Source organism: Phodopus roborovskii, unplaced genomic scaffold (genome assembly GCF_943737965.1).
Source record: "Phodopus roborovskii unplaced genomic scaffold, PHOROB, whole genome shotgun sequence".
In the NCBI taxonomy this organism is placed as follows: domain Eukaryota; kingdom Metazoa; phylum Chordata; class Mammalia; order Rodentia; family Cricetidae; genus Phodopus; species Phodopus roborovskii.
Genome location: NW_026125444.1, coordinates 11,273,198 through 11,381,663, shown reverse-complemented (window position 1 = coordinate 11,381,663; position 108,466 = coordinate 11,273,198). Strand labels below are relative to the sequence as shown.

The 108,466-nt window shown below is 39.3% G+C and overlaps 2 protein-coding genes across 3 annotated transcripts; both read left to right on the top strand.

Moving 5' to 3' along the window:
* Positions 1–7,725: 7,725 nt before the first annotated feature.
* Positions 7,726–14,044, top strand: Ndufa5 (NADH:ubiquinone oxidoreductase subunit A5). The gene is made up of 5 exons (XM_051175764.1): positions 7,726–7,862; positions 8,128–8,172; positions 10,832–10,948; positions 13,436–13,501; positions 13,882–14,044. Exons 1-5 carry the CDS (start codon positions 7,842–7,844, stop codon positions 13,981–13,983), a joined length of 351 nt encoding a protein of 116 aa, XP_051031721.1. The 5' UTR covers positions 7,726–7,841; the 3' UTR covers positions 13,984–14,044.
* Positions 14,045–18,991: 4,947 nt separating this feature from the next.
* Iqub (IQ motif and ubiquitin domain containing) lies at positions 18,992–81,714 on the top strand. Of its 2 annotated transcripts, XM_051175762.1 has the most exons (13): positions 18,992–19,043; positions 23,518–23,915; positions 25,682–25,816; positions 28,081–28,242; positions 28,327–28,499; positions 29,168–29,323; positions 37,852–38,062; positions 51,551–51,726; positions 60,145–60,315; positions 64,924–65,100; positions 77,333–77,581; positions 78,090–78,275; positions 81,464–81,713. In XM_051175762.1, exons 2-13 carry the CDS (start codon positions 23,522–23,524, stop codon positions 81,644–81,646), a joined length of 2,373 nt encoding a protein of 790 aa, XP_051031719.1. In that variant the 5' UTR covers positions 18,992–19,043; positions 23,518–23,521; the 3' UTR covers positions 81,647–81,713. The 2 variants fall into 2 exon arrangements, with proteins under 2 accessions (XP_051031719.1, XP_051031720.1); XM_051175763.1 differs by lacking the exon at positions 64,924–65,100 and having other exon boundaries at positions 81,464–81,714.
* The last annotated feature ends 26,752 nt before the right edge of the window (positions 81,715–108,466 follow it).

Sequence of the window (108,466 nt, the reverse complement as noted above, 5' to 3'; positions counted from 1 at the left end):
ATCTGCCCACCTGCTGTCATTCATGATGTTTCTTCACATCAATAAACAGGTAACTTAGGTACCCTGAAACTTTTCTTCAGAGCACATCAAGATACTGATCTCACTGAGGTCCACAGGAGAGGGCTGTCCTCATGCTGAAGCTCAGTGCCTCAGGCTGAACCTTTTGCTGCTCCTGACCACCACTCTGTCGCTTGGGTCCCAGGACCCTCTTGTTACTTCAGCATTCCAGTCTCTACAAATATTTTTGTTCCTTTAAGACTGTCTTAGTCACTGTTCTTTTGCTGTGAAGAGAAACCAAGACCAAGGCAACTAATGGAAGAGAAAGTATTTAACTGAGGGCTTGCTTACAGTTTCAGAAGTTTAGTCCATTATCATGATGGTTGGAAGCATGGCAGCCCACATGGTACCAGAGTAGTAACTGAGAGCTACATCCTGATCCATAGGCAGAGAGGCAGGCAGGTCTTTGAAATCTCCAGTGACAGACTTCCTCCAACATGGCCACACCTACTCCAACAAGGCCACACCTCCTAATCCTTCTCAAATAGTGCCCCTCTCCATGACTAAGCATTTAAATATATGAGCCAATGGGTAATTCTCTTACAAACCACCACAAAGACACAGCTTAAGTCTTCTCCCACCTTTCCCATGAATTTCTCCTAATCTTTCCAGAACCCATCTCCTTCTTCCTTCATTTTCATACCGTGTTTCACTTTTCTTCATGAGTAATTATTTTTGTCCCTATATTATTTCAGGTTTTATTGAAGACTGGCTGAGTGACACTGGGTTTTTCACAGTGTGGACATTTGACAAATAGGAATTAACTCAAGGCCAAGGGTTAAACAATGGCAGGAGGAACCTCTAACTTCACCTTGTGCTTTATGTGTTTTACTTCAATCAATATCTAAATGGGACTTTTAAAATATATGAAATGATAAATTGGAGTCTTAAGCCAAATTCATAATGCATTCCATAGCAATGTCAACATGTTTTTAAGTAAAAACCTAGCAAATAATTTGTGTGATTTTTCCATAATTAACTTCATTCCCAGAAGATAAAGGACTTCATATAGACTTGTGAATCCTATAGTACCAGGTAGATTTCAAGTTTGCTTTCAGTTAATTTTTAACTTTCATTCTGACTACATTATCTTCTAAGTCATCAAACAAGAGTCATGCAGAGATTAAGTCAAGGGGAAAATTAGAAAATCTACTCAGGTATTTCTGAAAGCATTCACAGTATATTTTGCCTAAGAGCAAATTGGTAATGGCAAAGAATGTGGAAACAAACACGTGAACATTATAAGTGTGTGCATAGCAGTACAGAGATTTGAAGGGTGCTACTTTAATAGCAATCATAATGCAAGAGATATTTATCTAAAATATTTCCAACTGAACTTTAAAAGAGTTAAGGGAAAACAAACCACAAATCAAGAAAACATTTAAAAAGATAGCATAGTGTATTTTCATGCCTTTATATGTTTATATCATGTCCAAATAAAACAGTTGAAAAAAAGGCTGTCTGAAGGTATAGTTAGAGACTAAGGAAGGAACATTTGAAATTAACAAGCAAGAATTGAGACATACATCAAGGAAATATTCCTGAAGTAAGAGAAGTTTTTTCTTTTCTTTTCTTTCTTTCTTTTTTTTTTTTTTGGTTTTTTGAGACAGGGTTTCTCTGTATGGTTTGGAGCCTGTCCTGGAACTCACAGAAATCCACCTGCCTCTGCTTCCCAAGTGCTGGGATTAAAGGCATGTGCCACCAATACCCGGCGAAGATTTTTAATGTAAACAAAAGACAGTCTACAAACACCAGGAAAAAGTCACAGCAGTTGTCAGCATTGAGATGTGAACTAGCAATACCAGTGGATTTTGAAGAAATAAGAAAATATGAGTTCAAATTAAAAAAAAAAAAAACTAATTGTTTATAAGAGGAAACATAGCTCCATGTAACATGTCTCCAAAGACATGGCTTCCAAATAATCAGACTTGAACATTTGGGTCTGTTTTTCACCCAATAACAGGAAGAGTCCCACCAGATCTCCTTAGAAAATTGTGAGACTGATTTGAACCAAATGGTAAAGACTGAAATAAGTATGAGAAATAGATTAGTGGAGACTGCTGGAAACATTCCACTGTAGGACTCGTGAGGAAATAAATGCAGGGCCTGGGGTTACCAAGTAGAATGCTGATGTCCTATGCCCTGACATTAGAAGTGAATCTATTAATACACTTCAGAGACAAGGGGGAAATGCTATCGGATGTCTCAGCAGGAGTAGTGAAGGTGTAAGGAGATATCCTGAATGATGTAGCAAATACGGGAAGTTCAAGCATATTTACATGAAAGCAGATGCTAAGAAACTCAAGATTTTATTAACATCAATAGAAGAGGAGATGCAGAGGAGACAGGAAAAAGGATATAATATATATTTTTCCTATCAGGATAATAATAGGTCCTATATAATAAAACCAAAAAACCAAGGGAGTTATATATTAGTTACCTACTAAATTAAAATAGTCACTCTTCCTAAATACTTAATGAACTACAAAACTGAATATATAGGAAAGTATTTTAAAATAATCAGAGCACAGCTATCTTTATCATACCAAAATGTAAATGAACCTCATTGGCAAAGAACAAGATTAATGCATACACATTGGATTTTTACCTCTCTCCATATTTTCTCTCCTTTGTGTCTTAGAATCCAAAGGGCCTGGGAATTAACAGGATCAATATAAATCCAATGAAGAATTAAAGACTGGAATAGAAACGTAGAAAAAGAAATAATGCATCAAGGAAAACAAGACAAGAATTTCTATTTTGTGAACTGTTTGCCTGGATCAGGAGTGTATTTATTCCTCAAAAAATATGTTACATGACGTAAAATATTTTATACAGAGTACAGCAGATTGAGGGGAGAAGTGTAGAACTGTAAGACCGTAGGAAAGATTACAGCAGTAACATTGGTAGGTAGGGTGTGAGACACCCTGTGGGAAGTCCTTAAACACAGACAGATAGGCACGATGCTACCAGCAATGGGGAGCTACACCTGAGTATTGGGAGGACAGGGCTAGGAAGTAAAAACAACAGACTGAAACAATGTTTCTGGAGTGTGGTCCCCCCCACCAATTATCATCTGGGAATTCATTAGAAATTCAGATGTAGTTCTTATCCTAGACTTCAAAACTCTGTTAAGCACCATTAACTAGGATTTGGGAGCAATTTTGATTGAGCATTCTCTGTTTTAATAAACCTTCAGATGATGCTGGCACCTTCCAAGACTGGAGAAGCAATGTTTTGGAAGTGATCTGGGTTTGTGAGTTACTCAGAAGCAGTTTTAAAGTATTGAGAGACTAAAGCAGTGTAGGCAGAAGTACTCGGACAGAGATTCACAAAAAGATGGGATTTGGTAGTCAATTCTACATAAAAGAAATCCCCCCACTACCACCAAAAGTGACCCCAAGGGACATTTTGGGGGAAAGGGTATGAGCAAGTGAAGGGAGTGAATGACGAACTAAGGATCACTGGAAATAGATGTGCGTCATTTAACATGGAATTTCAAAATATTCCCTTCATGTTGTTATTATCAAAGAAAAGTGATTATTGAATGAAATTAAGTCAAACTAATACGGTTAAGTTTGCAATCCTCTCCCCCTTTACCCAGCCCGGAAACAGAGCAATGGTAGGTTTTCTGTTTCATTAAATTAGTAAGATGTAACCATGTTAAAAATAGATAATACCAATCTTGAGGGAGAGGTGAGCAAGGGTACCTGCTAGAGTAAATGAGGAGATTTGAAGGCAGGCTCCTATTATAGTCAGCTTCTTAAGAGCTGGCAAGTGTAAGCTTTTAAGTACGATTGGCAAGGATACCATACCCCATCATAACACATTTTCCCTTAACAGAAACAATCAGAGCAATCATTATTTTCTTCATTGTTGTCTAAATCACTCACTGATGTCATTTTCACCAGGCTGTACTTCCCTTCTGCGTCTCCTTGTAACTTCCCAGGCAACCCATTTTGTTTGGTTTGCTTTCCTCCCAAAGTTTCCTTAAGAGTCTCCCCGCCAGCTGGCCCACAGCCATCACAGCTGTGCCCTTAAGATAGAATGTTAATTCCACTTCACCTTCTTCCTCCATCTCATTCTTTGGTGTCCAGCTTCTTGGACATTCCTGCCCCACCTCTTTCTTGCTCAGGTGGTTTTCATTTGTAAACATAAACACCTTTTGTCACCCCAGTCTCTTTCTCCTTTGTTCCCTTATTTCTCCAGCCCCTTAAATCAGTCTCACAGCTCCTCTGTTAAAAATGCATGTGATGTAACACACTTAAATATGAGGCCACATGGATGAGGCTTCGTTAAGTTAGTTACTGTTATTATCTATGCCTGAATGGCAGGTGGATCTGTTTGAGTACTTGCTACTTTGGAATAGATTTTTTTTTTTCCTCTACGATTTACATGATGCTGAGATATTTTATCCCAGATTCTTTTATGGTTTACTGACTATATTTCCAAATGAATCTCCAAAAGAACACACACACACACACAAACACACACACACCAGCAAAAAAAAAAAAAAAAAAAAAAAAAAAAACTTCCATCATCTAACATTAACCTCTACCACCACCTGCTGGTCAAAAAGCTGTATGTCTTATGAGTTAACTGGAAAAGGAATGGACATTTGGGATGTTTCAACTATTTCTGCAATACAGGATTACTTGGTAGCACAGAAAGGGCAGGTTGTTTAAATATAAAGACTCTTGAGACTATTTCTGCACTATGAGTTACAGATTCTGTATTATATAACATTTTATATTACAAACAAGGAAGCTCTTAGCCCCCAAAGTCATGTTGACTGAAATTTTAAAGTGTGTGTGTGTGTGTGTGTGTGTGTGTGTGTGTTGGGGGGGGGGCAGAGGGCATACATATGATTAACATATTCACCCTGGCCTTCAAAATGTGCAGATTAGTATGAAAATTCCATCTTTAGTCAGAATTTGGGAGGTTCTCCAAGTTGTTAATGCAGGTGTTGTCTATCTCCCTATCAGTTCCTAAAGCAGGCACCACATTTTAAATTTATCCCACCACCTTTTTCACCCTCACTGTACTGCTCTTCAGATGTTTTGACCAGACCTACTAGGAAACATAACATTTTGCTGTTGTTTGCTTCTTTCTAGTGGATTTTTTTCCCAAAGAAGTAGGCATTGCTAAAATGAAAGGAGAATCCAGTTAGAGCAGTATGAGAGCTGAAGGGTTTGAAATCATCAGAAGGTGCCTTAGTTAAGTGATGTTGGCATTGAAACTGCCCGGGGCAACAGGACCTTCTGTCCTTTGTACTTCTGGCTCTGACTGTTCCTCTCTGGCTGCAGCATCCTTCAGTTAGCACTGTGTGACAAGAATTCCTTACTCACCTCATGTCTCCACATAAATACCATCTTCTCAGAGAGGTTTCTGTGCCCCCCCCCCCTAACTACAAGCTGCACACTGTTCGTTCCTTTCAGAGATGCTCACAGGGTACCTCATTACTTACTAACTTTTTTGAAGTGTTTTTTTTTCTGTGTCTAGCCACTACAAAGCTTGTAGGGGACTGAGACCCAACTCACTCACTCTGAGCAGAGCTTTATTGTTCCTACACCTCTGGGTGTCACAGGATAAACAATCAGTACAACAGCTTAGTGAATGATTAGTTCAGCCTTGTGCTGTGTATTACATTTAAACTCATTTGTGAAGTCCTTTCTTTACACTAGTTATTCTCTATTCTACTAGTTTTATTTCACTTAATTTGAATGAGATTAGTCTAACAATATTAACACTTAGTACATCTTTTTATTTTTGCCATATTTAAACTTATTTCTTATGCCTAATTTTACCTTTTTATTTATAAATGTAAAAGTATTAGTTTTTAAAAATAACCATGGATTTTATCTATTAGCATATTCTATCATTTACAGACCATGCTCCTTTATGTTCATATCATCAGATTTTTTAAATCTTCATCAAAAGTTTCATTTTCTTTTTTATCTTTCTTTCTTGATGTTTAATGAGATATACAGACGTGGTAAGAGACACCTTCCAGAGCAGAGTGAGGTAGCCACAAACCATTATTACTTGGAGCCCTTGTGGCTTCTCTCCATATTATCTTCAACAGAAATATATTTAATCTCAATATTTAACTTAATCTCAATCCAGGCTGGAGTATTAGATATCACCATCTCTACACTTTCTACCAGTGTCCACAGGAAGACTGAAAACTCTGAGAAAAGTGTAAATAGTTGGAAAGAAGTCTGTCTGTTCCTGGACAAAATGGCATAAGAGATACATACTCTTCAAATGTCTGGTTGTTCTTCTACTTTAATGACTCACCTTCTCCCCCTCCCTCTCTTTCTCCCTCCCCCTCCCCCCACTGGAGGGGGATGCAAGCTCTCTGGTTGGGCATTATTTTCACCTTTGCTCCCTGCTTGTGAATGATAAGAGACAGACGACAAAGGAAGGAGCTGTCCCGTTGGGCAGGTTTTTCAGGAACCTCACCATTGCTGAGAACAAGGACTCTCTCTTTTAACTCTTCAATTGTTCTCCTAGTGGGTCCCTCAGTGGAGCCAGAGACCCGGGTTTCAAGGAGACAGTTTGGGTTTGATCACCTAACTTTGATAAGATCAAGCCACCTCTAACCAAAAAAAAAAAAAAAAAAAAAAAAAAAAAAAGCTTTCATCACTCATCACCGAGTAGAACTGGAAGCTCCAACTCTCTTTGGACAGGATAGAGGGCCCAAAGAGCAAATTCTGTAAACTGCGGGGGGTCAAAAGTTTGGCTCTAGCTCTCCTGGCTCTAATCTCTCTCTAGTATTTACAGAATTTCCTAACATCCATCTTTCCCAGGATTGGAACATACAGTGCCCTTCTACCTCCTGAGAACGCAGAACATTCTATCCTCTTATAATGCTTGTAAATACATTCCTAGATCCCCTTCTGATATCACAGATGGCAGGAGATGTGTCCCTTTATAGCGAATTCCACTGTCACTAGCTTAGAATACCACTAGCGAGCCTTCATTCACAGTGCGCCCCTCTACAAAAGTTTGGTTCAGAAACCTACATATTTTTCTACCACGCGAAGCGATCGGTTTTGTAGTACCTTAGCCAGAATCAACCAGGTCTGTCTACCCTCGGTGTCTTTAGCAAATACCGCACAGCAGATGCCTGAATCCAAAGTTACAAAGAACACATGCATCTTTTATAAAGCCATGGTTCCACATTCTAGAACACTCTCAACTCTGGAGGCAGAGGGAACGGAGACTATGACTTCATAGCCTCCCATTCATCCGTTTCCGTAGGAGGAAACGGATGCATCAGATGGTTAATTCCACTTTACAGTTTCCGTTTACGAGAATAATGTATTCACACACCCGTGCGGAGGAGAGCATTTTTCATGGTGCTCAGGCCGGCTGTCACCCGCATTTCAATAAGCCGGGGAAGCGCGTGTCAAGACACCAGCGGAAGAAGGCTGATCAAAATTAAAGCTCCTGCAGTAACTACGTTTGCGGTTTCTCCGCAGTGTAGCGTTTCTTCTCGACCGTTAGTCCTACCAGCCGGGTCTGAGTGTCTCTGTTGTGCTCAGACCCCACAGAGCCTTGTACATGAGCTGCACAAGCGCAAACCCCTTCCGTGTGGGCGGGAATAAACCGCCGCCCCCACCCCCGCCCCGCCCGACCCCGCCCTCCTGCACGAGCGACGGGAGCCAAGTCGTTTCCTAGGTGACGCAGCTGCAGCGGCAGCATCGACGCTCGATTGAGCGGGCCTGGCAGAGGTTCCCAGAGGGCCGCGCGTGCGCTCGGGGCTCCGGGTAGCTGTCATGGCGGGGTTGTTGAAGAAGGTGAGCGAGTGGAGGTCAGCGTGGTGCTGTGGACCGGGCGGTAGGCGGCCGCGTCTCCCTCACCCGTGGGTGCACACGCGAAGCCGACCGGGTCGGGGAGCGTTGCGCTGCCCCGGGAGGGGTCCGGAGGGTCGGCGCCCCCGCGGGCGGGATGGGGAACGCGGGCCCGGGCAGGGCCGCCCGGCGAGTGGAGTGGCGGGCTCTCCTGCGCGCGGGGCCGCCTGCGCCACGGTAGACAGCACGGTTGTGTTTTGTTTCTCAACAGACCACCGGCCTGGTGGGATTGGCTGTGTGTAACACTCCACACGAGGTGAGTACGGTTGTGCGTGTGTGTGAATGAGTGTGTGCGTGTGTGTGAATGAGTGTGTGCGTGTGTGTGAATGAGTGTGTGCGTGTGAATGAGTGCGTGTGTGAATGAGTGTGTGTGTGAGCGGGACAGGAGCTGGGTGTGTGTGAATGAGTGTGTGTGTGTGAATGAGTGTACGTGTGTGAATGAGTGCGTGTGTGAGAATGAGTGTGTGTGTGTGAACGAGTACGTGTGTGAGTGGGACAGGAGCTGGGTGTGTGTGAATGAGTGTGTGTGTGAATGAGTGTGAGAATGAGTGTGTGTGTGAACGAGTACGTGTGTGAGCGGGACAGGAGCTGGGTGTGTGTGAATGAGTGTGTGTGTGAATGAGTGTGAGAATGAGTGTGTGTGTGAACGAGTACGTGTGTGAGCGGGACGGGAGCTGGGTGTGTGAATGTGTGTGTGTGTGTGTGTGTGTGTGTGTGTGTGTACGCTCGCGCGTGTGCATGTGACCTTGGTCTTGCAAGGTTAACGGGTCAGGAGCTCTCTCTCTCTGTCCTCTCTCTCTCCGTGTGTCCTTGGACTTGCCAAGTTATCGGGGCAGGAGACTACAACCTCCCAGAGCTCTTGCCACAACAGCATCATCAGCTTCGATGACCCCATGTCACCCATTTTGACGTTGGCTTTGCCATGGTATCTCTGTTAAGACACTTTCTTCTTGACGTTTGTCTTAGTATTTTCGTAGCTTCAGTTGTATGGGTTGTTCTCAGCGCTCCCCAAGTTCGAATTTTCATTTTTCATCCTTTCCCTGCCTTAAACATTTCTGCTTTGGATTTCACACACTGGCAACCCTAATAGTTGCCACCTTCAGTATCCATTGGGGGTGGGGTGGGGACAACACAAAACCAAACCAAACAAACCTAAACAAAAATCTTGTAGTTTCCCTCCTTTCAGCAATTACACCGTTTCCCTCTTTCCCTGTATACAAATAAAACTCGAGTTATCAATATTTACTGTTTCTAGCTTCTCATTACCTCTTCAGCATACTTCAGCCAGACCTGGCCAGGACTGTTCTTTTCAGGGTTACCCTTGATACCAGTGATACTAGATCCAGTCAGTTCACATTCCTCTTAATATTACTAAGAATAGCATTGAAAATATTTCCTTTACATTTATTTATTTGTGTATGTGCCTGTGTGTGTGTGTGTGTGTGTGTGTAGGTTAGGTAACAATTCTCTGGAGTTAGTTCTTTCCTTCACCATGCACCGTGTAGATCCTGAGGAGCTAACTCAGGTCATTGGGCTGGTGCAAGCGTCTTTATCTACTGGTCCATCTCCTGGCCCAAGAGCAGCATTTCCAACAGTTTTGATGCTCTACATTAAGTACTCTGTTTACTGGGTGTCAGGGCTTCTCAGTGTCCTATTTTTAGGTTTTTTTTTTGGGGGGGGGGTTATTGTTTACTCTGTTTCCTAATCCTTCGCCTTTTCTAGTTGCTCCTCATTTCTCCACTCTATACTTTTTTGTGGTATTCATGACCCAGGTCTTAGTTTTTAAATTTAGATTGGCTCTACTCTCATTGAGTGGAGACATTTTAATGATTTCACTATCTATAAACAGTTAATTCTTCTATTTCTGTATCAAGTACTGACCTCTCCTCTTATCAAGTCATGTATGTATGTATGTATGTATACATGCACGTGCTCTTGTGAGTATCATCACTTATATGTCAGACAGGTAACCCAAACTTAACAGATCCAGCTAGGATTTCCCATTTGAAATGGTTCTGGATTGCTTTTGTTATTTCACATCTCACTTGCTACTTGAGTAAATTCTCTGGATTTGACCCTTAGAATATATCCAGATTTTGTATACTACTCACCACCTTTATTCCTCAGAGGTGTCTCAGGTGCATTTTTTTCTGAACCCCTCTGCTTTCTGCTGAAGTTATTCTCCCTTTATAGTAATACTAATACTGAGATTGAGACAATATGTGGCTGGTAATGCTGTGGTCCAACCTATACATTCTCTACAACTTATGGATGAGGAATGAGGACATCTCGATAGAAGCAGCTTGTCCAGGCAACAAGGATGTGAATGCAGACAATGAGCTCTTAGTTTTGTTGAGCACTGCCTCCCTGCTCTGTATCTTACCGTGGCCCACCGTAAAAGGATTTGTATTTTCCTCCTCTGTTTTTTACCAGTCTCTTCTATATAGAAAGGGTTTGATCCATATAGCCAAAGAACACATGATACTTTTTACAAGGCAGCACTGAAAAATCCATTCTTACTTGCTGAAAACAGAGAAATGTTCTTTAGAAGTGTTGATTGCTTGTGATTATTGAAATGCTCAGGTAGGGTCTGCGTGTATGCCGTTTGAGAGGACTGCTAGGTTTACATATGTATTAATGAATAACTACAAGTTATTTTTTATTTAGCTTACTATTCCACTTTTGATAGATATACACACAATTTTTATACACATCACAGATAGAATTTCTATGTTTGTATTCCACTTTTCCTTAGGTTATAAAGAGTGACATTGAGCATAGATAAGGATTTCAGTAAAGCTCAGTTTAAAATTGTGAATCCTCTTTTAGTTTTTCCTGTGAGATACATAAATGCATTCTGTCTAATCTTTGGTGGTATTTTAACGTAGTGAAATGTGCATGGTTTGTCTTTTCAGAGGCTAACAATATTATATACAAAGATTCTTGATATCATGAAGCAGTTCCCTAAACATGCAGCCTATAGAAAATACACCGAACAGATCACCAATGAGAGGCTGGATATGGTCAAGGCGGTAAGTAGTTAAGTCAGTTTGGTTCATATGTCCAGTAAGACATTTAAGGGATATTTACAGTTGCTTTTTTTAGCTCTCAGTTTGCCCTGGCCTTTCAGTGCTACTCCTCCGTCTTTTCTCCTTTCATTCAGCAAACGCTTTGACCGATGTCTGTGTGTACAGCACCGTTGGAGGAAAAGAGTAAGATTGGGTCCATGTCCTGGGGTGACATTGCAAGTGTCCCTTGTACCACTCTTCCTTTTCTAGTTGTCAGTGGCCTTTTACCTCTTACCAAAGAAGCATCCATCTCGATTTCTAATCGCTGTAGAGAAGCACCAGAGACTCGTGTCGTGGTGCGATGTTACAGAAAGCCGTCAAAATAATTATTTTAGGGTAATTGCTCACGCAAGCCTGTAATTCCCAGCTTCTAGGGAAGCTGAGGCAGAAAGACCACAAATTCTCTGTCACCTTGGGCTCCAGAGGAAGCTCAGAGCCAGCCTGGGTAACTTTATGAGACTTTGTTTAAAACAAAAAGCTAGAGGTGTGGTTCAGTGGCAGAACTCTTAGCATGTATGAGCCCTGGATGGGGGATTACCTTGAACTTCTAATCCTCCTGCCTCCATTTTCTGATTTCAAGCATGAGCCACTCCCTGTGGTGGTGGGGGCAGAGAAATTCATGACCTTGTGCATAAAAAGGGGCACCTTGCCAACACACCCGGGCCCCGGCCACACTTAACTTTTTAAAAATCTTTTTGTGGTTATACTATGAAGGATTTTGGCCTATAATTTCATTCTATTTGTTGTGCTTTGGTGCTGGGCTCATGCTGGCTTTCTCAACCAAGTATCAATGGTTCCTTCTTCCCTTTCTGTGTAAGAGAATACAAAACAACCATGCATCTCATTAAATATTGGGCAGCATGCATGCAGCCTTTTGTCATGTAGTCACCTGTAGAAAGACCTGTTATGAATCCAATTTCAGTAGACCCTGGGCATGCAGACAGGATATTTCCTGTGTGTTATGCTTTGCTTTATTTTAGTGGGTTAAAGTTGTGACCAAAAACAACGTGGGGTGGAAAAGGTTGATTTAGCCTTCCATTTACCCATTATGTAGGGACGTTCTCAGTATGTTAATCTTACATCTTTTTCCTGTTGAAAAATCATCCTGTGATTTTCTGTGTTCTTTCTTTCTGAGAGACTGAGTTTTAAGCCTCTTCCTGAGCTGAGTATATGAAACCCAACTTTAACTGATGTCTTTGGAGGTAGTTGTGGTTAATTTTGACATGGTCTGTAAGGTCTGCTGAGGCCTAGCTTTTGTTTATCTTCTTCATCCCCCCCCCCTCCCCCCCCCGCCAATTCCTGTTAAGTCTCACAGGTCAGCAGCTGCTGGTAGTTCTGAGGATTCCATGCAGCTTTATTTTTGTGGTCACTTTATTTTCTTTCGAATGCCCCTTACCTTATCTAGCTGGTTTGAATATGCCTGCTCCAAGAACTAGGTGTTCCTGGGCATGTAGCTCAGCAGTTGGGTGAAGGCTTTTTCTTTTCCCGTACCATCAAAAGTACAAAGTTGCTATCATTAATGCTCTTTTCATTTCATTTATGGAACAAAAGCCACCTGCATAATGACACTAAAGAGTTCAGTCTATTAGAGAAGAGTTTCCTTAGATTGTCTAGGTATATTAGTAATTTTCTTAAAGAATAATATACATTAAAAAATACAGAAATCATAAGCATAGGGCTAGATGGATTTCCAGAATTAATCACATTCTAATTAATACCAGACAAAAAAGTGACATTCCATGTTACCAAATCATTTATTACAAATTACTACCCTCATAATGGTAGCTACTATTTTGATTTTTTTAACATAATATATTCATTTTGTCTATTTCTAAACTCTGTAGGAATGGAATAACTTTCATATACCCATTCATATCTGCTTTTTCCTACTTACTAGTATATTTGAGGGAATCATCTGGTTTAGTACATATAATTTGTCCCTTAACGTTGCCATATGGTTAGTATTCTACATATCTCAGTACCATAATTGACAGATCAGTTCTATTGGTGGTGGCCATTTAGGCTATTTCTAGTTTTGGGGTGCAATTTTATGACTTCTGTGACATTTTTGAATATATAATTTATTGTGCATGTTTGGTATTTACCCAGAAGAGGAGTTTTTTTTGGTTATCTGATAGCATTTATTGTTAATTCTTTTATAGGTGGTATAAAAAATGTTTACAAAAACAAAATATTTGAAAACTGTTTTATAAAGACTCTGTATCATGTCTTACCTTTGCTAAGTATATTAATATTTAATAGTTTTTATGGAATAGTAAGAAATGAAATGGATTTGCATCAGATTTTTGGTAAAAACATCAGAGCATGGTGAGAGAAAACCACTTGTCAGAAGGGCTTTTATCTATGTTCTTAACAGGTAGGATATTAAAATATTCAGGTATTATGCTTCTATGTATAATTTTCCTTCTTCCTTTCTGCTTCAAATTGTAGGAACCAGATGTTAAAAAATTAGAAACCTTGCTTCAGGGTGGTGAAGTGGAAGAGGTGATTCTTCAGGTAAAGAAGCCCTGGACGTTTAGTGTCTGGTGCCCCGTGAGCTCCACACTTGCAGCTGATGGCTAAGTGAGGGCTTGGGTAAACCTGGAAGCCACTGTTGTGAAGGAAGGATGGGCTTCACATCTCTGAGAGTTTGTGGACACTAATTTCTGCAACTCTCATTCTCAGAACTCTAAGGTGACCCATCTTAGTGGTGACCGTGCAGCTCTGAAACTTGAATTTTGTAATGGCACAATATTTGATGGCAGGCTACGTCATGACATTAATATCCTGATGGTGAAAGTGTGAGTTCTAGTAGATGACTTCCAGGTATTACTCTGAAAATACCTCTTGAATTACTTACCATATGACCCTATTTTCAACTTGTCTTTTATCAATAGGCTGAAAATGAACTGAGTCTGGCAAGGAAAATGCTGCAGTGGAAGCCATGGGAGCCCCTGGTGGAGGAGCCTCCTGCCAACCAGTGGAAGTGGCCCATATGACCACAGTTCCTGGTGGCTGATGAGAATTAAACGCGCAATTAAATGTTCTGTTATGCTACAATGTGTCCATGTCATTGACATCAAACTAGTATGTGCGTACCCTATTTCCGAGACATATTTAGGAGACAACATTGGTTATGGTAACGGGGTCTTATGAACCCTTTCCCACTGGCTTTCTGGTTTTCATTTCTGAGGTCACAGTAAGCTGGCTGTGCCTTTGCCATTCTTCACTGAAGTCCTCCTGTTATTTTTGAGCCTCTTTGACATTTCACCAGCAGAGTTGCTATAGCTTTGTTTAGTGCAGGGGACTTTATTGGTGTTTGCATAGGAATTTCTGGTAGTTGATACATAAATAAATGTGGTCGTAATGTTCTCTGCACCTTGAATATGAGTGCCAGTCACTCCTCTGAGTACATAACTAAATCACACAACTGTTCAGAGTGGGATGCTGTAGTTTATCTCTGTTGGTCTGTTTAGAAAACTAGAAGCCACCCGAGTGATGTAACACTGTAGAATAAGATGCACTGGAGGAACTGAGACCGTGATGATAGTAACAGGGTAACATAAGCTGTGTATCTCTAGAACTCATATTCCTAACAGGCGTCATGTTGCTCTTTACTGACACGCTTGGATACAATTGTCACTCCAGTCTGTATGATATAGCTTGTTCCAAACATGCCATGATCTTCCTTCCTTGACTTGTCTGTCAAGGTACCTGAGCTGAAGTCACTGGAAGTCATGTGCCAAGGTCTTTATATTGGGCATAGACAATTACAGTAAGAGAAACTGTCTGCAAGACACTGTCTTAATCTACTCTTTTGCACTTGATATCATTCTTATGGCCCACTTGTTTCCAGTCCTTCATTTCTTTCCCATGTATTTTATAAACATCCAGATTAAAGTCCTCATTACCCAGATGACTCTGTTTGCCCTAGATTTTGAATGTTGTAGAATATCTTCTAGACTAATTTGAGTAGTTTTTACAATGGCTTCTTGCTGTTTTCTCAGTAGCCTTCCAATAACTCAAATTCTTAACAGATCAAAAGAATCCATTCAGGTTTGGCTGTGTAGAGAAGAAAATGGTCTTAAGGTTTGTTGTCCCCTGCCCTTTTTTCACTTAATGCCGGATATTTCAGTTACTGGACAGTCTTTGTTTTGGAATAAAAATGGCTTTACCTAGCCTAATCAAAGGTGTATTCATCTTGGAATGATTGTGAATGGGTGAATAATGATTTCATAAGGATGACACCTGTATAGTGGACTATCCTGGACAAACAGTATATGGCACCCTACTAGGGTAAGTCTGGGGGCTACCACTTACTGGAGGCCACAGTCTGTGGTTGAGTGTGATGCCAGCAGACACAGTTTTCATTGTCTCATCCTCCCCCTCACCTTTCACTCAGATGTGCAGCTTGGAAGAAAAAGCTTGTCTTTTGACTTCCTCTTTTCTTGGGGAGCAGTCAGTAGAGTGAGTATGGATGCCTCTTCAAAATGACAAAAATCTGTGGGGCAATTCTCATGTAAGAGTATCAGCTTCTTTTTCTTGGAAGTCTCTGTGGTTACACAAGTTATGTCCCTGTATAAGCATGTGCTGTGCCATAATGATAAATGCCAAACTGCTAGATAACCACATGGTTTTGCTTACGTTCAGTAAGTTCAATTTTCCATAAAAACTTGTTCAATGAGATCCTAAGGTGTACATTCTAGTTGATAAGGAATTTAATTGCTAGGGACTACAGAAACATTTGAAAGTCTTAGAGATAGTCAACTGAAACTAGTTAGTGAAATGAAGTAGTGCAAAGAACTGACTTAGCAGTCTCCCTCTCTCTCTCTCCCTCTGTCTCTCTCTCTCTCTCTCTCTCTCTCTCTCTCTCTCTCTCTGTATGTGCTTGGGAACCATGATAACTTAAAGTGTGTTGTTCCCTGGTACCATTCACTTTATATCTTTAAAAGTTTTTTATTTCACTGATTTTGTTTTTGGACAGAATATCTCATTGACCTGGGTATTCTCCAGCACTGGGATTATAAGCATGTGCCATCAACCCTGGCTTTTGTAGACATGGGTTCTGGAAATCAAATTTAAATTCTTACAAATCAAGAATTCTATAGTACACATGCAAGGAGACTTGACAAAGGTTGCTCCAAAGAGTTCTACCAGGAAGGGACACAGGCTAAGCTGCTGCTTCCAGAACATTCTTCTGTGAAAATGGCTATGGGGAATTGGAACATAGCAAATCACATGAATAAAGACAAAGTATGTGTTCAAAGTGCCATAGAACTCACAAATTGTGTTTGCCACACTGTTAGTTTTCAAAGTTTCTTTGTAGTTTCACAGCATATAATCTTTTGGTGGCATACCTAAATGTAATTAATGACATTAATTTCTGTATATGACTATAAATTGCAAGATATATTAATGGATTTCTTGAGTGTGTGTGTGTGTGTGTGTGTGTGTGTGTGTGTATGTGTATCTGTAGCTTTCTTAGAAATAAATACCACTATCTTGTTATAGAATGTCACATTTTACTCTCTGAGAATAGATTCCTTTTCTTCAGGGCAAAACAGACCCACAAATCTTTTAAGTTTTAGAAATTAGTGGAAGAGAATGTTTTCCCATAGCTTGTTTATAAATAAACCAAACCTAAGTTGATACAAGACTATTTCTGATTCATATCCCATTTTAATATGAATAATCATTTTTGTCACAGAAGTGCCAATGTATTTGATTCAGGATTGAAGATGTGTTAATTAATACACACTATGTACCGACACTACCTTCCAAAATTCAGTAAAATCTTGAGTATCAACATATCTGACATACTTCAAAAATTTTGATAATGTGATAATGGGCCTTCACATTTTCAGAAATGATACAGATTTAATCCAGAGATAATTTCCAATGCAATTTCCAGCTCCTTAGTATTGTAAACAATTATGGTAGTATTTTTCCTACCTAGCCATTTTTAATCAAGATGCATTTCCATAGTTACTTTGAAATGCTTGATTTCATAAGGCCACTAGGTGGCATCTTCATAAAAGTGGGAACACGTTAAAAGAAATAGCTTATAAATAAATGCTGAGATGTGTTAAGAGCAGTTTTCCCGACAGCCTGGTTCCACTGCTGTGCCAGCCCCAAATAACACACAGAGACTCTGTATTAGATATAAAGCTGTTGGCCTGAGACTAGCATTTCTTATTGGCTAGCTCTGTCTTAAATATTAACCCATTTCTATTAATCTGTTTTCACGTGGTCTTATCTTACCGGAGAGAGGCTCCGGACCTCTCCTTTCTCAAGTCTCTACATCTTGAATCTCCTACTACACCTCCCAGAATCCTTGTCTCCTAGTCCCACCTATCTTGCTTTCCTGTTTGCCAACAGTGCTTTATTTGTTAACTAATAAGAGAAACATATTTACAGAATGACATCTCCCATCAGAGATGACTGAAGGTAGAGGAGTCATTTTGACAACAAAACCTAAGAAAGTGTACAGATTTAGGATGAAAAGTAAAATCAAATGCTTTAGTATGGCACTTTTCATTTTGTAATTAATAGTGCTTTCCTATCACTATTTTCATTCAGGGAACATCGACACCTTCATGTGTTTGTGAGAGAGTGAGTACACTCTTGATGTGTTAGTCAGCTATCCAAGCTACATAGACTGCATAAGGAAAGTACTCTCTAAGAAAGGCTGTTGTAAAGTTGAGCATAAAAGGTTACATTTGTAGCATGTTCGTTATCAATACTTTGAGACGGGTAGCAGATATCAGTGGAAAGAACACAAACCTTTCTGCTGCCTGTTGTCTGCCCCATTTTCAACCTCTATTCTTATCCATAGTGTTTTCATACTGCCCCTAAAAGGAGGAGAATTAATAATAAACCTTTGAAGTGAAGGGGTGGGAAAGTGAATGTTAGTGGAGAGGTGAGTGTGGGATTGTAGCAACAAGGTATAAAGAAATGAACGCAAGCAATGACTAGTGTGGATGAGGGAACGGGCTGTATAGCAAGTTTTTAGTTTTATTAATCTCTTTAAATATCAAAGGATGTTAAACAGTAGCACGTATTGTAATGTAGTAAAGTGGCACGTGAGAAAGATGCCATGCAACAGCTTGGGTGGAGGGTTTTTCATTGGGAGAAAGCGAATGGGAAAAGGGCAGGGAGAGGGAAGACAGGCCTCTGGAAACATGAGCAGCAGAAGAGAAGGCAAAGGAGGAGAAGAGACAGATATGGAAAAAGGAGGGGGAAGATGGTAGGTGGGCAGGGCCCTTTTCAAGGGAACATAGTGAATGTGCACAGGTGGTGCTCTTAGTGGGTGCAGCTGAGGGTGTATCTGTCAGAAACCCAAGGACAGGTCAGTCAGTACAGGTGCCTGAATACTAACAATAAAAGGGGGTTTAAAATCTGGGCTGCCTCTCTTATTAAATCTTTGTGTGTTTCATTTTCCTGAATAACACAGTAATGCTAATAACAGTCCCTCAATAGAATCATTGCATTAATTATTCAAAATATAGATATGGTGCTTAATGACAGTACTCACTAAACGTTAGCTGTTATGAGATAACCACATGAAATTGGTGCAGTGCACATAGTAGATCTTTTCTCTAAAATTGTGATTTTAAAACTTTAAAGAAGTTGAGGACAGAAAGAGGAGTATTTAATAGTTCTCCTGATCTCTGGCAGCCAGGAAGCTACAGCAAGGGTTGAAACTGGACTCTTTTGTCAACCCTGTCTCTCGGTGCTTATATTTGCATTTTTAAAGAAAATAACCTGAGTTTAGACTGCTACAGATTACGTTTTCAAAGTGAAAGAGCTACTGGAGGAGAGAGGTCAGCTTCGAATCACGCTAAGGTCTAGGTTCCTGGCGTCTTACAATCTCCACTTTTGTCTTCTCGGCTTTTGCTCTTGCTGCCTAGTTCCTTTGCAACTGCTCGGGGCGGTGCCCTGGAGGAGGAAGCTGCTAGTTGCTAGGATACGGCCAGCAACAGAACATCTAAGCAGCAAGGGGCTGCTTCCCAGGACTGGAGAAACCTCTTGGTCTGTAATAGCTGTGTTTCTTGAGCAGGTAAGGGGACACATTTGGCGTCCCTCTTCTAGATGACTGCTGGTTCTAGATGAGGGTGACTGTGTATGGACTTTACAGGGGTGCCAATCTCTCTTGGGCGCCAGGACCGTCTGGTCTGGAGATAATGCTCCATAACTTTAGACAACACCTTTTTTTTTTTTTTTTTTGCCCCTTCTCTAGCTACTCCCCCACCCCGTGCCCCCAGATTTGATATCTTCTATCAACAGGGTCAAGGTGTACATCACCCTTCCTCCTGGGTGCTGATGATGGTTAACGCTGGAGAAGGAGAGTCAGGTGCCTGCATCTGGCTTCCTATGGTGACCGTTTCCAGTCTGTAAGGATTCAGGGCCTCCAGACTTTCCTCACCAGACACACTGCTTTCCTGTACTCATCATTTCACCTACCAACAAAAACTTAAGTAGGCCCATTTCATAGAAGGCAGCAGCCTTACCAGTATTCTAGATGCAGCAGGCTTTAAATGGGAAGAAATGAAATCATGACTCGAGGTGAAAAGGGCAGAACTTAATAGCTATCGCGTTTTATTTTTAAACCATATGACTAAAACCTTTTTGAATAGGTAATATATAAAAATGAGGAAAATTATTCACCCTTGGGGATGCATGTCTCTTAGCACTGTAGAGATGAGGCAGGAGGATGGCAGGTTGAAGGACAGCCTTGATTACACAGTGATATGATGTGTCAAGAGACCCGCACCTCCACTAAATAGCCTGACAGTCTGTCTGTATTATTCACTGTTCTATTTCTGTGAAGAGATACCATGACCAAGGTAACTCTTATAAAAGGAAAGCATTTAATTGGGGGCTCACTTACAGCTTCAGAGATTAGTTAGTCTATTATCCTCATGGCAGGGAGCATGGTGGTATACAGGCAGGTTCTGGAACAGTAGCGGATAGCTACATCCTGATCCACTCACAGAGAAGTGGGGGGGGGACTAGGTCTAGACTGGGCTTTAAAAACCTCAAAGCCCACCTCTAGGGACACACTTCCTCTAACAAGGCTACACCTCCACATCCTCTTAATCCTATCAGAGTTCCACTCTCTGCTGACTAAGCATTCAAACATATGAGTCTATGGGGGCCGTTCTTATTCAAACCACCACATGCTCTAACAATGAAAAACTGAATGTCAGACATCTTTCACCTACCCATTCCCCTCCTCTCCACCCATTCTAGAGTTGTTCAAAGTATATGTGCCGTGTAAGTGAAGTTGACATGAGTGCATACTGTATTAACACCGTATATCTCAGAGTAATTTCCTATAGGTATTTCCTGCCCTGCCTTATTTTTCATACATTTGTTACATGTTGAGGCAGTTTTTCTCAGGACATCATGTAACTTGGAAACTCATAAACAAAAAGATTCATAAATTTCCCTACCAAAGAATTCAAAAGCAGTCTAGTAAAAGACAATATTACACCAAGTGCACAATTGGTAACACATTTATAATATACAACAAAGGGTTGTTTAAATGAAGGTACTTAATGTCCCAATACAAAGATGAAAGGAAATGTCAAGTGGCAGCAAGCAATATAGTGTTGAATTTTAAGAAAACATTTTGATGGCATTTAATGGAGATCTGAATGTATTTTGACATCTTCATCTAATTATAGAAAATTTTTTATAGTGTGTTTTAGCTTGTCGATAAAGATGATGTACATTTGTTGCAGCCATGCTTTTTACTTGTATATCATTAGGGACACATGAAATGTTCTTCACTAGAATGGAACATAATGTGGCTTCCTTAGCTCTACAAAGAAGTTACTACACAATTGATGAGAAAAATAAAGTACAAATAAATGTTTAAAAATGTTAAGTATAGGTTTGGCAGTGGTGGCACACACCTTTAATCCCAGCAGTTGGGAGGCAGAGGTAGGCAGGTCTCTGTGAGTTTGAGGCTAGCCTGGTCTACAGAGTGAGTTCCAGGACAGCCAGTACACAGAGAAACCCTGTCTTGAAACAAACAAACAAACAAACAAAAAACCCCAACCAACCAAATAGATGTTAAAGATATATTAAGTGAAAAACAACTAAACTTCATCAATGTTTAAAATACACAGAAATGTTTATATAGTTAAAGATATATGGTTCCAATTATGAACATCTATGAACAATTTGTAGAACTGTATTGCTCGACATTGAGAGATAGAACTAGAGTATTAACAATACGAGGTTTCTGTTACTGTTTATTTTATCCCTTTCTGTTCTAGTACCTATATTTTTTCTTTTAAGAATATTATGGCCTCTTAAAAATGAAATTATTTAATAACATTGTATAACATTAATTAAAAAACTTGCTAATAAATAAAAACTTCAGAAACCCAAATTAACCAGACCCAAGATCTATACAACTCAGTGAAGTTTTATACAGTTAGAATAGGCATTTGAAATGAAAGATGTGGAACTTTACATTCAATTTTACACTTTAAATTTTGTTGTGCCTACCGGGTTTCCTCATCCAAGGAAGTGACTCCCGACTGCAAAAGCAACAGGTTTTTATTGCTAAGAACCTAACTGGCTGGGACCTCACTCTATCAGAAGAGTAAGGTGCCTGCTTACAATTGAGAAGTGTTTTTAAAGGGGAAGGGAGGTTTGAGACTGCTAGTCTCAGCCCATAAGGTTTCCAAGGTTACAAAGATTTCATAGAGTACAACATTTTTATAAGGTGGGATTGTTTAGTGCACCTGCAAGGTTAGGGGGTTTTCTTTGTCCAGGACTGGTTGGCTCAGTGGCCTTGTCCTTAAGATAATGGGGGACAGGGAGAATGTCCTCTCCAGTCAGGGAGTTATCTGTATCTATTGGCAGAAGCACTTGTTCTTTCTGGTTTTCCCTTCTTGCCATGAGTCCTGTATCTTTTAGTTTTTAATTTTCCTTCACAAATATCAAATATATTTTATGTACTTATTCACCACTAAACCCAAAATTGTTGGTGACAAAAATTAGGATTAGAAGACAATTATCTTTATATTCTCTTTCATAGCTTGTGTTATAAAATTATAATAAAATTTAGAAAGTTAAAAATCAATTTAAAAACCATTCCAAATTGTAGCTGGGATGCTGTAGGTACCTATTCAGGCTGGGGCTTCACAGCCCTTTCCAGCTCATTCGGTAGTGTGTATTCTTGGTTATTTGCAAGTGAAACGTGCTGCAGTGAGTGTTTATATAAATTTATGTATGCAAGTGGAGTGTGTTACTAGACATATGGAGAGTGTTAGGAATAGATATTAATTAGCAGCTTACCCTAGCTGAGTGAGGATAAAAACCTGCGGTTTGTACCCTCTACTCCATTCGAAACCATTGGCATGTTTTGACTTGCAAATACAAGATAGTCTCTGATGGTGAAATTTCTGTTTAACTTCTGGAGCTGGCAAGTAACACACACTGGGGCATTCCCCAAATCTAATTAGCTTGTTCATATGGATGGAATTGGCAGTCCCAAGCAAGACCTTTTCTTCTACCCTGGTGCCATCTGGCATGGGGTGGTGCAACCAGAGGTTCCCTTGCCAGATTGGCACCATGTTGCTTTCACTCTTCAGGACTGGGAGTTAAATAAACCACATTTCTTTCCAAAACTATGAATCTTGGAATCCTAAGATGACTGCAGCAATGCCTTCTGAAGGGAGACCCTGGTGACCTTCCACTAGGTTCCATCATTTAAACTGAATCATGTAAGGCCAACCTTGCAACACAGGAACTTCTGGAGTTATAAGCCCAAACTCTCAGTTACTGTAACTTTGACTCCAATTACCTTGCAACATGCCCTATGTTTGATGTCTCTTTGGGGGTCAGAGGTCAACAGAGGTCATTGGGGTCTCTGCTTCTGTTTGTGAGAGTAGAGCTAATGTAGTATGTGTGTGTGTGTGTTGTCCAGTGTATATTATCTGGTTGATTGTTTGAAAATTTGAATCCTTTCTATTGCCAGAAGCTATTATATCACATTAGTTTTATATTTAAAAAAAATTCCCTAAACACAAAACAACCAGGTCTTTTCTTAAAGAAGTATGCTTTATTGAATAAAAAAAAAAAAGTTTTTTACTTCCAAATGTTCCCAGAGAATATCATATTCCAAATTCTATTTTAAGGTTCTCTGGTTTCTTTTTTTTTATTTTATTTTCAGTATTTTTAAAAAATTAAACCCCATTTGTGATTTAACCTGTCACTAGTAAGAAAATAAACCTTAAAAAAAAAAAAAAGGATCAGTATTTCAGGTGTCTGAGAGCTTTGTCTGCATATATGTATGTGCGCCACATATGTGGCTGGTATTTATGGATGCCAGAAGACGGCATCAGATCCCCTGGAACTGAAGTCTCAGACTGTTGTGAGCCTTCCCACAGTGCTCGGGAACCAAAGCCGGGTCCTCTGCAATATCAGCAAGTGCTCTTAACCGCATAGCCATTGGTGCCGCTCCAGCAAGTAGCTCTTGGGTGTCGCAACTTTAACTATTTGTCTTAATTTAGGAAAATGTCTGACACGGAGGAGCATGTTGACCTTCAGAAGCAAGCCGAGTCCACAGCAGACAGCGAAGCGACTGCCGATGTCATCAGTATCCCTCGGCCTTTAGAAGAAGTAGAAGAGTCAGATGTTACTGCCGAGCAAGAATCGGAAGTAGAGGAATTCACAGAGAGCGAGGGAACCACAGAGGGGCGCAGTGAACGCAGCATTTCCACTGCAAAATCGTATGATCCCAAACACAGGGACGAGGGCGGGTCCTCTGAAAATGATGTACACTCTCAGGAAGAAAAGCAGAAGTATGCAGAGTATCGGAGACTAGAAGAGGACCACATGTTATTTCTGAATCAAATAAAAGCTATAAAGGAGAATGTGCAGATGTCAATAAAAGAATCTTCAGCAACAGGTAGTAGCCATAGGAGACCAGACATTGTGTTTCTCTATTTCAAAGGGTAACTTTTTTGTCTAATTTAAAATTCAATGAAAAAGTTTAAAAGTTTAGTTTAAAATTCGTGTGTGTGTGTGTGTGTGTGTGTGTGTGTGTGTGTGTGTGTGTTTATGTATTTCAAACAGAATAGGAATTGAATGTTTTTAGGAACCTTGAAAATTGGGAACAGGTTCTGAGTAAATTCATTTTATCATTGTTTTGTTTTGGCTTAGAGATTTGGAGTTACTGTTTTTTGTCTTGTTTTTAATAATATATATATATATAGTGTTCTGATTACATAACAGAAGAGGGTACTAGATCTCATTTTAGATGGTTGTGAGCCACCATGTGGTTGCTGGGAATTGAACTCAGGACCCCTGGACGAACAGCCAATGCTCTTAACCTCTGAACCATCTCTGTAGCTCCTGGAGTTAATTGTTGCACATACCTAGCAAGATATAATATGGAAGCTGATTCCAGATCCTCATTCGCTTTGGGTATTCCATTATATACGGTGCTGCCTTTACATTTTTGTTTGTTTGTTTTTGGATGGTTGGTACAAAACCGTATATACAGCTCAGGAAAATGCATTTTGGCTTTCATTTTAGGCCAATTTTAATGACATATATAGAACAATGTGGATGCCATGTAGGTGTTATCAATACTTGATAACAGTAGCAACACAATGGTTACATTGCTGCTGACTGCTCAGTGCTTGAGAATTTCCACCCATAGCAAAAAGAATTGGGGATCTGATTTAACAGCAGTAATAGCATCAGCAATGAGGGGGCAGAGACAGCTCCTACTGTCACCCTCAGCACTGAAGAGCTCCAGAAATCCTTTAGGGACTCATTCAACCTAAGCCTAACCAGTATCGTAACTCCAACACAGAAGGCAATTTCAGGACAAGCCAAGATGGTGCAGAGTTGGATAATTTGTTACAGACTCTAAGCATGATTTTCTAAGAAAGGAATCTCTCAGGGGGAAAGTAAACCACACCTGAGAGCATGGGCGTGGGCTCTGCAAGAGACCTGATTAACTGCCTTACCATTTGCCATGTATACCGCTTTGGTGGCTTTTCAAGTTTCACTTCAAAAGGTTATTTGAGACACTTATTTCCTTCTCTATAGTCTGATAAAGCAGAACAAGGAGCCAGTGGGATTGCATGTCGTCCTTTCTCTATTTACGGGTTTTCTGGTGAGACTCCCTGAGGACTGCAGGCTTAGAGCTGGGCTGGGAGTGAGCAGCTTCAGCTCTACTGGAATCCCTGCTTGTCACCCATCGAGTGGCAGCAATCTGATAGTTGAGGGGTTCCTTTCCCTTCTCATGGCCCTACAGCTTCCTTGTCTTTCTATCCTACCTCAAGAGCTTTGGTGAAATGTAGCTCTAAAACATAGAGGTGGCGGCTCGATGATGCTACGTGCTGTGCTGTGATAACAATGACAAGGAGCAGACTGAGAAGAAAAGTTTGCCAGTCTCACCAGACAGAGCCCAGTAGCTCTCAAATCAGTTATTCCATATGAATTTTTATGCTATTTTGGATATTTTAGTAATCCCTTTTTAATGTAATCCACACCAAATGCATAGTGATTAAAAACAAACAAACATGAAAAAAAAAAAAAAAAAAAAAAAAAAGAAAGAAAGAAAAGAAAAGAAAAACCCGTGTTCTACTTTCTCATTCTTTAGATACAGGTTGCTGACCCTTGCTGTATTTGCTGATGATTTTTTTCTCTTTTTGTTTACAGTAAAAATTGTACTTATTCCTGTAGGCCAGGAAATCATAATGCCTTTTAGAGTTGATGCTCCATTTAGATTCCTCAAGGAGCACTTTGCACACCTCTTGCGTATCCCACATTATGTACTGCAAATAACACATGCAGGTGAGTTTGAAGGCTAAGAAATTTATCAAGACTGTCTTGATTTTAACACGTAAAACACCTTTGATCTTTAAAACTATCAGCATTGCAAATGGGGGGTGGTGGTTATACGTTAGCCCACGTAACGTGCCTCTATAAACACACATTTCAGTCTAGATCCTTTGGATATAACTGGACATTCTCAGAATCATGAAGAACTATTCCTGTCCTCAGGTCATTTACAGATTATCAAGGAAGGATTGCATGGGGGGTAGTTATCACATAACCATGGAGGTGCTTTCATGGAAATGGCCACTCAAACTTGAATATTACAGAGGAAGGAATCTAGGTGGCTATAGGACAGTTCAGACAATGAAAGTGATAATTTTTGGGTCAAGTTCCAAAGGGGTGGGGAAACTCGATGATGTCTTAAGTGAGTGGAAGAGAAATGAAACTGAACAAAAAATGGGTGCTGAAGAAGATATAGATAGAACACAAATATAGTTCATGAGTTCTATATACATGAAGGCCATTTTCACAATGTAAAATTTACTTGCATTTTGTGGATGTCATTGAGAATCTCTGCTTATGCTACTCAGTCTTATGTGGTAATTAGGTAAGTTCTTTGTAACTGTGCTGGTCTACTAGGTTAGCATAGCTGATATGTTTATGTTGGAAATATATGAACAAATCCTAATGTTTTCATTAAAATGGTTTTCTGTATTAATTTATAAAGGTGTCACAAATAGTTTTTAGGGAATAAATTTAGTTCTAAATTAAATTCTAAAAGCTTAGGCATGGTATGATGGCACAGCAGATCAAAGTACTTGAAGCGAGCCTTAAAACCTGAGTTTCATCCCTGGGACAAAACGGTGGAAGGAGAGAACTGATTCCTTCAATTTGTCCTCTGGCTGCCACTCCTGTGCCATGACATGCACACACACATGTGCATGAACACACACACACACACACACACACACACACACACAGAATAAATAAGGGAATAAAGTGCAATAAAAGTTTTAAACCCTAAAAGAGTGAATGAAAGCCAAATGTTAAGATGTATTGAAAACCAATTAAAGGTTGATTGGGCAGATCAAGCTAAAGTATGGAGTGATTGTCAAAAAATGATAATGATGATCACAATGGTAGAGTCATTAGCATATGTTGGTATTTCTATAAGATATTATGATTATTCATTTAATTCACACAGCAACCATTTGAGGGAGATATATATTATTACTAACTATTTGGAGAGTAACTAAGGGAACTCCTATAAAGTCACTAATAAGTGGCTGAGTTTGAAATGAATGGCATCAAAGAGGGACGTTTAAACTACAGGTTATTAACTCAATTGTGAAGTTTAGAATCAGAGGCTACAGAGAACTTAGAGATCCAGTAAAGGATATCAATAAAGGGGATCTTTATCCTTGGTGTTTTATGACTGACCATTCTTCTTTATAATTACTGGTACAACCTCTGGGTGACAAGTCAGCACCAAAGAGAGAAATGTGAGATTCCATGCCAGGCAACCACCCTGAAGAACAGGTGCCTTCTTCCTGCATGAGAGCTATAGTTCAAACTTGATGGGTCTGTTCTCACTCTAGAAAAGAACAGCCTAGAAATCACTATTTAGCTTAGGTTGCACTTGAACTCTTAGGTTAGTGAACATTCTGCCTCAGCCACTCCTTTGCTAGAATTATAGCCATGAGCTGCTATGACTGGATTTATTTACTTTTATTGATATGCAATCACATACATATTTATGATGCTTCAGCAAGATTTAAAATATGAATCAATAGAGCAGAATAATCAAAATGTCCATCTTTTTAACTCTTTTTGTTATCTATTCAATATGTTAAATTGTTTTGAATTATAGTTACTGTCTTGTGGACTTTTCTGTACTAACATTATAGCGTGATGTAGAATTCACTAATACTGCATTTAGTAATTTACTGACATGTGTTCCTACAAGCATCTTTGATATTCACCCTTTTCTTAAAATAGGAATGACTGTTGATCACTGAATATAATTGTGATTGTACTTAACGGCATGCATTATATGCTTGAAAACTACTAAGATAGTAAAATTTAAGTGTACTCACCATAGAAAGTGTGTGAGGTATAGGATTTGTTAACTTGATTTAACCATTTCACAACCTGGGCATGTGTTGATTATAACATCATTTGGTACAACTTAAACACACAGTTTTCTCAACTTAAAGTAAGAGTGAACAGAAACAGCCATTTCATTGCCATAAACCATCTTAACACTTTCATTTTCTCAGGAATAATTGTTGGGAATAATGAATCTCTAATACAATATGGAGTTAAACCACAGGAAATTGTCCAGGTGGAGATATTTTCCACACATCCCGATGAATATCCAGTCAGAAGAGTAGAAGGCTTGAGCGAGGGCTCCCAGATCATAACGGTCACCATACAGACTGGTGAGTCCTTTGATGTCTTTTAGAAGGTGTTCCAGAGTGCCCTTGGGTTGAACTTTCCTTCAGTCTTGGTTTTCATCTTCTTAGGCACTGATAACTACGAGGAGGTAGCTGTTGAGATAATAAAAACCGACTTCCACAAGCCATTTCTTGGTGGATTTAGACATAAAATAACAGGAGTAGAATACCACAATGCTGGAACACAAACCGTACCAAGAAAGATTCCTGAAAAATTCAATCTGTTTTGTAGGGACACCCAGGTAATTTTTTAAGTTTCCTGATTATGAGTGTGGCATTATAGGATCAGTAATGGCATACTCTATGAGTCCCTTAAAATTTGGCACAAGTCAAACAGCTTTGAGATTGACCTTACTGGGGACAGGTAATGAAGAAATGACAGATAAATGGGAATCTGGTGGTGAGTCCTATGCCCTGATGGAGATTCAGCAGAGCCCATAAACTGTGCATTTATTATGTACCTCTGAATATGGCCTCTACTGTGGAAGGAGGAGGTTTGCTCATTATATTCAACTGATAAGGAGTCAGTTAATCTTGTAGGGTCTCTTGGGGAGCACTGTCAGGCTGCAGTCATCTGGGAGGAGGAGGAGGTTATTTTCTACACACACTGTCCACATCATTACTTTGACCAAGGGAAGGTCTTGCTACTGCCCTGGTTTCTGACCTGGGGAAGGCTTTGTGATTTCTATGGGTCTGAGGCACTGTGTCCTTGACATGGCTATGCTCATGTCAATCATACATACCCACTCATCTACTCCCCACATAGTTATTTGTATGGCAACTAATATAACAAAAGAAAGATTAATGTAAATACATAGAAAAACACTTTCCACTTGCAGATGTTTGTAAGATTTTCTTTATAGTAGGAACTGTACAATAGGTGCTTATTTTTTAATGTTTTTTATTTTAGACAGTTTTTCAGAGGAAAAAGATGCAACAAACTACAAACACGACATCCACTCAGATGAATAAAATTGGTGTGTATGTATCAAACATGACTGATAAATTGCTCAAGCCAGGAAGGTACTTTACAGCAGCAGAGTTCCATGCCAAAAGGTTGCATGCGGTAAGATAGCATTCACTGTGCTTGAACACTGAAAATTATATGTGTATGCCCATTCTTCTGTGTGCATTTCCCTAACATGGCAGCTTGAGGAACAGCAACATGAATAGCATTCAATTGTTACTAAAGGCAATCATCCTGAATAACCCTCCATTTAAATAACCGGACTCTGTATAAGTAACAGAATTTAAAAGTTTTGCTAATTCTCCCTGTTCCCCAAGGAGTCACCTCAGGTGTTTTTGTGTAATCTGTGGCCATTACTAGAGTTCTCAACACTTCTGTACTTTGCTCATAACCCTATTGTAGTGAGGTAGTCCTTCTGTAGCACTGACCACGCCCATTGGGGGGGTGGAGCGATGGGCGGAGGTGACCCGAGGAAGGAGGTCGGAGGGGGCCAGGAAGGCGCGCTCTCTTTCTGGCGTGACTGTGACTCGGACAGGAGAGGATCGGGTTGAATTTCCTGGTGTTCATCTGTCTAGGTTGTAAGTTATTTCTCCCTGAATAAACATCTATTCGGCCTATTTGTTTATCCTGATCCTTATTTACCGCAATACCCTATGTCAGTACAGTCAAATGGGGACCTCCCAAACTAATTGAGGTCAAACACAACATGGCAGTTTGACTTCTCTGATACTTATATAATTTCTCCACTATTTTAGTGTTTGGATGCTTTGTCTTTTTTCATCATTTTACTTCCAACCTAATTGATATATATATATATATATATATATATATATATATATATATATATATATAATCAATATATATTACATATAAGCCAGGCTCTTTTTCTAGCTTAGCCTAACCAAGATCTTGAGCAATGAACATGTAATACAAAAAAGTTAAAGCCTATTAACTGTTTGCCCCTGTGGAAACTCTACCAGGGCCATTTCTGGGCTAGCTTGTAACCTGACTGTATCAGTGCCAGCTATGTCAACCTGATGAGTTTTTTACTTTTTTTTTAAATTAAACTTGGGAAAGCATACAGTTACACAGAATATTGAGAAACTTAAGTACTCTTGGCACTGTGAGTGCATAAGAAGGCTGTATGTAAATGGTTCAGCATATGCTGTGTCATGGACCAGGGTGCAGCTTCCTCCAGAGCAAAGTGACTAGAGTTGTGAACGTGTCTATTCTCTGAAGCTCTCTGAAGATTAGCTTCTCAGTTCTAAATCCAGACTGTGTCTCTTTGTCACAGGAGTGAGATGTTTCATCTTCACTCATCTTATTTCAAACAGCAAAGTTCCCGACAGTTCATGACTTTAGAGGACAAAGTTTCTCAGTGAGTAAGAGAACAGTAGGCATTCAAAGAAAGGGATTGCTATGGTAAGAGTTGAAGAGAGTTTCTGTCTACTCTGTAGCTGACTTCATTAGCACCGTTAGCTGGCTCTGGCTTCCTTCTTTTTAAATTTTATTTTATATTTGATATTACAATATTATTACATTTCTCCCTTCCCTTTCCACCCTCCAAACCTTCCCATGTACGTCTCCTCACTCTCCTTCAAATTCACAGCCTCTTTATTGCAATATATATACATATATATTTAAATATAGATACCATAGACATATTGAAATAACAAATATATGTTCTCTTTTACTGATGGCTCCTAGCTTCAAATCTTCAGGTGTGAGAACATGGCATGTAGTATCTACAGGAACCAAGAGAGTAAAATGTGACTGTTGCCAGTACAGTGGGAATCGAGAACAAGAGAGTGGAGGATAGCAGGGTACAGTTGATGTGATCAGGGAAATGGGAAAGGGGAGAGTCTTTAGGAGGGGGTGGGATGTAAATACTGACAGGAGGTGGAGGCTAAAGAGGAACAAACGGATACAAGTGATCTGATAGGGGAAGAGGGCAAAGAGGAGGCTCCCTAGGGAAGGTGGAGGGAGGTAATAGAGCAGGAGGAAGGAGATGGATAAAATAACATTATGAATGTCTGAAAAAGCCACAAGGGATCATCTTATTAACTATTTGCCTTAAAAAGTATAATGCATGCCATTATGTGTATATGTGTATGTATGTGTATACATATACATATATAGTTTTAATGATTTTTTTTTTCTCATTTGGACTGGGGTATCTTTCAAAATGTCCTATAAGTGTGGAGAATTACTTGTTCTCATGTTCAAGAAAGCCATGGAGACTCCATCGGGTAGATTTCATTTAGTGCAAGTCTACACAAGTGAAGGTCTACACATACAAAAATTTTTCCTCCATGCTTCCAAATATAATAACAGTCTAACCCAGTGGTTCTCAACCTTCCTAATGGTGTGTCCTTTTAATACCGTTCCTTATTCTGTGGTGACCCCCATCATAAAATTATTTCATTGCCACTTCATACTGTAATTTTGATACTGTTATGAGGCATAATGTAAATATCTAGTTCATGACCCACAGCTTGAGAACCACTGGCTCCAACTTGTTTTTTCAATATATGCACGTGTACCTTCTTGCTACCTGTTTCAAAAATACAATTTTGTTGTGAATATGTGTTTAAACTAGTAGCCACTCTATAAGCTAGAGATAGGGTTTTTAAGGGCTGTAATGTTTATTGAACTAGTCTTCAGCTAAGCACTTTCTATGCCTACTGCTATTGTATAGAGAGTGGTTAGCTACTTAAAGCCAGGCAACAAGGACATAGCAGAAGGAAAATTTATACCAATGTTCTAGAATTTGTGCTCTTTTTTAATTGATTGATTGATTGATTGATTGATTGATTTTATATACTGAATGTAGCCTCCCCTCCCTCGTTTCCTTCCTCTCTCTCCCATGGGCATCAGCAAAGCATGCCGTATCAAGCTGCCACAAGACCATGGGCAAGGAAATCCAGTGTGAGGAATAGCTTCCCAAGGTCAGCCAAAGCACCAGGGACAACCCTGCTCCCATTACCAGGAGTCCCACAAATAGACCAAGCTACACAACAGTCACACATGTGCAGAGGGCCTATGGAGGTCCCATGCAGGCTCTATGGTTGTTGGTTCAGACTCTATGAATTCCATGAGTGAGAGCTATCCATTTCTGTGGGTTTTCCTTCATTGTCCCTGAGGCCCCTGGCTCCTACAATCCCTCCTCCCTATCCTCAGTGGGACTCCTTGAGCTCAACCCACTGTTTGACCTGGGTCTCTGATTCTGCCACCATCAGTCACAGGATGAAGGCTCTCCAATGATGACCTGAGTAGTAACCAACCTGATCACAGGGGATGGCCAGTTCAGGCTATGCCTCTACTGCTGCCAGGAAGTCTTAGCTGGGGCCATCATTGTGGACTCCTGGAAGTTTCCCTTCCATCTGGATTTTACCTGACTCCATAAAAGTCCCCCATTTCTAGTCATCTTCCTTAGCATTCTTCCTCTCTACCCACCCCAACCTGATCCTTCAAGTTTCCATGCCCACTCATCTCCAATCCAACGAAGAGATCTCTTCCCTTTCCCCCTGGGAGATCCATGCACCCCCACCCCCACTTCCTTGGGCCTGGTTATCCTTTACAGATAATACACACGTATGAGTGAGTACGTACCATGTTTGTCTTTCTGGGTCTGGGTTACCTCACTCAAGATGATTTTTTTCTAGTTCCATCCATTTCCCTTCAAATTTCCTGGTGTCATCGCTTTTAACAGCCGAGTAATACAACATTGTTTAAATGCACCACATTTTCTTTATCCATTTCTTTGTTGAGGGACATCTAGGTTGTTCCCAGGTTCTGACTGTTATGAATAAAGCTGCTGTGAATGTAGTTGAGCAAATGTCCTTGTGGTATGGTTGAGCATTCTTTGGGTATATGCCCAGGAGTTGTATTCCTGGGTCTTGAGGTTGATGAATTCCCAGTTTTCTGAGAAATGGTCATATTGCTTTTCAAAGTGGCTGTATAAATTTGGGCTCCCACCAGCAATGGAGGAGTGTTCCTCTTGTTCCACATCCTTGCCAGCAAGAACTCACTTATGGTTTGGTCTTAGCCATTCTGACTAGTGTCAAGTCATTTTGATGTGCATTTCCCTTATGGCTAAGAATGTTGAGCATTTCTTTAAGTGTTTCTTGGCCATTTGAGATTCTTCTGTTGAGAATTCTCTACTTAGGCCAGTACCCTATTTATTTTTTTAATTGGATTATTTGTTTTTTTTTTTTGATGTCTAGTATCTTGAGTTCTTTATATATTTTGGAGGTTAACCTTCTGTTGGATGTAGGGTTGGTGAAGGTATTTCCCCATTTTTGTGGGCTGCTATTTTATCCTATTGACAGTGTCCTCTGCCTTGCAGAAGCATTTCAGTAGGATTGTGGATTTATACATGGGTCTTTGATTCAATTCCACTGATCTATGTGTCTGTTTTTATGCCAACACTATACAGTTTTTATTATCATAGCTCTGTAATAGAGCTTGAGATTGGGGTTGGTGGTACTTCCAACAGTTCCTTTATTATATTATTGTTGGGGATTGCATTGAATCTATAGATTGCTTTTGATGAAATGCCCATTTTTACTATGTTAATCCTACCAAACCATGTGCATGAGATCTTTCCATCCGCTGATTTCTTCTCCAATTTCTTTCTTCAAAGACTTGAAGTGCCTGTCTTACAGGTCTTTCACTTGCTTGGTTAGAGTTACCTCAGGGTATTTTATACTGTTTGAGGCTATTGTGAAGGGTGTTGTTTCTCTGATTTCTTTCTCAGCTCTTTTATTATTTGTATAAAAGCGGGCTACTGATTTTTTTTTTGAGTTAATCTTTTATCCAGCTACTTCACTAAAGGTGTTTATCAGAAATTTCCTGGTGGAATATTTTTGGTTGCTTATGTATACTATCATGTCATCTGAAAAAAGTGATACTTTGATTTCTTCTTTTCCAATTTTTATCCCCTTGATCTTCTTTTGTTGTAATTGCTCTAGCTAGAACTTCGAGTACTATACTGAATAGATATGGAGAGAGAGGAAAGCCTTATCTTGCTCCTGATTTTAGTGGAATTGCTTTGAGTTTCTCTCCTTTTAATTTTATGTTGTCTGTTGGCTTGCTGGTTATCGCTATTCTTATATTAAGGTATGTTCCATGAACCCTGATCTCTCCAAGTCTTTTAACATGAAGGCATGTTGGATTTTGTCAAGGCTTTTTCAGTATCTAATGAGATGATCATGTGGTTTTTTGTTCCCCTATCAGTTTGTTTATGTGGTGGTTTACATTGACAAACTTTCATATATTGAATTATTCCTGTATCTCTGGGATGAAGCCCACTTGATCATAGTGGATGGTCTCTTTTAATGTACTTTTGGATTCAGTTTGCCAGCATCTTATTGAGTTTTTTTTTGCATCAATGTTCATGAGGGAAATTGGTCTGTAACTTTCTTTCTTTGTTGAGGCTTTGTGTGGTTTTGGTATCAGGGTAACTGTAGCCTCATAGAACTAATTTGGCAATGTCCCTTCTGTTTCTATTTTGCAAAATGATTTGAGGAGTAATGAACTAATTTGAAAAATAATTTGAGATATTAGCTCTTCTTTGAAAGTCTGATAGAATTCTGCACTGAAACCGTCTAGGCTACTTTTGGTTGGGAGTCTTTTAATGACCACTTCTGTTTCCTTGGTGGTTATAAGTCTATTAAATTGTTCATCTGATCTTGGTTTAATTTTGTTATGTGGTATCTATCAAGATTTAGATTGTGGATTTTGAAGTATGATCTAATGATTGTATGGATTTTCTTAGTGTCTGTTGTTATGGCCCCTTTTTTATTTTTTATTTTGTTAATTTGGATAATCTCTTTCTGTCTTTTTTTAGTTAATTTGGATAAGGGTTTGTCTGTCTTGTTGATTTTCTCAAAGACTTGATTCTTTGTTTCATTGATTCTTTGTATTGTTCCCTTTGTTTCTATTTTATTGATTTCAGCCTTCAGTTTGATTATTTCCTGCCACCTACTCCTCTTGGCTGTTTGCTTGTTTTTGTTCTAGAGCTTTTAGGTGTTCTGTGTGTTCTGTTAAGTCTCTAGTATGAAGTTTCTCCAAATTCTTTATGAAGACAATTAGTGCTATAAACTTGGCTGTTAGTGCTACTTTCATTGTGTCCCATAAGTTCGAATGTGTTGTGTATTCATATTCATTGAATTCCAGGAAGTCTTTAGTTTTTTTCTTTATTTCTTCCTTGATCCAGTGGTAATTCAGTTGAGAGTTGTTCAGTTCCCTTGAGTGTGTAGGCTTTCTATAGTTTTGTGTTGTTGAATCCCAACTTTAATCCATGGTTATTCCACTTTATTTATTTATTTATTTATTTATTTATTTATTTATTTATTTTGGTATCTGTTAAGACTTGTTTTGTCACCAAGTATATAGTCAATTTTGGAGAAGGTACCATGAGGTTCAGAGAAGAAGGCATTTTTTTTTTGGTGTTTGGGTGAAATAGTTTGTAAATATCTATTAGGCCATCTGTTAGCTCATAACATCTGTTAGTTCTGTTATTTCTCTGTTTAGTTTATACCTACATGACCTGTCCATTGGTGTGAGTGAGGTGTTGAAGTCTCCCACAATTAATGTGTGGGTTTGATATGTGATTTTAGCTTTACAAATGTTTATTTTATAAATGCAGATGCACTTGTGCTTGTGGCCTAGATGTTCAGAATTGAGAAATCATCTTGGTGGATTTTTCCTTTGATGAATATGAAATGTCCTTCTCCATCTCTTTTGATTAATTTTGACTTGAAGTCTATTTTGTTAGATGTTAGAATATCTGCACTAGTTTGCTTCTTAGGTCTGTTTGATTGGAAAATCGTTTTCCAACCCTTTATTCTGAGATAATGTCTGTGTTTGATGTTGAGGTATATTTCTTGCATACAGTAGAGGGATGAATCCTGTTTTCATATACATTCTCTTAGTCTGTATCTTTTTATTAGCAAATTGAGTCCATTGATATTGAGAGATATTAATGACTGTGATTGTTGATTCTTGTTATTTTTGTTGTTGTTGTTGTATGTGTTTTTCTCCTGAGTGGGATTATCTATTGTATTTTGTGGGTGCAGCTAACTTCCTTGGGTTGGAGTTTTTCATTTTAGTACTTCTGTAGAGCTGGGTTTGTGGATAGATATTAATTAAATTTGACTTGGTCATTTGTGATTGAAAATTTTGCTGGGTATAGTAGTCTGGGCTGACATTCAGGGTCTCTTAGAGTCTGCAAGACATCTGTCCAGGCTCTTTTAGCTTTTAGAGTCTCCATTGGGAAGTCAGGTGTAATTCTAATAGGTCTGTCTTTATATGTTAGTTGACCCTTTTTCTTTGCAGCTTTTAATATTCTTTCTTTGTTCTGTATGTTTTTATTCTTATGTGGTGAGGGGACTTTATTTTTTTCTGGTCCAATCTATTTGGTGGTCTGTATGTTTCTTGTACCTTTATAGGTATGCCCTTCTGTAGGTTGGAAACATTTTCTTTTATGATTTTGTTGAATATATTTTCTGACCTTTGAGCTGGAATTCTTCTATTTATATTATTCTTAGTTTTGGTCTTTTCATGGTGTCCCAAATTTCCTGGATGTTTTGGGATATTTTTTTTTTAGCTATAACATTTTTTTTGACCAATGAATCTATTTCCTCTATTGTTTCTTCAGTGCCTGAGATTCTCTCTTCCATCTCTTGTATTCTGTTGGTAGTGTCTATATCTGTAGCTTCCTGTTTGCTCACTCAGGTTTTCCATTTGCAGAATTCTCTCATTTATGTGTGTGTTTGCGTGTGTGTATGTTTGCATGTGTGTTTTAATTGCTTCTATTTCTGCCATTTTCAGCTCTTAAACAATTTTGTTTCTGTCAACCGTTTGTTTCTTCTTGGTTTTCTTTAACAGATTTATTGATTTCCTCCAAATTTTTTTTTTTTTTGGTTGTCTTTTCCTCCATTTCTTTAAGGGATTTTTCTTTTCATTTCCTCTTTAAGGACCTCGATCATTTTCATAAAGTTATTTTTAAGATTTTTAAGGTAATTTTCTTGTGCTTCAGGTGTTTTTGGAATGTTCAGGTCTTCCTGTTGTAGGATACCTGGGTTCTTGTGGTGATATATTGCCCTTTCTGTTATTCATTGTGTTCTTACTCTAGCATTTAGGTATCTAGATTTTGGGTGATTATCAATCTAGGTGTTGATCCAGGTGCGTGTAGTCACTCTTTCTGACTGGTGTATTCTGTGCCTCAGTGTAGAAGTTCAGCGGGATTGGGGGTGGGGGTCCAGCAGTAGCAGGGCCAGGGACAAGCTGTGATGGTGTTGGCCTGAGGAAGGGTGGGGTAGGCAGACTGGGGAAAAGCTGCAGTTCCACTGCTAGGTGGCCCCTCTGAGTCTGTGCTCTTCAGCATTTACAATTGGCTTCTTATAGGAAACGTGTTCTTAGATTTCAAAGTCAAAGTGGAACATATAAAAAATGGCATAGTATTCATAGTTTGTATATTTTTAAGCATAATGTCTCAGAAAGATTAGAACTAGGCCACCAATATTTTTGAATTGTTGAATTTGAATCAAAACACTTGTTGCCTTTCCTTATGTTCTGATTAACCAGTCAATGACACGTTGTTCCTTTTGATTTGAACACAGGTGATTGTGATACAGACTTGCTACAGGCAGTGGCATGCTAAACGCTATGTGGACAGCTTAAGACAACAGAAGAAAAGGAGGCTGGAGTGGGAGGAAGAGCAAGAGCTCAAGAAGATCAGAGAAAAAGAGGAATGGGTGCAGATGGACTACTATCGGAGGCACAACCCGAAGACGAGGGAAGACTTTGAGCTCCTTTACAACGCTATGGAGCGTAAGTGCCAAGCGGCTTTGCAGGACACATAGGCTTGATGAGGATAAAAGAAAGACACCCTCGTTGTAGGGGCTTGTCTTAGGAGTCTAGGTTATATTCCCCCCCCCTCTCTCTCTTCCTCTCTCTCTCTCTCTCTCTCTGTGTGTGTGTGTGTGTGTGTGTGCACATCCCTGGTTGCCTTGGAACTCACTATGTAGACTATATTGAAGTCTGGCTGTCTCTCTGCTGGGATTAAATACATGCTCTTCTCTACTACACCCAGCAAATATGTTAAGAATGATATAAGATTACAAGTGTTTTAAATAACAACATATGTGAGGAGTATGTTTTTCTGCCCGCCGCTGGTCCCGCCGCCATGCCAGCCCCAATTAATACACCGAGACTCTGTATTTGATATAATTCTGTTGGCCAGTTACTTGTTTCTTATCGGCTAGCTCTGTCTTAAGTATTAGCCCATTTCTGTTAATCTATGTATTTTACATGGTCTCATCTTACCAGAGAGCCGGCTGGCGTCCTGCTCTCTCCAGACTCTCCATCTTGACTCCTCCCTACCACTTCCTCTTTCCTCCTTGTCTCCTAGTTCTGCCTATCTTGCTTTCCTATTGGCCTACAGTGCTTTATTCATTAACCAGTATGAGAAACATATTTACAGAATGACATCTCCCATCATCTCTTCTTTTCTGTCTAAATAAAAAGAAGGGTTTTAACCTTAACATAGCAAAATATATCACACAACCGTTATCAAATAAGAATCACAGTTAACAATATTTAGTCCATTAACATTTAGTAAGATTTAAGAAAATATTCTATCAACTGTCCTATCTTTGTGAGTCTAAAGTCTTATATGTAACTTATCTTTAATCCTAAGGAAAACTATAACCTTAATTATCTATCTTCAAAGGCCACAGAAGGATAGTATATAAACTCTAGCCACCAAATACCTGAAAGATGTCACTTTGAAAAAAAAAAGAAAGATGTCACTTTGAAGAAGCAATGTGTGCCATTCCGGCGGTACAATGGTGGAGTAGGCAGGTGTGCCCGGGCCAAACAAACAGTGGGGCTGGACACAGGGTCGGTGGCCAAAAGAGTGCTGAATTTTTGCTGCACATGCTTAAAAATGCAGAGAGTAACGCTGAGCTTAAGGGTCTAGACGTCGATTCTCTGGTCATTGAACACATCCAGGTGAACAAAGCACCTAAGATGCGCCGACGAACCTACAGAGCCCACGGCCGGATTAACCTGTACATGAGCTCCCCCTGCCACATCAAGATGATCCTCATGGAAAAGGAGCAGATTGTTCCAAAGCCAGAAGAGGAGGTTGCACAAAAGAAGACATCCCAGAAGGAACTGAAGAAACAAAAGCTATGGCATGGGAATAAACTCAGTGTAAAATAAATGCAGGTGAAAGTAAAAACAAAATAAAACAAAACAAAAACAAAACAAAACAACAACAACAACAAAAGGCAGGACCAGACCAGCGGTGGGTAGGAAAACATATTCCTTACAAACATATGTGTACATGGCTGTGAGAACTATGGAGTTTTAGAATATCTTTGCACTGATGCTTCAGCCACGTAATTTCAAATGATCGCTCACCTGATTGTGTGACGCTTTGAATGGCTTGTGAATTCAGCATTGAACCGTGATGTTCCCACATACCACATTCCATCTGATTACACTCTAGCAATTCCCCTTTAGCCCCCAACACAATAACAATTTTACCTTGTGTCCTCTATAGGATGTGTATTCCTTAGAGATAAAGGCAAGGGGTCTCTGTCACCTACTCAAAAGCTTTTGTGACAGACAACATGATGGATGACAGGGAAGAAAGGAAGGGCTCCAAGGAGGGAAATGTTGTATCTATTGTCCCAAATAAAGAGTTCATGGCCTTTTAAAGTAATGAAATACATAAAAATTGAGAAGAAGGAAGACAAAGCCAATAGACAAGTCCAATTACTCCAGGCCCTTCTTAGAAAGTGGGCAATCAAACCCGGTTCTTCAGCTATTGGCATTCACGGAAACCCAGGTTAATGAAAATCAGCTGTGCCACACTGCTGTTGGTATCTGATGATCCTCACTGCCCTGCCAAGTTTTCGATGTCATCGGCACCTCGTGTTTAGTATTTTTAGTATTTGTTTTTACCAGTGGAGTACAAACTCCATGCGTGAATGATTTATTTATATTTGGGCAATGTTTATTTTTCTGTGTTTAGCTCATATGCTTAACAATATCCACTAAAATGAATTAATGAAGGAGGTAAGGAAGAAACCCAGAAACAGATAAATATAACGGTCTGAGAATGGAGAGATTGGGTTCTTGTAAGGATACAGATTTTTTAACAACTAAAAATAGCCCCAATTTAATTGTAGTGGAACAGTGTCCTTTAGGCTAAGAGAATAGGTCATTGTATTCTCTGAGTATTTATAAGCATTGTTATCTGTTTTTGTGATTAGCCCATGTGGTATAAGGATCAATTCTTAGAGACCATTGTTAGCCATGTTTCCTGGAAAAATCCTATAATCATAAAATTAACATTCTATATAGCAGGGATCTATGAGAATGATATTTTAAATCATATATGAATCAGCCAAGGATGTCACTGTTATTTTGTCATGATGATGGGAAACTGTGAAAAACATCAGAAAAGATCAAATTCTGCCTTCTCTGTTTGACAGTGTTGGGTAGTACAAATTGTCCTTTTCTTGTAAACCTCAGTTTCCCCAACTCTGAAAAGGATTCAGCAGTTTCAGTTGCATCTTATTCAGAAGGCTCAATAGAGTGAATTGCATGTGTGAGTGCCTGCCCTGTGGTGACTAATCTTAACAGGATTTCTGTGTTAAAGTAGAACATGCATTTTATACATGACCATACAGGAACTGTATGGTGAAAATGAAAACAAATAGAAATTTCTTACATACGAAATTTATTTCAGTTTTTCATCTTAAAATTAGAAATTAAAAGATTTAGAATAATTTCAAAACTATTATTGGAGGGGGTACTCAATATCTGTTTACAAGATTTGTTTTTTATGCCACGCCTCTATTTAATTCAAGTTTTTTCAGCCCATCTTCCCAACTGTGCCTTGTAATTGCTGCCCTCTTGTGGCTCAGAGGGACAATTGTATGGCTTGAGCTACAATTCATAATCCAGTTTTTTTTTTTTTTTTTTTTTTTTTTTTTTAAATTCTGTCCTTAGTAATAACAACAGAATGATACTTATTTAAGATGATAAACACTACCATCTAAGGTACATCAGTCAAGATCATCTCAAGCTGATACTTGATGCCGTATTGTTCTTTTTTATAGCAGTATGATAGGGCAGATTTCCATTAAGCAGAATTTCCATGAATGCCAATAGCCGAAGACTGTTGGTTTGAGTACCCATATTCTAAGGAGCAATTGGGCTTGTCTTCCTTGTTTTCAGTTTTATATAAGTAGAATTATTCAGAATGATTTGTTTTATGCCTGTCTTTTAAACTTCAATATTATATTGTGAGTTCTGTTTATGTTATCACAGGTAATTCAGCTTGCTCAATCTCATTTCTATAGATTATTCATTATAGAAAGGATCACAATTATTTTATCCACCTTACTGTGGATTTGTGCCCAGGCTCTGTCTTTTTCAAAATATAAGTAGTGCTCTTTGTTGAAGCACGGAAATGTGCATCTCTCTAGGGTGTAAGACTTAGGAGTGCAGATTCTGGTTCATAGCATGTGCACTTTTCAGCTTTAGTGCGCCAATAGACAGCCTTGCAGAGATAAAAGCAGTTTGTACCTTTTGAGGAAAGCATAAACTTTAATTAGTCTGTCATCCTATCTAACCTCAGGCGTGTCTGTCTTTATTTTGCTCTTTCAGGAGGATGTACAGCACTATCACCTCAATTCATTTTTGACTGAGAGCCAAAGAGATTAGATATCGGGATATCAGAGTCAGTGTAAGACATTCTGTCCCCCTAGTAAAGCCTTTATAGAAGAAATAAATTGAGAACTCGCCTAGGCCCATGGACTACTCAGTAAGATCAAAGGAATAAAAAAGGAAAGTTACAAAACAGCTAGTAGAAGTAGTTTTCTCTTGGTTTGTTTTTTAAGTGAGCCGTTACTTTGGAGTTGTTTCCAAGAGGACTGTGAGAGGTATTTCAAGGGAACCCTCTTGGTGGTCTTTGAAATAAGCTCCTTTGGTTTTAGGGACACAGAGGAGTGGCAGTAACCCTTGTCCTGGTAGGTCAGTGTCAGACTGCAGGGTGCTGGAGATACAGAAGACAACATTGAGATGGTTACCACTCTCAGGGTATTTTGAGCAGAAACACAGGAGCCTATGCAGGAGAGAGTGAACAAACAAGGCTAAGGTCTTGTTCAGTGGGGCACCTGGAGAAATGATGGAATTTTGTCAGTAAGAGGCTCAAAGTGAACAGCTGGCACCCTTAAATGGGAGGTTCATCTCAAGTACCCCAGGATAGTAAGTATGAGTCACCTATCAGGCTGGGAGAAGAAGGGCTCTGCTCAGCTAAGTAAGGTTACACCTTCTCACCCTTGGTGTCTTTGCTAGAGTGACTGTCTTTACTGTTGATAAAGTTCAATGTGTTTTTAATAAGGATCATATACTTAGTGTTATATATCTAAATGTTCAGCCATTTTAGAGTCCTCTATTGAGAATTCTCTATTTAGTTCTGTACCCCAATTTTTAATTGGATTATTTGGTGTTTTGGTGACTAGCTTCTTGAATTCTTTGCATATTTTGGAAATTAGCCCTCTGTCAGATGTGGGGTTGGTGAAGATCTTTTCCCATTCTGCGGGCTGCCATTTTGTCTTGTTGACTGTGTCCTTTGCCTTACAGAAACTTATCAGTTTCAGGAGGTCCCATTTATTGATAGTTGCTCTCAGTGTCTGTGCTATCGTTGTTCTATTTAGGAAGCAGTCTCCTGTGCCAGGGCATTCAAGGCCACTTCCCACTTTCTTTTCTATCAGGTTCATTGCGGCTGAATTTATGTTGAGTTCCTTGATCCATTGCACTTGAGTTTTGTGCATACCAACCCTGCATTCCTGTGGTAAACTCCCTTTACTTATACTGTACTGCCGCAGCGTTTCTCATTCTTCCTAATGCTGCAGCCCTTTAATACAGTTCCTTATGTTGTGGACTCCAAATCATAAAATTATTTTTGTTGTAATTTTGCTAATGTTATAAATTGTAATGTAAGTATCTGCTATGCAGTATATCTGATATATGACCCCTATGGAAGGATCATTCAACCCCTCAAAGGGGTCTTGATAACCCCCGTGTTACCTTTTAATATTGTCAAATTTTGGTAGGAACTTTTATATAGATTCCTAAGGGATATTGGTCTATAGATTTTATTTCTTTTTTTTTTCTTCTTGTCATGTTATTTTTTAGTTTTGATGTCTGGATACTGCTATATTCTTTTTTTCTTCATTTTTAAAAAAAACTTTGTATAGAATTAGTATTTTGTTCTTAAAATATTTCTAATTTACCAATAAGGTCACCAAAGCCTTGGGTTTTCCTTATGGGAAAGCTTGAGATTCTAAATGAAATGAAATGGCATTAATAGATATATCTTATTTATAGTATATATTTCTTGTACTGAGCTTCATTAATTTACATCATTTATGTAACTTGTTTATTTCATGTATAATTATGAATATGTTAAACATAAAGATGTTAACAGTGTTCTATATTATCTTTTTGTTATCTGTAGGATCTGTAATAATATCACCCCAAACTCCTAATATTGGTAATTCTGTCTTTATTCATTTTTTTCCTGGTGGATTTACAATCTTACTACTCTTTTATTGATTTCTGTATCTTGGATTTCTTTTGTTTTTATTGTAGTCTGCTGCTTTTTTTTTTTTTAAACCATCATTTCCTCTATTGTGCTTATGTTTGGTTCAGTTTACTGCTCTTTTTCTCATTGCATGGTGAAAGCAAAGACCATTGTCCTGAGACCTGGGTTCAGCTACTGCTGCATTGGCTGTTTCCCAACTCTATGATGTGTTGAGTTTGATTTTCTTTCTTTTCAAAATGCTTTCTGATTACCTTTATAATTTGTCTTTGACTGACAGACTGTTTTGAAGTATGTTGTTTAAAGATTTTTTTTTCACGGACTTGTTACTGATTTCTAATTTGGTTATGGAATATACTTCTACATGACTTGGGTCCTTCTAAGTTTATCTCAGCTTGTTTTAGTAATACAATATAAGTCATTTTGTTCTGTTGTACCTGAGAAAAGTTTGTGTTCTGTAATAGTTGGGAGGGATGGTTGGTAAATATCAGTTATATAAGCTTGGTTCAGAATATTATGCAAATCTATGTGTTTCCTAATTCCCCACTTACCAGTTTATCAAAGGTAAGAGCAAGGTACTGCAATCCCAAACTATGATTACAGTTTCTTCAGTTTTCCTTTGCAGTTCAATTAGGTACTGCTTGATGTATTTGGAACCTCTCTTACTGGATGAGGAAATATTTAGAATTATGTGCTGATACATATGCTAGTGATATAATGAAACCTTTATCATTATGAATGTCCTTATTTCTTGTAGCATTCTTTACTATGATAAACTTGGACCAATATCAATATATTCTTCTCCCTTCCTCCTTTCCCCTCTCTTCTTATCCCTCCCCCTTTGCTTCCCTTTCTTCTCTCTCTCCTCATTCCCCACTCTTCTTTATATTCAGATAAAGTCTCACTTTGTAACCTAAGCTAGCCTAGAGCTTGCAATCCTCCTGGCTGTGTCAGAACTTCAAGGATACATCTCTATGCTCAGTCCCAGCTTTCTTAAGATCACGGCTAATGTAATGCACCTCTCAGTATTCTGTGACTTTTTGATCTCTGTGTTTTCATATTCAGGATATATAATTTTATATTACCCTCAAAACCTAATCAGATGACCTGTGCCTTTGCACTGGAATATTTAGATTTAATGTGACTATTGAGACAATCAAGTATACAATTTTTTAATGCTGTCTGCTCTGTATTTGTGTTTCAAAAGTTCTACTTAATTTATATGTTCACCAGTTTACGGCTATGTGTTTAAATTTGCCTATTATTTTTATCCCTTTCTCCTTCTAGCTTCTTGTCTTGACAGTCTCATGAGGTGAATGCTATACCTTTTTAGGTCATTTGGCTTTCCAGTTTATGATGAGAGCTTTACAATATGGATGCATTTAACTGCCATGGGAGACAGACCACTGTGGCTTCTAAGATTTCTTGCTTAGAGATAACAAGTTTGAATAAGATGTTTCAGAGTGAATATGGAATTTGTCTAAGAATAGAAGTTTAAGGGAAAAGTTAATTTTATTATTTCTAATTAACCAATTTATTTGATATATTTTGCCTCAAATTTTTTTTTGTTGTTGTTACTGGCTTCTTTATTGCTTGAGATTGTGTTCTCCCAAAATTCTTTTGTTGACATCTGAATTCTTTGTACCTCAAGTGTGGTTGTATGTGGTGATATTTCTTTTAAAAAGAGGTAATAAAGAGAAATGGATGGTCCCTCTAAAAATATTTGATTAGTACATAGTTGGAATATTAGGAGAAAATGACCACAGGAAGAGAGAGAGGCTCAGGAGCAACACCCCAGACAGCGTATTAATCTTGGGCTTGTGGCTTCCAGAGCTGTCAGGAAATAGAATTCTGTTGCTCAGTGCATCAAGATCTAAGGGTATTTGGCTGCAGCAGTTCTAGCAAACCACACTTCCTTGGAATAGTTCAGCGGTCTCTGCTCTGTGACTTCCTATTCCTTTTTTTGTGGTTGGGACATTATTCTGATGTATGTTATCCCTTAATACAGATATGTTATCTTCATCTAATGAAAAGGGCTTTTATTTTTCAAAATTAAGATTCATTGGTTTTGTTTCCAATGTCATTACAAGAATGTGAAAGTTGAGTCTATGTGTGTGTTTGGATATATCTGTGTATTTTGAGATTTCAGCCAAGTATTGATACAGCAGAACAATACATCCCTCTTTGAAATTTCAAGACTGGTTTGGATAACTTCACACCTAAACTTACTTTAGGCATTGGATGTTCCTGATGTAAATCTGGGAAATAAAACAGGCTCACTAATATTAGTCAGCTCTTATTTGCTTTTTGGGAGCAATTTTGTAATCCTTTGAGATAAATATTCTCAGTTATTATTCCTACAAGCAAACAACTTCTTTTTATTCATCAACTGCCTTTTGGTATATGGGGTTTGTCATATTTCTTATTCGGGTTGGCAAAACTACTTTTAAATAACAAACTCATCAATCGTAGATATCCTGGATTTCCATAATATAATTTAGCTCTCAAACTCCACAGTCTTTGCTGAAGATAATTTAGCTTTTGCATTTCAAAATTCTCTTGCTTGATAGATCAAGCTGGGCAGTGTTTGAATAATGTATTCCTGATAAAGGACAGACAGGGTTCTAACAAAGAATGGGACTAGCAATTTTTGACCTGATCTGGATGGTTCCAACTTGAAATATGAGAGGACAAAGAAACGTCCTGATAAAATTGCAAAACAAAGTATTATAAAAGGTAGTGGCTAGAAATGGAAGGCCAAAACCCACACTTGGACTTTAGATGTTTATTTTATAATTCCTAGTGACTATTAACGTAAATCTGAAGTTTTGGTAGAAAGGAAACACTTTCTAACTATATAAGTTCATATAAAAGAAGTACATTTTGAAATGTTCCTGTAGCCCCGTGAAAAAGTAACCATGCCTGTACCACAACAGTAGGGGAGTACATATGCTTGGATCATGTCTGTAGAATAAGACATAAACTCTCATGTCAAGATGCATCTATTCAAAGTCTTAAAGCCCAGTGGGAGAAAGTGCTGGGCACCGAAGGATGATAAAGGGAAAGAGAAGCAGAAACTCTGTTCTTTTGGAATTTTTAAAACTCACCTATCCAATTATATAGAGGCTAGGAGATGTGTTAATTTCTTGAAGAAGAAAGTGTGGCGTCTCACTTTATTTGCCCCGGCATCTTTTTTTACATATCTCCTTTTTACAGATCTCCTTTTACATAATAACTACTGAGTGGCTTGAATGGATAAGGAAGTGATAGGACATTGACAGGTACAGTAGCCATACAAGAGAAAAGGCTTTTTATTTATTTTATTTTATTTGAGACAGGGTTTCTCCGTGTAGCTTTGGAGCCTGCCTTGGCACTTGCTCTGTAGACCAGGCTGGCCTCAAACCCATACAGACCTTCTTGCCTCTGCCTCCCAACTGCTGGAATGAAAAGTGTGTGTGACCACCACTGGGTTAGAAAAGGCTTTTAAAAGTCCAGAGTAGTATTCCATTGCGTGCATGTGCCACATCTTCTTTATCCATTCTTCAGTTGAGGGGCATCTAGGTTGCTTCCAGGTTCTTGCTATTACAAATAGTGCTGCTATGAACATAGTTGAACAGATGTCTTTGTTGCATGGATGTGGATCATTTGGGTATATGCCTAAGAGGGGGAATTGCCGAGTCCTGTGGTAGACTGATTCCCATTTTCCTGAGGAACCGCCATACTGATCTCCAAAATGGCCGTACAAGTTTGCCTCCCAGCAGCAGTGTAGAGGGGGCTAGGAGAAAGAGAAAGGGAGGAGAGGAAAGCACGTGGGACTAGGAAGACTGAGTCAGGGGAGTAATAGATGAGAGAGAGAGACAGAAAGAGAGAGAGAGAGAGAGAAAGAGAGAGAGAGACCATAAAAGAGGGATCCTTTATAGGTTTTAAGAGAAAACTGACTCTAGAGAAATATTCAGAGACCTGGAAACAGAAGCAGACACCCACAGCTAAACACTGCGCCAAACTGGAATCCAGATGCAAAGAGGTAGGACAAGGCCGGGTTACAGAAACACACAGAGACAGCTGACCTGAACAAGGGGGAACTAATGGGCCTCCAGACTGATAGCTGGGAAACCAGCATTGGACCGACTCAGACTTTCTGAACATGGGTCTCAGTTAGAAGGCCTGAGCAGTCTAAGGGACCTCGGACAGTGGAACCAGGATGTATCCCTGGTGTACAAAAGGACTTTGGGAGCACATTCCCCATGGAGGGATACCCCCTTAGCCTAGAGTCAGGAGGGAGGGCCTAGTCCCTACTCCAAATGACTTGACAGATTTAGATGACCCCTCCAGGAAGGCATCACCCTACTTGTGGAGTGGGGGGGTATGGGATGGGAGGGTGGTCAGGGGATATGGGAGGGAGGGAGAGAGGGAGGGAGGAAGAAATAAAGGGAGGGAGGGATAGAAGGAGGGAGAGGGAACTGGGATCGATATGTAAAATAAGAAAAAAAAGTTCAGAGTAAAGATAGGTTTGATGGTGTGAGCAGAAGAGATTCTGGGAGCTTCGTTAGATACATCATCCTGACATTGTACTTACATGTCATTTCCACGCAGAGGGAAAGACTTAGATGGGCACTAGATTAAGTGAAGCCTTTGTAGTGAGCCAAGTGCTAAGTCCCATGTTCAAAAGAAAGGATATCATGGCTTTTTGTTTTTGACAGAATCATGTATTCCACACAGCGGGACTGCTCGAGCGTGGGTCATGACACCAGCATTCCCTAGGTGTATGTCCTAATCACAACACTCTTTCCTTCAGTTCCCTTTTCATTAAGACAAGAGATGACAGAACCTGCTTCATTGACTTGTTGGGAAATTCAACTGGCTCCTATGTGTGAAGTATTTACAAAAAAAAAAAAAAAAAAAAAAAAAAACACATTTGTACTTTGTCCTGCTTTCTGCAATGTAACATAAACTTACTACAGTTGTGTTTGGATGGGTGGATGGATGGATGGATGGATGGATGGATGGATGGATGGATGGAAGACGATCACAGGGTTTCTGGTATAAACAGTCAAAACAGTCAGGTCATAGAATGATCTTTCATGTCAGGATGTGAGTTCTTTCGCCCTGTTTCTTACAGGAATGATATGGATCCCACTTTCATTATGCTCATCTTGGCCCATTTTTCACGTTTCCATTTTGGTCTCATGTTGTTTCAAACATGCCTCTTGAGAATAACATGCCATTGTAATCCTCTAAAGTTCCTCTGTTTTGGGTGTGGGAAAAATGGCTCAGTGGTGAAGGGTGCTTACTCCTTTTCCAGAGGACTCGAGTTTGGCTCTTAGTGCTTTAAGTTGTTTGGCCCACAACTGTAACGAGTACGGTTTTTCTGCCTGCCGCCTGGTCTTGTCCTGCTGCTGCGCCAGCCCCAAATAATACACAGAGACTCTGTATTTGATACAATACTGTTGGCCTGGTTACTTGTTTCTTATCGGCTAGCTCTGCCTTAATTATTAACCCATTTCTGCTGATCTATGTATTTTCACATGGCCTTCTCTTACCGGGGAGACGGCTGGCGTCCAGCTCTCTCCTGACTCTCCATCTTGACTCCCCTTACTACTTCCTATTTCCTCCTTGTCTCCTAGTCCCTCCTATCTTCCTTTCCTATTGGCCAACAGTGCTTTATTATTAACCAGTATGAGAAACATATACAGAATGACATCTCCCATCACACAACCATCTGTATCACCAGCTCTCTGTATCGCCCTCTCCTGGCCTCTGTGGTACTTGTGGCATACACACAAGACAGACACACGTGCACATAAATAAAAATAATTATTAAAAATCTTCAAAGTTGCCTGGCAGTGGTGGTGCACACCTTTAATCCCAGCAATCAGGGAGGCAGAAGCAGGCAGATCTCTGTGAGATCAGCTATGTCTATGTGTTTCTGCAGTGTGGTCTTGTCCTCCCTCTCTGCATCTGGATTCCAGTTTGGCTCAATGTTTAGCTATGGGTGTCTGCTTCTGTTTCCATCAGCTACTAGATGAGGGCTATTATTACCCATTGCTTTATTCCCTTTCTTTATACTTTGCTCCATTTTTTTTTTGTATACACCAACATAGTTACCAGTGTTTCCAGCTGTGATTTAAAATGTTAGACATTCTCTTTAGGCTTTTTAGAGACTTTCTAAAGGCTCAAAGTCCACCTTTCTCTAGCTCTCAGTTAAGCTAGAGATTTACCATCACCTTCTATGAGACCCACTTCCGGAAATGATACTGTGATAGCTTGGGAAACAGTGCTTGCATATTTGGGGGATGGTTTATTTTTAATTTATCACCCAAATCTTCATTATATTTCCTGGGAATTGTGCCTGCATTGGCATAGCGCATCCTTTTCTTGTTTCTATTGATGCTGTACATCTCTCTCCTTCACCCTCCTTCATATTTTTGTCACGTCAGTCAGGAGAGTGTGTGGCAGGTTGTGCGGAAGCCTCTATTTTGACAAAATTTGACAGAATATTTTGAGTGGTTTGTTAGGAAACAGGAAATGGTTGACCTGGATGTGACAGGAAATTATATCACATAATGTACAATTTAAGAATGGAAGTGTTTATGTCTTGAGAAGGGAAAATGTAAGAGAGACATGAGACGCTACCTTCAGCTGGACAAAGGGATGACATGTAGCTCAAGAAATTGCTTCTGTGGCAGGTAAATTACTCCTATCCAAGCCACTGAGAGGAGGCGACGTGATTGGATGTAGGATCGAGCAATTTAATTTCTAAGGTCATTTCCTACCCTATGTTTCTGCCACTATAGGCTTGATAGTTTTGAAATGTGAAGTGAAAAAGAATTTTATTCTTCAAATTTAGTTTGCTTAAGGATTTGAATAGAACCTTTATTAAAAACACAGCCGAGTCTAGAAACTTTGATTTAAGCTTGAGGTACGATATAGAAATTCATATGTAACAATGTAGGTCTATATTTAGATAGAATAGGTTTACTAAATTGTTGCTCTTTGGAGTTTTTTTTTAAAATATAATCTTGGACTATATTTATGCAATATCATCTTTATTATAGTGACCAGTGCTTTAAAACACCTTAAGGATTATCATAATGAAATGCAGTTAATCTAAAATTTGCATGATGTGATTTAGAGTTTTGTCAAAACAGAAAATGATATGATAAATGTGATAAGTAATGTAAACTACTATGTATAAAACTACTGTTTTGGGTCCTCGGGGAAGCAGATCCTAAGATGGAGTAAGAATCAATAGAGAAAGGGGAGAAAGACAGAGGGCATCAAAGAAAGTCTCCAGACTTGCAGAAGATAAAAGAGTGAATGTAAGAGCATTGGTTGTGGAAGATACAAAACTGTTAAGAACACTTAGTGCATATCAACTAAGAGTTGCACAAAATTATTTTATCTTACGTGTTGGAGAGCTGAGGACTGAGTTTGATACCCAGCAATCACATAAGGTGGCTATAGTCATCTGTAGTTCCAGCTCCAGAGGGATCCGACACCTCTGGCCTCCAAGAGCATCCATACTCGTGTCCCCCCCCCCCAGCAGTCATAACTCAAAAAATAAAAATATTAATGTAATTAGGTGAATTAATATAATTAAAAAACAAAACAAAACAAAAAAACAAAAAAAATCTCTGCTTTTTAAAAAACTGTGGATTTTGACAACTCAAGAGTCTTTCATGTTATCCCTCTAGTTTGGCGTCAAGAAGAAGTTGCACAAATTGACCAATATTTAACTCAAGCTGAAAGGAAGGCTGCTCTGTGCGAACTTTTGGAAAAAGAGACACAGATAATTGCTTCCATCGGGAGACATAGATACGTTGCTCATATGGAGAGCCAAGACACAGCTATACAAAGTTTTATGGATAAGGTTAGTGAACTTATTTAAACATGAGTGGGTCCTGAGTTTAGCATTGTGAAATTAGGATCTAAAGGAGACACTGATAACATTTTTGATATTTCTTTAAATCCTATATTTTTACTCTTTTTAATATAGCTGAATACTTGAACTGTACCCTTGAATGGGCTGATAGGGACCATGAGATTTTCATGTGCTCGACCGACGGGATTTGCTCATAGGAGAAAAGGTGGGATGGTTACTTGAATTTGGAGAGTTGCCCACTCTGATGGTGTGTAAAGTAGGAAAGCCCCAGAATGTCTGGGTCTATGGTCTCCAGCTTGGGAAGTTAGCTGGAGACCTATGTGCATGCTTTGGCTCACCACAGCCCCAGTTGGCTGGACATTTCTGACCAACAGGATATATATTTATTTAAAAGCAAGAAAGTATGCAATTAAGGGGAAAACTAAAGTAATTACCATGTTGTGGTCAAACTGCCTGTTCAATATTGAAAGTCGTTTCCATAGTAACAAATTTCCTTTTAGAAACCTGATCTTTCCAGACAATTAAAAGCTAATCCATTCATTTATCCATCCAGAATAAGAAAAGGATACAATTTCCTAAGATACTTGCTTGTTGTGATTCTACTTCTGTGATTCTGGTTATTTGAGATTTCTTTTTCTTAAAAAAACACTTTTAAAAAATTATTTTAGATGCCCTCCTGTTTTCTCATTTGTGCACCCCTTCTACTTGACTTCAGATTATCATTGGCTTTAATTTTAGTTCTGGTTCCAGAACAGATTCTTAGGAACTTTTAAACCATGTGTCCAGTTGTCCAATTCCCACTGTCTCCTACCCTTTTGCAGATCCCGAGTATTCCACAGGGTGATGTGGCAGTCCCAAGCCACCCTCACCTCCATATCTGTAGAGTTCATCTAACCTGTCTCTGTGTGTCTCATCTACTCACTTGACCTAGATAGCAGTTCTCAATATATGGGTTGCAACAGCTTTGGGAACCAGACAACCAACCCTTCCTCAGGAGTTGCCTAAGACCATTGGAAAACACAGATATTTACATTAGGATTTACAACAGTAACAAATTACAGTTATAAAATAGCAATGACAATAATTTCATGGTTGGGGGTCACCACAACATATTTAACAACTGTGTTAAATGTCACAGCATTAGGAAGGTTGAGAACCACTACTCTCGATAGAAACATGGATGTTGTTACTGACTTCTCTACCTGCCTACCAACCTGATTTTTGTTGTTGCTTTGTTTTCCACTAATTATTTATGTGTTCCTTTATGAACTTGCTCTTTTGACTATAGGGAAATGGCTCTGTTCTGCATCTTAAAGATGTTGCCTGTGTCAAATAGGCCATGCAGGCAAAGACATGAACTACAGATGTCTGAGTCTGATCGGAATGCTTTGTAATGAACCTGATACTAGGAGGGTGGGAAGGTATAACAGCTTCTATCTTCTCCCTCCCTACCCCTCCATGGAAATCACCATGAAGTGGGGTTGCCTTTCGTTGTCCGTTGTCTGTCATAATGGATACTCATCTAAGTGAATGTGGTCATCTTCTCATCTGGATCACTTGTTACCACGTGGGGCTAGTCCTGCAGTCTAAATTCTCAGGGCTCTGTCCTGTCATTCAGTCGACTACTGGGAAGACCTTAGTGGGTACATCAGAAGTCCTTCTGGGCTTCTTTGTGGGAACATTGACTTAATCACCTCCTATGCACCCCGTATCCCATTATTGTATTACCATCATCATTGTGTGTGTGTGTGTGTGCCTGTGTGGTAAATGACCCCAGTCATGCTCAGTCGCTTGCATGTCTCTAGAAAGACATTGCCCTCTTGACACTTCTGCATCTGACTTGCCTCTGTGTGTTTTCCTTTCCAGGTTTCTTTGTTGTCTGTCACTTTCCCTTTCACACAAGCCTGAATGCTGCCTCCTTCAGCAAAGAAAGGGTTAATACCCCTCTTTCTTTAGATGATGCTCATTGCTCTCAGGAAACTCAGTCTCACCTCTGACTTTATACACAGCAGCAATTTGTGTTGTATCTAATGTCTTAACCCTTGACTGACTTTCAAGATTTTCCTTTTGAGACAGGGTCTTACTATGTAGCCTTGGTTGGTCTGCGTCTCATTATGTAGACCAGGGTGACCTCGAAGTCACAGAGATCCAAGTGCCTCTATTGTGGAGTGCTGAGATTAAATATATGATGTACCAGCACACTCAACTGTTATGATATTCTTATGATAAGAGATACCTTTTATCTCTATGTCCTCACACCTTCACACATAATCAATACATGTTTATGGAGGAAGACAGGGAAATATGAATAGAAAATAATGGTCTGCATTTCATATTCCAAAATAAAAAACAAGTCATGTTCTTTGTTAAAATTTCACCTTTGTTAAAATTTTCAAATATCTTCCTTCTAGGAAAGACAATTGTGGGAAACTGTAATATCCGTATTTGTGGTGGTTTGGATAAGAATGGACCTCATAGGCTTGTACATTTGAATGTTAAGTCACCAGGATGCAGAACTCTTTGATAGGATTGGAAGGATTATGATGTGTGGCCTTGTTGGAAAAAGTGTGTCCTTGGGGAGGGGAGTAGGAAATGAACTTTAAAAATGCCCAGGCTAGGAGTAGTCTTTCGGCTTCTCTGCCTGAGGATCAGGATGTAGCTCTCAGCTACTTCTCTAGCATCATGCCTTCCATGACTCCTGTCATGCTGTTTACCATGATATTGAAGGACTAACCTCTGAAACCGTAAGATGCCCACAATTGATTGATTGCTTTTTAAAGAGTTGCCTTGGTCACAGTGTCTCTTCATAGCAATAGAACACTGACCAGAACAGTATTTCTCACAATCATATTTCAAAGTAAATTTATTGTTTAAACAAGTTGCTTTATCTTGAACATGCTCAATGCCTAGGGTGGTTTTACATGCTTTTTAACCTTACTAGAGGTGAGGGCATGAAGCTGGTGCAGCCTGAGTGTTTGCAAGAGATGGAGGCTTCTGGGTACCAGTGGACAAGAATGACAGGTAGCACTCATGCATCCTTTTTTTTTTCTAAAAACTTGTCTTCTTTAGGACTATCTCTTTATGATATTCTTTCTTCTTACTATTTCTTATAAGGTAGTCTAAATTCTACTGTAAACCCTTATACAATGTATCTTATTTATGCATTAAGTACTTTGCTACCATATCTTTGGGCGCCATATCTAGTATTGCCTCTATATATGTGGATCATCTATTTATGTATCTATCTATCTATCTATCTATCTATCTATCTATCTATCTACCTACCTACCTATCTATATCTGTGGGTCAAAGCACAAATATGAAACTGATAGAACGAATTGATTACCATCATCCTTTCTCATGAAGTATATATATAGCATACTAAGAAGATTTTTATATGAATTTCATCTAAAATAAAGAAAAATGGATAAATATTATTCAGAAGAATTTCTAACAGGAAGATCTGGTTTTTATTTCTAAATACTTTGTAAAGAGTAGAGTCCAAAGTCTTGAAGGTCTCTTACTATAGGAAGATCTGTCTTATGACAGGGACCTGCTGGGAAGTCCAAGGAGGTGGATTTGGATTTTGATGTTGTCCTGGAAAGTAGACTGAAGAGAAAGCTGGAAGGCAATGAAGGGATTATTTGTTCTTATTGTTAAGTAAATAAAACATCAAATCAAAGTGTGTGTGAGTGTGTGAGTGAGTGTGTGTGTCTGTGTGTGTGTGAAAAGTAAGGACTGAGAAAAACAGAGTAATAAGTGGTTGACACCACTGTAATCCAAGATGATCTGAAGTATGTTTTTGTATATGAAGTTGTACTAAGTATCTAGAAAAGAAGGTAAATGATGCAGACTTTCCTAGAAAATAGTTATGAGAGGTCTGCTCTTCATGTTTGTCCATCCCCTATATCCTCATTCCTCTATCATCTCTAATTTCAAGGAGGGGTTAGTATTCATTTCACAAAAGCTGAAGCAATTTACTGTCTTACTGGATTTTTTGATTGCTGATAAAACAGTTTATAGTTATCCCAGAAGTCAGTTATTTTAGATATTGAAAGTAACATGCAAGCAGGTTTACAATGTAACGTTTGTCATAAAAAACACTATGAAGTAGATACTTAAAGCAAAATTTTAGTTTCTTATCATTTAGAAATAACTTCAAAAGATAAACATTTAATTTAGTTTCAGTTCAAATTTATTTATTCCCAATGACTGTGGGAACTATTGAAAAAGTTTTATTGTTTTATCTTAGACTGAACAGACTATTTCTCTGAATAATGACTGACATGATTTTGTTGGTCTAATCAAGAAATTGAACTAAAGGTCCTTACAGTTCTCCTCTTTGGAAAGATTTTTAAAAATTTAATTTAATTTCATGTACATTGTGTAAGACCCTCAGAATGAGGAGTCTCCCAGTTTCAGTCGGTACCCCCAAGAACTCAATGTCCTGTCCAGTTGCGGCAACACGCAAGAGGCTTTAATGAACAGGAAACATTTGCACAAATGGGCTCCTTCAGCATGCAGGCTGGAAAGAAGCACCATCCCCTGGGCACAGGTGTTTTTAAAGGCAAAACCCACAAGCTTAGGGAGGGGGTGGGACCCTCTGTCCATTGAGTACGTGACCCTTTGAGGTCAGATGGTCTCCCTATTAGGGTCAACAGACCTTAGGGCCTCAGGATGTGCTAATGAATCTTGTCTGGGCAAACCAGAGGTACAGTTATCTCTTTGTTTCTTAAGGACCCTAGTCACCACCTGCTGACTCACAAGAAAGGAGGGGCAGTGTGAATTCTTGGTATCTTGTTATCTCAGTGCCTTGTGAGGGGAAGTTAGCAAATTCCAAGGAACAGATATTGGTCTGGGTTAGCTTTCCAGGTTAGTTTGTCCTTCATTTCAAGTGGGGGGGGTTTCTTTAACTTTTCCTTTTTGTCTTTCAATTGGTGTTTTTGTCTGTGTGTAGGTGTCTGAACTCCTGGACAATTACAGTGGTGAGCAGCCATGCTCTTCAGTCAGTGCTCTTCTGAGCCATCTTTCCAACCTCTACTCTAAAGATCTTTAAAAGCATTAATTAACTTGTAATTTACTGCATCCAACCTTGACTTCTGCAGGTCACTAACCATTAAGATCTGAGAGGTTGACTGAGGTCAAGGAATTCAGGTGGTGACTTCTAAATGAAAGACCACCAGATGGTTTCTGGTTTTAATGTTTTGGGTGCATTTTACCAAACTATGTGAAAAGATCATTTGCATTTCTGTAAGCGATTATCCCTAGAGTTGAGGCCATTCACTTCCTTTCTCACAGTCGTTTCTCACAGTCACAAGCTTAAAAAAAAAAAAAAAAACGCAATTTTTGTGAGCTGTGCCATGTAAATGCTTTTCCTCCATGCTCAGGTGGCCCACAGCTAATGGGATAGAAATAAAAATGCATCTACCTCTCTCTGAGCTGTGCATTTGACAGGGGGTCACTGTGGGTGAATAAAATCCCTTTGCTGTATAAAAGAAAAGTTGATCACAACCCAGTGGCTTTTGGGGGACTTAACGTGATGCTTAATTTGTACCATTGGGGACCTGAGAATTAATTCTGGAGGAAGAAAGGGGTTATTCTCCCAGTCAGCCATTTTTCTTCTCTGGGGAGGTCTGTGCTCTCAAGGCTTTTGCTGCCATCTCCCCTCCTCCCCATCCTGTCCTGCTGTTCTTCTGTTGCTCTGTCCCACAAGCCTCCACTGTCTCATTTGTTGGCAGCTAAGTGGAATTTATTATGTCTCTATTTCTGAAGCCATTTAAGAACACGATTGTTGTACATCTCTTATTATAGCTAAAGCATTCAGGAGAGAGAAAAAAAGCAAAGTTGACATTTTCCCTCATCAGAGTAGGAAAAAAAAAAAAAAAGAAAAAACAACAACTTAAGAACTGAAATCAAAGAAGCCTGTATTTGAAGACGAAGTTATCAGTGCTGGCAGAAGGACAACCAAAGATAAAAACAGCTTTGCTGAACACACACACACACACACACACACACACACACACACACACACACACATTATCTTGTTTGTGCCAGCTCTTGGGGACTGGCACTTTATACACAGGATTATCTGATTATATCATTCAGTTCTCTTGACTCTGGCTAACTCTTGTTTATTCTCTTGGTCTCATTGCAGGAGTTAAGTGCTTTATAGACAGCCCGTCCTCACCTGTTTACTGCAGCTACCAGTCATGCTCATTCTCTACTTCAATTAGCCATTTTCTTATCTTTACATCCCATGAGATCTGAGAGCTTTTGAAATCAGGACAGCGTTTTTTTTTTTTTTTATTCAGTGCCCAGTGCACTAACTAGTGTAGACACAATCAGTGTTTGTTAAGTGAATGAATGAGCACTGTAGACCCTGTGAAAACACAGAATTAGTTGGGAAATTTACTTTTTATAACCTTTTAGTAAAATAAAATTAAAATCATAAAGCACTTATTGAGCAATTGAGATCCAATTTTCTTTGCTATGAATTACTGAACTAGAGGTGTGTGTGTGTGTGTGTGTGTGTGTGTGTGTGTGTGTAACTCTAGAAGGATTTCAAATGTAAGTGATGCTATGAGTTCCAGCTGTAGTACTAGAGAGCATTTCTTGGAACATGTAAGGCTCGCAGGATTTGGATCTACATTTGAAAAAGCCCAAGATATTATTGCAGTGTCTTGCATTCACTGGAGCCATTAAAAAGTCAGTAATTGTGACCAATACTCATTTGCAAGTAGAATTAAATAGTGTAGCAACTGCCAACATACAATAAATTGGACAAAGTAGGCATTTCAGGAACATGTTGTTAGATTATTACAAACGAAACAAGATACCATCCTGCAGAGTAAAAGCCACTGTACTTAGTAATGGTAGAAAAGAAATTACATTTTATAGAGTCATGCTGAGGAAATTAGCATATGAAGATTAAGATATGAGTTAGACTTGAGGATATTACAGATGAAATTTAGCATAATTATTTTAAAACTTAAAAAATGAGCTTTGAGAGAGGCATTGTAATTGAGCAAAATACTCAGTGTCTCTTTCAGTCATATAATTGCATTATTTCTAATGGATAACAATGAAAGTATCTTAATATTAACCTATTTTACATTTGTAACTCTTTAGCCAGCTCAGCTCTAGCCTATCAGCTGTCTAGCTAATATTACATATTATTCTATGTCTGCTATTAGTTATAAGCCAGGCATAGTGTTGCAGCTTGCCATTCTTTAGATACAGACTTGAACTAGAATCTGAAATTTCTACTGGAGGTTACTAGATCTAAGTAACTTTTATTTTACCTGTAACTATAAGGATACTGTTGTTTTGAAAACATATCAAGTATAATTATAAGGGGTAACTTTGTGTTTCTCAATCTAGCATGTTAACAATGGAGGTAAACTGATACCGTAACTAAACTTTTCATTGTAAACTGTCATTCTACATATAGCCTCATATCACTATGAGTTTCCAATGATTTGATCCAACACATAGAGAGCACTGCTTAAATTAAATATTAAACATCTAAGGTTTAAGTGGTTATGTTGTAAATCTGGACACAAGGACTCCAAAGCAATGACTAGTCAGCCTACGGAAACATCCAGTATCTAAGAAGACAGCAGTTGTGATCAACACAGGCTTGCAGAAGGACTATGATGAGGCAAAGAAGCAGAACAGCCTTTTCCTTTAAAGTAAAAGGGAAAACAAATAGCAAGTGACTCCCAAGGGTTACCTAGCGGAAGGAATCCTCTGCTCTCAAACTCATGGTAGGTGGAGACAGATCAGTGCCAAGCATAGTGCATCATTAAAAGCTATCCCAATTCTACATTTAGTAGACAGCTTAGACCCCATGCAGTGTCTCTAACTTTACAGCCTTGGAATCCTTAGGTGAACGTTAGGGCACGTTAACCTGATTGCCCTCAATTCAGGATGTATACTAGGCTGGAGTGCTCTATGCCATATTAGTCAATAGAAAGTGAGAGTTTTTGCCAACACTTGGCAATGGTAGAGTCCTTACCTAGCATAGAAGAAACCTCAAGTTTGGGCCAGTGAAATGGCTCAGTGGTTAAGAGCACTAGCTGCTCTTCCAGAGGTCCTGAGTTCAATTTCCAGCAACCACATGGTGGCTCACAATCATGAGATCTGGTGCCCTCTTCTGGCCTTCAGGTGTACATGTGGGCAGAATGCTGTATACATAATAAATAAATAAATCTTAAAAAAAAAGAAATCTCAAATTCAACCTGCAGTTCATCAAAGATAAATATTGTAGGATTTCTTCAATTATCATTCTTAAATTTTAGCAATACTTTTAGTTATGACTTAAGATAGATTTCCAGTGGATGGGACAAATTTATTATTTTTGGTCTTTAATTAACTATAATTTGCAACAATAATATTATTTTAAAGTGTTCAGCTCCAAAGACCTGGAGGAGACCTGATGGCAAGACCATTGAAATGGACACACAGTTCACTATAAGAGCCAGAGAATTGCAGAGCATCTACAAGTGTATCATGCTAAAAGACCTCTCTCAGGATGAGAGGCTGGACATACTCCTGACACTGAAGCACACTGTGAAGGTATGTCCGCTGTCACACTGTGAAGTTATGTCTGCTGTCACACTGTGAATTTATGTCTGCTATCACACAGTAAGGTATCTGCTGTCACAGTGTAAGGTATGTCTGCTGTCACACTGTAAGGTATCTGCTATCACACTGTAAGATATGTCTGCTGTCACACTAAGGTATCTGCTGTCACACTGCAAGGTATGTCCACTGTCACACAGTAAGGTATGTCCACTGTCTCACTGTAAGGTATCTGCTGCTATCACACTGTGAAGTTATGTCTGCTGTCACACTGTAAGGTATCTGCTGTTACAGTGTAAGGTATGTCTGCTGTCACACTGTAAGGTATCTGCTATCACACTGTAAGGTATGTCTGCTGTCACACTAAGGTATCTGCTGTCACACTGCAAGGTATGTCCGCTGTCACACAGTAAGGTACGTCCACTGTCACACTGTAAGGTATCTGCTGCTATTACACTGTAAGGTATGTCTGCTGTCACTGTGAAGTTATGTCTGCTGTCACACTGTAAGGTATGTCTGCTGTCACACTGTAAGGTATGTCCGCTGTCACACAGTAAGGTACGTCCACTGTCACACTGTAAGGTATCTGCTGCTATCACACTGTAAGGTATGTCTGCTGTCACACTGTGAAGTTATGTCTGCTGTCACACTGTAAGCTATGTCTGCTGTCACACTGTAAGGTATGTCTGCTGTCACACTAAGGTGTCTGCTGTCACACTGTGAAGTTATGTCTGCCGTCACCCTGTAAGGTATCTGCTGTCACACTTTGAAGGTACGTCCACTCTCTTTCTTAGGTTTCAAGTCAGGGCCATCATCAATAAAAAGATCAGCTGATCAGAGATACTGGAATCAACAAGTTTGTCCCCTTCCTTCCTTTCTTCCTTCCTTCTTTCCTCCCTCCCTTCCTTTCTTGTTTCCTTATTTCTTCCTTCCCTCTCCCTCCATCCCTCCTTGCTCCCTCCCTTCTTCCTTTCTTCTTTCCTTTCTTTCTTTTGCAAGATAGGGTTTCTCTGTGTAACAGCTCTGGCTGTCCTGGAACTAGCTTTGTAGACCAGGTTGGCCTCTAACTCATAGAGATCCACTTGCCTCTTCCTCCCAAGTGCTGGAATTAAAGGTGTGTACCACCACTGCCCTGAAAGTGCTTTTTCTTTAAGTAATTATAAAGTTATTAATAAATGTTTACATACATGAAATTGTATAGACAGCTAAGTTATTTTGATAATTTTGGGATAAAAATGGCTTATGAATTAATACTTCACGAAAACCTATCAAAATCTTGTTCTATGCCGATAACAATGAAGCACAAAGCGTGGGTCTGATTTGCAGGCTTGAAAAAATTATATGCATATTTTATGATGACATAATAACATATAAACATAGTACATTCAAATGCAAATCCATCTTTTATATAGCCATATAAATTTTTGGTTTTAAAAATAATATAAGCCACGTAAGCCATGATTTTAAAAATGGGACTAAGAAACAGCAATTGTTTTCTGCATTTTGGACAAATTTCAATGAGAAGCTGTCCTTAGTCATTACAAATTTTATCTATTGTTATTGCTAGTGTGTGTTTGTGCATGTGTGTCACAGTGCACACGTAGAGGTCACAGCTAATTTTCAGGGTTGATTTGGTTGATTTTTCTCCTTCCTCCCCTGAGATGGGTAGATGGAAACCAAGTCAGCAAGCTTGCCTTGCAAGTGCTCTTACCACTGAGCCACCTAAATGCTCTGTGTTTTAGAGGTTGTTTAGTCACTCGATATGTGTTTGCCTCCCCTCCCCCATATATTATTAATTTTCTGCCTTTAACTGAAAATTATATAGTGGGTGTCATGGGTCAGGTTTCCTCCAGAAATAGACTCCGAGAAGGATTTGAAATCAGAAGTTTTCCTGGGCATGCTTGAATATAGAAAGTAGATAGAAAAATGTTCATGTCATCATTTGGACACCAAAAGCGAGCACAATCGCTTCAGTTTCACTAGAACTTTGAAGCTGGGCATGCGGTGAGGAGTTGCCCTGTGTCAGAGCAAGGGGAAGGACTGTTACTTGTTTCACTGAATTAAGGGTGTGAGTTTGCCCTAAGTAGTCTCTGGAAGCAGCACTCATCAAGTGACTGAGTTGAGGGTTGTCTTCCCATAAATTACCAGGAGGGGGCGAGTGAGAGCTTCAAGTCCGGCTACAGAACACAGGCAGCTGCTGCTCTTATCTACTTCCTTGATGATCCCTTCCTCTGATTTGGATGGATTTTTTTTTTTTCTGAATAAAATTATAGTAATGAGGTTACTAAACTAAGTACAGACTCTGTTGTACTTACAGGCTTCAATGCCACAACAGACTCCCCTGTTTTTCCTCTGCTATTCATTTTAATGTTTCCTCACCCTGAATTAGCACGGATGGCTTCACAACGTTCCTGCCCCTCCTTGGGGCTTAAGAACTCTAGAATACAGGGCAATGTGTTCTTCTCTCAAAATTATGCAAGTCTTTACCAGGAGATACCCAGATCTGAGTGCCAAGTACACGATTCCTTATCCCCAGGGGGTAATAACACCTCCAGTATTTTTTGGAAATCAGAGTCAGTTACCTTTATAAGGATGTAGACACTGTCCTCTCCAGATCTCCCTACACGGGGAGAATTAGAGCTCAAAGGAGTTTTTAAACTTAGGAATGAGGGACGTTTAAACTTGAATTGTCCCAATTTTAAGGCGCAGAAGGCAAACTATCTCCAAGAAGTAAGTGGAGCCGTCCCTGTCCCTGCTCCCGCCACCCCCAGGTGAGGGCAGTTTCAGAGGGTTCCATTTGATCTTCCTGGTTACACTACCTCACAACTCAATATAATCAGAGAAAAGGAGGCTGTGCCAACTCCAGCATATTCCATTTCAGATACACAATCACAGAACAGATGAACAACTCTGACTCTCTCTCTGAACCTCCTGAATCTCTTCTGAGAGCTCGACCCAGGCCAGAAATCCATTTGCTTTTCATTCCCATTTACTCTGGGTTCACATGGAAATCCTGGTGCATTTTTTTGTCCTTAGTTGATTAGTTATTTGATTCAGAATGTCCCTGAGATGACGCCTGGCACCATGGCTTTGAGCAAGGCTAGATTTTGGGCTAATATAGTAGTTAACTTCAGCCAAAATAGCCATGGGCAGTCTCAGAGAGGAAGTAGGGAGGGAGAAGGGGGAGGGAGGGAGGAGAGGTGGGGAGAGGGAAAGAGAGAGGAGCATGTTAATGAAGAATTCTTGTCTGCTACATGCCAGAGCTAGTAGTGGTTCAGGCCTGACATGTGGGGGGAACTTCACTCCACTTGCTGCAAGGTGTGCTCTCCATATTCCTAAAGGCAGGAAACACACACACACACACACACACACACACACACACACACACCATGGAAAGACATTCCATCATCACTAGGACCTGTAGTACTCTTGCATTTGATGGATTAGAATGAAGTAATCTTGGTCATATACCATAGGGATTGCTGGGGAAATTAAATGAGGGATTCAGGCACAGTGTTTGGTTTTTAAGTTGTGTTCTGAGTTGTTGAAGATAAGCTCTTGGCAGCTTCTCTTTTTGTGACATAATTGTGACATAATGTGACATCACCTGTTTATGAGTGATCATCAATATGAAATAATTAAAGTTTGGACATAAGTAATGGATTAAATAACTGTGTGGTCAGTCAGTTTTGCCATCGGTGTGACCCACAGTTAAAAGCAAGTGCGTATAGACATCTCAATAAAAGACAGTGTTGCACTAAAAATAACAACTGGATGTATTTAATGTCATCTAACCAAATTGCTTGTTGGCAAGCCTGAGATGTTAAAATTGTAACTTGAAGATAGTTCCATTGGGTTCTTTGTCCCTTAACTACATAGAACTCTTCTGTTGAGCAAAGTCAGAACCCCAACACACAAGAGTCTCAAGACACACTAGTGAGTTAGATAATTAGTTCACAGGTTTGATGCATTTCTGCTTGTCTGGGGAGAAGAGGGATGAGTTGCCTTTTCTCTGGGCTACTTTTGCAAAGATGCTAGTGTTGTGAACAGCCCTGGCAGAAACCTCCTTAGACAGAAAAAAACAAAAAACAAAAAACAAAAAACAAAGTTGAGATACAGGATACAGGACAAGGTTGGCAAAGAGACAGAGTGAGCACATGTAGGGAATCCTGGGAATCCTGGTAATTAGGAACAATCCCTAGTCAACTAAAGAGGCCAGAGATGAATTCCAAAGATAACCCATGTGTCTGAATTTGTTTAATCTATTGGGATGAAATTCATTTAACAACATATTTAAGAAAGATAAAGGAATAAACATAACTCAAATTCTGACTCCATTGACCTAAAATAAGCTTAATAACATTAATTAATCTACTTGAAGATGTCTATGTGCATCAGCCCATTCAAATATATACTAATAAAGACCGATGAGTATACATACACTAGATTCACTTAGAGTTTCAGAGCCAGACAGAAATGCACACAGAGGGGAGGGGAGAGAGACTGAGACAGAGAAAACATGGATTCCTGTTGGTTTGTTTTTTTTTTTTCAAAAATAAAGATTTAAAATAACTGTACTGAGTACTTCTGTGTTTTGTATAGGAACATGAGTGCAAACTGACCCAAGAAATCCTAGAATTGATTGACAGAGAAGTTGACCTTATGATGAGAGGAGTCAAACCTCATAATCTTGAAGGACTCAGAAAAAGGATTACGACACTCTTTTTTCACTACATCAAAACACCTCTGTTTAATCCTGAAGTTGCAAGATATCTTAAGGTACTGTCTTTACTGTACTTATTTTCAAAGTCCCAAGATGTTATACTGTTAATCGAAAGATATTCAATGACTGTTTCTATATTTTAGTACAAATTTAAGTAAGAGCATCCACTGAGTGAGACATCTGGATTTAGTAATGTTGATAAACTCAACTTTCCCATTAACCTCTTCTGTATATGAAATATCTCCCCTGAATCCTTTCCTGAGGGCTAAATTTGCTTTCCAGTTGTTGCATAGATTTGAAGACGCAATGATCTCCCAGATTTTGCCTCCACCCACAGTGCTGTGCTCTGTTTGCTCCAACCAACTCCTACCCATTTTAAAAAACCAAGCTCTTGCTGCTTTTCTCTCTTGAGGCCTCAGAGAGAATTGGCCTTTCTACTTCTAAAATTCTCCTATTGTGTCTCGTCTGTCTTCCTCGAGCATGTAGCATGCAAGTGTAAGTATCAGTGACTGGATTCACAAAGACAGCCCAAAGAACTCCAAATGGAGCTTGTATTTGAGTTCAATTATATATTCTCACTCCACTATGATTATGTTTTTAGGGGATATGTATGCCTCATTATTTTCTTACAAAACTATTTAACAAACTTTAGTATATTGGGAAGTTTCATTAACGAGTCATAGTTGTAGGAGTTTTTTTTTTTTTTTTTTTTTTTTTTTTTTTTAAGAATTATAATCCAGGGTATTGATTATCTTTAGATTTTTAGCAAAACACTTCAAAAATGTAGACAAAAATCTAGGAAAACAAAACATGCTCACTATTCATATTCTATTTAATTAATTAGAAAGTGATTGTGCTGTTAAAAAGACTGGAGGAAAAGTTTCCCATTGTATTACTTGAGGTATAACCAGCACAGCCTAGGATATGGACAGAATAACTACAATTATCCCCATGTGTCTGGGAGCTACCCCTTGCAGCCAGTCACTGTCTGCATTTATCCTCCTACCACCATTCTCCAGAGTGGACTAGTCGTGATCAGAGCAGTTACTCTCAGCAGAACCCCTATGGGCAGCTGGGCAGCTATGGACAGCAGAGTAGCTATGGGCACCAGTCTGACACTGTAACCCTCCTCAGACTGGGTCCTACAGCCAGGCTTTCAAAGTCAATAAGGCGAACAGAGCAGGAGCTATGGGCAGCAGAGTTCATTGCGCCAGAACAGATGGAAGGCAGAAGAGGCAGACATGGAGGACTTGGGAAATGGATAAAGATGAGCACCGTCAGGAATGTAGAGCTTGGCCCTACTGGAGAGACCTGCAGAACAGCATTGATGACCAGATTTATTTTTATTTTTTTCTTCTTTCTTTTTTATTTTTATTTTACATATCAATCCCAGTCCCCTTTCCTTCCCCCCCTCTTTTCCTCTCTCCCACCCTCTCATGCCCCCTGGCTACCCCCCCCCCCCCCACGTAGGGTGATGCCTTCTAGGCGAGGTCATCTAAGTCTGTCAAGTCATCTGGAGTAGGGACTAGGCCTTCTCTCTTGTCTCTAGGTTAAGGGAGTATCCCTCCATGGGGGATGTGCTCCCAAAGTCCTTTTGTGCACCAGGGATACATTCTGGTTCCACTGTCCAAGGTCCCTTAGACTGCCTAGGCCTTCTAGCTGAGATCCATGTTCAAGGGGTCTGAGTCAGTCCAGTGCTGGATTCCCAGCAATCAGTCTGGGGACCCATTAGCTCCTCCTTGTTCAGGTCAGTTGTCTCTATGTGTTTCTGTAGCCTGGTCTTGTTTTTCCTCTCTGCATCTGGATTCCAGTTCAGCTCAATGTTTAGTTGTGAGTGTTTGCTTCTGTTTCCATCAGCTACTAGATGATGGATAAGTTAGTCATCGATCTCATTATCAGGGAAGGGCTTTTATGGTAGCCTTTCCGCTGTTGCTCAAATTGTTAGTTGGGGTCAGTCTTGTAAGTCTCTGGACATTTCCCTAGGTTCAGTTTTCTTTTCAAACCTATAATGGCCTCCTCTTTTATTCTCTCTCTCTTTCTCTCTTTTCTCTGATCTATTCCTCCCCTGACTCATCTTCCTAGTCCCACGTGGTTCCCCCCCTTCTCTTTCTCCTAGTTCCCTCTCCACTCACTGCCACCCCCCACTCCCTATATGCGCAGGAGATCTTGTCCCTTTCCCCTTCTGTGAAGGACCTTATATGAATCTCTTAATATCCTCCTTGTATTCTAGTTTCTCTGGCAGTATGAATTATTATATGTCTATGTCTAAAATTCATATATGAGTGAGTACATACCATGTTCCTTTTTTTTGTGACTGGGTTACCTCATTCAAGATGGTTTCTTCAAGTTCCATCCACTTGCCTGCCAAATTCAAGATTCCATTGATTTTTTTCCCACAGAGTAGTATTCCATTGTGTAAATGTGCCACGTCTTCTTTATCCATTCTTCAGTTGAGGGGCATCTAGGTTGATTCCAGGTTCTTGACATTACAAATAATGCTGCTATGAACATAGTTGAGCACATGTCTTTGTTGCATGGATGTGGATCATTTGGGTATATGCCTAAGAGGGGAATTGCCGGGTCCTGTGGTAGATGGATTCCCATTTTCCTGAGGAACCGCCATACTGATCTCCAAAATGGCTGTACAAGTTTGCACTCCCACCAGCAGTGGAGGAGTGTTCCTCTGACTCCACATCTTCTCCAGCATAAGTTGTCATTGGTGTTTCTAATTTTAGCCACTCTGGAAGGAATAAGATGGTATATCAGAGTTGTTTTGATTTGCATTTCCCTGATAGCTAAGGATGTTGAGCACTTTCTTAAGTGTCTTTCAGCCTTTTTGATTTCCTCTATTGAGAGTTCTCTATTCAGTTCTGTACCCCATTTTTTATAGGGTTATTTGGTGTTTCATTGACTAGTTTCTTGAGTTCTTTGTATATTTTGGAGATCAGCCCTCTGTCAGATGTAGGATTGGTGAAGATCTTTTCCAAGTCCGTGGGCTGCCATTTGGTCTTGTTAACTGTGTCCTTTACCTTACAGAAGCTTCTCAGTTTGAGGAGGTTCCATTTATTAATTGTCGATCTCAGTGTCTGTGCTACTGGAGTTATGTTCAGGGAACAGTCTCCTGTACCAATTTGTTCAAGAGTACCTCCCACTTTCCCTTCTAAGAGGTTCAATGTGGCTGAATTTATGTTGAGGTCTTTGATCCATTTGTATTCCAGTTTTGTGCATGGCGATTGTATTATTTTAGCTGTTTTGTCAAAAAATCAGGTGTTTGTAGGTGTGTTAGTTAATGTCTGGATTTTTGATTTGATTCCATTGGTCTACCTATTTTTGTGCCAATACCAGGCTGTTTTCAGGACTATAGCTCTGTAGTAGAGCTTAAAGCTGGGGATGATGATGCCTCCTGAAGTTCCTTTATTGTACGGGATTGTTTTGGCTATCCGGAGTCTTTTGCTTTTCCATAGAAAGTTGATTATTATCCTTTCAAGGTCAGTGAAGAACTGTGCTGGGATTTTAATGGGGATTGCATTGAATCCATAGATTGCTTTTGGCAAGATTGCCATTTTTACTATGTTGATCCTACCTATCCAAGAGTATGGGAGATCTGTTACAAGTGGTTTTTCCGCTGGTCTGGTCCCATTGCCACTCCAGCCCCAATTAACACACAGAGACTCTGTATTTGATATAATGCTGTTGGCCAGGTGCTAATTTCTTATCAGCTAGCTCTGTCTTAATGATTAACCCATTTCTATTAATCTAAGTATTTCCATATGGTCTCATCTTGCCGGAGAGAGGGACTGGCATTCTGCTTTCTCCAGTCTCTCCATGTTGAATACTCCCTACTATTTCCTCTTTCCTCCTTGTCTCCTAGTCCCACCTATCTTGCTTTCCTATTGGTCAACAGTGCTTTATTCATTAACCAGTATGAGACACATATTTACAGAATGACATCTCCTATCAGAGATCTTTCCATTTTCTGGTATTTTTAAGATTTTTCTTTAAAGACACAAAGTTCTTGCTATATAGGCCTTTCAGTTGTTTGGTAAGCATTACCCCAAGATACTTTATGTTGTTTGTGGTTATTGTAAAGGGTGATGTTTCTCTGATTTCTTTCTCAGTTCCTTTTTCATCTGTATATAGTAGGGCTACTAATTTTTTTTTTTTTGAGTTTATCTTGTATCCTGCTGGTTTGCTGAAGGTTTTTATCAGCTGTAGTCATTCCCTGGTAAAGTTTTTTGGGTCGCTTATGTAAACTATCATATCATCTGCAAATAGTGAAAGTTTGACTTCTTCCTTTCCAATTTGTATCCCCTTGATCTCCTTTGGTTGTCTTATTGCTTCAGCTATAACTTCAAGTACAATATTGAAGAGATATGGAGAGAGAGGGCAGCCTTGTCTGTTTCCTCCTTTTAGAGGAATTGCCTTAAGCTTCTCGCCATTCAGTTTGATGTTGGTTACTGCATATTGCTTTCATTGTGTTTAGGTATGTTCCTGTTATCCCTGATCTCTCTAAGACCTTTATCATGAAAGGGTGTTGAATTTTGTCGAAGGCTTTTTCAGCGTCTAGAGAGATGATCATGTGATTTTTCTTTTTCAATTTGTTTATATGGTGGATCATGTTGATAGATTTTCATATGTTGAACCATCCCTGCAACCCAGGGATGAAGCCTACTTGGTAATGGTGGATGATTTCTCTGATGTATTCTTGGATGCTGTTTGCCAGTATTTTATTGAGTATTTTTGCATAATGTTCATGAGGGATATTGGCCTGTAGTTTTCGTAGTTGTGTCTTTGTGTGGCTTGGCTACCAAGGTGATTGTGGCCTCATAAAAAGAGTTTGGTAATGGACCTTATGTTTCTATTGTGTGGAACAATTTGAGGAGTATTGGTATTAGCTCCCTTGAATTTTTGCTAGAATTCTGCATTGAATCCATCTGGCCCTCGACTTTTTTTTGGTTGGAAAGCTTTTGATGACTGTTCTATTTCATTAGGGGTTATAGGTCTATTTAAGTTGTTTATCTGCTCTTGATTTCATTTTGGTAAGTGATAATTATCCAGAAATTTGTCCATTTCCTTTGAATTTTCAAATTTTGTGGAGTGCAGGTTTTCAAAGTATGACCTGAAAATTGTCTGATTTCCTCAGTGTCCATTGTTATGCCTCCCCCCCCCTTTTTCTGATTTTGTTAATTTGCATGTTCTCTCTCTGCTTTTTGTTTAGTCTGGATAAAGGTTTGTCTATCTTGCTGATTTTCTTGAAAAACCAACTCTTTGTTGCATTGATTTTTTTGTATTGTTTTCCTGGTTTCTACTTTATTGATCTCAACCTTCAAATTGATTATTTCCTGGCATCTACTTCTCCTGGGTGAATTTGCTTTTTTTTGTTCTAAGGCTCTCAGTTGTGCTGTTAATTCTCTAATGCGACTATCCTCTGTTTTCTTCATATGGGCATTTAGTGCAATGAACTTCCCTAGTAGCACTGTTTTCAAGGTGTCCCATCAGTTCAGGTATGTTGTGTCCTCATTCATGTTGAATTCTAGAAAGTCCTTAATTTGTTTCTTTATTTCTTCTTAGACCCAGGTATAGTGCAATTGCACATTGTTCAGTTTCCATGAGTTTGTAGGTTTTCTGGGATTTGTGTTGTTGTTAAATTCCAACTGGAAAGCATGGTGGTCTGATAAGATATAGGGGACTATTCCAGTTCTTTTGTATCTGTTCAGTTTTGTTATGTTGCCTAGTATGTGGAAGATTTTAGAGAAGGTTCCATGTGGAGCAGAGAAGAAGCTACATTCTTTTGTGTTTGGATGGAATGTTCTATAGATGTCTGTTAAAACCAATTGAGACATAATTTCTGTTAGTTCTTTTGTTTCTTTGTTAAGGTTCTGACTGGTGGTCCTATGTAGCAGTGAGAGTGGGGTGTTGAAGTCTCCCACTATATGTGTTTGATGTTTTATGTGAGCTTTGAGTTTTAGTAGCATTTCTTTTATGAATGTGGGTGCCTTTGTATTTGTGGCATAGATGTTCAGAATTGAGACTTCGTACTGATGGATTTCTCCTGAGATGAATATGAAATGACCATCTTCATCTCTTTTGATTGATTTTTGTTTGAAGTCTAACTTGTTAGATATTAGGATAGCCATACCTGCTTGCTTCTTGGTTCCATTTGATTGGAAGATCTTTTCCCAACCCTTTACTCTGAGGTCATATCTATCTTTGAAGCTTAGATGTGTTTGTTGTATGCAGCAGAAGGATGGATTCTGTCTTCGTATCCATTCTGTTAGCCTGTGTCTTTTTATAGGCAAGTTAAGACCATTAATATTGAGGGAAAGTAAGGACCATTGATTGTTAATGCTTGTTTGTTTTAGATTTGTTGTTGGCAGTGGTATCGTGAATATATTTTCCCTGCTTTACCCTTGGGTTATGGTGAAGTGGGGTTATCTATTGCCTATGTCTTTGTGAGCATAGTTTACTTCCTTTGGTTGGAGTTTTCCTTCTAGAACTTTCTATAGGGCTGGATTTGTAGATATGTACTATGAAAATCTGGCTGTCATTAAACATCTTGTTTTCTCCATCTATAGTGATTGAGAGTTTTGCTGGGTATAGTAGCCTGGGCTGGCATCTGTGGACTCTTAGTACTTGTAGAACATCTATCCAGGACCTTCTGGCCTTGAGAGTTTCCATGGAGAAGTCAGGTGTAATTTTGATAGGTCTACCTTTATATGCTACCTGGCCTTTTTCCTTCACTGCTCTTAATATTCTTTTTTTATTCTATATGATAGGTGTTTTGGTTATTATGTGTCAAGGGGTCTTTTTTCTTTAGGCCAGTCCATTTGGTGTTCTTGTACTTTCATGGGCATGTCCTTCTTCAGATTTGGAAAGTTTTTCTCAATGATTTTGTTGAATATGTTTCTGCACCTTTGAGCTGGGCGTCTTTGCCTTCCTCTATGCCTATTATTCTTAGGTTTGGCCTTTTCACGGTGTCCCACATTCCCTGGATGTTTTGAGTTAAGGATTTGTTGGATTTATGATTTTCTTTGGTCGAAGAATCTATTTCTTCTAGTTTATCTACTGTGCCTGAGATTCTCTCTTCCATCTCTTGTATTCTGTTGGTTATGCTGTGTCTGTAGTTCCCGATTTTTTGCCCAGTTTTTCTATTTCCAGCATTCCTTTGGTTTGTGTTTTCTTTATTGTCTCTATTTCAGTTTTCAAGTTTTGAACTGTTTCCTTTACCCGTTTAATTGGTTTTTCTTGGCTTTTCTTACTTTCTTTAAGAGATTTGTTCATTTCTTCCATTTTTTGGTTTCTTTCTTCCATTTCTTTTTTTATTAATTTATTTTGTTTTATATAACAAAGTCCAATTAAATGAAAACAAACATTTATACACAATATTTGGGAATTTGGGCATTGTTCTTTCCAAACTACTTCCTACTGGTAAGGGGGGCTGTCATGGGGGGATTCGAAGAAGATTCAGAAATCCTGGCTGTAGTCTGTAAGGCTGCTTTGTCCATCTGTTTTGAATGTAGGATCACCTCGTACTCTGTTTCAGGCGGTCTGACATGATCAAACCACATTACTCTGGAAGGAATCCACATCTTTTCATTTTCTGTGGAAACAAAAATAGAAATCCTTTCCCCCAGTAACTTGTCCTTCAACTTAAATTTTGGAGTCAAAGCATTTTTTTTTTTAATTTAATTTATTATTTTACATGTCGATCCCAGTTCCCTCTCCCTCCCTCCCTCCCTTCTTCCCTTCCTCCCTACCTTCTTCCCTCCTCCCCTCCCTCCCTCCATCCCTCCCCCCCACCTTCCCTCCCTTTTACCCTCTCTGCCCTCTCACATGCACTCTAACCACCCTCCCCTCCCATCCCCCCACCCCAATTCCATATATAGGGGAATGCCTTCCAGTTGGGGTCATGTATATCTGACAGGTCATGTGAAGCAGGGACTAGGGCTTCCCTCCTGTCTCTAGATTAAGGCAGTTATCCCTCCATGGGGGATATGTTCGCAAAGTCCTTTTGTGCACCAGGGATACATCCTGGCTCCACTGTCTGAGGTCCCTTAGACTGCTCAGTCCTTCTGGCTGAGACCCATATTCAGGGGGCTTGAGTCAGTCCCATGCTGTCTTCCTAGCTATCAGTCTAGTGGCCATTAGCTCCTCCTTGTTCAGGTAAGCTGTCTGTATGTGTTTCTGCCGCCTGGTCTTGTCCTCTCCATCTGCATCTGGGTTCTAGTTTGACTCAGTGTTTATGTATGGGTTATTGATCCTGTTTTCAACAGGTATTAGATGAGGGCTCCATGGAGAAGTTAGTTGTTGATCTCACTCTCTGGAAGGGCATTTATGAAGGTCAAATTGTTAGTTGGGAGCAGTCTTGTAGTTCTCTAGACCTTTCTTTGTGTTCAATTTTATCTTCAAACCAATATTGGCTCCCTCTTTTATGTTCTTTCTCTCTGTCTCTGTCTCTCTCTCTCCCTTTCCTATCTTCTATTCCTAACCAGGCTCAATATTCCTGGTCGCTCATGTTTTCCTTTCCTCCCCCTCATTTTCTCCTACTTCTCTCTTCATTCGCTGTCCCCCCCCCCCCCCCCCACACTTCACTTGAGCTCTGGGGGACTTGTCCCTTCCCAGTTCTGTGAGGGACTTTATATGAATCTCTTAGAATACAACTTGTGTCCTAGTTCCTCTGGTGATGTGAATTATAGGCTGGTGATCCTTTGCTTTAGGTCTAAAATCCATATATGAGTGAGTACATACTGTGTTCCTCTTTTTGTGATGGGGTTGTCTCATTCAGGATGGTTTCTTCAAGTGCCATCCACTTGCCTGCGAATTTCAAGATACCATTATTTTTTTCTGCAGAGTAGTATTCCATTGTGTAGATGTGTGTGCCACATCATCATTAACCATTCTTCAATCGAGGGGCATCTAGGTTGCTTCCAGGTTCTTGCTATTACAAATAGTGCTGCTATGAACATAGTTGAACAGATGTCTTTGTTGCATGGATGTGAATCCTTTGGGTATATGCCTAAGAGGGGGATTGCCGGGTCCTGTGGTAAACTAATACCCATTTTCCTGAGGAACTGCCATACTGATCTCCAAAATGGCTGTATGAGTTTGCACTCCCACCAGCAGTGGAAGAGTGTTCCCCTTTCTCCACATCCTCTCCAACATGAGTCATCACTGGTGTTTCTGATTTTAGCCATTCTGGCAGGGGTAAGATGGTATCTCAAAGTTGTTTTGATTTGCATTTCCCTGATAGCTAAGGATGTTGAGCATTTTCTTAAGTGTCTTTCAGCCTTTTAGATTTCTATTGAGAATTCTTTCTTCAGTTTTGTACCCCATTTTTTAATAGGGTTATTTGGTGTTTTGTTGACTAGTTTCTTGAGTTCTTTGTTTATTTTGGAGATCAGCCCTTTGTCGGATATAGGATTGGTGAAAATCTTTTCCCAGTCTGTGGGCTGCCGTTTGGTCTTGTCCACTGTGTCCTTTGCCTTACAGAAGCTTCTGAGTTTGAAGAGGTCCCATTTATTAATTGTTTCTTTCAGTGTCTGTGTCCCTGGAGTTATGTTCAAGAAGCGGTCTACTATACCAATTTGTTCAAGGGTACCTCCTACTTTCTCTTCTAAGAGGTTCAATGTGGCTGGATTGATGTTGAGGTCTTTGATCCATTTGGACTTGAGTTTTATGCATGGCAACAGACATGGGTCTATCTGCTGTCTTCTACATACCCTCATCCAATTGTGCCAGCACCATTTGTTGAAGATGCTGTCCTTGCCCCATTGTATAATTTTAGCTGTTTTGTCAAAAATCAGGTGTTCATAGGTGCATGGGTTAATATCAGGATTTTCAATTTGATTCCATTGGTCTACCTGTCTATTTTTATGCCAATACCAGGCTGTTTTCAGAACTATAGCTCTATAGTAGAGCTTAAAGTCAGGAATGGTGATGCCTCCTGAAGTTCTTTTATTGTATAGGGTTGTTTTGGTTATCATGGATCTTTTGTTTTTCCATATAAAGTTGATTATTATCCTTTCAAGGTCGGTGAAGAATTGTGGTGGGATTTTAATGGGGATTGCTTTTGGCAAGATTGCCATTTTTACTATGTTTATCCTACCTATCCAAGAGCATGGGAGATCTTTCCATTTTCTGGTATCTTCTTTAATTTCTTTCTTTAGAGCCACACAGTTCTAGTTATATAGGTCTTTTACTTGTTTGGTCAGCGTTACACCAAGATACTTTATGTTGCTTGTGGCTATTGTAAAGGGTGATGTTTCTCTGATTTCTTTCTCTGTCTCTTTTTCGTCTGAAAAAAGTAGGGCTACTGATTTTTTTGAGTTTATCTTGTATCCTGCTAGTTTGCTGAAGGTGTTTATCAGCTGTAGGAGTTCCCTGGTAGAGTTTATTGGGTCGCTTATGTAAACTATCATATCATCTGCAAATAGAGACAGTTTGACTTCTTCCTTGCCAATTTGGATCTCCTTGATCTCCTTTTGTCGTCTTATAGCATTAGCTAGAACTTCTAGTACAATATTGAAGAGATATGGAGAGAGAGGGCAGCCTTGTCTTGTTCCTGATTTTAGAGGGATTGGCTTAAGTTTCTCTCCATTCAGTTTGATGTTGGCAGTTGGTTTGCTGTATATTGCTCTTATTATGTTTAGGTATGTTCCTGTTATCCCTGACTTCTCCAAGACCTTTATCATGAAAGGGTGTTGAATTTTGTCGAAGGCTTTTTCTGCATCTAGGGAGATAATCATATGGTTTTTCTTTTTCTGTTTGTTTATATGGTGGATCACGTTGATAGATTTTCGTATGTTAAACCATCCCTGCATTCTAGGGATGAAGCCTACTTGGTCATGGTGGATGATTTCTCTGATGTATTCTTGAATTCGGTTTGCCAGTATTTTATTGAGGATTTTTGCATTGATTTTCATCAGGGATATTGGTCTGTAGTTTTCTTTGTACTTTCATGGGCATGTCATTCTTCAGATTTGGAAAGTTTTCCTCGATGATTTTCATATTCAACTGAATTCTGCACAGCCTGAATGTGGGGATCATGCCCAAGGTTGAGGACAGATGCCCATAAGAGCAAATGGTAACAACATTCAACACTTAACACAAGGCTGGTTGTATGGTACCAGTTCCCAAGAAAGACTAGAACATGCTAGTTCATCTGGTAATTGGCAGGCAAACGAAGGTACTCCCAAATGGAGAACTGCTTTATTCTTGCTTTAAAACAAACAAACTTAAAACCAAAACATTAATAGATCAAACTTTTATAAGTAATTTAACTGTGCCTCAGTCCAAAAAGTATAAGGCTATTGATAGGTATAAAGATATTCACAATTAAAGTAAAATTCATTACATCTAGCATCCAAAAACTTGTGAGACATATAAACAAAATGTGATAAATAAAATGAGTAGCTAAATCATTACTCAGAGTTGGCCTAACACTGACAAATGTGGGAATTAGTGGAAAAAGACATTTGATCAGCCCTTAAGGATTCTTTAGATGTTCAAAATCGAGAGAAGTTACTGAAGACATGGTGTGAAACTTCTGAAGAAGAAAACCCCCTCACCTAAGCTGGGAAATCAACACTGGGTTAAATTAACTGGAGATTTCATTATATTGATAAAGAAAAAAGTCACTGAACTGGAAGACAATAAAACCTATGCAGAATGACTACATATGGAGACAGAGCGAAAACCAATACTAGCATCACTGAGCTGTGGGAAAGGAAAGGACACCAAGCCCCATCAACAGCCAGGGAGGAAGAGCAGTCAGTACACAGTAGGGCAAAAATAAGGACAGCAGCAGATTTCTTACTGGACACATCGTGATGAAAGGACAGCCAGACAGCCTCTGCAAAGCTCTTAGGTCAACAGCAAGGTTACCCTCTGCTGCTTCCACATGAATCGATTTATTTCCCTTCCACATCACTCAGGAAACAACTCTCAATATAATATTGAATGAGATCGCCGAGTGCAGATAGCTATCTCTCATTCTCAGTAATAGACAAAAAGGATATATTCTTAAAATGTACTAAGAGTCAGAACTTTGATTTTCTAAATACTCTGCCATCATCTATCAAGGAGTTGGAGAGTAACACAGATTTTTTAATGCTTTGATCAGGAAAATGAATCTTCCTAGGAATTTAAATTTTATACAGAATATGCAGTTAAAAGGCAAAACAGGATTTTTAAAAGTAACCAGTTTTAGAATTAATTCTAAGCAGAGTTCAGTGTTTCTGTTTAGAATGTGGCTTGGATTTTCATCATCTTTTATTTTTTTCTATTTAGGTCCCTCAAGACCCACTGAAGTTTTATGATAAGATTTATTTCTGCCACAGTTGCCAGATGTATTTGCCGTCTGTGGAATTTTCTGTGTCACCTACCTCACATCGTATATACCGCTGCCGTCACTGTGTGAACCTTGCGAATGAGACTGAAAAACGGGAATCGTTTTTGAAGTACAAGTGTTTACTTCAGCGGCTCTATTACTCAGAAGCTGACTATGGGGATGACTCTCAGATTGCTTTCCTCATGCAGGTACAATCTATAAAAGATGCTAGTCAAAGAGCCTGTCTCCTAAGGGGCTGTACTGACACAAAGTTCAATACATTTGAACATAGTTTTGTCTGGGAAACATTAAGTAGGATTTCCTAAAGCAGACAGCTATGGCATCTAAGGGTTTCATGCACAGTGTTTAAGTTTTATACTATGCTCTGAAAATTCACTGGTAAATCAGACATTGCATCCTAGAACAGAAGGCAGATGTTTAAAAAGAATGACAGCATGTATGATAGAGTATGCTAGCTATAGGAGACTGGTAGTCATAGTCAGAGAATGAGATGTCTGATAGCAGACTTCGTGTGGACGATGTTGAAAGATGACAAAGTTTGGGCTGTGGCTTAAGAAAGAAAAGTCTTTTGAATGATGTTCCCCTTTGAAAATTCATTCAGTCTGATTTAATTGTTTTCCCAATTAATATGATGATATTTAAACCATTTATTTAGAAGGAAACAAAATTATTGTTCAACCTTATTTTGGCATGCAGCTCCAAGATATTAAGTACTTGACGGAGAACATCTGGGCCTCCCAGTCCATCCTCAGTGCCTGGGATGATCTCAATGACCTAGTCATGGTCAGGTGGGATAAGAACGTGCAGTGGTCTCCCTGGAACTGCATTCTTCTCACCAAGGATGAAGGGGAAGCTCATCTCAAAATGGAGAGTATTGAGCAGGTAAGATGCTTCATTCAGAATGCATTACAGATACCATCCTGTACGTTCCTGGGATTAAGTGGTGGTTAAGCTTCGCAGTGACTCCCCACTCTTAGTCAGGTGGAAGCAAATGGAAGAATGGAATCTCATCATTAAGAATGCTGTTTATATCACAAAGTTACGAATAGAATTTATTTGACAACTGAGTACTTTTTAAAGCAAACTCCTACTGATAAATCAAAGGACAAACTCTGGATTCCATAATATTTATATATTGATAACAAGCATTATTTATTGTAAAGATACTCATTTGGGGCCTTATGTTTTAAATTAACGTGCAAAACAATTTCGTCATGATGAATGAACTTGAGGGGCCCTTAGAGCCTTCCTGGAGGGCTCCCTTTATATTCAGCAAGTGCAGTGCCAAGAGCTGGTTCAATTCTCCCTCAATTTGCTATACTGCTGTATCTTTAACTCTCTGCACAAGATGCAACTAAAGGAGAATAAAACAATTCAGCCATGCTGAACAGTGATGTCCCAAGCAAGATGCTACTGCTGTTTGTTTTTTAAAGGGAGGTTGAGGAAATTATATAAAGAGAGGAAACTAGTTACAATTGTAGCCTTTCCCAATAATTTTTGAGTTCTAAGAAGCCAGACTATGAAAAAGATTCACTCTAGGGATTGAAAGAAAGGGCAGAAAGAAATTGAAGCTATGTTAAATGTTATAGTTAGTAAACTAAGCTGCTTCATAAATATTTAATCACTGGAAACACAGCCAGTACCAGTGATATCATTTCATCTAGGACCCTCGATGAAACTGAAATCCATTCCCAAAGCTGACATTCCAGTTCTTCTTCAATTAATCCACACAACTCCTTTGTGTACCTAATCAAATCACTGAAGTTGCAAATTAAATGCTCCATTTGGGAGCATTTCTAATCTCAGGACACCAGCCGTTCTGAATTCTGCAAGTAGAACAGAGGCTCTTGCTCTAATGCCAAGCCTTTCCCTCTCTCTGCAGCCTCCGGTGTGTGCTGTCCTGTAAACCTTACTGTCCATTCCCTTTTGAATAGTTCAAATTTTTTGCGGCCAATTAAAGCATTTCCAGAATGCTCTTTAAAGACACACACACCTGTTTTCCCCGAATCAACAACAAACAGAGCAAACAAACAAACCACAAAACAGCAACCACCACCACCTCCATAAAAATCACCACCACCAGCCCGGTGTTGGTGGTTCACACCCTTAATCCAAGCACTTGGGAGGCAGAGGCAGGTGGATCTCCGTGAGTTCGAGGCCAGTCTGGTCTACACAGCTAGTTCCAGGACAGGCTCTAAAGCAATGCAGAAATAACCCTGTCTTGAAAAACAAAAACAAACAAACAAGAAACAAAAAAACCACCACCACCATAAATAACCACTGTAACCAACCTCCACCACCACCGCAATAACCGCCATCATCACAGAGTACAAAGTGGTCTCCATTCCTTGCAGCAAGGCAGAGTGAGAGGACTAAACTCTCCCTCACAGCATGTAAATTGGCTAAAGCTAGGCCGGTGGTTCACTAAAAATTCCCCATGTCCCAGTATCTTTGTCATTATCAAGCTCTGTGAAGACTTACTATCTTCGCATTATGAAAACTGAGAAGATTGGTTAAAAACGTGGTGTTAACAAAAAGAATGAAAGTTGCAGTGACCTCATGAAGTAAGATGGGACACCTTTGTTAATGATTTAATGCTCTCCTGTAGTGAGATATCCACCCTGTAGCACTGACCACGCACATTTGGGCATAGTCACAGGTGGACATGACCTCGGGGAAGGCTAAGTCTGGGGTTCCTGACCCCAGCTCGCTCTCTTGCAGAGAGCATTCGGGTGGCAGGGTGACCATCTGTGGAGCGGGAACCCGCGGCGGTCATCTGTTTCATGTGTAAGGGAATTCTCTCCGAATAAAACTCACTTACCTCATACTGAGTCCAATGTGCCTTGATTCCCATGTGAGACTCTCCTTTTCTCATACATAGTAAGGAGATGATGCTGTCTCTTCTTAACCAAGTTTGGAAACAAATAGGCCACTAATGATCTCCACTTAGTGTTTAGCATTAGTTACTTTGGGTAATAACTCTTGTCTATGAAAGTACTTTGAGCCAGGCTATTTCTACCTCACACTTTCTTGTGCTCGGAGCTTTCTTTGACTTTACTCCTTGGCCTTATAAAGGTCTGCAGTGCAGAATACCTTACTCACAGAAAATAAAACTTTTGGGAGACATAGGTAGCATTGTGATTGGGTGAATAGACATCTGATTGAGAACATTGAAGAGGATAGCTGATATTTATTAATTTAGCCAAATACTGTGTAAAGTGCTGTGAAGGGGGGAGAAAAGCAACAACAGCAAAGAAATGGAATGAACACAATGTTTCATTGTTTTGGTTGCATTTGGGCTCAACTGTAATAAGAGAGTGAGCAAATATACCACGACTTAATCAAATCTGGGGTTTTCTTACACAATAAGGAGGCCGGGGTGGCAGTTCCTAGCTAGGATGGTGCTTCCACAATGTATTCAGAAACTCAGCATTTCCCCCAGCTTCCTCTAACATCCAGCTTTCCCCCTCATGCATATGGACCTACAGTGAAAGATGGTAACTTCATCAGTGTCGAATCTACAGCCCAGGAATAGCAAAAGTATAAAGCTGCTTGATGAATGCATCTTCCAAAAAACCACCTTAAAATGTAAGATTTGTCCAAATGTATGTATGTGTAAGCATATAAATTTGTCACGTGTTACATGTCACTGGAATAAAACATACAAACCTGGGTATACCCTATCCCACATCACATAACTGTTATGTATACAGTTATGTTATGTATATATATGGAAAGGAGGAGTGTAGGATTAATAAGAACAATAATTTGGACTTAAGAGAGGGAGAGAGGGAGAGAGGGAGAGGAAAGGAGAGAGGAGAGAGAGACACAGAGAGAAAAGAGCGTGTCCTGGTAGACTTTAAATTGAAGCATCACAAGAACTAAGCCCCGAAAGATAAGAGACATAGTGAGAAGAAAATGTATCCTAGGTTGAATAAACTGATAAATATAGTCATACCAAACAAACAAACAAACAAATAAATAAAAGCATACTAAAACATGGTTATGTTTCATCTGGCAAAATATATATGTATGGATTTCCATAGAATTTTATTTTCTTTTGTTTGCAGGGGTATGAACGGATTTTTATTCACAAGGTCAAGCACAAGCATATCCTGGCTAAAAACTATTTTTCACAGATTCCAGTGCTGGCTTCACTTATACTTGAAGACAGTGAAATAGAAGATATCAGAAGTAAATACTGCACAGATAGGCCACCTAAAGTGATAGAAGCCCGTGGGACTCAACCTTAGGGGACTCAGGAATACCATTCTGATGATGAACATTTTTGTTGTCTACTAAGAGAGTAATACAAAGGTCATGTAATATGGAAACCACTTATATTTCCATTGGTATTTGTTTTATTCATAGTATTTCAAGTTATATGAATAGGAAAAAAAATCTCTATACATGAACCATTGTTGGGTGGTTAGTACTAAATTAACCTGTAGTTTTGTTTCTAAGACTAATAATTAAACAGAACATTTTTAAATCTATTTTCATGTTAAGTTACAAAAAACCTAAATGCTTTATAGTCAAAATACAACAGGCAAACAAAGCCTTGTCTTAACTTTAAAAGAAAATAATTTATTTAACCTACACTTTATAATTATTCTATAACATACCTGTATTTTGATTAAGTATTTGGATTTTTTTTTACTTTTATTGTCTTTTAACTTTTAATCACATAATCCAAGAAAAGAAACTGTAAACAAACAAATCTGCTTTGCATGTCATGAAACAAGAAAAACAGTGGAAATGTTATTTATGGAGGAGACTCCCTGTGGGGAAATGTTCAGATTCTGTAAGAAGTATGAACTTGATCAAATCAACTGTCAGCCTACTTCTCAATAAACTCAACAATAATCTTCACTCTATACCTGTCTGGAATCTGTGATGAATGTTGAAGCATCCAGAAATGGCACACCAAAAATAGCATGATTCAAGAAGAGTTTATTTACAAAAGGATCTGTGCTAAGATATACATGATGCAGGGAAACAGAAGGAACAGTACAGGGGTCCAGGGCGAGATCCAGACACACTGAATCTATCGCACAGTACCCAGTACTTGGGAAGGGAGAAGCTAGGTACCCCTGACAGAGTGGAAAGGAAATTAGATCATTGAGATGACTAGGAACCAACCCAAGGTGACCTTAAGAACCAGAAAATAAACCCTCAGTCTCACATTTCTGCTTTGTTCCAGTTGCCTTCTCCAGTGGGGAAAAAAAAAAATCTCAAAAGGAAGGAAGCAGAGAATCAAAGTTCACATGGCTTTAAAGGACAGGGTAGACAATAGTTGAGATATGGAAGAATAAATAGAAAACGTTTGGGCAAGAAAACAACTAAAAGTGGGAATCAAATAGTGATACTTCACTTATATCACATAATTGTAGAGAAACATGTATTTTATCCTAATATTTTGTAAATGGCACCTTTCAAGTTTAGGGATCAATAAATTCACTATATTTGTTCCATATAAACAACTTGATATTTTAGCAGCATATATCTAGCATATCTACAATTTTTGTTTACACAGCAAAACTTGTCATTAAGGAGCCAAGCATTTAGAAGAAAACTAGCAACTGTTTCCTCTTTGATTAATAGTCCAGACAGCCTGAGGACTTTCTTAACAACAACTTCCAGTTGAGACTAGAATAGAAATCAGACTGATCATTTGTTGAGTAGGGACAATTTATCATGGACACATTCAGGGTTACACAGGAACGAGAATAACTAGATTTTTGCAACATAGTCCAAAAGAATTTGTCAGCTCTGAGAAGAATTGAGAAGATGATGAGGGGGAAATAGCAAGATAGGATCCAGTGAAGGATTTTATGAGCCCCCTTGACTCACACATGAAACAATTGGCTAGAACATCGGCTCCTAGGAATGGGAGACAAGAAGTAAACAGAGAGAAGGAAATAGACACTCAAAGCCTGATAGCTAGATGTTAGGATATCCATTTCTCCAGATCATCCTGTTGCTTTCTTGAGATGTTGGTAGTGGCTGTGTTTTTCTAAGACTAAAGCTTTGACTGAATCTACTTCTGGCATGTGCAACTCTCCTTTAATTTTGTTAGACCTCCTGCCTGCTTTCTATATTTCACTTGAAAGCCTGTTTCTGTTTTTGTAAGAAATTTTAAGATGGCTTGCTTTTGTTGATTGCCTTAGTGTCCTCTCTTTGGACAATCCTTTTATTAAATGCTTCTCAAATTAAGCAGTTCAGATATGTGTATTAGTTACTTTTCTGTTGCTGGAACAAAATATTCAGATTAAAAGCAAGTTAAGGGAGAAAGAGTTGATTTTGGTTTCCTATTCTAGCGGGGGTAGGGGGACACAGTTTATCATGGTGGGGCAGCCTGGCAGCAAGAGTCTGAAGCCAACCTAGTAGACAAGAAAGCTGGCTGATCACATTTCATTCCCACACAGAAACCAGAGAAAGAGAATAGGACATGAGGCCAGACTATAAAACTTCAAAGTGCTCCCCATGATATGGTACCTCCTCTACCAAGGCTCTTTCTCTTAAAGGTCTGAAACTTTCCCAAACAAAGCCAGCAGCTAGGAACCAAATGTGAAAACATGAGTCTATGCAGGACATTTGTATTCAATAGCTTCTTTCTGGGCCCTGACCACAGCAGTAATTGGCCCCTATGAGTAGTCTCAAGAATATAAACTGAAACTGTAGCTTTAAGCTTGGATTGTTCATGTGTTTGGCCTCCTGTCTAGGGAGGAACAGGACAAAGGTACTATGCAACATAGGATCACATGACAATTGTTCAGACTATTACCAGCTGGCACAGTATGTAGTGTGGATGGAGAATAAAACAGGGAGTGATATAATAGGTGAGACAATTAGTGACTAAGGTAGTTAGCTTCCCATCATTGTGACAAAATACCAAAGAAAAATGAATCAGATCAGGAAACATTCATTTGGGATTATGTTTTCAGAATTGTCAGCACCTGTTTGCTGGACACTGTTAACTATTGGCCCAAAGTGAGCATAGCATTATAGAAGAGGAAATGTATTATTGATGCTGCTGCTTACCTCAGTCCAGCCTCCCCCCACCCCTCAGTTGGGATTCCATTGCTGTGAAGAGCCACCATGACCACAGCAACTCTTACAAAGAAAAACATTTAATTGGGGTGGATTATACTTTTAGAGGTTTAGTACATTATCATCATAGCAGGAAGCAAGACAGCTGGGTGTATGGCAGTGTTTAGGAAGACATGATGCTGGAGAGTTGTACGTATTGATCCAAAGACTACAGGGTGTGAACTGAGACACCAGGGGTGGCCTGAGCACATATGAGACCTCAAAGTCAACCTCCACAGTGACACATTTCCTCCAACAAAGCAACTCCTCATAATAGTGCCATTCCCTATGAGCATATGGGAGCCAATTGCATACTAACTACCACAATGCATAAACTTCAGATATTGCCTCAAATGGTTTCTTAAGAGAGTTGTTATCCCAGCAAGCACTCAAGGTACAGAGGCTGGGGGATAGCAAGCTTGATGTCAGCATGGGATGCATAAGTTCTAAGATAGGGTGAGCTTCAGAGTGAATCCCTTCCAAGAAAGAAAGAAGGGAAGAAAGTAGGGAAGGGAAAGAGTCTTGAGAGCTATGACACGACTGAAGGATAAAAATAAACATGCAAATAAATGCAAAGCCAGTATTGATTAATGTTAAATAACAATTGGAACCTTGAACTTCAGTAGTGAGAATGCAAAATGGTCCAACTTCCAAAAAAAAAAAAAAAATGGTATGAAACTTCCTCAGGAATTGGAAGTAGTCAGATACGGTGGCACCTACAATCCCAGAAATCAGTCTGAAGCCAAAGGGATTACAGTGAGTTTGAGGTTAACCTGGGCTTCTCAGAGAATTCCAGGGCAGTCTAGACTATAGAGTGAGACCTTTTCTCAGAAATTGAGGGAAAATGTATCTAGAGATCCTATTTCTGGATAGTTAGGATCTCACAGAAATATTGGTTCTTTCTGGTTCAGTGAAACACTAGCCACCATAACAAAAACTAGCGACAATTGCCCAGCATTTTAAAAAGTTTTGTGATGTTCAACTATATTGATGAACCTTGAAGACATTTTGTTAAATGAAAAAGTCATTCATAAAAGATAAAAATTGCTTAATTCCAACCATATGAGGTATCTGAAAATAACTATATCTACTCAGCGGAAATGGCAATCCTATCTCCACAAATCCTTAGAGATAATAGCTTTTCATTCCTGTCTCTTCCTACCTTTTATCCCTTTCTCCACTCAGCCATATCACTCCTGTCTCCACCTCCCTAGAGCTGGGATAAAAGACATGTGATCCCAGGTGCTGCATAGCAGCATTATTTGTAATGTCCAGAAACTGGAAGCAACCTAGATGCTCCTCAACTGAAGAATGGATAAAGAAAACATGGTACATTTACACAATGGAGTACTACTCAGAGAAAACAAAATCAAAAAACAATGGAATCTTGAAATTTGCAGGCAAATGGATGGAACTAGAGGAAACCATACTGAGTGAGGTAACTCAGTCACAAAAAGACAAACATGGTAAGTACTCAGTCATATATGGATTTTAGACATAGAACAAAGGATTACCAGCCTACAGTCTACACGGCCAGAAAATATAGGAAACAAGGAGGACCCTAAGAGAGACACACATGGTCCCCCCCCCACCCAGAGAAGGGGAAAGGACAAGATCTCCAGAGCAAATTGGGAGCATGGGGGTGGGGTGGGGGAGGGAGTTATCAGAAAGAGAAGGGGAGAAATGAAGGGAGAGGAGGACATGTGGAGCTGGAAGATTGAGTTAGGGGAAGAATAGAGAGGAGCAAGAAAAGAGATACCATACTAGAGAGAGACATTGTAGGTTTAAAGAGAAATCTGGCACTAGGGAAATATCCAGAGATCTACAAGGATGACACCAACTAACAATCTAGGCAATTGTGGAGAGACTACTTTAAATTATTACTACCTTATATGCCATCCCAGAGCCTTTATCCAGTAGCTAATGGTAGCAGAAGCAGACACCCACAGCTAAATACTGAACTGAACTGGAATCCAGTTACAGAGAGGGAGGAGTGATGAGCAAAGGGGTCAAGACCAGGCTGGAGAAACCCACAGAAACAGCTGACCTGAACAAGGAGGAGCTTATGGAACCCAGTCTGATAGCTGGGGAGCCAGCACAGGATGGACCCAGAACCCCTAAACGTGGGTGTTAGTTAGGAGGACTGAGCAGTCTATGGGGCTTCTGGTAGTGAATCAGTATTTATCCCTAGGAAATGAATGGACTTTGGGAGCCCATTCCACATAGATACTATCTCAGCCTAGGCACATGGGGGATGGCCTGGGCCCTACTCCAAATGATGTGACAGACTTTGAAGACTCCCTATGGAAGGCCTCACCTTCTCTGGGAAGCAGAAAGGGGATGGGATGGGGATTGGGTGGGAACAGGGGAGGAGGGAAGGATGAGGGAACTGGGATTGACATGTAAAACAAGAGTGTTTCAAATTAAAATAAATAATATTATCCTAAAAAAGTTAAAAAAAAAAAGAAAAAACTGACCCTGTGTCTCAGGTACCAGAGTAGAGAATCACAATCATGCACAACATTTTCATCTGGAAGCCTCTTCACAGACAGACAGACAGACAGACAGAGAGGCATTGAAGGGTGTTTCCCGTGACTGCTCATCCACGTCTCCAGCAGCAGCTGTGTTCTTTAACAGGAGGGAGTCCTTTGGGAGAAGATAAATGCTCAAAAGTGCTGGGGATTCATAGAACTTGGCTATCAAATGACTCTGATCCCACGATTTGAAGTGTTGTGGTCCATTGGTCAGAGTATCAGTTTAGGATAGATAGTTGATACGCTGATTGACCTAATACTTCATTAATGAAATGGTAGACTTGTACTGTTTTTATTTTCTCATTCCTAGAATATGAAGCAGAAACACATATAGTTAATTACTGGCAATATTCCTGTATATATTGTCTCTCTCCAGTGATGAACATTCCTACTGTTAGAGTAGGGAAGGCCAGTGAAATCCCTAGAGAGTACCCATGCATCTGCTTCTATAGAAAGAGCCAAAACAGCACCACATCCATTGGATAACTGATGTCATAAGTGGACTCTCACCATATTTCCATCTACATACTGTTGAGGAATATTGGCACACTGTGTGAAAATGTATTGCTGTGATTGGTGTAATAAAAACCCGCATGGCCAATAGCCAGGCAGGAGGTATAGGTCAGAATTCTGTGCAGAGAGGGAACTCAGGAAAGAATAATGTGGAGTCACCAGCCAGGCACGGTGGAAGCTGTAAGGAGTAGGGTTTTTCTGCCCGCCACCTGGTCTTGTCCCACCGCCGCAACAACCCCAAATAACACATTGAGACTCTGTATTTGATATAATTCTGTTGGCCAGGCACTTGTTTCTTATCGGCTAGCTCTGTCTTAATTATTAACCCATTTCTATGTATTTCCACGTGGTCTTACCAGTGAGAGGCGGCTGGCGGTTCTATTCTCTCCAGATTCCCCATCTTGACTCCTCCTTACTACTTCCTCTTTCCTCCTTGTCTCCTAGTCCCTCCTATCTTCCTTTCCTATTGGCCAACAGTGCTTTATTCATTAACCACTATGAGAAACATATACAGAATGACATCTCCCATCAGGAAGCAGTATGGAGATATGAGCTAACGAGCCACATGCCAGAACATAGGTTACAATAAATGGGTTGATTTAAGTTATAAGAGCTAGTGGGACAAGCCTAAGCTAAAGCCAAGCTTCCTCGATTACTAATAAGCCTCAGTGTCATTGTTTGGAAGCTGGCTGGTAGGACACAGGAAGACTCATTGCAGATGGCATTCAATGTGGAGGCTCAAATGTTCAAACACATGGCCTGAGAAAGATAAGAAAAGTTCTGGACAAGGAGCTGGATGTGGATTCCTAGTCCTGCAGTTTCTCTGGCAGGCCAGTGCTCAGTGGTATACAGGCATGGCTCCCTGTTATTGCTTGTGGGCTGGAGCAAGCTGCCAGTACAATGTGCCAGTGCCAATTGCTAAGCTGAGTTACACAGAAGCTTACATGACAGGATAAGATTTGTCTCATTCAGTCAGAGAATGCTTTAGGTGCTTAGTAAAGCCAGGTCCAAATATGGAAAACAAAAAAACAACCTCCCCAAAACAAAACAAAACAAAACAAAACCAAAGAATAACAACAACAAAAACAACCAAGCAAACAAAATCCCCAAAACCAAACCAAACCAAAACACCCTAACCTCTAAATACGTATAGTGTGTTTAAAAACGTATTTAGATGATAAAGAAAAAAATGAAAATGGGCATAGCAGTCATAGAAAACTTTTAAATAATAAAATATTTTAAAATATTTTAAATATTTTTAAATTTAAAATTTTAAATTTAAAAATATTTTAAAATAATAAAACGAAGTCTTTAAGGAAAGAATAAGTAATTTAAAATAAAAATGAGCCACATAAGGATAGGAAATACAAAGGACACCTGGATTCTGTATGGTTCTTTGTTGACTTTGAATTTTTTAAATGCTAATGTACAAAAAACAATAGCTACTCAGAGACATTGGATTATGGAAACCGCTACATTAAACTAACCTATATATTTTTAAAATGTCTTGTTTTCAAAATGGAACTCAAAACATATGTTGCTTTGGGGAGAGGTTATGCCTTTGTTTCTACAGGTATCAAAAAGTATGGATAGCTTCAAAATTAGTGAAGATCAGATTTGTTTGGGAAGATCTCCTGAAAATCTTGGCTACACACATAAAAAAGAAACCAAGACTACAGGGCAGGTGACATACATGCTTATCCCTTTACGTCGGAACAGCTCTGAGACTGGATGAGACATGATAAATCTTGTTGGCTACAGAGTTCTCATGAGTAGTTATACAGTCCAAATGGATTGTAAAGTTGACAGATGCCTTTAATATGCTCAAACATAAAACAGAAAATCATCTTTAGCTAACTTGCACACACTGCACATTCCACACTTGTGTTAATACAGATACATATGTTACCTTTGAAAGCTTGTGTGTTTTCAGAACAAAGTGACCAGGCACCAATAAATACAAGATGAATAGCTCAGGTGACCCAGCCTCTCAGAATGGCTCTGTTGCAATTTCCTCAAAAATCTATACCTAGAACAAGTTCAAAGCTGCTAGCTGAGATGGTTCAGTTTCGCAGACTACATGTGAGTCAAGAATTTAGATGAGCTCTACACTTTCCCATCATATAGAGTCTAAACAAAAAGTAATGCAGATAGCTCTCCCTGGACTTGATCATTACCTCAATTTTCTCAGGATCCCCTAAGGATGCTGTCACCCCGAGACAACAGGAAGCAGACTGGAGAAGACACACCTACATTCCCAAGAGGTGGGTTGGTGGTTTATGGTCTTTTGGTGGATTATAGATGTTTATCATTGTTTAGAGTAGTTGATTGCAAATTATTAGTGGCCATGGTCAGAGAGAAAACTAAATACAGGTTAGATTCAGGGATCCCTTTCTAAAAAGATAAAAAAGGGGGAGATAGTATAAAAGATAGAATAAAAGGGTGGATTGTTGAGTCTACTTTAAAAAACCAACTAGTGTCAAATGTTTTATATTGGTATGGCTTTTTATATTTATATTAATTTAAGGTTATTTTGTTAGAAAATACTCTATATATGTTTCTACTCTTATTGTTTAAGATATTTTTGTATACTGATACTAATTTAAGGTTTTTTTTTCATATATGTACACATACACAGACACACACAGACACACACATTTCTACTTTTGCTTAAGATATTGTACTTATGCAGCTCACTTAACAGTGTGATGTAAATTTCTAGTCCTTGGAAGTTATTATTACAAATTATTTAAAATAATTAAGAAATATAGGTTAGTAGTTAGTCATCTAACAATCAACTTTGTGGCAATGTCAGGTATGCTTTCATGGCCAAATAGAGATATAGTTTAGATAGAAAATTGGTCTTCAAACACTTCAGAGAATATGGCTTTTAAGATGTTTTAATAACCTAAGGCTTTTTACTATACTGAGACATTTACTTACTTCAAAAAAGAATGTTGGACATCAAAAAACCTCCATATGGAGTTTGTTTTTATTGTGGCAAAATTAATCACTGGGAAAAATATCTGCTGACAGTAGGCTGTCCAAATTGGACAGCAGAACACAAAAGAAGATGCTTATCAAATATTGCCATGACAAAGTAGGACAGAAATTTTCTGCTTCACATAAAAGCCTGTTAGACATTCTAGGCATGTAGGTTGAAGATGGATACCACAATGTTATAGGGAAACCTTGGGTGACTGTCCAGGAAGTCAGATGTCTCTGCCATTTCTACAGTTTTGGAAGTTGCCTGCTCTGCACTTACTTTTCTTGGGTATATCTTTCTTGGGTCTCTGATGGGGATTAAAGACAAGATAGTAAACAGTTTTCCTTGTTATCAAATTCAGAAAAAATCTATATAAGAGATGTGGAAACTAAAAGCTTACATTATTTATCTAAGATGCTTTTAAAAGGTATTTTTACAATGGTAATACAAGTTATGATAGAAAAGAGTTTAGGTATGAAACCTTGAACTCTATAGGAAAGCTATAGTTACTGTTATTTTAAGGCTCATAGATTGCATGGCTTATGGTGGTGGAAGTAGTAATTCAATTTCCAAGTCGAATAGAAGGAATGTAGTTGCCACAAGAAAAAAAAATTATGGAGAAGGGTAGATGAGCTGAGATGGTAGGGTCAAATACGCATTCGTAGTGACTTGCTTTCTCTCTGTAGTTGTTAAGCTGAGATAGTCAGAAAGTGATTAGGATTAGGATAAGTGACAGTAGAGTGTTGATAGAAATAGCCAATATTAAGTTAATTACTCTCTTCTAGATTAAAGCTAGATCTAACTGATTGGAAGTCAATTGTACTAGGTATACAAAAAAAGTAGGATCTTAATCAATAAATAAATATATATAGGAATAGTCAAACTACATCTACAAAGTGTCAGTATCATGCTGCAGCCTTGAAGCCAAAATGGTGTCTTGATATAAAATGATATTTTAGTTGTCAAATAAGTTGTATTGTAAGGAATGTTGACCTGACGATCGTGTAGGCTGTGAAATCCTGTTGCTATAAAGAATGTAGATCCATAAATTCCATATGAGATAAAGAATGAGGTTTCTAAATATTCTGATGCTTGAAGGGCTGTGAAATTAGCCCCAAGAATGATTGTGATCAATAGGGCTTGGTTTTTGTCATTTCATTTATCTTCTGTGAGGTTGTGGTGGGCTCACATGATTGAACCCGCAGATGCTAAAAGTACTGATGTATTTAATAATGGGACTTCACGAGAATTTAGTGTAGGATAAAGTAGATAATATAGTACTTTTTCTAAATTTGCCAAATATATATGGACTAAACATTGTGAATGTAATTCTTACTTGATAATTGATCTTTTTGTATTTGTTTTACTATGTCAGAGTTAAAATTTTTCCTTTTTATTTAGACAAATAGGTGGAAATGTTGTGAGATATTGTACATTGTGTGAAAATGCACTGCTGTGATTGGTGTAATAAAAAGCTGAACAGCCAATAGCTAGGCAGCAGGTGTAGGTGGGACTTCTTAGCAGAGAGTACTCTGGGAAGAAGACAGAGTCACTAGCAAGACTTGGAGGAAACAGCATGAGAAGCACAGAGAGATGAGATAATGAGCCACAAGACAGAATGTAGATTATAATAAGTGGATTAATTTAAGTTATAGAAGCGATGTGAAGAGACTGGTCCTATGGAACAATAATTGCAATATCTTCAGAAGAGCTCTAGTGAAGATTCAGAGGGCTTTGTCACATGATACATAAAAGACCCAGAGATTGATATTGGGGATCAAGCTTCAAGCTGAAGATCAGGGGAGCAAAGCAGCCAAGGTAGGATTCTCACTGTTGTGGGTGGATGGGAACAAAGAAAATGTGGAATAATTCTTGGGAAAAGGAAGTCATGAGATGTGCCACCATATGCAGCTAAGGCTGATCCTCGAGCAAAGAAAAGGCACTGTAGCCATACAAGCTGTTTTACAACTTGGAGCATGTGGCTGAGCAGATGAAATAGTTTTGGCCATGTCTATAGAAGAAGGAAATGCTGAGTGGAGCTTCTGACAAATAGGATCCAAGAGTATTGGAGTAAGCCCTTGCTTTCTGCTCCTCTGGTCTTCTTTGGGGTCATGATAGAAACTGAACACCTAGTCACGTTTCACCCAGTGCCTATGCTACTCATAACACCCATAAGAGACTGTATGTTGTCAGATTATCTAATCATCATGCTGACTATGCATAGTATCATTCCATATAATCTAGAAATTGTTTATTGGAAGTCATATTGTAGATAAATAGATAGTTGACACATTAGATGGTATAGATACAGATTTATTGGTATCCTGTTAGGTCTGAAAGTTATAGGTAAGTAGCATAAAGCAAGCAGTTCAGAGTCTCGTGGCATACTGTGCTTTTTTTTCTCAGTTTTCATTTATTTCTCAGCTAGTAGCTATGGTTTCCTATAGTCTCTTAATGAGATTTTGAAAATGAACTGCTTTGAAGAAGATCTTCACACCCTGTCAAGAGAAGATCTGGTTTAGGGTTGGGTCTGCACACCTGCTGGCTGTTGTCTTCATCCACACATGAGGTGACCACACAGAGGTAACAGAGGTAAGGACTTGAGACTCTTTCCACAAGATAAAACACCAGTCTCTATATCTATTTCCCATGTTTTTGTGAAATGGAAAAGGGTTATTTGTATAGCTCCAGTAGGGATCTATGACAAGGACTGACAGTGGACCGATTGGCTACAGTTGTAGAAAGAATACCAGATAGTTGGGGGGTAAGGAGTTCAGGAAGGAGATAGACATGTCCTATGTAAATGCGTTCCATAGACCACTTACTGCAGAGGAAGCTGTGTTGTGATATAAAGCAGTGTTGTTTACCAGGTCCTTCTTGTGCTTGTTCTCAGGGACCATTCGCAAAGTTGATCCCCCAGTATATATAGAGCTTGTTCATGGGCTTAACAGAGAATTTGAGTTTTTTTTTTTTTTTTTTTTTTTCATAGACTGACTTTGCTTTGATCACAGCTGGGTGAATATCCACAAAACAAGGCAATAATGACCCACTATTTCCGAGGGAAACTAGCATGTGATCTGGTGGCTGATTTTATTGAATCTTTTTCATTATAGCTTGGGTATAATTTGTACTCATGAAATAAATACTATGCACTAATTTATCTTATCGGTTTGTAGTATCCCTGTTAACACAAGAACCTGTAGAAAGTCGTATTCACTATGACTGTGTCTCATGTTGCACAGCCTTGAACAAGGAACTCATACCACAGAGAAGGAAGCGAGACTGTAGGCTTCATGCACAGAATTGCTGATTTTACATCTAAAATGTATGTGCCTTGACGAATGAAGTAAAGTATCCTACCAAAGAACCAATTACGGCACCACCTAATTGTCAACACCCCAGAATTGGAGGTCTATCTTACAGAAGGCTATGTATGGTTGAATCTATGGGTCAATATATAAAGATCGATGAGTAAAGCTCTCTATTTCATGTTTTTTAACCTGTCTTCAGAAATACAAGCCTGTCTTGATTCCTTTTTCTGTTGCTGTGATTAAAAATACCCTGACAAAAGTAAGATAATATGTCTTAGCTAGGGTCTATTGTTGTGAAGAGACACCATGACCGCAGCAACTCTTACAGAAAAAAACCATTTAATTGTGATGGCTAGCTTACAGTTCAGAGGTTCAGTCTATTGTCACTGTGGGACATAGGAGAGTGCAGGCAGGCATGGTGCTGGAGCGGGAGCCGACACTTGGTACAGCTTGACTTGTAGGCAATAGAAAGTGGTCTGTCTCACTGGGCATGGCTGGAACATGTATGAGACCCCAAAGCCCGCCTCCACAGTGACACACTTTCTCCAACAATACCACATCTACCCCAACAAAGCCACATCTCCTGTTAGTGTTATTCCCTTTGGGGACTGCCATTTACTTTCAAACCACAGCATAAGGGAAAAGGGTTTATTTTGGCTCACAGTTTGGACTTGAATGCCATTATTGTTGGGAAGTCAAAGAAGCAGGAGTTTAAGGCCACTGGTTGCTTTGTTCCCACTGTCAAGAGGCAGAGATAAATACTTGTAGCTCACTTTCAATCTCCCTTTCTCTTTATTTCTCTCTCCCCCCCCCCCCTCAGTGCATCATCTTAGCCCAGGGAATGGTGCCACCCATAACTCAAAACTCAATCAAGATAACCCTACCAGGCAAGCCCAGAAGCCCATCTCCTAACTGAAATTAACCATTAAGACTTGGAGTAAAAATCAAGCTGAGAGTGACCTCTTCCTCTATTATGCCACATATCCCCCGTGAAGAGTTAACCACTTCCCACCCAATCAACCTGGGAACCAGTTGTTCGGGGAAGAACTTCCTTAAAATGGCACAACAATGTTCCTACTGGATTAGGATTTGGAACTCCAACATAATTCTTCAGAGGCCTGGTTAAGTAACTATTTTCTAAGAACAGATTATAATCTCTGTGTTCCACAAGTTGAGACTTGTAACACCTGGTTGAAAAAGAACACATTTTCAAATTTTTTTTTCTTGCTACATCTTATTTTATTCTCATCATTTTATAAGTCATGGGAAAGCAAAATGATATTTCACATGCTGTGCCATGGGTCCTGTTACAGCAGTACAATATGTTGCTTTCCTGGTTCCAAGAGCAGCATATAGGGGAAATAATGCCTCAGTATATCACAGGCATGTGAAACCATCATTTAGATGTCAAAATATAGTTTGCGGAATAGTAACATACGTTCAAATATGTTACTGTTTCAGAAGGAGGTGTTTTTAAAAAGAGTTCAGCCAAGAAGATAGTATATGGAATGATCTTGGCTTAGAGAAAATTCTGACAATATTTTTTTTTTTTACCATCTTATATGTAATTCACTGAAGTTACAAAATGCAATTTGTTATATTATGTGCATATAAGATACTAAAACATTATCAGTTAAAGACATTGTATGTGGATATTCAAATTTCAGTCTTAATGATTCAGGAAGAACATTTTCATAAGTGTTGTGCATTTTTGTAGTCAGGAAAGGAAAACGTACTCAACTGTGAGCCGATTCTTTCAGATTTGACCCGATCATGAGAATGACAGGGTCAATGTCTTCCGCAGCATCATGAGGATAGCTGTTCGAGGATGTTTATTAAACAAAGGCTGAGTTTGAGTTTCCTCACTCCCTTGCTCCGAGCAGAATTAAAATACAATCCCAGTATGCACATGGCAACATTGATTGTTCTAAGAATCTTGAGAGCCGACATGGCTATAGCATATCAAAACAAGTTAACAATGTTTGAAAACTGAATTCAGAAAAGTTTGATGACTTGACTGACTTGGTGTGAATCAGAATATGAGGGATGTGGGAACATCAGACAAGTGCTGAGGAAAGTCTTGTGCAACTCAGTGGTTTCTATTTTTCAGACTCTGCATGAAAAAGTTTCTTGGAATTTGGTATTCCATGTCAGTATTTGTCTTGTGAATTTATTTTAAACACAATCCCAACTAATGAGAGGAGACTGGAGTTTGTTGTTGCTGTTCATAGTCCTGTTATCATAGGCATTCTGGGGTAGCCTTTTGTTGTTGTTTGTTTGTTTATTTATTTATTTATTGATATAATGCTGTTGGCCAGATACTAGTTTCTTATCAGCTAGCTCTGTCTGAATTATTAACCCATTTCTATGTATTTCCACATGGTCTTATCTTACCGAGAGCTGGCATCCTGCTCTCTCCAGACTCTCCATCTTGACTCCTCCTTCATCCTTCTTCTTTCCTCCTTGTCTCCTAGTCCCGCCTATCTTCCTTTCCTATTGGCCAACAGTGCTTTATTCATTAACCAGTATGAGAAACATTTACAGAATGGCATCTCCCATCATCTCCTCTTTTCTGCCTAAAATAAAAAGAAGGGCTTTAACCTTAACATAGAAAAATATATCACACAACAGTTATAAAATAAGAATCACAGTTAACAATATTTAGTCCATTAACATTTAGCAAGATAAAAGAAACTATTCTATCATCTATCCTATATTTGTGAGTCTAAAGTCCTATATGTAACTTATCTTTAATCCTAACTAAGGAAAAATATAACCATAACTATCTGTCTTCAACTCCTTCAAAGACCATAGAAGGATAGTATATAAACTCTAGAAATGACAGAGACAACACATTGCCTGGTTAGTCACCCGAAGTTCTGTAATCTTTCATCTTCAGCCCAAAGGCCATAGTGTGTCTGGCAGACTCTTCAGCAAAGTAGGAAACTTTAAATTGTCTTCTTGTATTGGCTGTTTGTCAGTCATTTTTCTCTGTGTCCTGCAGATTGTCTGGCAGACTCTTCCATGAAGCAGGAACTCTGTAGCAATGTCCATCTTGAATCAACAGTCACTTTTCTGTGGGTCCGGCATGTCCAGTTTATACAGCATAAAGTCAAACAGTCCAGACAAGAGCAGTATCTTGTCTAAATGGCTAGTCTTGCCATATTGGAGGCAAACTCCAGAACATGTTTCTTTAATGTCCATCTTCCTTTCTGATGCAGGTGGTGTTTCCAGGAGCAGTTGTGCCTCATTGTCAAGAAAAACCCTAAACCATTTTAAATGCCATATTTTGTAGGTGTGGGTTTGAATAATTCCTATCTATTTCAAATACATCTCTGTGTATCTTGAAAAACCTAACTAACTTAACTCCAAGCTTTGACTATCATAGGTAATTATCTATAATCTGTACTACATTATACATTATATTTCTAAATGAGCTATGTAAACACAATACCTAAACAGAGGAGAAATATACATATCACAAAATTGACCTTAAATTGTATCATTAAATGAAAATCCATTCCAAAACAAAGTATCCATTTCTATACCATAATCCCCTTTTTACCTTTAAAAAGAATTGGCTGTGATCATTAACCATTTATAACCAACCCAATTTAAATGAAAACAAACATTTGTAGACAATATTTGGGAATTTGGGCATTGTTCTTTTCAAACTACTTCTTGCTGATAGGGGGTGCTGTCATGGGGATCCTAAGAAGACACAGAAATCCTGGCTGTAGTCTGCAAGGCTGTGTTGTTCAAGCTGTTTTGAATGTTGGATCACCAGCGACTCTATTTCAGGGGATCTGGCTTGATCAAACCACATTAGTCTTGAAGGAATCCACAACTTTTCATTTTCTGTGGAAACAAAAACAGAAATCCTTTTCCCCAGTAACTTGTCCTTAGACTTAAATTTTGAAGTCAAAGCATTTTTAAAATATATAAATTGAATTAATTCAGCAGCATTTGTTTTAACAGTTGTTTTTTCCTCAGCAGTCAAACAATACAACGACAATATAATACCGTACAGTATCCAGATTCTCCCCATCTGTGGCTTTTTTATTATTCTGTTTCTTTTCTATTTTTTGAGACAGGGTTTCTCCGTGTAACTCTTATCTGTCCTGGAATTTACTCTGCATACCAGGTTTACTTTGAAATCACAAGAGATCTGCTTGCCTGTCTCCCGAGGGCTGGGATTAAAGGAGTGTGCCACCACACCCAGATTCTCTCTGTCTATTTAAAACCATTTTATTCCTTTTCTCTTGCAACCCTACATATATATTAGAACACATTGTAAACCTGTAGTGCTTTTTTTTTTTTTTTTTATGTGAATCTGTCTTTACTGTAAATCTTTATTTTTTTTTTTTCTGGCCATGAGCCTTTTATCTGGTAAACAACAACATTGTTAAAATGAAAGTCATAGTTGTTTCTGCCATGGTTTATCAAAGATGGTGGTGGCTATTTTATCGTCAGCAGTGAGAGCTGTGCTTACTGCCTTGGTCTGCACTTCCATCCAGCCCCATGCTGCTGGCTTAGAGATGTGGTCCCTGCCATTGCCAGCTCTCATACACTCATAAACATCAACGAATTGTTAGCAGAATTTCTTTTTTTTTTAATGTTTAAATCAGAATGTTTTTTTTTAATTTTATATAACCAAGTCCATTTAAATGAAATCAAACATTTATAGACAATATTTGGGAATTTGGGCATCGTTCTTTCCAAACAACTTCCTGCTGGTAAGGGGCACTGTCATGGGAGATTCTAAGAAGATGCAGAAATCCTGGCTGTAGTCTGTAAGGATGCTTTGTCCAGCTGTTTTGAATGTAGGATCACCTCGTACTCTGTTTCAGGCGGTCTGGCTTGATCAAACCACATTAGTCTGGAAGGAATCAACAGCTTTTCATTTTTTGTGGAAATAAAAATAGAAATCCTTTTCCCCAGTAACTTGTCCTTGAATTTAAATTTTGGAGTCAAAGAATTTTTTTTTAAATTTAATTTATTATTTTACATGTCGATCCCAGTTCCCTCTCCCTCCCTCCCTCCATTCCTTCGTCCCTCCTTTCCTCCCTTTTACCCTCTCTGCCCTTTCACATGCACCCTAACCACACTCCCTTCCCATCCCCCCACCCCAATTCCATATGTAGGGGAATGCCATCCAATTGGAGTCATGTAGATCTGACAGGTCATGTGAAGTAGGGACTAGGGCTTCTCTATTGTCTCTAGTTTAAGGCAGTTATCCCTCCATGGGGGATGTGTTAGCAAGGTCCTTTTGTGCACCAGGGATACATCTTGGCTCCACTGTCTGAGGTCACTTAGACAGCTCAGTCCTTCTGGCTGAGACCCATATTCAGGGGGGCCTGAGTCAGTCCCATGCTGGCTTCCCAGCAATCAGTCTGGTGACCTGTTAGCTCCTCCTTGTTCAGGTAAGCTGTCTGTATGTGTTTCTGCCTCCTGGTCTTATCCTCTGGGTTCTACTTCAACTCAGTGTTTATGTATGGGTGTTTGCTCCTCTTTCCAACAGGCATTAGTTGAGGTCTCCATGGATAAGTTAGTTGTTGATCTTTGCCCCATTGTATAATTTTAGCTGTTTTGTTGAAAATCAGGTGTTCATAGGTGTGTGGGTTAATATCAGGGTTTTCAATTTGATTCCATTGGTCTATCTGTCTATTTTTATGCCAATACCAGGCTGTTTTCAGAACTATAGCTCTGTAGTAGAGCTTAAAGTCAGGAATGGTGATGCCTCCTGAAGTTCTTTTATTGTATAGGGTTGTTTTGGCTATCCTGCGTCTTTTGTTTTTCCATATAAAGTTAATTATTATCCTTTTAAGGTCAGTGAAGAATTGTGGTGGGATTTTAATGGGGATTGCATTGAATCTGTAGATTGCTTTTGGCAAGATTGCCATTTTTATTATGTTTTTCCCACCTATCCAAGAGCATGGGAGATCTTTCCATTTTCTGGTATCTTCTTTAATTTCTTTCTTTAGAACCACAAAATTCTTATTATATAGGTCTTTTTCTTGTTTGGTAAGTGTTATACAAAGATACTTTATGTTGCTTGTGGCTATTGTAAAGGGTGATGTTTCTCTGATTTCTTTCCCTTTCTCTTTGTCGTCTGAAAAAAGTAGAGCTACTGATTTTTCTGAGTTTATCTTGTATCCTGCTAGTTTGCTGAAGGTGTTTATCAGCTGTAGGAGTTCCCTGGTAGAGTTTATTGGGTCACTTATGTAAACTATCATATCATCTGCAAATAGAGACAGTTTGACTTCTTCCTTGCCAATTTGGATCCCCTTGATCTCCTTTTGTTGTCTTATAGCATTAGCTAGAACTTGTAGTACAATATTGAAGAGATATGGAGAGAGAGGGCAGCCTTGTCTTGTTCCTGATTTTAGATGGATTGGCTTAAGTTTCTCTCCATTCAGTTTGATGTTGGCAGTTGGTTTGCTGTATATTGCTCTTATGTTTAGGTATGTTCCTGTTATCCCTGACCTCTCCAAGACCTTTATCATGAAAGGGTGTTGAATTTTGTTGAAGGCTTTTTCAGCATCTAGGGAGATAATCATATGGTTTTTCTTTTTCAGCTTGTTTATATGGTGGATCACGTTGATAGATTTTCGTATGTTAAACCATCGCTGCATTCCAGGGATGAAGCCTACTTGGTCATGGTGGATGATTTCTCTGATGTATTCTTGGATTCGGTTTGCCAGTATTTTATTGAGTACTTTTGCATCGATGTTCATTAGGGATATTGGTCTACAGTTTTCTTTCTTAGTTGTATCTTTGTGAGGTTTGGGTACCAAAGTTATTGTGGCCTCATAAAAAGAGTTTGGCAATAAACCTTCTGTTTCTATCTTGTGGAACAGTTTGAGGAGTAGTGGTATTAGTTCTTCCTTGAATGTCTGGTAGAATTCTGCACTGAATCCATCTGGCCCTGGAGTTTTTTTCGTTGGAAGGCTTTCGATGACTGCTTCTATTTCATTTCGGGTTATAGGTCTATTTAAGTTGTTTCTCTGTTCTTGATTTAATTTTGGTAAGTGATAGTTATCCAGAAACTTGTCCATTTCCTTTGAATTTTCAATTTTTGTGGAATACAGATTTTCGAAGTATGACCTGAAAATTGACTGGATTTCCTCTGTGTCTGTGGTTATGTTCCCCATTTCGTTTCTGATTTTGTTAATTTGCATGTTCTGTCTCTGCTTTTTCGTTAATATGGATAAAGGTTTGTCTATCTTGTTGGTTTTCTCAAAACACCAGCTCTTTGTTGCATTAATTTTTTGTATTGTTTTCCTGGTTTCTATTTTGTTGATTTTAGCCCTCAAGTTGATTATTTCCTGGTGTCTACTCCTGCGGGGTGAATTCACTTCTCTCTGATCTGAGGCTTTCAGTTGCGCTGTTAATTCTCTTATGTGACTATCCTCTGTTTTCTTCATATGGGCACTTAGTGCAATGAACTTCCCTTGTAGCACTGCTTTCAAGGTGTCCCATAAGTTTGGGTAGGTTGTGTCCTCATTCTCGTTGAATATTAGAAAGTCCTTAATTTCTTTCTTATTTCTTCTTTGACCCAGGTATAGTGCAATTGCACATTGTTCAGTTTCCATGAGTTTATAGGTTTTTTTTCTATTTGTGTTGTTGTTGAATTCCAATTTTAAAGCATGGTGGTCTGATAAGATATAGGGGACTATTCCTATTCTCTTGTATCTGTTGAGGTTCATTATGTCACCTAGTATGTGGTCGATTTTAGAGAAGGTTCCATGTGGAGCAGAGAAGAAGGTATATTCTCTTGTGTTTGGATGGAATGTTTTATAAATGTCTGTTAACCCCAGTTGAGACATCTGTTAGTTCTTTTGTTTCTTTGTTGAGTTTCTGATTTGTGGTCCTGTTTAGTGTTGAGAGTGGTGTATTGAAGTCTCCCACTATAAGTGTGTGAGGTTTTAAATGAGTTTTGAGTTTTAGTAGTGTTTCTTTTACGAATGTGGGTGCCTTTGTATTAGGGGCATAGATGTTCAGAACTGAGACTTTGTGTTGATGGATTTCTCCTGCGATGACTACAAAATAACTGTCTTCATCTCTTTTGATTAATTTTGGTTTGAAGTCTAACTTGTTAGGTATTAGGATAGCTATGCCTGCTTGCTTCTTGGTTCCATTTGATTGGAAATCTTTTCCCAACCCTATACCCTGAGGTAATGTCTATCTTTGAAGCTTAGATGTTTTTTCTTGTATGCAGCAGAAGGATGTTTTCTGTCTTTGTATCCATTCTGTTAGCCTGTGTCTTTTTATAGGTGTTAAGACCATTAATGTTGAGGGTGAGTAAGGACCATTGATTGTTGATGCTTGTTTGATTTAGGTTTGTTGTTGGCAGTGGTATTGTGAATATATTAGTTCTGCTTCATCCTTGGCTTCTGGTGTAGTTGGATTATCCATTGCCTACATTTTTGTGGGCGTAGTTACCTTTCTTGGGTTGGAGTTTTCCTTCTAATACTTTTTTTTGTAGATATGTACTGGGAAAATCTGGTTTTGTCATTAAATATCTTGTTCTCTCCATCTATAGTGATTGAGAGTTTTGCTGGATATAGTAGCCTAGGCTGGCATCCGTGTTCTCTTAATACTTGTAGAACATCTATGCAGGACCTTCTGGCCTTTAGGGTTTCCATGGAGAAGTCAGGTGTAATTTACCTGTCCTTTTTCCTTCAATGCTCTTAATATTCTTTCTTTATTCTGTATGCTAGGTGTTTTGATTATTATATGTCAAGGGGTCTTTTTTCTTTGGTCCAGCCTATTTGGGGTTCAGTGTGTTTCTTGTACTTTCATGGGCATGTCCGTCTTTAGATTTGGAATGTTTTCCTCGATGATTTTGTTGAATATGTTTTCGGCACCTTTGAGCTGGGTTTCCTCACCTTCCTCTAGGCCTATTATTCTTAGGTTTGGCCTTTTCGTGGTGTCCCACATTTCCTGGATGTTTTGTGTTAAGGATTTGGTTGGATTTATGATTTTCTTTGGTCGATGAATCTATTTCTTCTAGTTTATCTCCTGTGCCTGAGATTCTCTCTTCCATCTCTTGAATTCGGTTTGTTGGTTATGCTTGCGTCTGTAGTTCCCGATTTTTTGCCCAGTTTTTCTATTTCCAGCATTTCTTCGGTTTGTTTTGCCTTTATTTTCTCTAGTTCAGTTTTCAAGTCTTGAACTGTTTCCTGGTAGGGGCTCAGACTCCAGCAGAGTACTGGAGTTGGGGTCAGAGACCAAGTACGTGGAAATTAAGGGTGGTCCTGTGTGGATAGGCAGGTCTCCTTTGTTCAGAGTTGCTCTGAGAAGTCTCCGAAGTAGGGTGGAATGTTGGCTCCATCCTCTGTCCCAGTGCTCAACCAGAAAGGCAGTACAGTGGGAGGTGTAGAGCACCGGGTGGGGAGGGCAGGCTCGTGGTGGGGATTGGTGGGGGTGTATCAGAGCTCCAAGGGTGCTCTTGAAGGGGACAGGACACAGGAGCAGAGGGAGCAGGGGCCAACCCAGGGAGTTTGGGGGGTGGGGGAGGTTGTAGGGGAGAGGCTGCCCCAATTGGGCCCAGACTCACCTCTAGCCAATGGCTGGCGGAAGAGGACAAAGGCTGAGCTGAAACTTGGGAAGTTTTTGCAGGATAGTCTGATCTCACTGGAAACTGGGACTTTCCAGCTGAGGCCTCTTTCTTTAGCAGAGACCCTGCTTTGAGGGTCAAGGATCTTGCCGGAGGGAACTCAGAGTGGACCCTCAGAGATAGGTGGATCTCTGGGAGGGGCCTGGGACTCCAACAGAGGACTGGAGGTGGGGTCAGAGACCAAGCAGGTGTAAATTACGGGTGGTCCTGCGTGGATAGGCAAGTCTCCTTTGTTCAAAGTTGCTTTGAGTAGTCCCTGAAGTCTTGTTTATTTATTTTTCTCTCATATAATACCTCCCAACCATGGCCTCCCCACCCTCCCTCTTCCTTCTCTCCCATCTAACCCTCCCCCCACTTCCCCTTTCCACCAGATCCACTCCTCCCCAGTTTCCCCTCAGAAGAGAGCAGGCCTCCAAGGGATATCAACCAAACACAGCACAACAAGACACATTAAGATGAATCTAGCATTCTGGGATTACTGTCAAGGGTAGCCCAACTACACTGAACATACATTTCATGTATGTAGTATGGAATAGTCATTATGGCTTGGCTGTGATGTCTAGTAATATATTATCTATATGATACAGAAAACCAGGTAGACAATTGCACACAAAATATATATTCTTTCCATACTTTCTTATCTATGATGTGAGGTTGGTTACACTTTAGCAGCAGGATTGTGAAAATGTTAGTATATATATATATATATATATGTATATATGAATATACACAAACATATATACATACACACATACATACATATATGGAACACCGATCATGCATAATATTTGTTAAATAAATGAGTATATGTTTGTCAGAGTAATTATTATTATTTTGTTTTGTTTTGTTTGTTTGTTTTTAGACAAAGTTTCTCTGTGCAAGTGCTCTAGAACACACCCTGTAGACAAAGCTGCCCTTAAACTCTCAGAGATCTGCCTGTCTCTGTCTCCTGAGTGCTGGAATTAGAGTCATGAACCACCACTGCCAGGCATGATTTTTATTGTTGTATAGCATGTGGGTGGTAGACTCAATTGAAATTTTAGGTTTCCTTCCAGTGGTTGGTGACCTACTTAGTGATGTGTGTGTAATTCTATGGTATCATGGACATTTTCCCCAAAGTCCCTGTGTTCTACTTCACCCAGGTGTCCTCCCTTGTCCTTACATACATACATATGTTACTGAAAAGAGACATTCAGATGTTCTGTAGAGGTGAAGTTTACAGGTGAACTAGCTATGAGCAGCTGCCCATTTTCTTAGTTAGGATAGTGTAGGTACACATACTAAAGTGGTTTCTATGAATTTCTACAGCACTTCCTCAGCAAAAACTTCCTCAGCTTCTCAAGAACTTTATCTACAAATGGATTGTTGGGTTCCTCCTCCCCCTCAGCTTGACTTCCCACTAATGCTTCTGTTTGGCAGCCTCCAACGGTCTTCCTAACCTGCATTTATCCATCCCTAATTAGAGGCAGCTGGGAAATTTTAGAAGACAACAATTCACTAATCTCGCTCCCCTAATTTGCAAAGCCAGTAATTCTTTCAAACTTCAGGAGACTGATTTCCTTTCAAAACAAAGAACTATATTCTTAAACTTTCTTAGAGTTTACTGTTTTACAAATATTCTGTAACAATGTATATATTTTAAAATATCAATGTTCAGAATAGATATACAGTCCTGCTTTTATGCAGTTGTTTCTAAGTGATGAGAATCTACCCATCAGATTTCTCTCATTATTGTATGAAACTATTTATTTTCTATTATGCACAACAAATACTGAGGATTCATACATTGAAAAAAGCCTGTTTAGTTTGCTTTAGAATAAAAGGTACAGAATTCCTGCTTGCTAAAGAATATCTTATTCATTTTATATTAATAATACATTGTTGCAACTATCTTTAATGGAGAAAATTCTGGAGCCATTGTAGTGAGATATCCACCCCACTAGTAACTGTTGCACTGACCAAGCCCTTGGGGGGTGGGGACAGGTTCAGGCATGACCTGGGGGAACTAGGTAGGAAGTTGGGGACCCCAGCAACTCCCTCTTGCTTCCTGGTGGGAGACAGTCTCCAGAGGCATGCTTGGGACTGAACCTGCTGTTGGCCATCTGTTTCTGTTGTAAGTGATTTCTCCATGAATAAACATCCATCAGTTTATCTGTTTTCCCAGATTCTTATTGATCCATGATAAGATATTAACAATCTCTCCAATAAATCTAATGTCTGAAAGTTGTTTTCATTTTTTTAAGTTACATCATTTGACTCATTTCCTCTAGATAGATCTGCCTCTTGTGTGTAGGTTACATGTGTGTACGCTCATGCTCATTAGGTGCCTGTATATGAGTATATGGGTACATATGCTCATATGCTTGCTAGAGGCTAGAGCAGGACCACATCTTCTGCCTTGAGTGTTGCCTTGAGACAGAGGTCTGTGCAGAACCTGCAGCCTCTGCCTGCCCAGGCCAGCTCTTGGGATCTCACTGCCTTCACCATGGAATGCTGTATGATAGCCACCAGCAGCTATGACCATTTTTTGTTTGGTTGGTTGTTTTTTACTTTGTTTTGTTTTGTTTTCCTGTGGGTGCTGGGGATTGGAACTCAGGCTCTGATTACTGCAGAGCAAGTCCTCTTACCCTCTGAGCTACCATCCCAGTCCCTTTGATTTGCCTTTCTAACCATCCTTTGTGGTTTAGTCTTAAGTGATTCTTAGGAAAAATTCATTATGTAAGCCAAAATGTCAGGTTGGGCAGGCTTTCTCCAGCAGGTACCTGAAGATGGAGAAGGGAAAAGCAGCTTTAAGTATCTGATACATCATAAAAGTACTTTTCTTGCTCTGCTTGAGGTATTTGGCCAGCTTGGGTCCAACACACCCACCCTCTCCTTGGTACTTCCAGGGTCAGCTGGTGCATAGTGTACCTGGCCCACCACGCAGGACCATCCGGAGCTTGCTCTCACCTGACCCCAACTAACCATCTAAGCAACAGTGGAGAGGCTACCTTAAATGCCCTTCCCTAATAATGAGATTGATGAGTACCTTATATGCCATACTAGAGCCTTCATCCAGAAGCTGATGGAAGCAGAAGCAGACACCCACAGCTAAACACTGAGGCAAACTCCTGGAATCCAGTTGTAGAGAAGGAGAAGTGATGAGCACAGGGGTCAAGACTGCTGAGAAAACCCACAGAAACAGCTGACCTGAACAAAGAGGATCTCATGGATCCCAGACTGATAGCTGGGAAACCAGCTTAAGACCAACCCAGACTCCTGAACGTGGGCTCAGTTAGGAGGCCTGGAAGTGTGTGGTACCTCTGACAATGGAACTAGGATGCTCCCTTGTGCAGGAAATGACTTCAGGAGCCCATTTCCCATGGAGGGATACTCCCTTAGCCTAGAGACACAGGGGAGGGCCTAGGCTTTACCCAAAATGATTTGACAGACTTTGATGATCCCTCATTGAAGGCCTCACCCTCTCTGGGGAGTGGATGGGGGATGGGATGGGGAGTCTCTGGGGGGGCATGGGAGAATGGGATGGAGAGGGAACTGGGATCGATATGCATGTGTGAGTGTGTGAGTTTATGTTGTGAGTATATGTGTATGTTGTATGAGTGTGTGTATATGTGTGTGAATATGTATGTATGTGTATTTGCGTGTTTGAGTATGTGTGAGTGTATTTGTGTGTATGTGTGTGAATGAGTGTGTATGTATGTGTGTGTCTATGAGTGTGTATATTTGTGTGTATGCTTGTATGTATATGAGCGTATGCTTTAGTGTCCATATGTGTATGTGACTGTGTGTGTGTGAATCCATGAGAGGAAGGGAGGAGATCTTAAAGGGATGAGAAAGGGGTTATGAATATATGTGACTTTTATGTGACTAGGGCAATTCTGGTAGGAAGAAGCAGGCCAACAAGATGGGGACAAAGGTGGTGGCAGAGGAAATAGAATAAAAGAACAAAGTGTAATGACATAAATATATGAAATTTCCAGGGTGAAAGGCATAGTAACTCAAAAATTAAAAAAATGATTAATTACACATCTTTAATTGCTTTAGTTGAGTCCTCAGATTCACTCTGTGCACATTATGGTTCTCAGATTCATATATGAATTAAAGCCATATTTCTGGGAAGGAAACTTTGAGGCAGATTTTTATTCATATGCAATTACATGTGTAATGCATAATTTAATTTTTGGCTTAAAATGACTTCCTCTGATACAATTTATAAGAGTATCTATCATTGACTGAGTTTATTAGGTTTTAAAACTACTCAACTAAAAATGTTAACTCAAAGTAGATTTATTTTAGAAGTTTAATCAACTATAATTCCAGATGAGGAATGTTTTAAAATCATATCAGTATGCTCAGTCCACTGCCATTTCCCTATTGTCTCTGTTCTCTGGCTTGTGTTATATTGCATTGTGGGAGAGGGTAAACATGCCTCAATAAAGGTCAGAACCATTGTGATGATCAGCTATATCCACAGGTAGGTAATCCCACTCAGAAACAAAGTCATAGACCGTGAGAGATCCAGATTTCCATTTTCTAGTATTTTGCAGAAAGGAAAATGCAGCCCCATCTCACCCTCCCTGAGAAGGGCTTCTGGTTAATGTGTTTGGTGTTAATGCTTACATCTCCCCGTGTAAGTGTGAACTCTTGGAGATTTGCTCTTTGGGAATACTTGTTTTAACTACTGCTTCTGTTTAGCATTCTCTCTCCCTTGTTTTCCTCTAACGTACAGATGTAATTATATAGAAGTCAAGTTTTGGTTTTATTTCTCTGGAAAAAACCTCCATTAATATAGAGTTTGGTACCAAGAGTGGGAAATCTATCATGAGAAATAAAGGCATGGAAGGGCTTTGGAACTGGTGAATAAAGGCTGGAAGGGTTTTGAGATACATGGATGAAGGGGCTGTGAGTAGGAACAGAAAACTAAGCACAGGGCCACTATTTCATTGGATTAGGCAAGTAGGGTATTGAACCAACAGTATTATTACTTGTAAGATTTAGCAGCATTTGCCTTTCTA

Excerpts from the sequence above, each read along its gene's own strand:
- Iqub (XM_051175762.1), top strand. The coding sequence starts at position 23,522 with ATGTCTGACACGGAGGAGCATGTTGACCTTCAGAAGCAAGCCGAGTCC. Across the intron at positions 65,101-77,332 it reads AAGTTGCAAGATATCTTAAG|GTCCCTCAAGACCCACTGAA; the intron begins GTACTGTCTTTA and ends TTTTCTATTTAG. Across the intron at positions 78,276-81,463 it reads AAATGGAGAGTATTGAGCAG|GGGTATGAACGGATTTTTAT; the intron begins GTAAGATGCTTC and ends TTTTGTTTGCAG.
- Ndufa5 (XM_051175764.1), top strand. The coding sequence starts at position 7,842 with ATGGCGGGGTTGTTGAAGAAG. Across the intron at positions 7,863-8,127 it reads TGGCGGGGTTGTTGAAGAAG|ACCACCGGCCTGGTGGGATT; the intron begins GTGAGCGAGTGG and ends GTTTCTCAACAG. Across the intron at positions 8,173-10,831 it reads TGTGTAACACTCCACACGAG|AGGCTAACAATATTATATAC; the intron begins GTGAGTACGGTT and ends TTGTCTTTTCAG.